Source organism: Neoarius graeffei, chromosome 22, assembly GCF_027579695.1.
Source record: "Neoarius graeffei isolate fNeoGra1 chromosome 22, fNeoGra1.pri, whole genome shotgun sequence".
Taxonomy (NCBI): domain Eukaryota; kingdom Metazoa; phylum Chordata; class Actinopteri; order Siluriformes; family Ariidae; genus Neoarius; species Neoarius graeffei.
Window position 1 is genome coordinate 43,066,311 of NC_083590.1, and position 144,179 is coordinate 43,210,489.

General features: G+C 43.0%; 2 protein-coding genes across 2 annotated transcripts; one reads left to right on the plus strand and one right to left on the minus strand.

Annotated features, from left to right (window-relative positions):
- Nucleotides 1-8,473: 8,473 nt before the first annotated feature.
- Nucleotides 8,474-93,623, minus strand: LOC132870316 (centrosomal protein of 55 kDa-like). Its single transcript, XM_060903947.1, has 6 exons — nt 93,522-93,623; nt 82,360-82,462; nt 81,827-82,122; nt 81,584-81,655; nt 9,495-9,620; nt 8,474-8,686 (listed from the first exon to the last, which is right to left on the minus strand). The coding sequence occupies exons 1-6, from the start codon at nt 93,621-93,623 to the stop codon at nt 8,474-8,476; spliced, it is 912 nt and encodes a 303-aa protein (XP_060759930.1).
- On the plus strand, nt 20,171-67,554 carry sdha (succinate dehydrogenase complex, subunit A, flavoprotein (Fp)). The gene is made up of 15 exons (XM_060904821.1): nt 20,171-20,279; nt 21,903-21,986; nt 23,644-23,805; nt 30,684-30,827; nt 33,056-33,220; nt 33,344-33,492; nt 35,149-35,273; nt 44,249-44,417; nt 44,490-44,685; nt 51,937-52,108; nt 53,478-53,596; nt 63,109-63,220; nt 63,488-63,618; nt 63,820-63,933; nt 64,169-67,554. Exons 1-15 carry the CDS (start codon nt 20,220-20,222, stop codon nt 64,253-64,255), a joined length of 1,989 nt encoding a protein of 662 aa, XP_060760804.1. The 5' UTR covers nt 20,171-20,219; the 3' UTR covers nt 64,256-67,554.
- Nucleotides 93,624-144,179: the final 50,556 nt, after the last annotated feature.

The following is a 144,179-nucleotide window of genomic DNA, read 5'->3' on the forward strand; positions in this document are numbered from 1 at the left end:
TAGTTGTTGAAGGAGGACTTATTGTTGAATCTCTAAAATAGTCATTGAATTAAGTGACTTTTGTAGGTAAAATTAGGTGTTTAACAACCTGTTAAAAAAAACACCAGAATGCAGGAAATGGCATCTAATTAATTAAAAATTTTCTGGGGGAGGACCCCCAGACCCATTAAATATGCTTCTGACACCCCTGGTCAGGAGTCACCATATCAGCACTGATGTGCAGGCTATCAAAAAAAACACCGAATTAAAAAGAAAAAAAGACAACATGCACAGTAGGCTATCCACCTCCAATTGAATGATATAAGAGTGAAAATAAAGTAATCCCCATATTTATATGCCTTAATCAAGCTTGGATAAAAGCAAATGGTAAGCGATGGCCCACTCAGCTGCTCCTGATCAACGCCTTTAGTGCACCTCTGTTTCTGTTGAATTAACCGTCTTGCATGGCATAAACTAGCCCCTTATTTCATATTCAGTTCTGGCCAACTTGACTTGTATTTCCTGTCTAGGCTTAGCCTATAGTCTAAACTAGTCTCATTGGATGTTAAAGATAGGCCAGCTTACATACAGTAGGCCTATACAACAAAATATTTAATGAATGAATGATTATTTTATAATAATTTAATTTAATGAGAACAGTCATAGGCTACTGTAGGCCTCCTGTACATTGCCATGTCAGATAATCAGCCAATGCGTTTATTTTGGTGGTAGGCTAACCCCATTCCCAACGTCATCTAGCAATCTTGGAAGATATGATATTAATTTAACTTCAGGGTTTCATCATGTTCATTTTGTTTTTGAACTCCTTGAAGGGTGAGGCAGGAGAGGCTGAGGAGGAAAATGAGCATCAGGCAAGTTCAAGTCAGAGAGAGGAAGTGAATCCAGATTCAGAGGAGGTCGAGCAAATAGATCTAGAGAGAGAAGAAACTGAAACAGAGACAGAAGGTGAGCAAGGAGGCCAAGAGGAAGAAAAGGATCAAGAAGCTGCAGCATCTTCTTCTCTTAGTGATTTAGGTGATAAAGACACAGGGCCCAGACAGGTAAAGCTGAATAGCTATCCACAAGACACCTTTGGTACACAGAAGAGGGCATTTCACCACAGCTGGTTTACTAAGTACACATGGTTAGAGTATCTAACCATGTGTACTTAGCAAACCAGCTGTCAACCTGAATGCTGCTTTCTGCTTCCCATGCAGAGTGTTTGGCAAAAACATCAAGCATGATGCTTTGGTCAGTTGTGGTTGCAGAAATTGGAAAAAAGCTTTGTCTGTCTTTAATAAGCATGACATGACACAGTCCCATAAGGACAGTGTTGTTGCATGGAAAGGATATCAGGCAACTAGCCAACAGGGATAAGGCTCATTATTGGACTTCAAGGTAACTATGTGTACCATTTTAGGGCAAAAAGGTGCATATATGTTCCAAAACAGTATATAAAGGGTAAAAATAAGTATTTTAGAAGGTGCTGCCCTAGTGACAAACCAACCGTTGTACCCCTAAAGCGACAATAAGTTATTCCATGAAATCGAGTCATACATGAGCTGAGGTACAGTGTACAGTGAGATTGAGTGGAATAACTGTTTTATTCTGTCCACATTCACTGGATGTTGAGAAACGGAGCATTTTTATTTTTTTGTAAATTCGATAAAAACTTTTATACAAAACATCCGACAAAATCATTTCCGCTTAGAATGTAAACAAACCGGTGAAATGACAGGAGCAAGTTGTGAAAAATGCTATAATAATAATTCTTGCAAAAATAAAAATGATATTCTTACCATCAAATACTTTTATTCCATATTTTGATGCTTTTTTTTTGGTATTTTTTGGGGTTTTGTTTTTGAGTCGAGTTTCTATTTTGTCCTCGGTTGGTTCAGCAACATCCTCCGCCATTTCGTTTTTCTCTACTCACCGTATATGAGCTGATGTCCTAGTAGTAGAGTAGCCAATCAGAGCACACGATTGCTCATATCCGGTGAACAATGTACTTTATTTCCTGTCTCGTGCCCAGTGTTCCCAGGATAGGCTCTGAATCCCTGTGATCAGGATAAAGTACTTAAACTTAATCATTCATTCATTCATTTATCTTGGCTCATATTGGTACACTATAAGTGTGTGATCTTTTTTTCATGAATACTTTTTCTCTGCTAAAAGCAACATATTTTCCCCAAAAAGACTGTGTAAGTCATGTGTAGCATTTATTAATTGAGATTTGATTCTTAATCACATCACAGCAAGAGAGAAAAACATGTTTAAAATGTAAACATGAGCACTGAAACAGGCAGCACAAGTCAGAATATGCAGTCAATGTTTTTCTTCCCCGGAAAATAAAAAAAAACAAACAAACCCACAGCACTGTTCTTTTGAATATATACAATGAAACACAGATGAGAAATTGGAGTGAGTTCAGTAAACTTTCAAAGTCCGTGAAACTGTTGTACATAGACGTACATTTAGGGATGTTTGTTCTGTATGGTAACTGAAATAAAGAGCTAAAAAAAAAAACCAGGAGTAGCCTGTTGTCCGTTCATTGCTTTTCACTTTGAGACAAAATGTAGCCCATATATACGGGAACAATGTTTAATATGGTGTTTTCCAGACGTTTTATTACCTTTAATGTTTTGTAACACAGTTATGCAAGTCCTCTGCAGAGGGACAAAATGGTCAAATCAAATTTTTTTGGATATACAGTGGTGCTTGAAAGTTTGTGAACCCTTTAGAATTTTCTATATTTCTGCATAAATATGATCTCCCATCCAGATGACGTCTCTTTCAGGGAAGACCTTGCATTTTCCAACATGACAACGCCAAACCACATACTGCATCAATTACAGCATCATGGCTGCGTAGAAGAAGGGTCCGGGTACTGAACTGGCCAGCCTGCAGTCCAGATGTTTCACCCATAGATCCAAATCACCCATTTGGCGCATCATAAAACGGAAGATACGACAAAAAAGACCTAAGACAGTTGAGCAACTAGAATCCTACATTAGACAAGAATGGGTTAACATTCCTGTCCCTAAACTTGAGCAACTTGTCTCCTCAGTCCCCAGACGTTTACAGACTGTTGTAAAGAGAAAAGGGGATGTCTCACAGTGGTAAACATGGCCTTGTCCCAACTTTGAGATGTGGTGTTATGAAATTTAAAATCACCTAATTTTTCTCTTTAAATGATACATTTTCTCAGTTTAAACATTTGATATGTCATCTATGTTCTATTCTGAATAAAATATGGAATTTTGAAACTTCCACATCATTGCATTCTGTTTTTATTTACAATTTGTACTTTGTCCCAACTTTTTTGGAATCGGGGTTGTACTTCTAAATGAAATTCTCTCTCTTATTTCACTTTTCAGTAACTGGGAGACGTGTGCCCTAATGTTTTCCACTTTTGAAGAAACCCCACACCCTGCCAAGTTCAAGCTAAAATACTGGGGTGCAGCTTCATATCTCCAGAGTGGATAAAAGTGACATGGGAGCTATTTAATTTTGGGGGAAAAAAACCCCCCCAAACCCATCCTATATAGACAAAGGATTTACAAGGACATCTGGTCATAGGAGGACTTTTCTCACTTAGATTTTAAGTGCAAAAAACCCCCCAAAAAACCTTCACACCAAAATAAAACGCTGTACTTTAACCCTGTACACGGTTCAAGGTCGAACTCGTCTTGTTTCTGATTGTCCGACCAGGTGATGACCACTGGATCATTTATACAGATTATGACAACTATGCCGTGCACTAACACCTGTAGAGTAGTGGACACAGATGACACCCGCCTCAATAGTTACTCCTTTATCTTCTCTCGCCACCCAAATGGCTTGAGGTCTGAGGACTAAGCGATTGTGACACAGAATAAGCAAGAGATCGGTTTTCTCGGTAAATACAGGTGGGTTGCCCACACCGGTAAGTGACAGTTTGTGACTGACCCAGACTGCGTAAATAAAAATGTACTCCAGTAACCTAGTCTATTGGATTTCTATGCATTTTTCTCCATTTTTGCAGGTTTCTGTGCTGCCTGATTCTCTGCTCAAGGATTGCCACTTTTTTTTTTTTTTAATTTCATGTCAATACAAGTCTCGTCTCATCTTCTTCCGCTTTATCCGGGACCGGGTCGCGGAGGCAGCAGTCTAAGCAGGGAAGCCCAAACTTCCCTCTCCCCAGACACCTCGGCCAGCTCCTCGGGAAGAACACCGAGGCGTTCCCAGGCCAGCTGAGAGACATAGTCCCTCCAGCGTGTCCTGGGTCTTCCCCGGGGCCTCCTCCCGGGGGGACATGCCTGGAACACCTCCCCAGGGAGGCGTCCAGGAGGCATCCGAAAAAGATGCCCGAGCCACCTCAGCTGATTCCTCTCGATGTGGAGCAGCAGCGGCTCTACTCCGAGCTCCTCCCGAGTGACTGTGCTTCTCACCCTCTCTCTCTAAGGGAGTGCCCAGCCACCCTGCGAAGGAAACTCATTTCGGCCGCTTGTATCCGCGATCTTGTCCTTTCGGTCATTACCCAAAGCTCATGACCATAGGTGAGAGTCGGAACGTAGATCGACCGGTAAATTGAGAGCTTCGCCTTTTGGCTCAGCTCCTTCTTCACCACGACGGACCGGTAAAGCGACCGCATCACTGCGGAGGCTGCACCGATCCGCCTGTCGATCTCACGCTCCATCCTTCCCCCACTCGTGAACAAGATCCCGAGATACTTAAACTCCTCCACTTGAGGCAGAACTTCTCCACCAACCTGGAGAGGGCAAGCCACCCTTTTCCGGTCGAGAACCATGGCCTCGGACTTGGAGGTGCTGATTCTCATCCCAGCCGCTTCACACTCGACTGCAAACCGCCCCAGTGCATGCTGAAGGTCCTGGTTTGAAGAAGCCAACAGGACAACATCATCCGCAAAAAGCAGAGATGAAATCCTGTGGTTCCCAAACAGGATTCCTTCTGGCCCCTGGCTGCACCTAGAAATTCTGTCCATAAAAATTATGAACAGAACCGGTGACAAAGGGCAGCCCTGCCGGAGTCCAACATGCACTGGGAACAGGTCTGACTTACTGCCGGCAATGCGAACCAGACTCCTGCTCCGTTCGTACAGGGACCGGACAGCCCTTAGCAAAGAGCCCCGAACCCCATACTCCCAAAGCACCCCCCACAGAATACTACGGGGGACACGGTCGAATGCCTTCTCCAGATCCACAAAGCACATGTGGACTGGTTGGGCAAACTCCCATGAACCCTCGAGCACCCTATGAAGGGTATAGAGCTGGTCCAGTGTTCCGCGACCAGGACGAAAACCGCATTGTTCCTCCTGGATCCGAGGTTCGACTATTGGTCGAATTCTCCTCTCCAGTACCCTGGAGTAAACCTTCCCTGGGAGGCTGAGAAGTGTGATTCCCCTATAATTGGAGCACACTCTCTGGTCCCCTTTCTTAAAAAGAGGGACCACCACCCCAGTCTGCCACTCCAGAGGCACTGTCCCTGACCGCCACGCGATGTTGCAGAGGCGTGTCAACCAAGACAGCCCCACAACATCCAGAGACTTGAGATACTCAGGGCGGATCTCATCCACCCCCGGTGCCTTGCCACCGAGGAGCTTGCAAACCACCTCAGTGACTTCGGCTTGAGTAATGGACGAGTCCACCTCTGAGTCATCAGCCTCAGTCTCCTCAGTGGAAGACATGATGGTAGGATTGAGGAGATCCTCAAAGTATTCCTTCCACTGCCCGACAATGTCCCCAGTCGAGGTCAACAGCTCCCCACCCGCACTGTAAACAGTGTTGGCAGAGTACTGCTTCCCCCTCCTGAGGCGCCGGACGGTTTGCCAGAATTTCTTCGAGGCCGACCGATAGTCCTTCTCCATGGCCTCCCCGAACTCCTCCCAGTTCCGAGTTTTTGCCTCCGCAACTGCCCGAGCTGCAGCACGCCTGGCCTGTCGATACCCGTCAGCTGCCTCGGGAGTCCTGGAGGTTAACATGGCCCGATAGGACTCCTTCTTCAGCTTGACGGCATCCCTTACTTCCGGTGTCCACCACCGGGTTCGGGGACTGCCGCCACGACAGGCACCGGAGACCTTGCGGCCACAGCTCCGAACAGCCGCGTCCACAATGGAGGTAGAGAACATGGTCCACTCAGACTCAATGTCCCCCGCCTCCCTCGGAAGCTGGGAAAAGCTCTCCCGGAGGTGGGAGTTAAAGACCTCCCCAACAGAGTGCTCGGCCAGACGTTCCCAGCAGACCCTCACCATACGTTTGGGCCTGCCAGGTCTGTCCAGCTTCCTCCTCCGCCAGTGGATCCAACTCACCACCAGGTGGTGATCAGTTGACAGCTCAGCCCCTCTCTTCACCCGAGTGTCCAAGACATAGGGCCGGAGATCAGATGAAACGACTACAAAGTCTATCATTGACCTCCGACCAAAGGTGTCCTGGTGCCACGTGCACTTATGGACACCCCTATGCTCGAACATGGTGTTCGTTATGGACAAACCGTGACTAGCACAGAAGTCCAATAACAAAACACCACTCGGGTTCAGATCAGGGAGGCCGTTCCTCCCAACCACGCCCCTCCAGGTGTCACTGTTGTTGCCCACGTGAGCATTGAAGTCCCCCAGTAGCACAATGGAGTCCCCAGTCTGAGCACTCCTCAGTACCTCTCCCAGGGACTCCAAGAAGGCCGGATACTCTATACTGCTATTTGGGCCGTAGGCACAAACAACAGCAAGAGCCCTCTCCCCAATCCGAAGGCGCAGAGAGGCGACCCTCTCGTTCACTGGGGTAAACTCCAACACATGACGGCTGAGCTGGGGAGCTATAAGCAAGCCCACACCAGCCCGCCGCCGCTCACCACGGGCGACTCCAGAGAAGTGGAGAGTCCAGCCCCTCTCGAGGAGCTGGGTTCCAGAGCCCAAGCTGTGCGTGGAGGTGAGCCCGACTATCTCTAGCCGGTACCTCTCAACCTCCCGCACAAGCTCAGGCTCTTTCCCCCCCAGCGAAGTGACATTCCATGTCCCAACAGCCAGCCGCTGTGTCCGGGGATCAGGTCGTCGACTGCCTTCGACTGCCACCCAATCCACATTGCACCAGTCCCCTACTGCTACCTCTATGGGTGGTGAACCCACAGGAGGTCGGGCCCACGTCACCTCTTCGGGCTGAGCCCGGCCGGGCCCCATGGGCAAAGGCCCGGCCACCAAGCGCTCGCATACGAGCCCCAACCCCGGGCCTGGCTCCAGGGTGGGGCCCCGGCTGCGTCATCCCGGGCGACGTCACAGTCCTCAGATTTTTCTCCATAGGGGTTTTGGTGAACTGCTCTTAGTCTGGCCTGTCACCTAGGACCTGTCTGCCTTGGGAAACCCTGACAGGGGCATAATGCCCCCGACAACATAGCTCCTAGGATCATTCAAGCACACAAACCCCTCCACCACAATAAGGTGGCAGTTCTAGGAGGGGGTCAATACAAGTGTAAATTAAAAAAAAAAAAATCTGAATATGTAGCCTAATTAATAATTGACAGTAGAATTATAGAGCTGAAAGGTATAAATGATTCTTCTACCGTGGTTGTTGGATTCTGTAACCTGAACTTCTTAAAATGTTCATATAGATATGATTGTGTTTTATTGCTAATGTAAATCAACATACAGCACTACAACCTGAACATTTAAGAGCTTGGCTAACATCGCATGAAAGGGTTAATAGCACATCCAATCTAGACATTTAACGTAATAAAATGAGGCTATTTATTTATTTACATTGCTGTTTACAGTAGAAGTCGGAACATAATGTTCTGATGTCAATAAGAAATACAGGATATAGTAACAAATTCCATGAAAGTAAATTGTATTTGTCACCAAAGAAGATTTATAAATAAGAACAAGACTTAGTAAGAAAATTCAAAAGATTAAAAATATGTAACAAAAAGGCTTTCTGTGTAAATTTACTTGGCCTTTGCATGTGAGGCATTCCACCTGGGTGTGTTTTCTGAATTGAGGCATCAATAGCCTCCTTTCTCCTGCACTCTCCGTAATCTCCATGCTTTAAATAGGTTTAATACAAGGATTTACACATACGCAGCCTAATTCAAGACAGATATGATTTCCAGCATGAGGACCACTGAAAGGGAGTCCTGTGCCACTTCAACACCTTTGAGATATTATCAGGATAGGAGAAAAAATACAAAATTGAGAAGTAAGGTGGCTTTAATGTATTCAAAGCAGGCAAACACATTATGAACAAAAAGGTACATTACAGCATGTTACCCCAAAAGAGCTAAATTAAAATTTACCTTAAATGTGTCACATTAATGAAAAGCCAATACTTCTGTAAATCCTCAAAAGCCCAATCAACAACAAGCACACCCTAGATTAAAGCAAAACTAAAATGCCACAAACTTCTTTGGAATACAAAAATAAAAAATTCTGATAATATCAAGCCCTAAATCATCCCTGTTCTTCTTCCTCCCTTTTTTTTTTGGGGGGGGGGGGGGGGGGGGGGGGCGCTTAACTAAAGCAGTACTCAAGATGTGCAAGGAGCTCTCGGTGCTGGCTTGTAGGGTATGAGGCCCTGCAATTGGGACACTCCAGAAAGCTCTCATCTAACAGGCTGGAGCTCTTTACTGGAGATGTTGGGTTCAGGATGCGGTCTTGAATGGTCATCTCCAAATCCAGCCTGTATGAGCTCGGCTCAGAGAACCGAGTTTCTTGGTGCTGTTTCTAGAAAATAAAACCCCAACATGTTCATTGGTCTGGATTGATTCAATTACATTTATAAAGCAACTTTTCCCTCAAAGTGATACTGAACACGCAGTCCTGTGCAAAAATCTTAGGCACGTGTAAAGAAATACTGGAGACCGAAAATGGCTTAAAAATTTTTTTTTATGATCATAAATGTTTCAACATTTAAAAAATACTGTAAGCAGTAAGCCATAATAAATGAAAGCGTCAGTGTTTAGTACGAGACGACCCTTTGCTTTAAAAAAAAAGGGTACAGTGAAGCTGTGGGTTTTACTGAGCATCTTACAGAACCAGCCACAGTTCTTCTGGACACTGTCACACTCGCGTCTTCATTTTGCACCAAAGCCCAGTTGCCTTCATTATGTTTTCTTTTTTAATCTGAAAAGTGCTCTTATGTAACATGCTGCTCAGAAACAAACTTTTTTCCTGAGACATTTAATTTTGTGCTGGAAAATGAACGTTTGGACTCTAAAATGTTTTTGTACTGACTCGATAATGTAAAAGTCATAAAATAGAAATCTATAAGTTTGTATAAAAAAAAACCCCACCACCAAAAAACCATAACCATAGGGTGCCTAAGACTTTTACACAGTACTGTATATCTGAACATAAATATACAACTGAAGAGCTACGGCTGATCAATCGTCTTGCTCAAGAGAACAGGGTCTTGAAGTGCGTTTCGAACCACTGATCCTTCATCATAACACCTGCTACGCTCTGATGAACATCGTATGCTGCAAATGAACTCTTTAGCTGATCGAACCGTCAGTGTTGAGAGTGGACTTACTGCTGTCTCCAAGCGTGTGATTTGGTCTCGAGCCTTGCGAAGCTCCTTCAGTGCTTTATGGAGCTGGCGCTCTAGATGTTGACGGTCCCGTTCCTCAGTCTCACAGTTTCCAGCAACCAAATGGATCTGCATAATAAAGTTAGAAATGCTTTAGAGAATCTTTCCAACATGTCTCTGGTATTATAATGTTCAAACAACATTTTATACCTGTTGCTCTAAAACTGCTATTCTTTTCTGATCTTCACGTGAAGAAGGTTCACCTTTCAAAAGGAGAAAACATGAGGCTTGTAGCTGAGACAGGGACAGTGCAGTTGACCTGCAGTGCATGCACTGGAAAAAAAAATGCTTGGAAGAGGATCCAATGATTTGATCTTGTATTTATTACAAATATACAACATTACTGTATGACCCATGCTGCGGAGTTCAGTGTACCTACAGTAGCAACTCAGCCGCTCTCTTCCCTTCCTCCTCGATCCTTACATCAGCTGCCTCGATCTCACACTGCAGTCTGGCTACTTGCTCCATATTCAGCTTCCTTTCCTCTGCTGGAATCCGTCGGCCACTTCTGCGCTCCTCTTGCAGCTCCTCCTGGGCTCGCACCACTTCGCGGCTCTTCTCTTCATACCTGGCCTTCAGCTCATCAAGCTCGGCCTGTAGGTGGCACACCCTCCTCCATCTCCCTCTGGCTCTCCTGCAGCTGCTTCTCCTGCTGCATGGAGGCAGATGACTGACCTGGATCACAGGAGTCTGGAACACAGACCTCTGGATATTACCTTTCGTGAAGTTAAGAGAAACCTGAAGCATCCATTAATCTTTAAAGGCAGGGTATGTTATTTTTGAGAAACGTGTTATTTTTCTTGAAATTCGCTTTACATCCTGATAGCAGTGAATACATCAATTGCATCAAAATCGATCACTGGGCTGGAAAAAGCTCCTCCAATCATTTCATTCAGTCCAAATTAAATGACTGAATGGTCTACCTGCCCATCCACCTGTGAGACACAGCGTACACTCTGCCCATACATCAGGGTTGAAAATTAACTGTTTTACCCAACTGCCACTGTGGCTGCTCAAGTCCAAAATCTACCACACAGACAGTGGTGCTTGAAAGTTTGTGAACCTTTTAGAATTTTCTATATTTCTCCATAAATATGACCTAAAACAACATCAGATTTTCACAAGTCCTAAAAGTAGATAAAGAGAACCCAGTTAAGCCAATGAGACAAAAATATTATACTTGGTCATTTACTTATTGAGGAAAATGATCCAAATATTACATGCGAGTGCTTACACGCCTTGCTCTTGGAGTGATCTTTGTTGGTCGTCCACTCCTGGGGAGGGTAACAATGGTCTTGAATTTCCTCCATTTGTACACAATCTGTCTGACTGTGGATTGCTGGAGTCCAAACTCTTTAGAGATGGTTTTGTAACCTTTTCCAGCCTGATGAGCATCAACAACACTTTTTCTGAGGTCCTCAGAAATCTCCTTTGTTCGTGCCATGATACACTTCCACAAACATGTGTAGTGAAGATCAGACTTTGATAGATCCCTGTTCTTTAAATAAAACAGGGTGCCCACTCACACCTGATTGTCATCCCATTGATTGAAAACACCTGACTCTAATTTCACCTTCAAATTAACTGCTAATCCTAGAGGTTCACATACTTTTGCCACTCACAGATATGTAATATTGGATCATTTTCCTCAATAAATAAATGACCAAGTATAATATTTTTGTCTCATTTGTTTAACTGGGTTCTCTTTATCTACTTTTAGGACTTGTGTGAAAATCTGATGATGTTTTAGGTCATATTTATGCAGAAATATAGAAAATTCTAAAGGGTTCACAAACTTTCAAGCACCACTGTACATCGTTTAACACTAGCAATTTGATTAAACATCTGAAGACGCACCACAGTGCTAAGCACACAGAGTTCGCTAATGCTAGTGCAAGACCGCAGCAACCAACCTTAACGCAAGTCTTTCAAAGGCGAGAGAAAAATGTCAAAAGACAACTCACAGGCCATAAAAATAACAGAGGCTCTTACTCACTTTATAGCGCTCGATGACCAGCCACTTTCGGTGGTTGATAATGCTGGATTTCGCCATCTTCTTTGTGTGTTAGAACCACGATATGAAATTCCCAGTTGCCCCTACATAACAGATGTAATGTTGCCAAAGGTGTATGATGCCGTGAAAAAACATGTTCGGTCCCTGGTGCATGATGTTGCAGCATTAAGTTTCACAACTGATATATGGACTAGTAGTGTCTGCCCAACGTCTCTCCTCAGTTTAACAGCTCAGTAGATAGATGATGCGTTTACGCTTCACCACATCACTTTACAAGCTAAGCCATTTCGGGGCTCTCACAATAGCCAAGCAATAGCTAATGTATTCGAAGATCATGCTACAGATTAGTTGGCTGTGTTAACTCGGCCTATACAGCACATATTTTCCTTTCCTGGTTATATTTACAATTTGTCTAATGTGATGACATTGACTTATTGAAGGCTTTTTTGTTAAAAGTCAGAATGATCTGTTTATTTTTGGCTTGGAATAGCCTTTTTTGTATTTTAGCCTTATAATAGGCTTGTCATAATCTGCTGAAGAGGAAAATAAAACCTGCCTCCAAATTATTTGCTTTTTCATGGAAACCCAATCTAAGAAATATCGGTACTCGGTATCGGCAAGTACACATACAAAAGTACTCGTACCGGTTTGTAAAAAAGTGGTATCGGTGCATCCCTAGTAGAATTACATTTTCACATGCAGCATGCATATGCAACTCGGAGTGAACTATGGTATTTCAAAAAGAGCCAGTATTAAACGTTTTTGGTGGAAGGGCACCTTTAAAACAAATCACCAATATTTCCATGCTGTCAACTGAATGCAATTTATGTATTATCAGATAATTGTTTTGATAACAGAATTTATCAGATGTCTCGCTGGCATCATCTTCAGCTTCTTTTGGCCTGGTTGCAATGTAAAAGCGTAACATACTCAGCTTTGCAGTCATGTACATAATGCCAATAGACTGGCAAGTTTCATCGGTGAGAATGTTCTGTTTGAAATTGCATGCCTCAAACTGAAAATCAGACACTGGTCCATTAGGAGAGATCCCACCAGGAAAGAAAAGCTTCTGTCCTTCTTCAACAATAGCTTTTAATCCAGCATCAGTTGGCAACTGTGTCTTTCTAGTGCCACCGCCCTGTTTTGTCCTCACCTGTTTGGCTCCTTTACCATCATCATGAATCCATCCTATCTCTACATTTCGTGTGGTTCTTAGCTTCTTTGTGTCCGTTGTTCTTGTGTCTTCATGTAATGTCTTCTCTTCGTGCTTTTCTTTCTGACTCTCATTTTCTCACGAAGTTTCTCCAAAAGCCCTTGCTTTCGTTTGGGGAGGGACTTTTTGCTTCTGCAGAAATTGAAGACAGCAATTCGGTCACCGTAGGAAGGAATGTCATTTGCCAGAGTTGCATCATCTATGAGTACAATGACATCGTGGTCGATCTGCACAGAGGAGGACATAAAATAAGAGACAATGATGTTTTTCAATGTGCACATGCCAAAATGTTCAAATGATATTACATGCTCTCACTGTGAGACAGATTCCAGAGAGATGTTGCCTGCAATCATCTAGTTTACTGTACTCTGGACCCTTTCCATGCACGTAGGAAAAGCCTTTGCGTTGACTTAAGTGAAACTAGTGCTACTAAACATCTGTCAGACTTGAGAGAATGGGATGAATAGAGCTGGCTAAATCATTTTAAATACATCTAACCCTTGGAAGCACTGTGCTGTTTATGGTTCAAACAATAAATCAACAGGCTAATTGATCCTAGGGAGTGCAATGCCTGCACATGAATTTACATAAACATGAAGTCATGTAATGTCTTCTGTTTTAGTCTTGTCTGTCTATTTCTCGCGTTTGCATTTGTGTAAACTGGGAATCCAAAATGTCGCCATCCGGCTGATTTGAAAGTGCTCGGAGCGTCTGTCAGTGTTTCTCCTACCATTTATATAGTATATAGCACCGAATCACAACAGAACCGGTCTGGACCGTGTTCTTTCAATAAATAATGATGCTATTCAGTGCCGTATTAAGCCAATGCGGTGCCCCTGGGCACTATACCTCAAGTGCCCCCCCACACACACCCCACCACCACCCTGCACGCACGCATTCAGTAACCTCCTGCACACACAAACCTTGCCCTTTGCTGTCAAAAATAGTAGCATATACATAAACAATAGTACACATAAACAAGGTCATTCTTCCTCATTGAAAATTTATTAAGTAGGCTACATCAGCCCATCAAATTCACTGAAAACAACCAACGATATGCATGTAGGCATATTGAAATGTCTTATTCAAAAATGAGCAGCATATATTTGTATGTCTCAATAAAAACCTTCAAAGCATCCATACTCCATTCTATCCATATTAAAATGTCTCAATTCAAAATGTGTATCAATTCAAACAGCATCAGCAATTTAAACAGCATCCATCTATATACAATACAGCATATTCAAATGTGTCAATTCAAAATGTGTATCAATTAAAATAGCATCGATCTAGGCAACATATTCAAATGTCTCAATTCGAAATATAAATTCAAATAACATCCAGTACGGCATATTCAGATGTACAATGTACATATGTGTATCAATTCAAAGAGTATCTGTTCTGTATGAACCTAGACATGTTCTCCCCATAGCGCAGGATCAGTTGAAATAGAGAAGTGTTCTACTGGCGTCGGCTGCGCTGGGTTGACATCCATAACACCCTCGTCTTCCTTCTCGTCACCATGGTGTGAACTGATCTCTACCTGGCTTAAAGTGGCTTCGCACATCCCCTCCTCCCCAGCTTCAGCGCTGGTAGTGACAGCAGTTGTCAATGTTTTTATAAAAAAAACGATCCAACACTGGAACATTTTTAATTGCAGCTACACGCCTGGAGTCTCTCTCTTTTTTAATTTTCTCTTCACACAACCACTCAATTGATGTCTGTCCATTTTTCATTTCTACCGCGGTTTTTAAAAAAATTGATACATTTCACCGTAGGTGGACTGGCTCAACTGACAGGTTGAGGAAAGGGGGGTTAATGGTCACATAGGCCACTCTTGCTCAGAATTATGATTATTGTTCTTATGAAATTAGTGTTCATAATGAATTATATATGACTATTTAACAATGTCAAGTGTATAACCATTTTAAGTGTCCAAACATTCACGAAAAATATTTTTAAAAAGTTTCTGTCATGTGGTCCCCCCCCACTGGCTGTGAGTGGTTAGTGCCCCTGGGCACTGTGCCGCAGGCCCATATAGTTAATCCGGCCTTGGCAGTAGCACAACCATTTAAGCTAACAAACATGCTACGAGTTAATGAGCTTGTAACATACATCATATCTGCAGCCATTCCTTCGTTTTTACAAGCACCAAACCAACACATATCTTCTTCACTCACCTTCTGCTCTTCCATGAATGAAATGGCTTCCTCGGGGACCCTTCGAGCACGCAAAAACTCACTGAGGTCCGACACTTCCGGTCCGCGCGAGGCTCTCCCCTCCTCTCCTCTCTAGTGCGAAGTTCACCCCCAAACTTGGTTCCCTACAGGCACCCATACTTCTGAGTTTAAAGTCAGAATTCTGAGAAAAAAAAAGTCAGAATTGAAAAAGTCAGAATTCTGAGATTAAAGTCAGAATTCTGAGATTAAAGTCAGAATTGAAAAAGTCAGAATTCTGAGAAAAAGTCAGAATTCTGAGATTAAAGTCAGAATTGAAAAAGTCAGAATTCTGAGAAAGTCAGAACTCACTTTTTTTTTCCCTCACAGTGGCCCTAATCCTCTTCTGGAAACCTGTGTTGATTCACTTGACTTGAACTGAAAAAAGAAGTGTTGAACATTGGTCAAATCACCAGATCCAAACCTGGGTATTAGTATGAAAGAGACATATCCTAAGCACTACTTCACTTAGGTTTTTTTTTTCCTTTTTTTCCCTCTTTATTAAGTACAATTAAACAGAGCGAAATCAAGAGCAAAATACAGATATGAACAAGACATTCCAAGAACAGACTTAAAAAAAAAAACAGAAAAAGAAAAAAAAACAGACTAGACAAGAGAGTAATTAAGTGTGCAAGAGCATATTTCCTGTAAACAAATTTAACGATTTGCAAATGTTGATAGTCTTTAAAGCCTTTGTATTTTTCGATGAAGAGCTTGTCCTCATGTTCAAGTTCTTTTTTAAGTACAAAGAGTTCAGGCTTTCTGTTGATCAATTTGCACTTGTGTATGTGAAACTTTGCTGAAAATAAAAACATGTTTATAAAAAAGAATGCAACCTTATCTTTGTGATTAAAGTTATGAAAACCAAAAATGACAATTCTTATAGTAAAGGTGAAAATCAGAAAAGACAGAATCAGCAACATAGCTGTGGAAGTCCCTCCAAAATTTATAAGTGAATTCACATGACCAAAACAAATGAGTAGATGTTTCAGGATGCTTTTGGCAGAAAGAACAGTTAACATCAATATCATTCTTAAATCTTGATGAATATTGTTTTGCAGGATAGAATTTGTGTATCGATTTAAATGAGATCTCTTTGACTTTGTTTGATAGAAAAAATCTTTGTGGTAACGTCCAAACTTTTTTCCATTCAATATCAGACACAAATTTGGCCCGATAAAATGATGCTGGTGGGACAGAGACTAGGCCATCCTGAAACATGGCTCTTACTTTGGAGTTAAAAAGCTTACCAGATGAAAAACAAACCCTACCAAGAGAATACAGTGATACATCAGGAGGATGGAATGATAGGGGAGGAGAGCTGTAAGAGCCCCTGAATAACATACACAGACCAGAAGGAATAGCATCAAAAACCACTGAAAGTTCTCTAGGTGTTATTGGTATTTTATATCTCATAAGAAATTCAGAATAATTACAACCCTGATTCCAAAAAAGTTGGGACAAAGTACAAATTGTAAATAAAAACGGAATGCAATAATTTACAAATCTCAGAAACTGATATTGTATTCACAATAGAACATAGACAACATATCAAATGTCGAAAGTGAGACATTTTGAAATTTCATGCCAAATATTGGCTCATTTGAAATTTCGTGACAGCAACACATCTCAAAAAAGTTGGGACAGGGGCAATAAGAGGCTGGAAAAGGTAAAGGTACAAAAAAGGGACAGCTGGAGGACCAAATTGCAACTCATTAGGTCAATTGGCAATAGGTCATTAACATGACTGGGTATAAAAAGAGCATCTTGGAGTGGCAGTGGCTCTCAGAAGTAAAGATGGGAAGAGGATCACCAATCCCCCCAATTCTGTGCCGACAAATAGTGGAGCAATATCAGAAAGGAGTTCGACAGTGTAAAATTGCAAAGAGTTTGAACATATCTACAGTGCATTATATCATCAAAAGATTCAGAGAATCTGGAAGAATCTCTGTGCATAAGGGTCAAGGCCAGAAAACCATACTGGGTGCCCGTGATCTTCAGGCCCTTAGACGGCACTGCATCACATACAGGCATGCTTCTGTATTGGAAATCACAAAATGGGCTCAGGAATATTTCCAGAGAACATTATCTGTGAACACAATTCACCGTGCCATCCGCCGTTGCCAGCTAAAACTCTATAGTTCAAAGAAGAAGCCATATCTAAACATGATCCAGAAGCGCAGACGTCTTCTCTGGGCCAAGGCTCATTTAAAGGAACACTCCACCGTACTTCCATAATGAAATATGCTCTTAGGTATATCTGTATCAATGCGCTGCCGAAGCGCGCAGAAGGTGTTAGTACGCCTGTCATTATAGTGCGGACTTTCCATAGCATAGAAAATCGCTATGTTTCAATTTGTGTAACTGAACTTGTTTCATATCGCTGGTCATATAAACCTATGTAAACAGGAAAAATGCGGAAGAGTTTGGTCACATCTAACTACAGCCCCAAAAAATACCATTGGCCATGCTGAGCCTAGCTACATTGCTAACAGGAGTGACAGCGCGTCTGACTGCGTCTGACTGACTGGGAGGTCGCACAAAGCTCGGATAGGTACGGAGCAGCTCGTCTCAATTCAGATAAGAGCATATTTCATTATGGAAGTACGGTGGACTGTTCCTTTAAAATGGACTGTGGCAAAGTGGAAAACTGTTCTGTGGTCAGACGAATCAAAATTTGAAGTTCTTTATGGAAATCAGGGACGCCCTGTCATTCGGACTAAAGAGGAGAAAGATGACCCAAGTTGTGCTCAGTTCAGAAGCCTGCATCTCTGATGGTATGGGGTTACATTAGTGGGTGTGGCATGGGCAGCTTACACATCTGGAAAGACACCATCAATGCTGAAAGGTATATCCAGGTTCTAGAGCAACATATGCTCCCATCCAGACGACGTCTCTTTCAGGGAAGACCTTGCATTTTCCAACATGACAATGCCAAACCACATACTGCATCAATTACAGCATCATGGCTGCGTAGAAGAAGGGTCCGGATACTGAACTGGCCAGCCTGCAGTCCAGATCTTTCACCCATAGAAAACATTTGGCACATCATAAAACGGAAGATACGACAAAAAAAAAAAAAAAAAAGACCTAAGACAGTTGAGCAACTAGAATCCTACATTAGACAAGAATGGGTTAACATTCCTATCCCTAAACTTGAGCAACTTGTCTCCTCAGTCCCCAGACGTTTACAGACTGTTGTAAAGAGAAAAGGGGATGTCTCACAGTGGTAAACATGGCCTTGTCCCAACTTTTTTGATATGTGTTGTCATGAAATTTAAAATCACCTAAATTTTTTCTTTAAATTTATTTATTTAGCTTTTGCCATAGGAAGATATATATCAGGGCTTTGAACCGGAATTTTTTTCCTATTGGTTCGTTCCGAACAGAAACGGAATTTTAACGTTTCCGGTTTTGGGTTCCACCATTAAATAGACGTTCCCGAACCGGTTAGAACAAAAAAATTTCGTTCCCGGAACGGTTAATTACGTTCCCTGTCAGCGGTTTAACAAATAGCTATAAAATTATGTCTCTGTCTCATCCAGCTTAAGCCAAATATAGGCTAATTCTATTACAACCTTCATTAAATAAGACAAGAAATAATTCAAAACAATTATTATTTCAAATGTTGGTGATTTGGATTCTCAGTATGTCTTTCCATCTACACAAACAGAAAAAGTGCCAAAAATGAAAGATAATTCGTTTAGTATGTTACCAAAGGCTAGTCAGGCCCTATAGAGGGCTACCGCATGACGTCACCGCGCCGCGAGATTTTGTTAGGCGCCATATTGGAAGACCAAGTACACATCTATGCAAGTACATACATACATACATACATAAAACAAACTACACCTGAAATGTAGCCAGGGCCGGTTCTGCCCTAATCTGGACCCGGGTGCAACATCGCGCAACCCCCCCCCCCAAAAAAAAAACCAGTCTAAATCAGGACAACCATCACATAACTATAAACATTTTATATCAACTATTTTAACTAAATGGGCTATAATAAATAAGCCTGCAGGCAGCCACGGCGGGCTGCCTCAGAAAAGTAACCATTTGTCCTACCTTAAAACTCGTTTTGCATTTTCTGCCTCCTTTTTTGTATTTTCGACCCTCCGTTTATTTTCTTTCCTTTTCTGAAAATCCGATTTGTGTCCAGACATTTTGTTCTGCTACCAACGAACTAACTCGTCAGGTCTCGTCTCTCGAGCCCGCGATGATTCCCGTGGGAAGGGCAACAATTGATACATTTTTACAAACAGCCAATAGGGAGGTTGCATCGTTCAGGCTCTTCTTTGCTCAGACACTCAGTAATGCACTTACTCACTAGTAGTCCACCTTCCCGCTCTCTCCATTCAGTCAGCGAACGTCACACAGGAAGTGAACCCCAGCGGGTCATAGAAACTTGCGCAGGAGAAGAATGACTATTTGTAGGCTACAGAAACTTTGAGGAACGAAATAAAAACCGGTATTAACCGGTTACCATTATTTTTAATAAGCGTTTCTGTTCCGGAACATAAAAAATAATAAAGTTTCTGGTTTCGTTTCTGTTCCATGTGAAATAGAAAAAGTTCCCGGTTTTCGTTTTCGTTCCTTGAACCGGTTCAAAGCCCTGATATATATATATATATATATATATATATATATATATATATATATATATCATGGCATGGGAAACCACAACAGCTTGCGCCAATTACAGTGGCCCCGTTGTACCAAATCTAAATAAATGATAATTTTTCTCAGTTTAAACATTTGATATGTCATCTATGTTCTATTCTGAATAAAATATGGAATTTTGAAACTTCCACATCATTGCATTCCGTTTTTATTTACAATTTGTACTTTGTCCCAACTTTTTTGGAATCAGGGTTGTATACAGCAACCCATCTTTTTTTGAACAATTGACTAACCATAACAATTCCGTTGTTAAACCATTTATCCAAAAAATAGTGTTTTGTTTTTATAAACAATATTACAGTTATTCCAAATGAAGTAGCTCTGCGGAGACAAACTATGTCACTACTTCACTTCGGTGTAAGATATGTCACAGTATAAATGTGTAAAATATACACGCATGCGTACTAATGGGAGCTCGCACAGCTGCTTTATCAACCCACCAGTCCAGTAGGTGGCGGTCATGTCATCTGTCAGTGTGTTAACCGCCTCACTTCGAAGAAGGAGAATGTTATGTAAAAGAAGACGACGACGATAACAGATCCAACATGGCTGCGTTGCTTGTCGTTTCTCGTGTCCTTGGAAAAAAGGTTTTGTTACAAAAAGCTGTAAGTGATTTAATAATGTAACGCACATATGAAGCATGCAGAACCGCCACGCACATTCTGTGCAGTTAGAAGTGAAGTTGTCCTTTATGCTTCAGGGTCAGCGCTCATGCAGTGAATGTGTACTGTAGGTCAATCAAGACAGGTACAGAGTAGTGGCGTGCATTTATTATTCAACATATCTTTGGACAAAAATCCTTGACTGTTCTTGATCCCGCTGTAAAGTGAGAGCGAGCGAGCGCCTCATCTCAATGTACTGAGATGGGACCTGCTAGTTTTAAGTGGTTTATTATTATTATTTACACTTACTGGCCACTTCCTGTACATCTGCTTGTTCATGCAGTTATCCAAACCGCTCCCCATCATGTGTCCGCAGTGCTGTGTTTCAAATCATACAGCAGGTTAAGAGTTTTAGTTCATCGCATCAAACATCAGGAAAAAAGGGAAAGCGTGATCTCAGTGACTGCGGCATGGTTGCTGGTGCTTGAGCTTGTTGATCTCACATTTGTTTTCCTTATTTGCAGTCAGGTCCATTTGGTATTCTGTGTCTCATCTCATTATCTGTAGCCGCTTTATCCTGTTCTACAGGGTCGCAGGCAAGCTGGAGCCTGTCCCAGCTGACTACGGGTGAAAGGCGGGGTACACCCTGGACAAGTCGCCAGGTCATCACAGGGCTGACACATAGACACAGACAACCATTCACACTCACATTCACACCTACGGCCAATTTAAAGTCACCAGTTAACCTAACCTGCATGTCTTTGGACTGTGGGGGAAACCCGAGCACCCGGAGGAAACCCACGCGGACACGGGGAGAACATGCAAACTCCACACAGAAAGGCCCTTGCCGGCCACGGGGCTCGAACCCGGACCTTCTTGCTGTGAGGCGACAGTGCTAACCACTACACCACCATGCCGCCCCGGTATTCTGTGTTTATCACAGAATTCATTGGCAGTCTGCTTAATCTTATTCTGATATTTTGGTGGCAGTTAATTCGTGTATTAAGAGTTTTTTTTTTAAATGAACACAGTTCAGAAAGTTAATTTTAGTACAGTTGTTTTTTTTTGTTTTATTTAGATTTACAGGGAAATCTGATATCCCTCTGCTTACCAAATATAATTTAACTTTATTGCTATTAATGCATTTCAATCTATTTCATGCTTATTAAAAATAGCCAAAGAATAACTCAGCAGCCTAAGAATAAATCTGACTACAGAGCCATATAATTAATCTGAAAGGAGCCACCAATAACAAGATTACATTAAAAGCCTTATGTAAAAATCCTTTAACTCAATGTATTCGTGGTAAATTAATCACGTATCGATGTGAGCTTAGTACCATCATGATAAGTGTAACAGATGAACTAATTACAAATCCACCCAGGAAATCATACCAAATGTAGCACACACTACTGAATATTAATAGCGTTAGCAAAGACCTGAGGTTGAGTTAACAGCATTGTAAACATCAGTAAACATGTCTAACCAGGGATCAGCAAGAAGTTTAGGGAAAATAGTTTTTGTGCTCAACCACTTTTCTTTCATCAGTAAATGATTGATTTTAAACCCAGAAATTATCAGCTTAAATTTCACCTAACCTGAATGTTTTGTTAATTTTGTACCTAGTTACTCCCTGGTTGCCCAGCCAGCCTTCGCAAGCTTCATTTCTCCATTTATGGGAAAAGGGGAGATGCCAAAGTCTCAGATGCTGTAAGTTATTTATTATTATTATTTATTTCCCCACCCCCCTTTTCTCTCTCCCCCCCTACACATTCCAACACAGTTGTAAAACTCCTTTTTACAACACATTCATTCATCTGGTATTTGACTTTAATTTGGTATTTGACACTCTTCAGTGTGGTTTGAAATAAATTTTTGTACTATTTTACTCAGTTCAGAGCCACAACCAACTCTGTTACACAATTACTCTAATTTTGCTCCCACTCCAAATTTTACTCTCTAAACTCAGTACTGGTAGTCGTCGACTTACGACTGCGTTTGGTTACGACTGATCGGTCGTAAACCGATCTGGTCGTAAGTCGGCCTATGTTAAATGAATGCAAGTATATTGTGATGTGTAATGATATTGTAATCATCTTAATGTCTTATTTTATCAACATTTTCTTATTTCATTACCTTGGCTCATTATTTGGTTTAAGTCAAACACTGCATACTACACTGCGTACAGTACAATTCGTTTAATATGTGCAAAACAAAAAATATGAAATACAGGTGTGAAAAATAGAAAACATTTTAGTTTGAATCATAGCAAAATACAAAACTTAGTGACCGCTGGCATCACTGGTGCTTGGCTGTGGGTCGTCTGCGTCATCATCAGCTGTTGCAGCGCTCGGGCTGGCGGGAGCATTTGCTCATTTCATAAACCAGGAGCTGGGGCGGAAACTGTTGTACGTGGCGAGAGGCTGGATGCTGGGCGGGGCCAGGAGCTGGGGCGGAAACTGTTGTACGCGGCGAGAGGCTGGATGCTGGGCGCTGCCGGGAGCTGGGGCGGAAACTGTCGTAGCTCAGCTAGCTCAGCTGGGAAACACTTGCCAGTCATAACCAGACGGTCGTAAAGTCGATCGGTCGTAAGTTGCATAGGTTGTAAGTCGCATAGGTCGTAAGTCAACGACTACCTGTATAGCAAAATTAACTATTTTTGAGGAAAATACTTTTAACTCTGGAAAAATTGCTCAGTCATTTTTTCCCTGTGTATGCACAACAGTACACACATCAACCGATCTGCTCATAATAAATAGAAGAAATATTTACACTTACTCTAGTTGATCTTCGGCTGGATCAAGTCGAAGTTTTTTTAATTAAAAAAAAAAAAAAGGAGGGGGGGCACCGCTCATCAGTGTTGCAGTTCTCAAGATTGAATTGAATTGCTGTCCGAATCATCCGAAGCGCATAAAATCTCACAAGAAGTGCCATCTCGCAAGAAGTTTTACCTCCAAATAGCCTTAGCGTTGGCTTTTATCCTGTTTATGGTGGGCGTTCCCACCGCGAAAGAGAAACTAAGTGAAAGTGATCATCATGCTGTTACCCTGTGAATAGTCTTTTATGAATGTGTAAGTGAGCGCTCAGCACTCTGACTCCAGCGTGACAAATAGTAAGGTGACAAGTTTTATGATTCTTCTAATTTAGGTAATGTAAAAAATATAATATTTGGCAGTGGGCACATAGGAAAGTATAAAGATTGTCTGTTTATCATGTTTGTATGATAAAAACTTGCGAAGATATTTAGATAAATACATGACAAATTCTAAACCTGCCGAGCTTCGCCGGAGAAGCTTTCGACCCCTGAAGGTTAAATAAGTATTTAAGACACATCTAGTTGCTCTGTTGTGTATATGTTTTGTTCCAGATATCCTCACATTATCCAGTGGTAGATCATGAGTTTGATGCTGTTGTAGTGGGAGCAGGTGGTGCTGGACTGCGTGCTGCATTTGGGTTATCAGAAGCTGGCTTCAATACAGCTTGTGTCACCAAGCTGTTCCCCACACGCTCTCACACAGTGGCTGCACAGGTACCAACCATCCATCCATCCATCCATCCATCCACATCTGTAATTCTTGGCTTATTTGACTTGCTTTATTTATTTATTTAATGCTTGAAAAAACTCATGTCCAATCATCCGAGACGACTAAAGTCTGTGCAAGGACGAGTAAAACCTGAATGGTAATCGGAGGACCAAAAGTTAGTGGTAACCTAAGCAACACAGGCGCTAAGAGAGCAGGAAACCAGTCTAAAGTAGCTCATCTTGTTTCACAGGAAATGCATTAAAAAGTTTTATTCATCAACATGACATATATAAAAGTACAAAACATGTTTTGAGGAAATCATTCAAATTTCCTTGTTTTTGGTTATAATTCGTTGAAGTATGCGTGTTTGAGTGTACTGGAAAAGCTCTGCTCAGAGGGGTCCACGTAATGACCGGAATTGTATCAATTGGCTAAGGGTGACGAGGGTCAAGGACATCGTGTGCCAGGAGCGCGGTTGAAGCAGGCAGGTCTCAAACTTGGAACTTTTATATCACGATTGGAGTTAATAATAAACGATATCATCGAATAATATTCTTTACCTCTAATGTGTGTGTGTGTGTGTGAATGAATGAATGACTGACTGACTAACAAAAAGCCGGTTTCTGACAGCAAATTTTCGATCCCTCACGGGGATCTTCTTCAGGCGCTGTATTTAAACGTACGAACAGCAGTACACGGAGCTTAATTACTCACTTAATTAATGTCAGTCGTGCCACTTCACTCATGTTTTGACACTCGTTGCTTTCCTGTATATATTCCCCTCATTTTCTGTCTTTTTCTCATTCGCTCTGTGTACTGCTGTTCGTATGTTTAAATACAGTGCCCAAAGATGCCTGTGAGGGATCAAAAATTTGCTATCAGAAACCGGCTTTTTGTTAGTCCAAACTTGGTGCCGTTCCTGATGTCGTTTTGCTGTTTATATAATGTGTGTGTGTAATAAAAAAAAAAAGGTAGATAGATGGATGGACTGGATAGACCTTGCTTGGAGCCGGTCTAGAATGGAGATGCAAGGCGCCTCCTTCCATCCGCTAGTCTGGGTGGACACTTTGGGCAAGTGTAAGCACACCCTTGGCCTGGGATATGGCCTGAGTCACTTAACCCCCCCCCCGGAAGGTTCTGTCTGGTCAACCTGGCAGCAGTTCCGGCAATGGTGTAGGCAGGCCGACTGGGAGTGATGGACCCCTAGTTCTGGTCAGAACATTCTTCTAAGAGAGGGAAACTCATAGATTAAACCTGAGGTTCAGTTGGTTGCTGGTCGTCTGAACCTTCGTTGTGCCACTGGTGTCAAACTGATTGTACAAAGAAGTGGGTTTAGTGTTGTGCAACACTTTATCCACTCAAAACAAACTCACGCGCAGGAATTTCTTGGACTCACCCCCCCATCGGTATATGTCAAGGGTAAATGACTAGAAGTCGTAGACACGTTTGTGTACCTCGGTAGCACATTATCTAGATCCAACACACTTGAAGAGATCTCTTATAGACTCTCGAAGGCATGCGATGAATTTGGTAAACTGGAATCAAGGCTCTGGTCACAATCAGACATCAAAGCAGCAACAAAAGTCGATGTGTATCATGCATGTGTGTTATTAACCATGCTGTACAGCTGTGAGACTTACCGCAGGCATATACAGCATCTCGAGCGTTTTCATCAGCATTGTCTGCGTAATATTCAAAAGATCTCCTGGCGATCTCATGCTTGATACAAGAGTGCTGCAGTTGGCGAGCACAAGAAGTATTGAGTCCATGGTTATGAAACATCAACTTGGATGGTCTGGTCAACTTGTTCGCCAAGAAGACACTCACATGCCTAAGCAGGTTATGTTTGGTGAGTTAGCACAAGAAAAACGACCGCAGTGCAAGCCCCGCAAGCGCTTTAAAGACAATCTCAAAGACACGCTCAAAAAGACACATATCGATGTAGACACCTGGGAAGACTTTGCATCAGATCAGCAGGTGTGGAGAAATCTGATTGCTACTGGTGTCAAAGATTTCGAGAACAATAGAGTAGAGAATGCACAACAAAAACGTGCAGGCAGATATATGAGATGTCAGCCCTCTCCCAGAGCGAGGCTCTTACGTGTGATCAATGTGGCCGCATCTGCTTCTCAAAAGCAGGTCTTCTCACCCACAAACGGAGTCATTGGGAGGTCAATTATCAATATGACATCCCCGATGATCATACATGCACGATCTGCCATAAAGTGTCAATCAGCCAGCGGACTCAAGCGCCATCATCAAAGTCAACATCCGAAAAGGCAAGCTGCTGCAGGAAGATTGACATGTCAGCAATGTGGAAAGAACTGCAAGACTCTTGCAGGTCTCAAAAGCCATCGGCGGTATCAGCGACAAGAAAATAATCTTTAAAATGCTCCAAAAGTTTGAGGACGAGAAATGGTCTTACTCGGTCGTGAGCTGACTTCCACTCCAAAGAAATATATAATGTGCGTGTGGTTCCCGTAAAACGAGACTAGCTACTTTAGACTGGTTTCCTGCTCTCTTAGCGCCTGTGCTGCTTAGGTTGCCAGTACTAAGTTTTGTCGGACGATTACCATTAAAGTTTTACTCGTCCTTGCACAGACTTCAGTCGTCTCGGACGATCGGACATGTTGTTTTTCGAGCATTGTATGTAATTTTTATTTTATGCATGCATACACGTGTGTGTGTGTGTGTGTGTTATAAAATACACACACATGCACGCATGCAGTGGCATGCAAAAGTTTGGGCACCCTTACTGAAAATGTTGGTTACCGTGAATAGTTAAGTGAGCAGAAGATGAACTGATCACCAAAAGGCATAAAGGTAAAGATGACACGTTTCTTTAATATTTTCCGCAAGATTACATTTTTATTTCCATCATTTACAGGTGTAAAATACCAAAAAATGAAAAGGACCTGAAGCAAAAGTTTGGGCACCTGATGTGGTCAGTACTTAGTAAAACCCCCCCCCGGCAAGTATTAGCCAGCTAATAATCTTTCAGTTCTTACCTGGGGGATTTTAGTGCATTCGTTCTTGCAAAAGGCTTCCAGTTCTACAAGTTTCTTGAGCTGTCTTGCATGCACTGCTCTTTTGAGATCTATCCACAGATTTTCAATGATGTTTAGGTCAGGGGACTGTGAGGGCCAGGGCAAAACCTTCAGCTTGTGCCTCTTGAGGTATTCCATTGTAGATTTTGAGGTGTGTTTTGGATCATCGTCTTATTGTAGGACCCATCCTCTTTTTAACTTCAACTTTTTTACAGATGGTGTGATGTTTGCTAGTATTTATTTGAATCCATGCTTCCCTCGATCAATGAAATGTGCCCTGTGCCACTGGCTGCAACACAACCCTAAAGCATGATCGAGCCACCCCCATGCTTCAGAGTTGGAGAGGTGTTCTTTTCCTGGAATTTGGCACCCTTTTTTCTCCAAACATACCTTTTGCACATTGTGGCCAAAAAGTTCTATTTTGATTTCATCATTCCACAGGACTTGTTTCCAAAATGCATCAGGCTTGCTTAGATGTTCATTTGCAAACTTCAGACACTGAATTTTGTGGCTAGGACACAGGAAAGGTTTTCTTCTGATGACTATCTCAAGAAGGTATATTTGTTCAGGTGTCACTGCATAGTAGAACAGTGCACCACCACTCCAGTGTCTGCTAAATCTTTCTGAAGGTCTTTTGCAGTCAAACAGGGGTTTTTATTTACCTTTCTAGCAATCCAATGAGCAGTTCTTTCAGAAAGTTTTCTTCATCTTCCAAACCTCACTTTGATCTCCACTGTTTCTGTGAACTGCCATTTCTTAATAACATTGCAATATGAGGAAACGGCCTTCTCCTGCTTTGTGAGCATCAATTATTTTATTTTTCAAAATGCTAGGGAGTTGCTTAGAGGAGCCCATAGCTGTTGATTTTAGTGACAAGTTTGAGGAGTCAGAATTTGTACAGCTTTGAAATCTGCATCATCTAACCTTTCCGAAGGAAGAATTTGAACAAGCATTCAATAAGTTGCTTAATTAGCTCAGTAAGCTAATTAAGGTTTGGAACCTTGGTAAAAGTTACTTGAGAACTCAAATGTATTGGGGTGCCCAAACTTTCGCCTGATGTTCCTTTTCTTTTTTCACTCTCCAATTGTACAAAACAAAAATAATACACAAATCTTGCAGAAAATGCTGAAAAGAAATGTCTTGTCTTTACCTTTATGCCTTTTGGTGATCAGTTCATCTTCTGCTCACTTAACTATTCACAGTAACAGACATTTTCAGCAAGGGTGCCCAAACTTTTGTGTGTGTGTAAAATATGAGACGCACACACGGGGCGGCACGGTGGTGTAGTGGTTAGCGCTGTCGCCTCACAGCAAGAAGGTCTGGGTTCGAGCCCTGTGGCTGACGAGGGCCTTTCTGTGCGGAGTTTGCATGTTCTCCCCGTGTCTGCGTGGGTTTCCTTCCGGTGCGCCTTTTTCCCCCACAGTCCAAAGGCATGCAGGTTAGGTTAACTGGTGACTCGAAATTGACCGCAAGTGTGAATGGTCGTCTGTGTCTATGTGTCAGCCCTGTGATGACCTGGCAACTTGTCCAGGGTGTACCCCGCCTTTCGCCCGTAGTCAGCTGGGATAGGCTCCAGCTTGCCTGCGACCCTGTAGAACAGGATAAAGCAGCTAGAGATGGTGTGTGTGCACAATCCCGATTCCAAAAAAAGTTGGGACAAAGTACAAATTGTAAATAAAAACGGAAAGCAATAATTTACAAATCTCAAAAACTGATATTGTATTCACAATAGAACATAGACAACATATCAAATGTCGAAAGTGAGACATTTTGAAATTTCATGCCAAATATTGGCTCATTTGAAATTTCATGACAACACCACATCTCAAAAAAGTTGGGACAGGGGCAATAAGAGGCTGGAAAAGTTAAAGGTACAAAAAAGGAACAGCTGGAGGACCAAATTGCAACTCATTAGGTCAATTGGCAATAGGTCATTAACATGACTGGGTATAAAAAGAGCATCTTGGAGTGGCAGCGGCTCTCAGAAGTAAAGATGGGATGGGGATCACCAATCCCCCAAATTCAGCACCGGCAAATAGTGGAGCAATATCAGAAAGGAGTTCGACAGTGTGAAATTGCAAAGAGTTTGAACATATCATCATCTACAGTGCATAATATCATCAAAAGATTCAGAGAATCTGGAAGAATCTCTGTGTGTAAGGGTCAAGGCCGGAAAACCATACTGGGTGCCCATGATCTTCGGACCCTTAGACGGCACTGCATCACATACAGGCATGCTTCTGAATTGGAAATCACAAAATGGGCTCAGGAATATTTCCAGAGAACATTATCTGTGAACACAATTCACTGTGCCATCCGCCGTTGCCAGCTAAAACTCTATAGTTCAAAGAAGAAGCCGTATCTAAACGTGATCCAGAAGCACAGACGTCTTCTCTGGGCCAAGGCTCATTTAAAATGGACTGTGGCAAAGTGGAAAACTGTTCTGTGGTCAGACGAATCAAAATTTGAAGTTCTTTATGGAAATCAGGGACGCCGTGTCATTCGCACTAAAGAGGAGAAGGACGACCCAAGTTATCAGTGCTCAGTTCAGAAGCCTGCATCTCTGATGGTATGGGGTTGCATTAGTGGGTGTGGCATGGGCAGCTTACACATCTGGAAAGACACCATCAATGCTGAAAGGTATGTCCAGGTTCTAGAGCAACATATGCTCCCATCCAGATGACGTGTCTTTCAGGGAAGACCTTGCATTTTCCAACATGACAATGCCAAACCACATACTGCATCAATTATAGCATCATGGCTGCGTAGAAGAAGGGTCTGGGCACTGAACTGGCCAGCCTGCAGTCCAGATCTTTCACCCATAGAAAACATTTGGCACATCATAAAACGGACGATATGACAAAACAGACCCAAGACAGTTGAGCAACTAGAATCCTACATTAGACAAGAATGGGTTAACATTCCTATCCCTAAACTTGAGCAACTTGTCTCCTCAGTCCCCAGACGTTTATAGACTTGTAAAGAGAAAAGGGGATGTCTCACAGTGGTAAACATGGCCTTGTCCCAACTTTTTTGAGATGTGTTGTTGTCATGAAATTTAAAATCACCTAATTTTTCTCTTTAAATGATGCATTTTCTCAGTTTAAACATTTGATATGTTATCTATGTTCTATTCTGAATAAAATATGGAATTTTGAAACTTCCACATCATTGCATTCCATTTTTATTTACAATTTGTACTTTGTCCCAACTTTTTTGGAATCAGGGTCGTGTGTATCTTTTTATATATATATATATATATAATATGATATTTGAAGATAATCATGCGCATATATAAAATGCATGCATGCTCATGATTATCTTCACCCTCTTTGGTTGGTAGCTGTTGTGTGATCGGGGAGACCTGTCTGGTGGGTGGGAATTGGCCATATCCAATATTTCATTTTCCAGTAGGGTGAAAAATTGTGGGGAAGAAAAAAAAAATGTGACTGGTGTTTCTTGTTGCTCAGCTGTGTGCTGTTAGATCGTATGTTTCAGCAGTTAATAGCTCTGAATGTCTGCTCTTGATTTGAACCCTGTGAAGACTACATTTGTTATTAGTAATGATAAATCAGCATGAAGACCAGAGAACCAAGACCGTGTCTTTGCAGATGTGTTCAAATGCTGTTCAGTCAGAGCACAGAGCTGATGACGTGCTGTATACCAGTTAGAACTGTGGTGGGAATTGTTAGTGCAGGTCCCAAGATTTTAGTTCAGTGGTTTTACGATCAGACTTGGATCTCCTTTTTTTTATATAAATATAAATTTTAGTCATCCAGATTTTATATACATAAATGCCTTTTTATTCATTCATTGAAATAAGACATTTTCTGTAGGGTGGGATCAATGCAGCACTTGGTAATATGGAGGAGGATGATTGGCACTGGCACTTTTATGACACAGTAAAAGGATCTGATTGGTTGGGAGACCAGGATGCCATTCACTATATGACTGAACAGGCTCCTGCTGCTGTGGTTGAGGTGAGAGAGAACCAATCCTCCTTGTTTCTTTAATTGTAATGCCTCATTGTATCTATTTGCCTCATTGTAAACACTTTCCTCATAACTCCTCATTTCTTTCAAGAGATGAGAAACAGGAGGAGGAATGATGTATTTGCTCACTGAAGACATGGATTAAAGTTTTGAAGTTTCTTTGTTATATGTCAGTAGTACGCATATTGTAATTTCGTTCAATTCGGTCACATTTTACCAGTGTTACAGCCCTTGATTAACAAAATTTATAATGTGACAACTTCATGTGGCTTTTTTTTTCTTCTCCTTCTGAAATCAACTCCTCTCAACTTTTGGAGGAATTTCACAAAACTTGGCAAAAGGCTTTGTTATATGTTGGTTGTATGCATATTTTTGTTCAATTCGGTCGCATTTTACCAGAGTTGTGGCCTTTGGTTAACAACCTTGTACTTTCACAATTTCATGAAGGTGTGCTTGACTTCTGAAATCAACTCCTCTCACAATTTTTGGACTAATTTCTCAAAGCTTGGCCTTATGACGGTCATACGCATATTGCGATTTAATTTCATTTGTGAATTTTACCAGAGTTTTTGACCCTTGATTAAATAACTTGTACTTTGACAATTTCATGAAGGTGTACGTTCTTCTGAAATCAACTCCTCTCACAATTCTTGGACGAATTTCACCAAACTTGGAAAAGGCTTTGTTATATGACAGTTATACACGTATTGAAATTTTGTTTAATTTGGGCAAATTTTACCAGTTATGCCCTTGATTATTAACCAGCTTGTACTTTGGCAATTTCATCAAGGTGTGCTTGCTTTCTGAAATCAACTTCCCTCACAATTTTTATCCCCCGTTGGCCAAAAGGCCTGAAAGGGGGACTGTCGTGGGGATGTCCGTCCGTCCGTTCATCCCAGGAAAGGTACTCTTCTGAAATCAACTCCTCTCACAATTTTTGGAGGAATTTCACGAAACTTGACAGGATTCTTTGTTATATGTTGGTAATGCACATATTGCAGTTTTGTTCAATTCAGTCGCATTATGGCATAGTTGCCAGCGGGGGATATTGTGCTCTCAGAGCACGCTTCATATCTGAAGTGGATTTTAAGGGCATAAAAACTGGGAACAAGAAGGACTGGAGGAGGTAGTGGTGTCCCTGCCTACAGTGATGGTGTCAAGTTCTTTGTTTTATATGATTAAAAATGATGGCAAAATAGATAAAATTATTTAAAAAATATTTTAAATCAATTTGATGTATTTATGTAGATGTCCTACAACTAAGTTTTCTAAAGAGACATATCAGACCTTACCGATTCCATTGGCAGCATGAGTGAAGATGGATAAAGATGCATTTTATTTTAGAATAGAACGTTTTTAAAGGTTTTCAAAAACAGAATTAGCAAAACACAGGCAAAAGCATCTGTATCAGTTATTAGGATGCTTGTGTTTTAGTACAGTGCCGAGCCTTCTCCTCTGAAAGCTTTGTGACCAAATCCCAGTTACTCACCTGTTGCTCGTCACTTCACTAGCGTGTTCTACATGTCTGTCTGTGTAGTTCGCATTGCTATACAGTCTTATAATCTGATTTGCACATTAACGCATGTGTCCAAGCTCACACTACTACTGTACTCGTGGTTGCTCTATTTGTTGTGTCTATAGAGATGTGCTAGCTGTAATTAAAATTTAGCTAAACATTTAGCTAAAACTGAAATCGTTTGTTTTCCCATGTTGGTGTAAAATAAGTATCCATGCCAATCCTTTGCTATGTAGCTACAGGTTACACAGTCATGACATCTTTGTAGATTATGATTTTTAAAAAATGTGGTTTGTGATTTCAGTGGGTTTGTATGGAGTTTTAACTTCCCTCTTACATATGAGTGGAAAACAGGTCTTAGGTTGATGTGACTGAACATGCTTTAGAGTCTCGTGGTTCATTCTGAATTTAGAGGTATGTTTTTAGCTTTTTTGGAAGTTCAGCAGAAACCCTTTTTATTACAAAAGTGACACTTGGAATCTCTGATGCAGAAAAGATTGTGTGTAATAATCTTGTTGTTACTGTTATAACCATTATTGCATATTTATAATAATATATGGTCCTTTTTGTGCACAAATTCATTCCTTGTGTCTCTCTCTCTCTCTCTCTCTCTCTCTCTCTCTCTCTCTCTCTCTCTCTGTCTCTCATTCATTCATTCATTCATATTTGTTTGTGTGTGTATGTGTGCGCATCATTCAAGTTGGAGAACTTTGGTATGCCCTTCAGCCGTACGGAGGATGGAAGAATCTACCAGCGTGCGTTTGGAGGCCAGAGTTTGAAGTACGGAAAAGGAGGCCAGGCTCACAGGTGTTGCTGCGTGGCAGACAGGACGGGTCACTCTCTTTTGCATACGCTCTATGGACGGGTGTGTCACCGTTCCTACTGAAATCATTTAAACCTGCATTTCTGTGGGAAGTCAAGTTTATATTCTGAACATTGTGTTGTCAGTGCTTTGGTTTAACTCTGTATTCTTGCTGTTGTGTGACAGTCTCTGAGGTATGACACAAGCTATTTTGTGGAGTATTTCGCCCTGGACCTGTTGATGGAAGAAAGGAAATGTGTAGGAGTTATAGCCTTGTGCATGGAAGATGGTTCTATTCACCGCTTCAGGGCCAAAAACACAGTAATTGCTACAGGGTAAGAAAAAGTACATTTATAGTTAATCACTTTTTGACTGTTCCTCTTTCTTTCTCATACCATTCACTGTAAATAGGGGTGTTTGGTGGGAAACCGAGGGAATGGTCCATTTTGGAAGGTTTTTTTTTTTTTTCAAAGTTATTGCCAGAGTGGGAATCCTAATTGTACAGAAATATTTTGGATGAATGGGAATGATCTTGCTCGTTTGATTATTTTATATTTTCTTTGATTTGTTATTTTGTGAGGATTTTGTTGACGTTAAATTAATTGGTTACTTTTGTGAATGTTGTAAGGCAGTGGGAGGGGCTAAGGCTGTGTTAGGCCCCAGTCTGTGTGTTCTGACTGAACAAGAAGGTACTGTTTATAAGGTGGTAGGACGTTTGTGCAGGGTCCTTTAGCAGCATAGCCTGGCAACTTTTTGTTTTGCCATTTTTCTTACACTTTGCTATTGCACTGTATATATTTTCACATTTAAAAATAAAGACAATTTTCAAAAACCCCGCATTTTATCGGAAAACGGTTTCTGCCTCTTCAGTTAACTCCTCCACCAATCATCTTGCCACAGCACTATCTGCTCAGAGTGTTCCACACCTATCATATCTAAACAACCAGCAGTGGTGATATTGCGAAGGTTTTCCCTTATACTGCTGAGCATCTTGGCTGCATTCCTCAAACATTCAGTACAGTGATGGGAGTGGGATCCATTCACCCCTCATTCTCACTGCTGGGTCATGTTCTCATCGCTATCTGCTCAGACTACTGAGCTCTATGTAAAAATCTGGAGAGCTCATGGCCTATTCCCTTGCTGTAGAGATGAGTCAAGTCATCGGGCCACCATCTTACCACTCACATCATGTGTATTTGGCTTATGTGTTTAAACTGTTGTATCCAATCAAATTTGCCCCAAGAAAAGTATCTCCTGATGACCCCCCCCCCCCCCCCCCCCCCCACACACACACACACACACACACACACTCTCTCTTGCTCTTGCAAACCATCATAAAATGCTATGGGGGTCCACACAAATGGCACTGCACACGCACACAAAATGATCACATGCTATCAATACTCGCAGGTGAAATGTGATTTCACAACCTTTGATTTGACAATTTGTACAGTTCACTGCTGCACATGCAGGTATTTGTCTTGTAATTTTTCTCACCAACTACATAAATAACTCATGCAGTTTTGTGTAGCTTCCAGTACCCTAAATAACCATTCCGCTCTGCAACGTGCGTGGTAAGATGGAAGCCGGATGGCTTCACTCTGACTATGAGCTCTCCAGATTTTTACGTAGAGCTCAGTGGCTCAGACAGACTAGCAGACCTGTGGCTACATCCTTGTAGTGATGTTAATTTTGGTTTTCTTGGGCTGGAGTTGGTTTTTCCCTCCACTCAAAGACTGCTTTGTTTGAAAATACACTGAGTGGTTACCTGGATATCTCTCTCTCTCTCTCTGGTGGTTGTGAAGGCTTTCTATGTTTCGGTTGTCTGTGTATCCATTGTAGATGAACTTTAATTGATCCAAACAGGGTCATGGTCAAAGGGTCAGACTGATTGGTAGTGGAGGTATCCCGGTCTATATCACTGGTATAAAGTTCTACCTGTTTTTTCATCCATGTAGTGTTGTATCCATTGAAAATGCATGTCTCCACAGCGGTTATGGACGCACCTATTTCAGCTGCACATCAGCCCACACTAGTACTGGAGATGGTAATGCCATGGTAACCCGTGCCGGCCTGCCATGCCAGGATCTGGAGTTTGTTCAGTTTCACCCCACAGGTCAGAATCATGTGTATGCGTGTAATGTTTATTTAAATACTTTTATGGACACAAGTGTTTTACTAGCAAATATACCATTAATTTTTTCATATGAGCTACATCTGGGACATGGAGAACCAAAACCATGACATAAATCTCTGTATATCACTCACGAAGAAATCGATGAATTGTTTTGATAAATTTGGGTAGTTTTTGTTTGTGAATGTGTCTATATAATAAAAAGAACATCGCACGTTGGCTTGAAGATATGAAGTTTATCTTCTCGTGTTGAAAAACTTGTATTTTTCATATTGAATGCATTGCAGATCTGAGTGACACATTTTCAGATATTTCACTCTGATGACTGCACTCCCAGTGTTTTCCTGCTGACTAGATGGGCGTTGCCAAAATGGCGAACCAGTTCAGAATGAAACTTCTTTTGATTAACTTGTGTGGGGCTGCTTTTTAAATTATTTTTGTGTGTCTATATAATAAAGCATATTACACAGTGGCACGAAGATGCAAAGTTTATCTGCTCCTGTTGAAAAACGTATCACTTGTTTGTTTTGGTCACTCGTGATATATGCATTCACCACTTGAAGATAAACTTCATGTCTTCGTGCGACCGTGTAAAATACATACGTGGCAGCGGGGGCGTGGTCAAGCGCCGGTCTGTGACAGGAGGGTGGAGCCAGGGAAGGTGAGTGGCAGAATCGCTACACCTGACGGTAATTAACCTGTGTTTTGTGTGTTTTCTCCCAGTAAACCGCTCCCTATTTAAGGAGGCTGAGAGAGAGCAGAGGGAGCGCAACCCGGGATTGGATGCAGAGTGTGTGTGTATGGGTGTGTGTGTGTTTACGCTGCTTCGACTGAAAAGTTGGAAAAATAAATAAGCCTTCTCTGCCTCCAAACGTTGTCTTGCCGTCCTCTGTGCTCCACCCACACTTGATCCGCGCTACAGTGGTGCCAAAACCCGGGAAGGTGGAGCACCAGCTTTGCAGCCCCATGGAATCCTCCCCGTTCACGGACTTGGTCCACGCCCTCGCCACGGCTCAGCAGAGCCAGCACCAGGCACTCGTCACGCTCTGAAAGGAGCAGGAGCGCCGCTTCGAAGCCCTGGTGCTGGCCCAGCAGGAAGATCGAGAGGCGTTCCGGCATCTCCTCGCGTCGGCGGGGTCCACCAGCGCCCCGGCCGCGGACCATCTCCCCTCACCTTGACCAAGATGGGCCCGCAGGACGACCCCGAGGCTTTCATCACCTTGTTCGAGCAGGTCGCCGAAGCCTCGGGGTGGCCGATGGAGCAGCGCGCGGTGCGCCTCCTCCCCCTCCTGACGGGAGAGGCGCAGCTGGCCGCACTACAGCTCCCCGCCGACCGCCGGCTGGCCTACGCCGACCTTCGCCGGGCCGTCCTCCAGCGCGTGGGGCACACGCCCGAGCAGCAGCGCCAGCGCTTCCGCGCGCTGCGGATGGAGGAAGTCGGCAGCCCGTTCGCGTTCGGCCAGCAGCTCCGGGACGCCTGCTGGCGGTGGCTGAGGGCCGAAGATCGCGACGCTGAGGGAATCATTGACCAGGTGGCGCTGGAACAATTCATCGCCCGCTTACCAGCCGGAACCGCAGAGTGGGTCCAGTGCCACCGCCCGGCGTCGCTGGATCAGGCCGTAGGACTGGCGGAGGATCATTTGGCGGCTGTTCCGGCGGCAGGACAACTGGCGACATCGTCTTCTCTCTCCTCTCTCTCTTTCTCCCCCCCCTCCTCCCGTGTCCCATCCTCGCCCCATTCCCCCACCACGGAGGCGGGGGCCGGCTCCACCCCAGCCGGCCCGCCGCACCCGTGGTGCCCTCCCGTTTCTCCCTTCTGTGTCTGTCCCCCCCCCCCCCAGGTGAGTGAACCCCAGAACACAGCTGCAGAGGGAAGGCCCGGGCCGGTTTGCTGGTGCTGCGGGGAACCGGGCCACCTGCAGCAACAGTGCGCAGCGATGGAGGTGGGGGCGGTGGTGCGGATCCCCGATGCGCCAGAAGCTGCCCTCGATCGGGCCGGAGCGTATCGCATACCGGTAAGTATACAAGGGGCTACATATCAGGCGTTGGTGGATTCGGGTTGCAATCAGACCTCGATCCGCCAAAGCCTGGTTCAAGACGAGGCATTGGGGGGAGCACAAGGGGTGAAGGTGTTGTGTGTGCACGGGGATGTTTACAGCTACCTGTTGGTGTCGGTCCACATATATTTCAGAGGGGAAAAATCGATAGTGAAGGCGGCGGTTAATCCTCGCCTTACCCACTCTTTGATCTTGGGGACTGATTGGCCGGGATTTTGGGGTTTAATGGCACGCCTAGTAAAGAGTGGGTCCTGCCGGTTGACAGGGGAAGGTCCCGGTGTCGCTTTGGCTGGAGCTGCGGTCGCAGAGCCGTCTACGTCATCTCCGCGACAGAGTGAGGAGCCGCCGGCCCCTCCTCTTTCTATTGGGGAATCCCTCGCGGATTTCCCACTGGAACAATCGCGAGACGAGACTCTGCGACACGCGTTTGACCAAGTGAGAGTAATCGATGGTCAAACGCTCCAGCCGAACGCCACCCCGTCCTTCCCCTATTTTTCCATTTTGAAGGATAGGTTATACCAAGTGACGCAGGACACTCAAACGAAAGAGTGAGTCACCCAGTTGTTAATTCCAAAGAGCCGCCGGGAATTGGTATTCCAGGCGGCTCACTTTAATCCCATGGCTGGACACCTCGGGCAGGATAAGACACTCGCCCGGATAATGGCCCGATTCTATTGGCCGGGGATTCGCGGCGATGTCCGTAAGTGGTGTACGGCGTGCCGCGAATGCCAGTTAGTAAATCCAGCGGCCATCCCAAAAGCGCCCTTGCGCACCCTACCATTAATCGAGACCCCGTTCGAAAGAATTGGGATGGATCTCGTCGGGCCATTAGATCGGTCAACACGAGGGTACCGCTTTATATTGGTTCTGGTGGACTATGCAACGCGATATCCGGAAGCGGTGCCTCTTCGCAATATCTCAGCACGCAGTATTGCAGAGGCCCTCTTCCACGTCATCTCCCGGGTTGGAATCCCGAAAGAGATTCTGACTGACCAAGGCACCTCGTTTATGTCACGAACACTGAGCGAACTGTATGGGCTACTGGGTATTAAGCCGATCCGCACCAGCGTTTATCACCCACAGACGGACGGTTTAGTTGAACGGTTCAATCGCACCCTCAAGAACATTATCAAAAAATTCGTAAGTGAGGACGCACGTAACTGGGATAAGTGGCTCGAACCCTTGTTGTTTGCAGTGCGAGAGGTCCCCCAAGCCTCCACGGGGTTCTCCCCGTTCGAATTATTATATGGGCGTAAGCCGCGCGACATCTTAGATGTACTGCGGGAAAATTGGGAGGAGGGCCCTTCACAGAGCAAAACGAAATTCAGTACGTTATGGATCTGCATGCAAAACTCCACACGCTCACCCACCTAACTCGGGAGAATTTGCGGCAGGCCCAGGAACGGCAAGCCCGCCTGTACAACAAGGGCACACGCCTTAGAGAGTTCACTCTGGGAGATAAGGTACTCGTCCTGTTGCCCACGTTGAGCTCCAAATTAATCGCCAAGTGGCAAGGACCCTTTGAGGTCACACGGCGAGTCGGGGACGTCGACTATGAGGTTAGGTGAACGGACAGGGAGGGGGCACTACAGATCTACCACCTCAATCTGCTGAAACTCTGGAACGAGGAGTTCCCTGTGGCGTTGGTGTCGGTAGTTCCGGAGAAGGCGGAGCTGGGGCCGGAGGTCCAAAAAGGGACATTGGCATCACGTACCTCTCTGGTCCCCTGTGGAGACCACCTCTCCCCGACCCAACTCACGGAGGTCGCCCAGTTGCAGGCCGAGTTTTCGGATGTGTTCTCGCCCCTGCCCGGTCGCACTAACCTCATAGAACACCACATAGAGACGCCCCCGGGGGTGGTAGTGCATAGCCCTCCTTATAGATTACCCGAACACAAAAAAAAGGTGGTTCGGGAAGAACTTCAGGCCATGCTCGAAATGGGCATCGTCGAGGAGTCCGACAGTGACTGGAGCAGCCCGGTGGTCTTGGTTCCCAAGGCCGACGGCTCGGTCCGGTTCTGTGTGGACTATAGAAAAGTCAACGCGGTGTCTAAATTCGACGCGTACCCAATGCCTCGTATTGATGAGCTGCTCGATCGACTAGGCACGGCTCGCTTTTACTCGACACTGGATTTGACGAAGGGATATTGGCAGATCCCCTTGACTCCATTATCCCGGGAGAAAACGGCCTTTTCCACACCGTTCGGCTTACACCAGTTCGTCACACTTCCGTTTGGGCTGTTTGGGGTGCCCGCTACGTTTCAGCGGCTGATGGACCGGGTCCTCCGGCCCCACGCCACCTATGCGGCCGCTTACCTAGACGACATTATCATTTATAGTAATGACTGGCAGTGGCACCTGCAACACCTGAGGGCCGTCCTTAGGTCGCTGAGGCGGGCGGGACTCACTGCCAACCCGAAGAAGTGTGCGATTGGGCGGGCGGAAGTACGGTATCTGGGCTTCCACTTGGGCAACGGGCAGGTGCGTCCCCAAATTAATAAGACAGCAGCGATTGCGGCCTGCCCGAGGCCCAAGCCCAAGACAGTTCCTGGGGCTGGCTGGCTACTATCGTAGGTTTATACCTAATTATTTGGACGTCACCAGCCCGCTGACTGACCTCACTAAAAAGGTGGCGCCAGATCCGGTCCAGTGGACGGAGCAGTGCCAGCGGGCTTTCTCTGAGGTAAAGGCTGCACTGTGTGGGGGGCCACTTTTACACTCCCCTGACTTCTCTCTCCCTTTTTTGTTACAGACGGATGCGTCGGACAGAGGGCTGGGGGCTGTTTTGTCCCAGCAGGTGGAGGGGGAGGACCGCCCGGTCCTATACATCAGCCGGAAGCTGTCAGTGCGTGAGGGGCGCTACAGCACAATTGAGAGAGTGCCTGGCGATCAAGTGGGTGGTCCTCGCCCTCCGTTACTACCTGCTGGGGCGCCCTTTCACCCTCTGTTCGGACCACGCGCCCCTCCAGTGGCTCCACCGCATGAAGGATGCCAACGCGCGGATCACCCGTTGGTATCTGGCACTCCAACCCTTCAACTTCAAGGTGGTCCACAGGCCGGGGGCGCAGATGGTCGTGGCGGACTTCCTCTCCTGTCAAGGGGAGGGAGTCGGCTGTGGGCCAGACGGGCGCCCGGCCTGAGTCGGGCGGTGGGGGTATGTGGCAGCGGGGGCGTGGTCAAGCGCCGGTCTGTGACAGGAGGGTGGAGCCAGGGAAGGTGAGTGGCAGAATCGCTACACCTGATGGTAATTAACATGTTTTGTGTGTGTTTTCCCAGTAAACCGCTCCCTATTTAAGGAGGCTGAGAGAGAGCAGAGGGAGCGCAACCCGGGATTGGATGCAGAGTGTGTGTGTATGGGTGTGTGTGTGTTTACACTGCTTCGACTGAAAAGTTGGAAAAATAAATAGCCTTCTCTGCCTCCAAACGTTGTCTTGCCGTCCTCTGTGCTCCACCCACACTTGATCCGCGCTACAACATAATTTAAGTTGACAAAAAAATTCAGGTCTGTAGCATCTCTTTGTATATGAACTAAAGTCTAAAGGAGAATATGCAGAACCCTTATTTTTAAATACATTTCTGAGTGGATAGTATCTCCATCCTTGACTCTTGTATGCTGCGTAATTGGGAATAAAAATTTATTTATTTATTTATTTATTTATTTATTTGAGAGTTAAAATCGACCGGAAAGTTGGCATTCGAGCTGCCCCGCTGAGCCAGCCAACCCTGGGTGGGTGACATCACAGGGGCTGTGACCAAAGCCAGACTCAGCAGGTGAGAGTGGTTGCAGTGGCCTCTTTGTTCGGATTTATTGGAGATTTGGGAAAAGGCCTATCTAGCAGAGAAATCTGACGACTGGTCCACTCATTCTCCATTTTCTCCATACTGAGTACTCCGCCGTTACTGCTCGGCTCACACTCCGGGAGAACTGTTGCTACTGAATTTACTTTCCTTTTCTTGTAGTTTTCTTTTCCTTTAATTGTTGGTACTGCACCCTCTTTCAATACAGGCTTATAGACAACGCTCCTCAACAGATCAGAGGTTTCGTACGAGTCCTCGGTAAAATGTGCAGAGCAGAGGAGAGACCACTTCATTGGCGCCCAATCCGTGAATTTCTCACAAAATGCGTCCAAATCTTTGCAGTTTGAACATTCTTGGGCCATGAATGCAACATAAATCCACCTTCTGTCATGTTGCTGCACCCGCCAGCAACACTCTACGTGGCATAGCGATAAATTGGCTCAAAATGGAGAATTGAAGTTGCAGTTAGCTTGGTGTTTTAGTATAGCGGAAATGGCGATGAGACCGATAGACTTCCTTTTGTGACATCATAGATGTCAAGGTCATTCACTCAGACCGCTACCTGTATGAATCACTTTAATCGTAAAAATTGCTATATTAGATTTATTGTTAACGCTTAAGCCTCTTGCAATTCCTATGCCATTCTTGAGGTCTCAAGGCATTTCTAAGCAAAAAGTGAGGCCATGGTTCTGCGTATCCCTGAAGTCTTTCCCGCACCATATGGCACATTAGGCGGCGCTGATCTCAGTTTCTGTAGCCCTCAGCCTCTAAGCTAGCTAGGGTTACAGTGGGGGGTGGGGGGGTTGGTCCTCTGGTAACCACGAGAGTTTGACTCCCCACTCGCATCTGTATTGCAGTGTGCCTTGCCAGATGGCAGTAGGTACCATTTTTATGATGGTCTTTGGTATGACTTGACCGCGAGTAGAACTCAGGATTTCCTGGTCGAGAGGCGGACATCCTAACCACTAGGCCAACTCGTGGTTTCTATGTGAATGTTAATGGTATAAATTAGTGAGTATATCTTAATGGCTTGTCTGTGTTCTAATATGAAGTTGCAAATATTTTTCGGCTTCCATTTTATTTCTAATTTAATTCAATAACCGACTGTAAGGACTGGTACTAGCAACATGTTGGCCTGATGCCATGCTCGTTTCTTCTCCTTCATTAAAGATTCCCTGATACAGACAGCCTATACAAGGTGATACTAAGTGATATAGGGAAAGTGAACATTGTTTTGTTAATGAAGAGAGGACATCAAATGACAGCGATCTGGATGTATTTCATGATTAATAATGGCAGTCAGACCAAAGCAGGCTGCAAACTGTGCTCTTTGTGACAATATAAGGAGGAGGAACTGCAGCAGCCTCTTGCAATGCAGGTCATCTGATAAAACATTAACATAAAACTCAGTGTGTGGAGTTTAGCCTAGGTCACAACCGGACGTACGATTTTTTTGGCTGTGCGATTTTTGGCGTTTCCCAAATCGCTGCGGGTTTTTTGTTCATGGAGAAAGATGCACGTTGGCCATAAGTTTGTCTTGCAACCTGAAAAAAACGTAAGCGCCCGTAGAGTTTGTTTGACATGACAAAGAACCTCTGCGGCCAGTCTACGGCTCAAAAATCAGCACGTCACACGTGCGCCCTCTGTGCGTTTCTTGCATTTTTTGCACGTAGACCGGCCGTAGGAGCACGTACGGCCAGTTGTGACCAAGGCTTTTATGAGCAGCAAATGCAGGCTAGATAAGAAAGCGTCTCCAAAACTAGGTGGTTGAGAATGACCGCTTTTATCCAGTGTGATTTTTCTGACAAGGAATTTCAATGTAATGAAAACATTGAAAAACAAAATGGTTGTATTGACCGACCATCCAAGCTAACTAATATAGCTTCAAGTTAAGTTTGTTCGTATAGCACTTTTAGCAATAGACATTGTCCCAAAGCAACTTTACAGAATTTGAATGACTTAAGACAGTACATTTTAAAACCAATTTGCAGATGTTCTAAGGAGCGAGTTTAGTAGCCTGTGTGTGCTTTTCGTGGCTGCTGTTTAAACTGCAGAGGAATAAAATGTTTAGTGACATCCGTGACTTAATACTAAAAGCCAGTTTACACCGGACATGTCACGTAAATACCTCATTCTATTCTTTTAATTTATTTTGTGTTTTTCACTTAGGTCCTAGCTCTTGAACTAGGCTCATTGCACTTAAGCATTACACACTATGCATGTAACAATATATCGTGGTGATTTAATCATGATTTATGACTATTCAAATCGAAATGAATCACGATTATCAGGCTGCATGACCTGTTTTTCTTAGCTGTAACTGTGATGTGTATACTACAGAGGGCACAATAACATACAACAGTGGGAATGCATGTGACTTCACCATCGGTGGAAGTAAAACCGTTCTAATGCCATGAAAACACACGCATGTGAAAGAGCTGTTGTGTGATTGACTACAAATAGACTGAACAAGAAGTCAGAGCTCTTTTTACAGACTGCTGAAAGATAAAGAAAAGAAGCAAATGGAGACAGAATAAATGTTCAGAAAAGTTTAAGAAAAGGACACTATTAAATTCAGTTGTAATAAAGGGAATATTTTAGTTAAGGTAAATTTTTACTCTGACCTTTCCAAAGGTGTGTGGTTTTTTAAAAGAAACAAGGTTTTTGTTTTGATTTAACAAATATTTCAGTGAATAAAGAAAAGGAAAATAAATGTTGTAGGGGTTTTTTTGGTAACCCCCACCCCCAAAAAAATGTATAGATGGATAGATAGTACATTGGGTGAATCGTTACATGGCTATTAAGTAGTTAATGTCACAAAAAAAATATGCAGGAAGTGTAAATTCACCTACAGTGTGCTGTTCTGTCTTTCTCCTGCCAGTAGCTCATACAGAAGCACAGCTAAGATCCATGTGAGGTTTATAAGGATATGTATATCCATGATTACAAATAAATGTATACTCTTATCCATTTGCAACTTTCTGAAATCCTAGCTTGAGAAAATAACGCTTTGGGGTTTGTAGTAACCTGTTAGAGAACAGAGAAAGCAGTGTATGTGCGTGGCTACACAATGAGTTACAGCAGCATGTCCCCCCCCCCCCAGGCATCTATGGAGCTGGTTGTCTGATCACAGAGGGTTGTCGTGGTGAGGGTGGAATCCTGATTAACAGTGAAGGAGAGAGGTTTATGGAACGCTATGCTCCAAATGCTAAAGACCTGGCCTCCAGGGATGTGGTTTCACGCTCCATGACCATCGAAATCCGTGAGGGAAGGTATGGTTCTTCCTAATAAAGTGGATGATGAGTGCATGTCAAATGAAATGACACTGTATTATCCTTGCTCAGAGGTGTAGGACCAGAGAAGGACCATGTTTACCTCCAGCTCCACCACCTCCCACCTCAGCAGCTGGCTTCACGGCTGCCAGGAATCTCTGAAACTGCCATGATATTTGCTGGAGTGGACGTCACAAAGGAACCTATCCCAGTCTTACCCACAGTCCACTACAATATGGGAGGCATTCCCACCAACTACAAGGGACAGGTTCGTGGATTCCTCATGTTATTTTGAGATGATTGTGTGACTTTAAAACAACTTGATCAGTCAGTACATCTAGCTGTGGCTTCAGTTTATTTCATTTCATTTGCAACGTGGAGCTATTTCAGTTTATTAGGTTGTAGTGGAGCAGGTTACAACAGAAAACACTGCCTGGATATTAACCACCATGTGCTGTTCTGAATCCTAGTTTATTCTAGCTGTGTGGCAATTTATGGTCCAGTTTATCACTCTTTTTTTTTTTTTTTTTTTTTTTTTCTGCTTTGTCAGTAAACATTATCTCATGAAACTTTGAGCAAAAAAAGTCAGTGCTTTGTATGACACTTTATGCACCTTATGTGCATTAAACTGTACATTATTGGGCAGCAAATAGTTTATCTATACTATTCAATTCAGTAATGCTGATAAAGACTACATTGTTTAATTTCCTTAGCTTACACTATATATACTCACAGACCACTTTAATAGGAACTTGTTCTTGATTCTAAGAGTCCTGTTCTTGGCTGGCAGGAGTGGAACCCAATGTGGTCTTCTGCTGTTGGATGCTGAAATGCTTTTCTGCTCACCACGGTTGTAAAGAGTAATTAAACAAGATCTGTATCCTTCCTGGCAGTTCGAACCAATCTAGCCACTTTCCTCTGACCTCCCTTCTCAATAAGGTGTTTGTTTCTGCCCACAGAACTGTCACTCACTCAAGCCACGAATGACAGCAGTACTTAATTGTGGTGGACTTTGTGGCTTGGCTGCCAGACTTCATGCTGATTGAGCTACCAGTTAGATTTCTTCATTTTTGTTAATATTTTACTAGAATATACATTTCAAATTAGGTGGTAAGATGGTCATATTTAATAACTTGAAAAATTAGCTCCGCCCTAGTGCAGGTCACACCTTAAAGGAGATACGCAGAGCCTTTATTTTTAAATAAATTTGAGTGGATAGTATCTCCATCCTTGACTCTTGTATGCTACATAAAAGGGAATAAAAAATATATATTTTTTTGAGAGGGGCGGCACAGTGGTGTAGTGGTTAGCGCTGTCGCCTCACAGCAAGAAGGTCCGGGTTCGAGCCCCGTGGCCGGCGAGGGCCTTTCTGTGCGGAGTTTGCATGTTCTCCCTGTGTCCGCGTGGGTTTCCTCCAGGTGCTCCGGTTTCCCCCACAGTCCAAAGACATGCAGGTTAGGTTAACTGGTGACTTTAAATTGACCGTAGGTGTGAGTGTGAATGGTTGTCTGTGTCTATGTGTCAGCCCTGTGATGACCTGGCGACTTGTCCAGGGTGTACCCCACCTTTCGCCCGTAGTCAGCTGGGATAGGCTCCAGCTTGCCTGCGACCCTGTACAAGGATAAAGCGGCTAGAGATAATGAGAGGAGATAAATAAATTTTAATGATGTGTGTACACTTTATATTCACTGTATTAAAAATTACGAGTCCTAAATTTATACATCTGGAATTATACATCTGGAATAGAGATGATGAGATGAGATATTTTTGAGAGTTAAAATCGACCTTAAAGTTGGCATTTGAGCTGCCCCGCTGAGCTACCCATGCCTGAGTGCGTAACGTCACAGCAGGAACCGGTTTTAAGGCCGAGGCCTTTTACAGCTATGGACCAAAGTCATGTAAATAAAAATTTATGGTGAAAGTAAGAAATACTGTTACCAACTTGCTCAACTAAGACTGATTTGACTTCATTGATTGTGGGTTGACTCTTATTAAAACAGGATTGGTTGCATAACTTATGCAACATATGTACATGCATGCATTTTCACTGCTAAAACGTAAAAGGCTAATTAAATAATTGGATGAACTGAGACGATCACATTCTAAAGCAAATTAAAGCTTATACTGGTAACTTAAACACACAATACAAGTTACATGTATTAATCTAAATTCAGGTAAACAACTTTTTTTTTTTTTTTTTAAATCCAAATGAGAGTCAGAGCTTACCTGTCTGTGTTCTCGCTTCTTGAAGGCCGATCTTGTGGCCAATTTGTTTTTGAAACAGTCTGACTTTCAGTTGCTCATTCAGTTCTCCGTTCATTCACTTCTTCCACATAAAGGGCGAGATGGCAGCAATATCCAGTTTAGAAATAAGACGGCTGCTCCACTCATTCACTTTTCTTCATACTGTGCATTCTGCCATTACTGCTGGGCTCAGGCAATTACTAAAACGCGGGATGGAACCGGTTTTAGCAACAACCCGAGGTCACTGTCCGAGCAATATGTCCTGTTCTGTCCCAGGTTTTAGCAACAACCCTCGGCTCACTCCAGGATGACTGGTGCAACTGGCGCCCAATGTGCCCATGAACTTCTGGCAAAACGCATCCAAATCTTTGTAGTTTGAAAGTTCTTGGGCCATGAATGCAACGTAAATCCAGCTTCTGTCATGTTGCTGTACCGGCCAGCAACACATCTACGCGGCATGGCGATAAATTAGCTCAAAACGAAGGGTCGGAGTTGCAGTCAGCTCTGTTTTTTAGTATAGCGGAAGTAGTGATGAGTCCGATACACTTTCTGTTGTGGAGTTACAGATGTCAAAGTCATTCACTCAGACTGCTACCTATAGAAGTCACTTTAATCGTAAAAACACATCTCAAAAAAGTTGGGACAAGGCCATGTTTACCACTGTGAGACATCCCCTTTTCTCTTTACAACAGTCTGTAAACGTCTGGGGACTGAGGAGACAAGTTGCTCAAGTTTAGGGATAGGAATGTGAACCCATTCTGGTCTAATGTAGGATTCTAGTTGCTCAACTGTCTTAGGTCTTTTTTTGTTGTATCTTCCGTTTTATGATGCGCCAAATGTTTTCTATGGGTGAAAGATCTGGACTGCAGGCTGGCCAGTTCAGTACCCGGACCCTTCTTCTACGCAGCCATGATGCTGTAATTTATGCAGTATGTGGTTTGGCATCGTCATGTTGGAAAATGCAAGGTCTTCCCTGAAAGAGACGTCGTCTGGATGGGAGCATATGTTGCTCTAGAACCTGGATATACCTTTCAGCATTGATGGTGTCTTTCCAGATGTGTAAGCTGCCCATGCCCCACGCACTAATGCAACCCCATACCATCAGAGATGCAGGCTTCTGAACTGAGCGCTGATAACAACTTGGGTCGTCCTTCTCCTCTTTAGTCCGAATGACACGGCGTCCCTGATCTCCATAAAGAACTTCAAATTTTGATTCGTCTGACCACAGAACAGTTTTCCACTTTGCCACAGTCCATTTTAAATGAGCCTTGGCCCAGAGAAGACGTCTGCGCTTCTGGATCACGTTTAGATACGGCTTCTTTGAACTATAGAGTTTTAGTTGGCAACGGCGGATGGCACGGTGAATTGTGTTCACAGATAATGTTCTCTGGAAATATTCCTGAGCCCATTTTGTGATTTCCAATACAGAAGCATGCCTGTATGTGATGCAGTGCCGTCTAAGGGCCCGAACATCACGGGCACCCAGTATGGTTTTCCGGCCTTGACCCTTACGCACAGATTCTTCCAAATTCTCTGAATCTTTTGATGATGATATGCACTGTAGATGATGATATGTTCAAACTCTTTGCAATTTCACACTGTCGAACTCCTTTCTGATATTGCTCCACTATTTGTCGGCGCAGAATTAGGGGGATTGGTGATCCTCTTCCCATCTTTACTTCTGAGAGCCGCTGCCACTCCAAGATGCTCTTTTTATACCCAGTCATGTTAATGACCTATTGCCAATTGACCTAATGAGTTAGCCTAGTAAACCAGACCCACCCGCCTAGCGGCCAAAAATATTTTTGCCTACGAGTGGGTCTAGCCTCGCACCATATAAACAAAACACCCCGGGCATCAAATCGTGCCCGCCAATCACAATGCAAGGTTTTTGTTTGGATTTTTTGAGCGGGCTTTTGCAGGAGTGACTACAAAGCTGCGCAACGCTGGAGAAAGCACAACAGGAAAGATGGCTACGGCTAGAGAACAGCGCGCGTTTGACTCCGCTTTGGAATCAGTTTTAGAAGAATTAGACTTGGAGTTTTCGTTGAAACATGAGCAGGAAGAGGCTCTCTGCTCATTCCTTTTCAAGAAGGACGTTTTCGCTGTTTTGCCGACCGGCTATGGCAAAAGTCTGATCTACCAGCTGGCTCCGCTGGTAGCCAAAAGGATGGGGCTAGTTTGTGCAGTACGAAGAATTAATAAACAGCTTTGAAACATTTACTCTTTGATTGTTTCTTATTTTCCTGTTATTTTAAATTTAAGGGAAATTATTTCACCAAACACCCCTAAATAAAAATAAAAACTCCAAAAACAGTTTAAGCAAACCCTTGAAAAACACTTGGAAAAAAAATAAGAGTTAAGTATGTGGTATAGACTCCAAACTTGTGGTCATTATCTCCAAACTTCTTAATATCTAGAACCTGTTTATTAATTAATACGCATTTTGAAAAATTATTTATTTCAAGGCCTCCCCCACTGCTTTCTGTCGCTCTGACTACGTCACAGTCACTGTTGCGCTGATTGGTCAGAGCGTTGGCCTGTATGCACAGAGACAGTTTGAAAGACAGCGGGTTGTTCCTCCCACCCCCTTCGGAAATGTCTACGAGCGAGGCCAGACTAAATATTCACATTTAGTCTGGCTTGCCAGGCTACTAATGAGTTGCAATTTGGTCCTCCAGCTGTCTCTTTTTTGTACCTTTAACTTTTCCAGCCTCTTATTGCCCCTGTCCCAACTTTTTTGAGATGTGTTGCTGTCATGAAATTTCAAATGAGCCAATATTTGGCATGAAATTTCAAAATGTCTCACTTTCGACAATTGATATGTTGTCTATGTTCTATTGTGAATACAATATCAGTTTTTGAGATTTGTAAATTATTGCATTCCATTTTTATTTACAATTTGTACTTTGTCCCAACTTTTTTGGAATCGGGGTTGTAAATCAAACTGTGCAGAAGGTCTTGATGCATTTTGGAGAACATCCTCTGTCCAAGAAGGTGCGTGGTGTCATGGTGGAAAACAAATGCAGCATGCTTTCCAACTCTGGCAAAGTCTTTGCTGTGTATTCCAGCAACATCCACACCATCAGGGCACCTGTTTTCTGCAGCAGGAAACATTGCATCAATGCGCAAGGCAAGCCTCAGTTCTGAGCATGTTGATGTGCTCACTTTTCATTGCAACCACATGCTCCTTTAAAGACTTACACAAATGTATTTTTAGTATGTGTCTGTGTTTACACACCAGTATGTAGAGAGACATTAAAGGAGGGGTATTCTCTTGAATATTACATGTTGGTTTTGTCTCGTCTCGTCTTCATCCGCTTATCCGGGGCCGGGTTTCGGAGGCAGCAGTCTGAGCATGGAAGCCCAAACTTCCCTTTCCCCAGACACCTCGGCCAGCTCCTCGGGAAGAACACCGAGGCGTTCCCAGGCCAGCCGAGAGACATGGTCCCTCCAGCGTGTCCTGGGTCTTCCCTGGGGCCTCCTCCCGGGGGGACATGCCTGGAACACCTCCCCAGGGAGGTGTCCAGGAGGCATCCGAAAGAGATGCCCGAGCTACCTCAGCTGATTCCTCTCGATGTGGAGGAGCAGCGGCTCTACTCCGAGCTCCTCCCAAGTGACTGTGCTTCTCACCCTATCTCTAAGGGAGCGCCCAGCCACCCTGCGAAGGAAACTCATTTCGGCCGCTTGTATCCACAATCTTGTTCTTTCGGTCATTACCCAAAGCTCATGACCATAGGTGAGAGTCGGAACCTAGATCGACTGGTAAATCTTGAGCTTCGCCTTTTGGCTCAGCTCCTTCACCACAACGGACCGGTAAAGCGACCGCATCGCTGCGGAGGCTGCACCGATCCGCCTGTCGACCTCACGCTCTCGCCTTCCCTCACTCGTGAACAAGTTGGCTTTGTAAAAGCAGAAAAAGAAATTGTGTGAGGATTCTTGTTCCAAGTTCCTGGCCACTCATTTTTGCATCCTACAAATACCACAAAAAAACTGACGTTAAGTTACATTAAGCTTAGGCATAATGCAAGGCAGAAAACTGGCTTACATTTATGCCTAAGCTTAGTTGACTTTGGTTGAAACTTGTAGTTCTGAAAGTAAAGTTGCACAACTTTAAAAGGCATTTTGTTAATGTATTTTTATTATTTATTTTAATATTTGCTTTTGTGTAATGTTTTTAAGGTAACTTGAAAGTTACTTATTTGTTTTTACATTTCAGAAGACATTTTCTTTAAAACCTATAATGTAATGTGCAAAAAGGATTTTTTTTTTTTTCTAAAAAGAAAACCAGTTACTGGTTTTACAAGAGAAATTAAGATACTGGTCTTATTTTCTCTTGTATATTTGCTATTACTCTTGAATAAATTAAAAATATTTCTTATCCAATGGAATAATCGGTAGAATGCTCGATTACTAAAATAATCAATAGTTGCAGCTTGTGTGAGAACCCCAGGAGATCGGCAGTTTCTGAAATACTCAAACCAGTCCATCTGGCACCAACATTCATGCCACAGTAAAAGTTAGAGATCACAGTTTTTCTCGTTCTGATGTTTGAAGTGAACATTAACTGAAGCTCTTGATTTGTATCTACATGATTTTATGCATTGTGTTGCTGTCAAGGGAGTGGCTGATTTAGAGAACTGCATAAAACAGCAGGTGGATGGGTGTTCCTAATAAAGTGGCATGTTTTTTGTTTTTAATGTGGGTGTAAAAAAAAAAAAATATATATATTTTTTTTTTTTAATTATTAAGTTAATGTGTCAAGTCTCCATCCTGCTTTGAGTTCACACTGAAATCAATTCCAAAATGAATTGGTTCACTGATTCCTGGCCATGAAATGGCAGAGTTTGGTTCCTCTTAAGGTTTCTGCCTCATGTTATTTATTAGAGAAATTATTAATTTAAATTTTATACCCCGATATACCCTGATTTCTGTAAATTTCTGCTGCATTGTCCATTGTTAAGTGTTGTATAAATGAAATTCAGTTGAAGTCATCCCAAAGCTCAGTCGATTCCACACACTGAGTGATTGATTGAACACATGCGCACACAGAGCAAGCAAAAATTAATTTATCAAACAGCGTGAGACTTTCAGTTAGCAAGACAGCCAGGAAATATTTATTTTGCCTTTACTTAGCATTTTGTCTTGTCAGCATTAAACAAATCAGTACAAACGAATCGATACAAATGTACAGCAAATCCCCTTGTTAGTTTGAGTGCCTTATTTGGTCAGCGTAAGCACTTGATAATATTCTCATCATTTGTTTTCTGCATAGGTCATCACTCACAAGGATGGTGAGGATAGGGTAATACCAGGTTTGTATGCCTGTGGTGAAGCTGCCTGTGCCTCTGTACATGGTGCCAACCGCTTGGGAGCTAACTCGCTGCTGGACCTTGTGGTGTTTGGCCGTGCATGTGCGCTCACCATTGCCGAAAACGACACTCCAGGTAAGCAGGAACGTGAATGTGAAATAAAGCATCCCATGCTGCAAACATGACAGGTTGCCAGGGTTGTGGTTTTTACACGTAATTGAGTTGGTTATGAAACAACAAATCAAAAATATCTGCACTACAATGATGGAAACCAGATGGCTCCATCCTAATGCAACGTGCTATGTGCTGCTCCGTACAGATGTTTTGTTGACTTGTTTGTGTGTCTCTTACCTGGCCCACTCTCCCCAGCTTTCTGTCTTGAAAAGAAACCGGATGAAACGTCACGGCGCACATATCCATCAACTCCATACTGTAGTAAAGTTTCTTTATGCTTCAGGAAGCATCCATTGTGCCTCTGGGTAAAAAGGAAATGCCAGTCTCCCATCCCAATACAGACCCAGTGCTCTTACATCTGTCAGATGAAGAGCCTGGAATAGCAAGCCATCCATCCGTTTCAGTTCACCTGTCAGACCTACTGTACAACTCAGTACATGACACCATCTCTCACACTGTGCACAAGAAAAGCACATGTCAGGGTGCTGTTTATCGACTAGAGTTCAGCGTTTAATGCAGTCTTACCTTCCCTATCTCACACTCCATAAATACCAGCATCATCCTCTAAAGACCACAGACCTCTCTTCTTTCATTGCTTCTTGTGTACTCTGTATTCTGGCAACATTTGACAATAAAATCCGACTTCAACTTGTTTCCAATGCAAACACTTGGACAAAGAAGGAACATGGGGACACCTTTTCCCATTCCTGAATTTTTGGGTTACACTCGGATCTTTTTGTGTAGTTTTTGTTTATGAACTCGGGTGGATATTTTGCTGAAGGCCTGGCAACCCTACACATCAGTGTGCACAGAGCTGATGTTTAACTTTTGTTACATTCTAATGCACCTTTTTTGTACAAATTAAAAGGATTTCTTATCCAGTTAATTAATGGAATAATCGGTAGCATACTCTATTATTAAAATAATCGATAGCTGCAGCTTGTGTGAGGGAACCCTAGGAGATCGGCAGTTTCTGAAATGCTCAAACTCGTCCATCTGGCACCAACACCCATGTCCGTTTCAAAGTCACTTAAATCACCTTTCTTCCCCATTCTGATGTTTAAGGTGAACATTTCCTGAAATTCTTGATCTGTATCTGCATGATGTTATGAACTGCACTGATATGGCACATGATGCGGTATCATTAGCTTTGATTAGATATGAGCAGATTTCATGAATGAATAGATGTACAGGTGCCCAGTCAGTGAGTGCATGTAAAACTTGTGGGGGGTTTCGTTCTTCCTTCCTTCCCGGTTTTCATAACATGAACATTTTCATATCATTCCACCGCTAGGGTGACTGATTTTATGTTCTTATTTTGCTGAAACAGGAGAGAAGCTCGAACCCCTGAAGCCTAATGCAGGAGAGGACTCTGTCGCTAATCTGGATAAAATGCGCTTTGCTCATGGTTCTACAAGAACTTCTGAGATCAGGCTTAACATGCAGAAGGTACGAAATAATTACATATGAAATTACTGTTTCATTTTGTTTTTCCTACAAGCAAGTTTACTTCTGGGTAATAAACGAAATGGTGTAAAATCCCAATTCTCAAAAAGTGTTGGAAATATTTATATGTTAATTCACCTGTGATTTTATACGGACACAGAAAGGGGAATGTGAAAAATTTTGCTTTCTTAAGCAAGGTGAGTTTTAACTGTGAACTTGAAAGTTTTCGATTCGTTGATTATTTGTTTACTTACTTACCCACAGTTATGATGATGCACTTTTAAGACTCATACACTCACTGAGAAATGCATTTTTAACTCTAACACAGCTGGACTTTCAAACATTTTCCCAGTCAGTCCATGTCCTCAGGATGGCATTAGGGCATTGTGAGATCTGTGTAGTGCAGTATGTACATAGTAAAACCTTTCTGATGCTCATTTCCAGCTCGTCTCGTCTCGTCTCGTCTTCTTCCGCTTATCCAGGACCGGGTCGCGGAGGCAGCAGTCTAAGCATGGAAGCCCAAACTTCCCTTTCCCCAGACACCTCGGCCAGCTCCTCGGGAAGAACACCGAGGCGTTCCCAGGCCAGCCGAGAGACATAGTCCCTCCAGCGTGTCCTGGGTCTTCCCCGGGGCCTCCTCCCGGGGGGACATGCCTGGAACACCTCCCCAGGGAGGCGTCCAGGAGGCATCCGAAAAAGATGCCCGAGCCACCTCAGCTGGTTCCTCTCGATGTGGAGGAGCAGCGGCTCTACTCCGAGCTCCTCCCGAGTGACTGTGCTTCTCACCCTATCTCTAAGGGAGCGCCCAGCCACCCTGCGAAGGAAACTCATTTCAGCCGCTTGTATCCGCGATCTTGTTCTTTCTGTCATTACCCAAAGCTCATGACCATAGGTGAGAGTCGGAACGTAGATCGACCGGTAAATTGAGAGCTTCGCCTTTTGGCTCAGCTCCTTCTTCACCACGACGGACCGGTAAAGCGACCGCATCACTGCGGAGGCTGCACCGATCCGCCTGTCGATCTCACGCTCCATCCTTCCCTCACTCGTGAACAAGATCCCGAGATACTTAAACTCCTCCACTTGAGGCAGGACTTCTCCACCAACCTGGAGAGGGCAAGCCACCCTTTTCCGGTCGAGAACCATGGCCTCGGACTTGGAGGTGCTGATTCTCATCCCAGCCGCTTCACACTCGACTGCAAACCGCCCCAGTGCATGCTGAAGGTCCTGGTTTGAAGAAACCAACAGGACAACATCATCCGCAAAAAGCAGAGATGAAATCCTGTGGTTCCCAAACAGGATTCCTTCCGGCCCCTGGCTGCGCCTAGAAATTCTGTCCATAAAAATTATGAACAGAACCGGTGACAAAGGGCAGCCCTGACGGAGTCCAACATGCACTGGGAACAGGTCTGACTTACTGCCGGCAATGCGAACCAGACTCCTGCTCCGTTCGTACAGGGACCGGACAGCCCTTAGCAAAGAGCCCCGAACCCCATACTCCCGAAGCACCCCCCACAGAATACCACGGGGGACACGGTCGAATGCCTTCTCCAGATCCACAAAGCACATGTGGACTGGTTGGGCAAACTCCCATGAACCCTCGAGCACCCTATGAAGGGTATAGAGCTGGTCCAGTGTTCCGCGACCAGGACGAAAACATTTCCAGCTGTTTAAAAAAAAAATTAAAATAACCCACACTCGACACGGTTTCTGCCCTCGCAGTTATGTCTCTGGGCAAAGCTAGATGCTTATGATGGAGACTGGATTTTAATGGCATTCTTTTCTTTGTGGATTCTTTACTTTGTTCACTCCCCCCCCCCCCCCCCCCCAATTTTTATTCTCCAACACTTTTGATGTAAAAAGGAGGGTTAAAGAACGTACGTGTGCAGATCTGCAGTTGAATAAACTGAAATAACAGGGAGGATATATTGCCATGTTTGACAAATTACAGTACTTGAAGTCCGCACAAAGTGGGAAACTGATAACCCTGGTAAGGGTCAGAACAACAGGGGCTCACAAACGTTTTGAACAAATGACCCCAAATGTATAACCCCGATTCCAAAAAAGTTGGGACAAAGTCTCATCTCATCTCATTAACCTAACCTGCATGTCTTTGGACTGTGGGGGGAACCGAACCCGGACCTTCTTGCTGTGAGGCGACAGCGCTAACCACTACACCACCGTGCCGCCCTGGGGCAAAGTACAAATTGTAAATAAAAACGGAATGCAATAATTTACAAATCTCAAAAACTGATATTGTAGTCACAATAGAGCATAGACAACATATCAAATGTCGAAAGTGAGACATTTTGAAATTTCATGCCAAATATTGGCTCGTTTGAAATTTCATGACAGCAACACATCTCAAAAAAGTTGGGACAGGGGCAATAAGAGGCTGGAAAAGTTAAAGAGAAAAGGGGATGTCTCACAGTGGTAAACATGGACTTGTCCCAACTTTTTATGCCTCCGCCACCTTAAGGTGCAGGAGGCATTATGTTTCCGGGTTGTCTGTCTTTCCGTCCGTGCGTGCGTCCATCCTGAAACCTTGTGAACATGATGTCTCAAAGGCTAATGAAAGGAATTTCACCAAACTTTCACCATTTGTGCGCTTTGGGACAAACATGAACTGATTAGATTTTGAGGTTAAAAGGTCACAGGTCAAGATTACTGTAAGGTCAAATGTCCATCCCCAAACTTTGTGAACACCATATCTCAAAGCCCAATGAAAGGAATTTCACCAAACTTTCACCATTTGTGCACTTTGGGACAAAGATGAAATGATTAGATTTTGAGGTCGAAAGGTCTAAGGTCAAGGTCACCGTGAGGTCAAATGTCTGTCCGAAAACTTTGTGAACACAATATCTCCAAGGCAAATGAAAGGAATTTCACCAACCTTTCACCATTTGTGCATTTGGGGACAGACATGAACTGATTAGATTTTGAGGTTAAATGGTCACAGGTCAAGATTACTGTGAGGTCAAATGTCCATCCCCAAATCACAACTTAATAAGGCGTGTAGTCTACCAGGCGGAGGCATCCCCATCGACGCCGTTGGCGTCGAGTTCTATCTACAACCCCGATTCCAAAAAAGTTGGGACAAAGTACAAATTGTAAATAAAAACAGAATGCAATAATTTACAAATCTCAAAAACTGATATTGTATTCACAATAGAACATAGACAACATATCAAATGTCGAAAGTGAGACATTTTGAAATTTCATGCCAAATATTGGCTCATTTGAAATTTCATAACAGCAACACATCTCAAAGTTGGGACAGGGGCAATAAGAGGCTGGAAAAGTTAAAGGTACAAAAAAGGAACAGCTGGAGGACCAAATTGCAACTCATTAGGTCAATTGGCAATAGGCCATTAACATGACTGGGTATAAAAAGAGCATCTTGGAGTGGCAGCAGCTCTCAGAAGTAAAGATGGGAAGAGGATCACCAATCTCCCTAATTCTGCACCGACAAATAGTGGAGCAATATCAGAAAGAAGTTCGCCAGCGTAAAATTGCAAAGAGTTTGAACATATCATCATCTACAGTGCATAATATCATCAAAAGATTGAGAGAACCTGGAAGAATCTCTGTGCGTAAGGGTCAAGGCTGGAAAACCATACTGGGTGCCCGTGATCTTCGGGCCCTTAGACGGCACTGCATCACATACAGGCACGCTGCTGTATTGGAAATCACAAAATGGGCTCAGGAATATTTCCAGAGAACATTATCTGTGAACCCAATTCACCGTGCCATCCGCCGTTGCCAGCTAAAACTCTATAGTTCAAAGAAGAAGCCGTATCTAAACATGATCCAGAAGCGCAGACGTCTTCTCTGGGCCAAGGCTCATTTAAAATGGACTGTGGCAAAGTGGAAAACTGTTCTGTGGTCAGATGAATCAAAATTTGAAGTTCTTTATGGAAATCAGGGACGCCATGTCATTCGGACTAAAGAGGAGAAGGACGACCCAAGTTGTTATCAGCGCTCAGTTCAGAAGCCTGCATCTCTGATGGTATGGGGTTGCATTAGTGCATGTGGCATGGGCAGCTTACACATCTGGAAAGACACCATCAATGCTGAAAGGTATATCCAAGTTCTAGAGCAACATATGCTCCCATCCAGACGATGTCTCTTTCAGGGAAGACCTTGCATTTTCCAACATGACAATGCCAAACCACATACTGCATCAATTACAGCGTCATGGCTGCGTAGAAGAAGGGTCCGGGTACTGAACTGGCCAGCCTGCAGTCCAGATCTTTCACCCATAGAAAACATTTGGCGCATCATAAAACGGAAGATACGACAAAAAAGACCTAAGACAGTTGAGCAACTAGAATCCAACATTAGACAAGAATGGGTTAACATTCCTATCCCTAAACTTGAGCAACTTGTCTCCTCAGTCCCCAGACGTTTACAGACTGTTGTAAAGAGAAAAGGGGATGTCTCACAGTGGTAAACATGGCTTTGTCCCAACTTTTTTGAGATGTGTTGTTGTCATGAAATTTAAAATCACCTAATTTTTCTCTTTAAATGATACATTTTCTCAGTTTAAACATTTGATATGTCATCTATGTTCTATTCTGAGTAAAATATGGAATTTTGAAACTTCCACATCATTGCATTCCGTTTTTATTTACAGTTTGTACTTTGTCCCAACTTTTTTGGAATCAGGGTTGTACACCCCAGTGTATTTTAAGCTTGGAATTTGAGGGGGGGGGTTGTTTTTTTCCCCTTCCTTCACAAATTTATGACTTCATAATCTGAGAATATCCAAGTGGTGTGTGGGTTGTTTTTGGTAAATTTCTGAGAAATTCTGAGGGTTTTTTCTCCTCCTTAAACAACCCACAGTAGCCCTAATAAACCATCATACAAATAGACCCCAGGCCTTGATTATTTATTTATTGATTGATTGATTGATTGAATTCCAGATGTATAAATTTAGGACTCGTAATTTTTAATACAGTGAATATAAAGTGTACACACATCATTAAAATTTATTTATCTCCTCTCATTATCTCTAGCCGCTTTATCCTTGTACAGGGTCGCAGGCAAGCTGGAGCCTATCCCAGCTGACTACGGGCGAAAGGTGGGGTACACCCTGGACAAGTCGCCAGGTCATCACAGGGCTGACACATAGACACAGACAACCATTCACACTCACATTCACACCTACGGTCAATTTAGAGTCACCAGTTAACCTAACCTGCATGTCTTTGGACTGTGGGGGAAACCGGAGCACCCGGAGGAAACCCACGCGGACACGGGGAGAACATGCAAACTCCGCACAGAAAGGCCCTCGCCGGCCACGGGGCTCGAACCCGGACCTTCTTGCTGTGAGGCGACAGCGCTAACCACTACACCACTGTGCCGCCCTTATCTATTTATTTATTTATTTACTTACTTATTTATTTTACATCAGCAAAACCTGAGACCACGATAAATAATTTCAAAACTTTCCCCACCTTTAATAACCTGTACAATTCGATTGAAAAACAAACAAATCTGTTAGGGGAAAAACATGTGTTGCCAGGCAAAACAAACCTCGCCTGGGAGTACTTATATGAAGGAAGATATCGCGACAAAAATAGGTACCCTATGGGTACATGTGGCTACTGCTTATAAATAAAACTTTTTGATACCATGTCCATACAGTAAATATAGCACATATATATATATATACTCTGAGGCAGTAGCCACAAAAATGAAGCATAATCTCAAAATGAAGAATTTAAAAATCACAGAAGTAAAATATACCAAGTGTCTGTACTTTTTATATTATTCTATTCTTACCTTACAGTTTTTGAAACTGAAAAACACACGCTGCCACCATGACCGAAACTCTCATTTCCCAGAAATGGCCTGGCGCTAGAGCTCAGTGGAACGCACTTTCCCTCTGGAATGCGCATAAACATGTCTGAAAGTGATTTTCTTGAATCCATTTATTTATATTTAATATCCTGGTGGATCCGTCCTGGGCGAGGTAATAAAAAAAATAAAAATAAATAAAATGTACAGTGTTGCTTGAAAGTTTGTGCTTGAATGAAAATCAATAAATGACCAAGCATAATATTTGTTTAATTGGGTTCTCTTTATCTACTTTTAGGACTTGTGTGGAAATCTGATTGATGTTTTAGGACATTTATGCAGAAATATAGAAAATTCTAAAGGGTTTGCAAACTTTCAAGCACCACTGTACAATAAGCTGGCTTCAGAAGTGTGTACACCCTTAAACTAATACTTTGTTGAAGTACCTTTTGATTTAATTACAGTATTCAGTCTTTTTGGGTACACACCTGCCATCAATTAAAATGACTGATTAACCCCAAATAAAGTTCAGCTGTCCTAATAGGATTTTTCCTGACATTTACCCAGTTGTATCCTCCAGCAGAAGCCATGGTCTGCAGAAAGCTTACAAAGCATCAAAGGGATCTCATTGTTGAAAGGTATCAGTCAGAAGTGCACAAAAAATTTCCACGGCATTAGATATGCCATGGAGCACAGTGAAGATAGTCATCAAGAAGTGGAGAAAATATGGGACAACAATGACATTACTGAGAGCTGGATGTCCCTCCAAAATTGATAAAAAGACAAGACGAAAACTGGTCAGGGAGGCTGCCAAGAGCCCTACAGCAGCACTGAAGGAGCTGCAGGAATTTCTGGCAAGTACTGGTTGTGTACTACATGTGATCACTATCTCCCGTATTCTCCATACAGTGGTGCTTGAAAGTTTGTGAACCCTTTAGAATTTTCTATATTTCTGCATAAATATGACCTACAACATCGATTATCGCACAAGTCCTAAAAGTAGATAAAGAGAGCCCAGTTAAACAAATGAGACAATGTTATACTTGGTCATTTATTTTTGAGGAAAATTATCCAATATTACATATGTGAGTGGCAAAAATATGTGAACCTCTAGGATTAGCAGTTAATTTGAAGGTAAAATTAGTGTCGGGTGTTTTCAATCAATGGGATGACAATCAGGTGTGAGTGGGCACCCTGTTTTATTTAAAGAACAGGGATCTATCAAAGTGTGATCTTCACAACACATGTTTGTGGAAGTGTATCATGGCACGTACAAAGATTTCTGAGGACCTGAAGGTTACAAAACCATCTCTAAAGAGTTTGGACTCCACCAATCCACAGTCAGATCAAATGGAGGAAATTCAAGACCATTGTTACCCTCCCCAGGAGTGGTTGACCAACAAAGATCACTCCAAGAGCAAGGCATGTAATAGTCGGCGAGGTCACAAAGGACCCCAGGGTAACTTCTAAGCAACTGAAGGCCTCTCTCACATTAACATTAGCCAATGTTCATGAGTCTACCATCAGGAGAACACTGAACAACAATGGTGTGCATGGCAGGGTTGCAAGGAGAAAGCCACTGCTCTCCAAAAATAACATTGCTGCTCGTCTGCAGTTTGCTAAAGATCACGTGGACAAGCCAGAAGGCTATTGGAGAAATGTATTGTGAATGGATGAGACCAAAATAGAACTTTTTGGTTTAAATGAGAAGTGTTATGTTTAGAGAAAGGAAAACACTACATTCCAGCATAAGAACCTTTATCCCATCTGTGAAACATGGTGGTGGTAGTATCATGGTTTGGGGCCTGTTTTGCTGCATCTGGGCCGGGACGACTTGCCATCATTGATGGAACAATGAATTCTGAATTATACCAGCGAATACTAAAGGAAAGTGTCAGGACTTTGGTCCATGAACTGAATCTCAAGAGAAGGTGGGTCATGCAGCAAGACAACGACCCTAAGCACACAAGTCGTTCTACCAAAGAATGGTTAAAGAAGAATAAAGTTTGTTTTGGAATGTCCAAGTCCTGACCTTAATCCAATCGAAATGTTGTGAAAGGACCTGAAGCGAGCAGTTCATGTGAGGAAACCCACCAGCATCCCAGAGTTGAAGCTGTTCTGTACGGAGGAATGGGCTAAAATTTCTCCAAGCCAGTGTGCAGGACTGATCAACAGTTACCCGAAATGTTTGGTTGCAGTTATTGCTGCACAAGGGGGTCACACCAGATACTGAAAGCAAAGATTCACATACTTTTGCCACTCACACATATTTAATATTGGCTCATTTTCCTCAATAAATAAATGACCAAGTGTAATATTTTTGTCTCATTTGTTTAACTGGGTTCTCTTTATCTACTTTTAGGACTTGTGTGAAAATCTGATGATGTTTTAGGTCATATCTATGCAGCAATATAGAAAATTCTAAAGGGTTCACAAACTTTCAAGCACCATTGTATGTCTGGACTATGGGGTAGGGTCGCAAGATGGAAGCCTTTTCTTACAAAGCAAAATCTCCATGCCTGGCTAAATTTGGCAGAAAAATACATCAACTCTCCCAAAAGCATGTGGGAAAATGTTATGGTCTGATGAAACCAAGGTTGAACTTTTTGGCCACAATTCCGAAGGTATGTTTGGCACGAAAACACTGTGCCTCACCAAAAGAACGCCATACCCACAGTGAAGCATGGTGGTGGCAGCATCCATGTTTTGAGGTTGATTTCCTTCAGCTGGAACAGGGGCCTTTTAGTCAAGGTGGAGGGAATTATGAACAGTTCTAAATACCAGTCAATTTTGACCCAAAACCTTCAGGTGTCTGCTAGAAAGGTGAAGAGGAATTTCATCTTTCAGCACGACAATGACCCCAAGCATACATTGTAATCAACAAAAGAATGACTTCACCAGAAGAAAATTCAAGTTTCCAGCCAGAGCCCAGACCTATATCCAATTGAAAATCTGTGGGGTGACCTGAAGAGGGCTGTGCACAAGAGATGCCCTCTTCCAAAGATTTTGGAGCACTTTTGCAAGGAAGAGTGGGCAAATATTGCCCAGTCTAGATGTGGCAGGCTGATAGACTCCTACCCAAAAAGACTGAAGGCTGTAATTAAATCAAAAGGTGCTTCAACAAAGTATTAGTTTAAGGGTGTACACACCTTATGCAACCAGCTTATTGTATGTTGTTTTTCCCCTAACAGATTTGTTTTTCAGTTGAATTGTACAGGTTCTAGGTCACATTAAAGGTGGGAAAAGTTCTGAAATTATTTATCGTGGTCTCAGGTTTTTCTGATGTAAAAAAAAAAAAGAAATAAACATATTTTAATGGGATTTGTACACTTTTTTTATATCCATTGTGTATATATAGTAACATTTTGTATATATAGTAACATTTTATACAATGCCGTGTCACATGCTGCTCTCTCAAGTTTGACTAACACAGAATTTTGCCTTTCGTTGGGGCCTCAATTACAAAAACTTCCCATTGATGTATTTTTAATGTTAGTGACTTCAAATAGTTGTTGGACAAATGTTTAAGAAGATTCAAAATAACTTTACTGTGCACATCCCCACCTTCCTCAGTTAGGGACGAGAGTATCTGCCTTGGAAATAGATGGCGGTAAACAACAGATAGAAAACCAGAAACATTGGTATATTTCTGCTAATTTTACACACACAAAAAAAACAACCCACCAACATTCCAATCTCTTGTTCTTGATTGTCAGACTATGCAGTCTCATGCAGCAGTGTTTCGTACTGGAGATGTCTTGAAAGAAGGTTGTGACAAGATGGACACTCTCTACCAGACATTAGACAACATTAAGACGTTTGACAGAGGTTGGTCTTTTTAATGTTTTTTTTTTTTTTTTTTTTCTGGAAATAAATCCTGTAATTATGTTCGTTAAAGGACAATCTAACACAAATGTTTAAAATATCTTGAAATACATAAATGAGTTTATATTATTCAGCTTCAACTCACTGCCCTGAATGGGTTAATAAGCCTCTTGCTTCTCATGTTAACGGAAAATGATTCTATTAGTAATGGTTGGTATATTTCACGCAGTCTAATGCTAATGTGAAGCTTCTATTGCGGTGCCATCTCAGGTATCGTTTGGAACACTGACCTCGTGGAGACTCTGGAACTGCAGAATCTGATGCTGAATGCTGTGCAGACGATTCACTCGGCTGAGGCTCGCAAAGAAAGCAGGGGTGCTCACGCCCGGGAAGATTTCAAAGCAAGTTATGCGCAGACACTTTAGGGCTAAAGCATCTATTAGTTTCTTATCATGGTCAGATTTAATACCAATATTTATTACTCAAACATTAATTAAAAGGTTTCCAGAGGAGCGTATCTTGTGTTAGTCTGTACTGGTGTGTGCATCACCCCCCCCCCCCCCCCCTTTTTTTTTCTTCTCCTCTCTCTCCATCTGCTATAGGTGCGTGTGGATGAGTACGACTACTCCAAGCCATTGCAGGGTCAACAGAAGAAGCCTTTTGAAGAGCACTGGAGGAAACACACACTGTCCTACACAGACCCAAAGACAGGAAAGGTATATAATTATATTAGCTTTGGGTATTTAACAGAAGTTCAAAGGATTTTTATAATCATTGTTGGGTTAGGAAGGTTTTTTTTTTTTTGCACATGAGGTATTTGATATTTTGATGATGCGTACTTCATTTACAAAGTTATGACATTCCTGAACATTTTTTTTTAAATTTATTTTTATTGGCTTGTCATGTCACACTTTAATGCTATAATCTTTACTGTGTCTTGGTGCATCTTAGGTCACTCTGGAATATAGACCAGTGATTGATGACTCTCTGAACGCTGAAGACTGTGCCGCCATTCCTCCTGCTATCCGCTCCTATTAACCTATTTACTATTATTTATCAATAATATGCTCAGTCTGAGTCCTTCAGTACATTACAGAACATTTGTGTTCAATTCTGGTATTTTGAAGGACATTTTATTGCTAATAAAGCATAAATACTAAAAATGGAGGGATCTAGAATTTGTTTTTAAAAAAAAAAAAAACCTAGATAGAACTCGACGCCAATGGCGTTGATGGGGATGCCTCCGCCTGGTAGATGACATGCCTTATTAAGTTGTGATTTGGGGATGGACATTTGACCTCACAGTAATCTTGACCTGGTGAAATTACTTGTAGATTTAGAAATTACTTGGAGATATTGTGTTTGCAAGGTTTTCGGACAGACATTTGACCTCACAGTGACCTTGACCTTAGACCTTTTGATCTCAAAATCTAATCAGTTTATCTTTGTCCCCAAATGCACAAATGGTGAAAGTTTGGTGAAATTCCTTTCATCAGCCTTTGAGATATCGTGTTCACAAAGTTTCGGGACGGATGCACGCATGGACGGTCGGACGGACAGACGGACAACCCAAAAACAATGCCTCCTGCACCTTAAGGTGGTGGAGGCATAAAAAACGAATTCAGGCCAACATGTAAACATAAGTTCCATATGTACTTGTGTTCTACTGAATGAGCCTCATTTATCAAGCTTCAAGCAAATAAAGGAATTTATTTGTCGACTTTTAATCATTCGTAGTTAGTTCACAAAAGCGTTCGTATTCTACAAGAGCTCCTGAGTTTGTGTGGCATGACGTTTTATGACTCTCACTAATGTGAACCTTGATCGATTGACTGAGTTGACACACGGCAATTTAATGAACATTTGGTGAACTTCATTTCATATTAATGTAATTTGCTTTAAGAAATACTGATGGTGTTAGTATTTGGAGGGTGGGTATTTTAAAAAAAAAAAGAAAAGAAAGCAAGCCAACACAAATCCATCTGTAGACAAAAAGAAATGCTGTATAAAAAGGGAGGATGTGGTGCAACAGTGTACAAGTCTGTTCTGTTGCCGTGCATCTTCGATTCATGCTGTGAAAGCCAGCACTAACATAAATTATCGATTTGGATTGTCTTGGTGTGCTGTACATTCCCTAGTGTGCTGCAGGACTTCATCAAGCATCCCAAATCTATCAGGTTTCCTTCCAACACTCTCATTCCCTCCTGCTTTTCCAGTGTGACAGTGGTGTGTGAGAGGCTGAAGAGCTTGTGTTGTCATGAGAGATTTCTGGTGGACAATTGCAGAGCATCATTTTAAAACAAAAAATGTGGATGATGCCCCGAGTTCAGTGTAGATACTTTTTACTCCATTTTCATGTCACAGTTTTCTTGTAACTTAAAGGTCATAGGCAATGGTCGGAGGTGAAACATAGAATATCAACTTTATGGTCTAGAAGACCAACCCAAAAAGCAAATTCAATTTTCCTAGTGTCTAATTTGCACCCTAAAATTGAATAAAACAGTTAAAATATACTGTTTTGCCCAATTTCCGAAGGTTTGTTTACATCTCACTTATGCGCACTTTCACCGCCAGGGAACAGTCGTTGTGATGTCATTTAAGGCAAACAGACTGGGAGCAGTTCTGTGTTTACTTGCGAACCGAGCACACGTGTATGGACTTTGGTCGTGAGAGGTTGTGTAAAATGTCTGAAGGCGATAGCGATTTTGAAGTAGGAACTCTCCAAATTGAATATCGAGAGGTGAAACCATACATGTATGAACCTATGGCCATTGCGAAGTAATCGGTGAATGTGGCTCACTGGTTTGACCGTGCAGCCTTGGAATCGGACAGCGACTTGGCTGACTCTGATCGTGGTGATCCCGGACTTCAACAAGACTCGCGCCCAAACGATTTATCCTGATAGTGATGATAAATTCCTACTTTCATCGTAATACTAAATAAGAGCCCTTTTGAAGAATAATTAAACCGCCCTCCCTAGTGGATATAGGTAACGATTACTTGACAGTGCGCCGGTAGGCCACGTTAGCCTGCCATCCACGGCACTGTACTATTTATAGCCCATTCTAAGCAAGGAAATATGCCTTTGTCTCATTTCCACAATGATTGTACAGGATCCCTCAGGATTCTTGACTTGTCAATTGCAAGCAAAAGTAAAAATGTTTACCCCCAATCTTCTCCTTTTTGCTTGAGCATTGCTGGTCCGTTTCTTCTTTGACTGCTTGATTTTGTTTCACGCACACAATCCACTCTCTCCGCCTCGTCTCTTGTTCCGGAAAAAAACAACTCTCTGGCTTCACACACACAATCCACTCTCTCCGCCTCGTCTCCTCTTTTGGAAAAAGCCAACCCTCTTGCTCCACCTCGTCTCCTCTTCCCGGAAAAAGCCAATCCACTCTCTCTGCCTCCTTCTCTTCTCTCAGAAAAAGGTAAAAACTTCTTCCTGAACTGGTCCCGTTGTTACAGTTCACTGCACAACAATAAGGCATTGTTTATTGTTAAAAGTGCTATACAAATAAACTTGACTTGGCATGGTTTTTCTTTGGAAATTCCTGAATGCACGTCTGCACTCAAGCCGAACGGCAATGTAAGTAAACAGAAGTGGACTCAACTCAAGCGGTTTGTTTGTCTTAAATGACGTCACGCGCCGAGTGGTCACGAAAATAGCCGAACAGAAATTCGCCACGATCCGCGCTAACTTATTTTAATGATTATTTATTAACAATACTTCTTGGGAACAGAAGACAATTACAGAGGGGTTTTTTTAACGTATAAAGTTTCAAATGTGCATAAAATTAAAACCGTTGCCTATGAGCTTTAATTTACTGTGCAAGTCAAAATAACTTCTGCTGCAGAGAAATTTTTCTCACGCTTTGTTGTCCTCGGTGAGCTTTGCCTTTTACAGAGTTTTATGGGCATCGCTAAATGCAAACGAGCTGTAGCATGAATGTGCTTTGCACTTTACGAGTGACTTGTAATTCAACACAGAACTATGAACAAAATCAACATTACTGAAACGTTAGCAAATGTGGCAGCAATTTTTCTTACGGTTTATCTGACAAACATTTGCACACAACTTGATAAATGAGGCCCGTTTTTCATGTGTTTCACCAATGTACTTCCTGCTGAATGTGCTTTAGAGAGTCGTTAAATTGCTTTCCATCTGCTTTTGTAGTGTTTTTTTTTTTTTTTTAATAATTGGGGTTATTGGGTTTCTGTTGTAGTCTCTTCCATTTCTACTGCACTGAATCCTTGATGATGCAACACAAGATAATCTGACTGGTTGCCTCCGAGCAATATTTACTTCTTAATTGAATAAAGTTGATCTGACCATCTGATTTTCACCATGTCTGTCATTAAAAACATTGTACTTCAGTGTGCATGTTGTCTTGTAACACTTCACAAATGGTCCCTGTCACCAACTGAACCACACCCCCTGCCCTACTGCAAAGTTCCAAAACTTAGGGTGGCAGGGAAGGCTTATTAATATTCATGAGAGAAGTGCTACCTGATTGGCTGGTTTTTGCTCCTCTGTCTCTCTATTTTTGTGTAAATTAAATAATTTGGCATGCATTCCTTTTTGCATGATAAACAAATTATAACTAAATTAAAAAATAAAAATTATAAACTATGTCTCCTGAATGGTGCAACATCTTTATCCTGTTGCATGAACCAATTTCAGCCCAACTTAAGCAGATGGACAGATGTCTCAAGAATATTCTGATATAGACTGGAGTTTATCGTTGTCTCAATGACTGCAAGTTTCCTAGATCCTGTGGCTACAAACAAGCCCAAATCGTCACTTCACCACGACGACCACCATGCTTCACAGGTGATATGGAGTGTTTGTGGTAATACTCTAGTTTTTGCCAAACATGGTGCTGTGCATGATGAACAAACATCTCCATCTTGTTCTTATCTGTTTCAGAACCTTTGTGGCTTATTCAGATACAATTTTGCAAACCAAAGTCATGCTCCATATTCTTTTTGGAGAGAAAGTGTTTTTTTCCTAGGCATCCATGCTTTGAAGGCCAGAATTGTTCAGTCTTTTTCTGATTTGTGCTGTCACAATCATTTAATGTGCTTACAGAAGCCTGTAGGTCACATGATGGAGATCCTGGGTTTTTCTTTATACCTCTGAGCATTAAACTGTCAATTCAGTTTATTTGTACAGCACTTTTAACAACCAACCTTGTCACAAAGCAGCTTTACAGAAAAATAGACTTTAAACATATTAACTAATTTTATGCCTAATAAATGTATTTATCCCTGAAGAGCAAGCCTGAGACAATGGACAGAAATGAGACAGAAACCGTATCTCCTTGGACTAAATTTCCTGTAACATCCACTCCTGGGAAGCTTGGCAACCGTCTTGAAGGCTCTCCATTTGTGTTTAGTCCTTGTCACTGTAGAATGAAGAATTTCAAATTGTTTGGATATGGCCTTATAACTGGCATAGTAGTGCAGTGGGGCTTTTCTGCGTGGATGTTCTCCTTGTGCCTGTGTGGGTTTCCTCCAGGTGCTCTAGTTTACTCCCACAGCCCAGACGTGTGGCTTAGGTCAACTGGCTACTCTAAATTGCCCATAGGTGAAATGGTTATTTTTCTCTGTGTTAGCTATGCAATAGATTGGTGAACCCTGTTGCTTACCAGACGTCCACTGGGATTGGCTCCAGATCCCCCTGCGAGCCGGATGGATGGATGGATGGCCTGACAACCCTTCTCAGATTGATGAGCAGTAACCGTTGTTTATTTGAGGTAATAGCTGATGTCCTTTGGGCGGCACGGTGGTGTAAGTGGTTAGCACGGTCACCTCACAGCAAGAAGGTTCTGGGTTTGAACCCAATGGCTGGCGAGGGCCTTTCTGTGTGGAGTTGGCATGTTCTCCTCGTGTCTGCATGGGTTCCCCCCACAGTTCAAAGACATGCAGTTAGGTTAATATGGGACAGCCTTGGGCTGAGGTGCCCTTGAGCGAGGCACTGAACTCCCGACTGCTCCCCGGGTGCTGTTAGCATGACTGCCCACTGCTCTGGGTATGTGTGTGTTCATTGCTCACATGTGTGCATGTGTGTTCACTGCTTCAGATGGGTTAAATGCAGAGAGGAAATTTCACAAGTGTGTGATGAATAAAGTTGTGCTTGCTTTCTTCTTGGCATGATGTCGGTACACACTTGAGTGCTCCAGAAAACCAAACAGCCAAAGGTTACTCATTTGTTTATTTCATTTATTGAAGGAAAGTTATTCAACACCAGATGTCCCACTCTGAACAAGTAACTGTCCCCTTAGTTACTCAAACAATTAATCAAACTTAATTGCTAATTGTATTTGATTACACACCTATTGATGACTGCCAACCTTGTGTGAGTTAAATATCACTAAAATAAAAACCTTTCCATAAAATTTAATGTGGGCTAAAAGGTCTCAAAAAGCAGCACATTATGCCACAAAGAAAAGAAATTCTAGAAGAGATGAGAGAAATTTATGAAAATATCAGTCTGTAAATGGATATAGAGCTCTGGGACTCCAGCAAACCACAGTGAGAGCCATCTCCAAATGATGAAGCTTCCTACACGTGACCAGCCTACCAAAATTCCTCCAAGAGCACACAACCTGGAGTTGTGTTGGAGTTGTTTGCAACGACGACTTTTTTTTTTCCCATGAGTGTTGGCGTTAATCACTAATCTATCTTCTCTACAAATAATTTCCAGTATCTTTTTCATTTTTGATTGTGCTTTCAGTTTTCCTTTTTCTGCGTTTTAAATTTTTTCAGGGAAAGCCAAAACCGGAAGGTTTTTTTTTTCCTCCAGTGCAAAGACCGCAAGCAGAGGCCATCCACATCGGATCTGCTTTAATATCAACAGATCTTCGATTAAGGTACATAAATCCATTCATTCATAGTGGCACACCTTCAGCTTGTTCAGTGTGCTGAGTGCAGGATATTTAGTCATTCTTCCTCTCTTATTAGTGATGGCTTTATTTGTGATAAGTGCAGATTAGTTAGTTCACTGACGGAGAAGATTGCAGCTTTGGAAGTGGCATCCAGACTCAAGAAAGGGTTAGTGAGCAGTGTAGTTTCTGTTGGGGAAAGTCTGGATTCCCTAGGTGTAGTTAGCAATCCCCTAACTCTAGCATTAGAACCCTCACAGCAGGGCAAATGGGTGACGATGTGGTGGCATAATCGTAGAGCCAAAACTACTACTGAGGCTTGCTCACGGGAGCACCACTCCTCTCCGCTTCACATGTCAAACAGGTTTGCTCTCTTCAGTGAGGCACCTGCTGAGAAACCTGAAAGAGCTCTGGTTATAGGAGACCATCATACAGCATGTGAAATTAGCTAGGCCTTAGTGGCACTAGCAGCTTTAGTCAGGAGCCAGGGTCCTAGGTAAGCACAGGTTCTCAAAGATAGTTATCCGCATAGGAGCTAATGATATATGCCTTCGTCAGTCTGAGGTTATTAAGAGTAACTTTTTGTAGAGGTGCTTAAATTAGCGAAGACGATGTCCAATGGTATAGTATGCTCTGGCCCCATCCCAATGCAGCATGGCGATGTAGCTTACAGCAGGTTATGGTCACTGAACCTGCTGGTTGTCCCGGTAGTGCTCTGAAAACAATGTGGACTTTATAGACAATTGGACTAATTTTGAGGGCACTGCTGGCCTGTTAAGGTGGGATGGTATCCATCCCACTCGGGAAGTTGCTGCTCTCATTTCTTGCAGCATAGCTCGTAGCCTCAGAACAGGCCTCGTTAAGTCAATTCAAGTTTATTTGTATAGTGTTTTAACAATAAACATCGTCGCAAAGCAGCTTTACAGAATTTGAACAACTTAAAATACGAGCTAATTTAATCCCTAATTTATCCCCAATGAGCACACCTGTGGCGACAGTGGCAAGCAAAAACTCCCTCAGATGACATGAGGAAGAAACCTCAAGAGGAACTAGACTCAAAAGGGAACTCATCCTCATTTGGGCAACAACAGACAACATGACTATAACATTAACAGTCCTAACATGAAGTCAGCTTCGTTGATGCTATAAACCCCCCACTGACGGAAACCCGAGCGCAAAACCATTCATGACAACCACAGTCCCAAAGTCAGCAAGTCAACTGCAGTCCCCAGCCACAAAAGCACCACTGCAAGAGTCCAGAGTGTCCTCCAGGCGCAACCCCCAACTGTCCACATGGGGCCACCCTCCACAGGACCAATGCGATGAGACAGATACAGAACTTATGACAATCCAGAGCCAAAGCCAGGGAGCAGGTGAACAGGCTAAACCAACTGTCTGCTAGCTGCACAGAGTCATCACTCAGGTTCCACCATATCAAAACTGTGTGTTCCCCAAGCTAAACAAAAAGGTTGAAATACTCAGTTTGTAATCTGGTTAATATAAAATTAGATCATCCTGACTGTCCAGCCTCTGCCAGTACCTTTGATCTAAAGGTAGAACTCTTAAATATTAGATCTCTTACAACCCCGATTCCAAAAAAGTTGGGACAAATTGTAAATAAAAACGGAATGCAATGATGTGGAAGTTTCAAAAGTTCATATTTTATTCAGAATAGAACATAGATGACACATCAAATGTTTAAACTGAGAAAATGTATCATTTAAAGAGAAAAATTAGGTGATTTTTAATTTCATGACAACACATCTCAAAAAAGTTGGGACAAGGCCATGTTTACCACTGTGAGACATCCCCTTTTCTCTTTACAACAGTCTGTAAACGTCTGGGGACTGAGGAGACAAGTTGCTCAAGTTTAGGAATAGGAATGTTAACCCATTCTTGTCTAATGTAGGATTCTAGTTGCGCAACTGTCTTAGGTCTTTTTTGTTGTATCTTCCGTTTTATGATGCGCCAAATGTTTTCTATGGGTGAAAGATCTGGACTGCAGGCTGGCCAGTTCAGTACCCAGACCCTTCTTCTACACAGCCATGATGCTGTAATTGATGCAGTATGTGGTTTGGCATTGTAATGTTGGAAAATGCAAGGTCTTCCCTGAAAGAGACGTCGTCTGGATGGGAGCATATGTTGCTCTAGAACCTGGATATACCTTTCAGCATTGATGGTGTCTGTCCAGATGTGTAAGCTGCCCATGCCACACGCATTAATGCAACTCCATACCATCGGAGATGCAGGCTTCTGAACTGAGCGCTGATAACAACTTGGGTCGTCCTTCTCCTCTTTAGTCCGAATGACACGGTGTCCGATTTCCATAAAGAACTTCAAATTTTGATTCGTCTGACCACAGAACAGTTTTCCACTTTGCCACAGTCCATTTTAAATGAGCCTTGGCCCAGAGAAGACGTCTGCGCTTCTGGATCATGTTTAGATACGGCTTCTTCTTTGAACTATAGAGTTTTAGCTGGCCATGGTGGATGGCACGGTGAATTGTGTTCACAGATAATGTTCTCTGGAAATATTCTTGAGCCCTTTTTGTGATTTCCAATACAGAAGCATACCTGTATGTGATGCAGTGCCGTCTAAGGGCCCGAAGATCACGGGCACCCAGTATGGTTTTCCGGCCTTGACCCTTACGCGCAGAGATTTGTCCAGATTCTCTGAATCTTTTGATGATATTATGCACTGTAGATGATGATATGTTCAAACTGTTTGCAATTTTACACTGTCGAACTCCTTTCTGATATTGCTCCACTATTTGTCGGCGCAGAATTGGGGGGATTGGTGATCCTCTTCCCATCTTTACTTCTGAGAGCTGTTGCCACTCCAAGATGCTCTTTTTATACCCAGTCATGTTAATGACCTATTGCCAATTGACCTAATGAGTTGCAATTTGGTCCTCCAGCTGTTCCTTTTTTGTACCTTTACCTTTTCCAGCCTCTTATTGCCCCTGTCCCAACTTTTTTGAGATGTGTTGCTGTCATGAAATTTCAAAATGTCTCACTTTCGACATTTGATATGTTGTCTATGTTCTATTGTGAATACAGTATCAGTTTTTGAGATTTATAAATTATTGCATTCCGTTTTTATTTACAATTTGTACTTTGTCCCAACTTTTTTGGAATCGGGGTTGTACATCTAAAGTGCTAATGGTTAATGAACTTATTACTGATTAGAGTTTAATGTATTGTGTTTAACAGAAACATGTATTAAACCAAATGAATAGAGAACTTTTAAATGAAGCAAGTCCTCCTGGATACAGTTATATACACCAGCCTCATCTAACTGGTAGAGGAGGAAGCATCACAGTTATTTATAATGATTATCTAGGCGTAACACAAAAACCTGGTTATAAATTTAATATGTTTGAAGTTCTCATTTAACGTGTAGCCTCAAAAAATAAGTCTACCCAGTTAATTCTCATCTCATCATCTCTAGCCGCTTTATCCTTCTACAGGTTCGCAGGCAAGCTGGAGCCTATCCCAGCTGACTATGGGCGAAAGGCGGGGTACACCCTGGACAAGTCGCCAGGTCATCACAGGGCTGACACATAGACACAGACAACCATTCACACTCACATTCACACCTACGGTCAATTTAGAGTCACCAGTTAACCTAACCTGCATGTCTTTGGACTGTGGGGGAAACCGGAGCACCCGGAGGAAACCCACGCGGACACGGGGAGAACATGCAAACTCCGCACAGAAAGGCCCTCGCCGGCCCCGGGGCTCGAACCCAGGACCTTATTGCTGTGAGGCGACAGCGCTAACCACTACACCACCGTGCCGCCCCAGTTAATTCTCATCTCTAGCCGCTTTATCCTGTTCTACAGGGTCGCAGGCAAGCTGGAGCCTATCCCAGCTGACTACGGGCGAAAGGCGGGGTACACCCTGGACAAGTCGCCAGGTCATCACAGGGCTGACACATAGACACAGACAACCATTCACACTCACATTCACACCTACGGTCAATTTAGAGTCACCAGTTAACCTAACCTGCATGTCTTTGGACTGTGGGGGAAACCGGAGCACCTGGAGGAAACCCACGCGGACACGGGGAGAACATGCAAACTCCGCACAGAAAGGCCCTCGCCGGCCCCGGGGCTCGAACCCAGGACCTTATTGCTGTGAGGCGACAGCGCTAACCACTACACCACCGTGCCGCCCCAGTTAATTCTCATCTCTAGCCGCTTTATCCTGTTCTACAGGGTCGCAGGCAAGCTGGAGCCTATCCCAGCTGACTACGGGCGAAAGGCGGGGTACACCCTGGACAAGTCGCCAGGTCATCACAGGGCTGACACATAGACACAGACAACCATTCACACTCACATTCACACCTACGGTCAATTTAGAGTCACCAGTTAACCTAACCTGCATGTCTTTGGACTGTGGGGGAAACCGGAGCACCCGGAGGAAACCCACGCGGACACGGGGAGAACATGCAAACTCCGCACAGAAAGGCCCTCGCCGGCCCCGGGGCTCGAACCCAGGACCTTATTGCTGTGAGGCGACAGCGCTAACCACTACACCACCGTGCCGCCCCAGTTAATTCTGTTACTTATTATTTACAGGCCCCCGGGGCTATATTCTGAGTTTCTTTCTGAATTTGCAGCTTTCGTCTCAGACTTTTTCATTTACTTAGACAAAGCTTTAGTTGTCTGAGATTTTAATATTCACTTTGATAACCCAGAAGATCCTCTGAAAACAGTGTTCATGTCCATTTTAGATTCAGTCAGGGTTAATCATAATGTCATAGGACCTACCCATAAGGGTGGTCACACTCTCGATCTAATACTAACATTTGTATTCAGTACAGAAAATATAGTCACATTTCCACAGTCTGAAGTTACCTCAGATCATTTATATCATCTTATTCAAAATATATTTGTGCAATAATATATGCACCTTGCCATGCTCCTCTATTAAACATAAATTCACATCAACTATTACAGTGTCTTATGGTCTCCCAGAGTTATCAACTTTGATTGGATCACTGTCAGCCCACACAGAGCTTGATCAGGCAACTGAATGCTTAGTCAATATTCTGCTATACTTTACATAATGTAGCTCCACTTAAAAGAGAAATTATTAGAGAGAAAAAATTAGCACCTTGGTATAACAATTGCCCTTTAAAACAGACTACTTGAAAATCAGAACACAAATGGCGTGAAACAAAATTGGTAGTGTTCAAATTAGCATGGAAGGAGAGCTTCCCGAAGTAGAGAAGAGCTCTTAGTGCTGCTAGATCAGCATATCTTTCCACCCTAATAGAGGATAACAAAAATAATCCTAGATTCCTATTTAATAATGTAGCAAAATTAACTAGGAAAAAGACCACTATGGACACATGCACACCTGCAATCGACTTCATGAATTTTTTCAGTGACAAAATTGAAAATATCTGATGACAAATTCAAACAACTAATTTTAAGGCCAGGCAATTTAAGTAACTCTAACAGTATAACTGTATCAGATCAGCAATTAGAATGTTTTACTCCCCTCAGATAAATCAAACTAATTTACAATTTAATAAATTATAATAACTCTCAGGGGTGGCGTGGTGGTTAGCGCTGTCACCTCACAGCAAGAAGGTCCGGGTTTGAGCCCCGTGGCCGGCAAGGGCTTTTCTGTGCGGAGTTTGCATGTTCTCCCTGTGTCCACGTGGGTTTCCTCCGGGTGCCCCGGTTTCCCCCACAGTCCAAAGACATGCAGGTTAGGTTAACTGGTGACTCTAAATTGACTGTAGGTGTGAATGGTTGTCTTTGTCCATGTGTCAGCCATGTGATGACCTGGCAACTTGTCCAGGGTGTACCCCGCCTTTCACCCGTAGTCAGCTGGGATAGGCTCCAGCTTGCCTGCGACCCTGTAGAAGAATAAAGTGGCTAGAGATAATGAGATGAGATGATAACTCTCCACATCAAAATCTTCAACTTGTAAGGGAATTAGTACACAACTCTTCAAACAGATAATACCTGAAGCATTTGAACCTCTTCTAAAATAAATTCTTCCCTTAGAATCAGCTATGTATCCAAATCCTTTTAAACTAGCAGTTATCAAACCCCTGATTTAAAAATAATAATTAAAAAAAAAAAAACCTTGAGGTCTTTCACCTCAGTGCAGCAGCCTCTGGTGGACACCAGAGGCCTTGCACCTCCATTGCTCAGGCCCTACTTTAAACTACTTTTGCATTTTGTTTGATGTTTCTCAAGAGATTTTTTGTTTTTAGGGCCTGAGCACCAGAGGTGCAAGGCCTTGTTTCTGCTCCACTTCTTATAAGGGCCCAAGCTCTGGAGGTGCAAGGCTTCTTGTGTCCACCAGAGGCTGCTGCACTGGAGGTGCAAGGCCCTTTTGTTTCTGTGCAGATTTTTTTTAAGGGCCTGAGCACCGGAGGTGCAAGGCTCTGTTTCTACTCTGATTCTTCTTTAGGGCCCGAGCACCAGAGGTGTAAGGCATCTGGTGTCCACCAGAGGCCGCTGCATCGGACGTGCAAGGCCCTATTGTTTCTGTTCTGATTCTTATTATTCGGGCCTGAGCACTGGAGGTGCAAGGCCTCTGGCATTCACCACAGGCCGCTGCACTGGAAGGGCAAGGCCCTATTGTTTCTGTACTGATTATTACTAATTCTTTTTCTTCTTATTATTATTCAACACTGCTATTTTGGAGGTGGTTCCCATGGGCGAAAACTCATGAAATTGGTACACAGATCAGTCCTGGCCATTGATGCTCAGGGATAGAGGCTTAGCCCCAGGTTTGTCCAGGGGACTCCATAGTGCGCTCACACATCATTGAGACTTCTTCCCAGTATATAGTTTCACCTATCCATGTCAAAATTGGTAGGTGTGTAAGGTGCCCCAAGATGAACAAAACTGAAATATAAATTGTTTTAGCCAATTGACTTGGTGGCAGGGTGGCACGGTGGTGTAGTGGTTAGCGCTGTCGCCTCACAGCAAGAAGGTCCGGGTTCGAGCCCCGTGGCCGGCGAGGGCCTTTCTGTGCGGAGTTTGCATGTTCTCCCCCCGGGTGCTCCGGTTTCCCCCACAATCCAAAGACATGCAGGTTAGGCTAACTGGTGACTCTAAATTGACCGTAGGTGTGAATGGTTGTCTGTGTCTATGTGTCAGCCCTGTGATGACCTGGCGACTTGTCCAGGGTGTACCCCGCCTTTCGCCCATAGTCAGCTGGGATAGGCTCCAGCTTGCCTGCGACCCTGTAGAACAGGATAAAGCGGCTAGAGATAATGAGATGAGATGAGACTTGGTGGCAGGAAAGGGGAGGGCGGGCCATCAGGGGTGAAAGGGTTAATAGCACATCCAATCTAGACATTTAGCGTAATAAAATGAGGCTATTTATTTATTTACATTGCTGTTTACGGTAGAAGTCTGAACATAAATGTTCTGATGTCAATAAGAAGAAATACAGGATATAGTAACAAATGCCATGAAAGTAAATTGTATTTTGTCAGTGATTTATAAATAAGAACAAGACTTAGTAAGAAAATTCAAAAGATTAAAAATATGTAATAAAAAGGCTTTCTGTGTAAATTTCCTCGGCCTTTACATGTGAGGCATTCCACCTGGGTGTGTTTTCTGAATTGAGGCATCAATAGCCTCCTTTCCCCTGCACTCTCCGTAATCTTCATGCTTTAAATAGGTCTAATACAAGGATTTACACATACGCAGCCTAATTCAAGACAGATCTGATTTCCAGCATGAGGACCACTGAAAGGGAGTCCTGTGCTACTTCAACACCTTTGAGATATTATCAGGATAGGAGAAAAAATACAAAATTATGAGAAGTAAGGTGGCTTTAATGTATTCAAAGCAGGCAAACACATTATGAACAAAAAGGTACAACCCCGATTCCAAAAAAGTTGGGACAAAGTACAAATTGTAAATAAAAACGAAATGCAATAATTTACAAATCTCAAAAACTGATTATTGTATTTACAACAGAACATAGACAACATATCAAATGTCGAAAGTGAGACATTTTGAAATTTCATGACAGCAACACATCTCAAAAAAGTTGGGACAGGGGCAATAAGAGGCTGGAAAAGTTAAAGGTACAAAAAAGGGACAGCTGGAGGACCAAATTGCAACTCATTAGGTCAATTGGCAATAGGTCATTAACATGACTGGGTATAAAAAGAGCATATTGGAGTGGCAGCGGCTCTCAGAAGTAAAGATGGGAAGAGAATCCCCCTAATTCTGCGCCGACAAATAGTGGAGCAATATCAGAAAGGAGTTCGACAGTGTAAAATTACAAAGAGTTTGAACATATCATCTACAGTGCATAATATCATCAAAAGATTCAGAGAATCTGGAAGAATCTCTGTGCGTAAGGGTCAAGGCCGGAAAACCATACTGGGTGCCTGTGATCTTCGGGCCCTTAGACGGCACTGCATCACATACAGGCATGCTTCTGTATTGGAAATCACAAAATGGGCTCAGGAATATTTCCAGAGAACATTATCTGTGAACACAATTCACCGTGCCATCCGCTGTTGCCAGCTAAAGCTATAGTTCAAAGAAGAAGCCGTATCTAAACACGATCCAGAAGCACAGATGTCTTCTCTGGGCCAAGGCTCATTTAAAATGGACTGTGGCAAAGTGGAAAACTGTTCTGTGGTCAGATGAATCAAAATTTGAAGTTCTTTATGGAAATCAGGGACGCCGTGTCATTCGGACTGAAGAGGAGAAGGACGACCCAAGTTGTTATCAGTGCTCAGTTCAGAAGCCTGCATCTCTGATGGTATGGGGTTGCATTAGTGCATGGGGCATGGGCAGCTTACACATCTGGAAAGACACCATCAATGCTGAAAGGTATATCCAGGTTCTAGAGCAACATATGCTCCCATCCAGACGACGTCTCTTTCAGGGAAGACCTTGCATTTTCCAACATGACGATGCCAAACCACATACTGCATCAATTACAGCATCATGGCCACGTAGAAGAAGGGTCCGGGTACTGAACTGGCCAGCCTGCAGTCCAGATCTTTCACCCATAGAAAACATTTGGCGCATCATAAAACGGAAGATACGACAAAAAAGACCTAAGACAGTTGAGCAACTAGAATCCTACATTAGACAAGAATGGGTTAACATTCCTATCCCTAAACTTGAGCAACTTGTCTCCTCAGTCCCCAGATGTTTACAGACTGTTGTAAAGAGAAAAGGGGATGTCTCACAGTGGTAAACATGGCCTTGTCCCAACTTTTTTGATATGTGTTGTTGTCATGAAATTTAAAATCACCTAATTTTTCTCTTTACATGATACATTTTCTCAGTTTAGACATTTGATATGTCATCTATGTTCTATTCTGAATAAAATATGGAATTTTGAAACTTCCACATCATTGCATTCCGTTTTTATTTACAATTTGTACTTTGTCCCAACTTTTTTGGAATCGAGGTTGTACATTACAGCATGTTACCCCCCAAAAGAGCTACATTAAAATTAACCTTAAATATGTTTCACATTAATGAAAAGCCAATACTTCTGTAAATCCTCAAAAGCCCAATCAACAACAAGCACCCCATAGATTAAAGCAAAACTAAAATGCCACAAAGTTCTTTGGAATACAAAAATAAAACATTCTGATAATTTCGAGCCCTAAATCATCCCTGTTTCTTCTTTTTTTTTTTGGGAGTCTTAACTAAAGCAGTATTCAAGATGTGCAAGGAGCTCTCAGTGCTGGCTTGTAGGGTAAGAGGCCCTGCAGTTGGGACACTCCAGCAAGCTCTCATCCAACATGCTGGAGCTCTTTACTGGAGATGTTGGGTTCAGGATGCGGTCTTGAATGGTCATCTCCAAATCCAGCCTGTATGAGCTCGGCTCAGAGAACCGAGTTTCTCGGTGCTGTTTCTAGAAAATAAAATCCCAACAGGTTCATTGGTTTGGATTGATTTAATTACATTTATAAAGCAACTTTTCCATCAAAGTGATCAGAGATGGAAAAACTGGATTGACAAAGTAAAAGTCCTGCTTAGGTTTTCCTTCTGCCTGTGCTCTTAACACAGGTGATTTCACCAATTAGCTCATCAACCTGACTTAGGGGATGTGGTAATTAGGATCAGCTGGTTCATAGAATTGGCTGGAGCAAAAATGTGGCAGGGTTTTTACTTTCTGCACCCGGGTTTTTCCACCTCTGAAAGTGATACTGAACACGCAGTCCTGTGCAAAAATCTTAGGCATGTGTAAAGAAATACTGGAGACCGAAAATGGCTTAAAAAAATAATAATAATGAAAAGAAAATGTTTCAGGGATGGCATGGTGGTGTAGTGGTTAGTGCTATCGCCTCACAGCAAGAAGGTCCGGATTCGAGCCCCGTGGCTGGCGAGGGCCTTTCTGTGCGGAGTTTGCATGTTCTCCCCGTGTCCACGTGGGTTTCCTCTGGGTGCTCCGGTTTCCCCCACAGTCCAAAGACATGCAGGTTAGGTTAACTGGTGATTCTAAATTGACTGTAGGTGTGAATGTGAATGGTTGTCTGTGTCAGCCCTGAGGATGACCTGGCGACTTGTCCAGGGTGCACCCCGCCTTTCACCCGTAGTCAGCTGAGATAGGCTCCAGCTTGCCTGCAACCCTGTAGAACAGGATAAAGCTGCTAGAGATAATGAGATGAGAAAATGTTTCAACATTTAAAAATAAATAAATACCGTAAGCAGTAAGCCATAATAAATGAAAGCGTCAATGTTTGGTGTGAGACGACCCTTTGCTTTAAAAAAAAAAAAGGTACAGTGAAGCTGTAGGTTTTACTGAGCATCTTACAGAACCAGCCACAGTTCTTCTGGACACTGTCACACTCACGTCTTCATTTTGCACCAAAGCCCAGTTGCCTTCATTATGTTTTCTTTTTTAATCTGAAAAGTGCTCTCTTATGCTGCTCAGAAACAAACTTTTTTTTTCCCTGACATTTAATTTTGTGCTGGAAAACGAACGTTTGGACTCTTAAATGTTTTTGTACTGACTTGATAATGTGAAAGTCATAAAATAGAAATCTATAAGTTTGTATGAAAAAAAACCCCACCACAAAACCATAATCATAGGGTGCCTAATACTTTTACACAGTACTGTATATCTGAACATAAATATACAACTGAAGAGCTACAGATCATCAAGTGTCTTGCTCAAGAGAAGAACAGGGTCTTGAAGTGCGTTTTGAACCACTGATCCTTCATCATAACACCTGCTACGTTCTGATGAACATCATACGCTGCAAATTAACTCTTTAGCTGATCTAACCGTCAGTGTTGAGAGAGGACTTACTGCTGTCTCCAAGCGTGTGATTTGGTCTCGAGCCTTGCGAAGCTCCTTCAGTACTTTATAGAGCTGGCGCTCTAGACGTCGACGGTCCCGTTCCTCAGTCTCACGGTTTCCAGCAACCTGTATGCATAATAAAGTTAGAAATGCTTTAGAGAATCTTTCCAGCATGTCTCTGGTATTATAATTTTCACCGAAACAACATTTTATACCTGTTGCTCTAAAACTGCTATTCTTTTCTGATCTTCATGCTGAGTCAGGAGAGATTTCTGAAGAAGGTTCACCTTTCAAAAGGAGAAAACATGAGGCTTGTAGCTGAGACAGGGACAGTGCAGTTGACCTGCAGTGCATGCACTGGAAAAAAAATGCTTGGAAGAGGATCCAATGATTTGATCTTGTATTTATTACAAATATACAACATTACTGTATGACCCATGCTGCGGAGTTCAGCGTACCTGCAGTAGCAACTCGGCCGCTCTCTTCCTTTCCTCCTCGATCCTTACATCAGCTGCCTCGATCTCACACTGCAGCCTGGCTACTTGCTCCATATTCAGCTTCCTTTCCTCTGCTGGAATCCGTCGGCCACTTCTGCGCTCCTCTTGCAGCTCCTCCTGGGCTCGCACCACTTCGCGGCTCTTCTCTTCATACCTGGCCTTCAGCTCATCAAGCTCGGCCTGTAGGTGGCACGCCCGTTTGCGTTCCTCCTCCATCTCCCTCTGGCTCTCCTGCTGCATGGAGGCAGATGACTGACCTGGATCACAGACCTCTGGATATTACCTTTCGTGAAGTTAAGAGAAACCTGAAGCATCCATTAATCTTTAAAGGCAGGGTATGTTATTTTTGAGAAACATGTGTGTTATATTTCTTGAAATTCGCTTTACATCCTGATAGCAGTGAATAAATCAATTGCATCAAAATCAATCATCGGGCTGGAAAAAGCTTCTCCAATCATTTCATTCAGTCCAAATTAAATGACTGAATGGTCTACCTGCCCGTCCACCTGTGAGACGCAGCGTACACTCTGCCCATACATCAAGGTTGGAAATTAACTGTTTTACCCACCTGCCACTGTGGCTGCTCAAGTCCAAAATCTACCACACACACACACAGGTGCTTGAAAGTTTGTGAACCTTTTAGAATTTTCTATATTTCTGCATAAATATGACCTAAAACATCAGATTTTCACACAAGTCCTGAAAGTAGATAAAGAGAACCCAGTTAAACCAATGAGACAAAAATATTATACTTGATCATTTACTTATTGAGGAAAATGATCCAAATATTACATGTGAGTGGCAAAAGTATGTGAACCTTTGCTTTCAGTATCTGGTGTGACCCCCTTGTGCAGCAATAACTGCAACTAAAGGTTTCCGGTAACTGTTCAAATCAAATCAAATCAAGTTTATTTGTACAGCGCTTTTAACAATAAACATTGTCGCAAAGCAGCTTTACAGAATTTGAACGACTTAAAACATGAGCTAATTTTATCCCTAATCTATCCCCAATGAGCAAGCCTGTGGCGACGGTGGCAAGGAAAAACTCCCCCAGACGACATGAGGAAGAAACCTCGAGAGGAACCAGGCTCAAAAGGGAACCCATCCTCATTTGGGCAACAACAGACAGCCTGACTATAATATTAACAGTTTTAACAGGTATAACCCTCAACTGTCCTCATGGGGCCGTCCTTCACAGGAGTGGGGCGATAAAACTCCGACCAGACACAGGGCACCAGGATGGATCAAGCAGGTCCGAGGGGCAGAAGAGGCCAGCATTTCAATCCCAGGATCAACATGTAACTCAGAGGGACAGATGGGGGAGGGGAAAGAGAGAGAGAGAAAGAAAACACGTTGTTAGGTATGCCCTAAAAATGACAAGTATTAAATCTGTGTGGTAGGCTCGCAGAGACGAGAGTCTTTACATCAGGCATAACACACAATGGCATGTTAATATGGTAAAAAATATATCATGACCTGCTCTGGCTGGATGCTTGATTGGGTGATGGGAGCACACTCCTCAGCAATGATGAGATGCAGATGGGACCCTTAGGCCTGGCCAAGACAATTCAGTTACATTTCACCGGGTCTGGGACATGCGACAGAATGTCTGATGGCCGATTCCCTGCAGGCTACGATAGCCAGTCGAGGTCCCCACCGTCTCCACCAAAAGATTTCCTGTTGACTCCATGTAACTCAGAGGGACAGATTTGGGGTGGGGGGGAGAGAAAGAAAACACAGGTGGTTAGGTATGCCCAATGTCACCTGAATAAGTAGGAACAGTATACATATTGCACCGAGTACAAGCAGGGACTCCGGCAACTAACTATGACAGCATAACTAAAAGGAGAGAGCCAGAAGGTAACACAGGCATGAGGGAGCCCCGGGACATAAAGCAGCCAGCCACTACACCGTCAACAAACTCGAGTGAGCAAGCGAGTGGGGACTGACAGCATCCATACATCCCAGTTTACCAAAACACTCTATGTCTGAGGACCCTCCAGATCTACTCCTTTACCTCATAAACACCATTAACAAAAGGCTTGACTAAACAGATATGTTTTCAGCCTAGACTTAAATGCTGAGACTGTGTCTGATTCCCGAACATTACTTGGAAGGCTGTTCCATAACAGTGGGGCTTTGTAAGAAAAGGCTCTGCCCCCTGATGTAGCCTTCACTATACGAGGTACCAGCAGATAGCCTGCACCTTTTGATCTAAGTAGGCGTGGCGGGTCATAGAGGAGCAGAAGTTCACTCAGGTACTGTGGTGCGAGACCATTTAGTGCTTTAAAGGTCAATAGTAGTATTTTATAATCAATACGAAACTTGATTGGGAGCCAATGCAGTGTGGACAAGACAGGCGTGATGTGGTCATATTTTCTAGTTCTAGTAAGGACTCTTGCTGCAGCATTTTGAACTAACTGGAGCTTGTTTATGCACTTATTGGAACATCCAGACAGTAAGGCATTACAATAATCCAACCTGGAGGTAACGAAAGCATGGACTAGTTTTTCTGCATCATGCAATGACATTAAATTTCTTATCTTTGCAATATTTCTGAGATGAAAGAAAGCTATTCGGGTGATGTTATCAATGTGAGTTTCGAATGAAAGACTGGGGTCAATAATCACTCCGAGGTCTTTTACTGCTGCACGTGAAGAAACAGAAAGGCCATCCAGAGTTACTGTGTAATCAGAAAACTTACTTCTAGCTGTATGTGGTCCTAGCACAAGTACTTCAGTCTTGTCAGAGTTAAGCAGAAGGAAATTAATAAGCATCCAGTGTCTAATGTCCTTAACACATACCTCAATTTTATTAAGCTGGTGTCTCTCATCAGGTTTTGCAGAGACATACAACTGTGTGTCATCAGCATAACAGTGGAAACTAATACAATGTTTACGAATAATATCGCCCAGAGGTAACATATATAGAGAAAAAAGCAGTGGACCCAAGACAGAACCTTGTGGAACACCAAACTTTACCTCGGTACGTCTAGAAATATCACCATTTATATCAACATACTGATAACGATCAGTTAGATAAGACCTGAGCCAGGAGAGGGCCATTCCCTTAACTCCCACAACATTTTCTAGTCTATCCAGAAGAATGGAATGATCAATGGTATCAAATGCTGCACTAAGGTCAAGCAACACAAGTAGCGAGACACAGCCCTGATCAGATGCCAACAGTAGGTCGTTTACTACTTTAACCAGTGCTGTCTCTGTGCTATGATGAGGTCTAAATCCTGACTGATACATTTCATGGATGTTATTCCTATGTAAATATGAGCATAACTGCTGTGCCACAGCTTTTTCAAGGATCTTGGAGATAAAGGGGAGGTTTGATATTGGCCGATAATTGGACAGCTGACAGGGATCAAGGTCAGGTTTTTTAATCAGGGGTTTGATAACTGCTAGTTTAAAGGATTTGGGTACATAGCCAATCATAAGAGAAGAATTTATTATTTTTAGAAGCGGTTCAATTACTCCAGGCATTATCTGTTTGAATAGATGTGTCGGTAAGGGATCTAGTACGCAAGTTGAGGCTTTTGATGTAGAGATTAATGAAAGTAATTCAGTTTCTTTTAGGGGAGTAAAACATTCTAACTGATGATCTGATACAGTTATATTGTTAACTACAAGGTCACTTTCATTGTCTAACCTTAAATTAGTAGTTTGAATTTTTTGTCGGATATTCTCAATTTTGTCATTAAAAAAATTAATGAAGTCGTTGCTACTACATACTGCAGGTGTGCATGTGTTGATAGTGGACTTATTCCTGGTTAATTTTGCTACAGTATTAAATAGGAATCTAGGATTATTTTTGTTATCTTCTATTAGGGAGGAGAAATATGTTGATCTCGCAGCACTAAGAGCTTTTCTATACTTCAGGAAGCTCTCCTTCCAAGCTAATTTGAACACTACCAATTTTGTTTGACGCCATTTACGTTCCAATTTTCGAGTGGTCTGTTTTAATGTGCGAGTGTCATCATTATACCAGGGTGCTAATTTTTTGTCTCTGACCATTTTCCTTTTTAGAGGAGCTACATTATCTAAAGTATGGCGGAATGTTGACTCTAAGCATTCAGTTGCCTGATCAAGTTCTGCAGGGGCTGACAGTGACCCAATCAAAGTTGACAGCTCTGGAAGATCATTTATAAAACTCTGTGCAGTAGTTGACGTGAAAGTACGTTTAATACAGTAGCGTGGTGAGGTGCATATATTATTACTCAGACATATTTTGAATGAGATGAGACAATGATCTGAGATAACTTCAGACTGTGGAAGTATGACTATATTGTCTACGTTTAATCTGAATGTTAGTATTAGATCAAGGGTGTGACCACCATTATGGGTCGGTCCTATGACATTCTGCTTAATCCCGACTGAATCTAAGATGGACACAAACGCTGTTTTTAAAGGGTCTTCTGGGTTATCGAAGTGAATATTAAAATCTCCGACAACTAAAGCTTTGTCTAAGGAAATAACCAAATCTGAGATAAAATCTGCAAATTCAGAAAGAAACTCGGAATATGGCCCCCGGGGCCTGTAAATAATAAGCAATGGAATTAACTGGGTAGACTTATTTTTTGAGGCTACATACATTATATGAGTATGAAGAACTTCAAATGTATTAAATTTATAACCAGGTTTGTGTGTTACACCTAGATAATCGTTATAAATAACCGCGACGCCTCCTCCTCTGCCAGTTAGACGAGGCTGGTGTATATAACTGTATCCAGGAGGACTCGCTTCATTTAATGCTATATATTCATTTGGCTTAATCCATGTTTCTGTTAAACACAGTACATTAAACTCCTGATCAGTAATGAGTTCATTAACCATTAGCGCTTTAGATGTAAGAGATCTAATATTTAATAGCCCCACCTTTAGATCAAAGGTGCTGGCAGCAGCTGTACAGTCAGTCTGATCTAATTTTATATTGATTAGGTTACTGGAACAAACTCTCTGAAAATTTCTACCTTTTTGTTGATCAGTCCTGCACAACGGCTTGGAGGAATTTCAGCCCGTTCCTCCATACAGAACAGCTTCAACTCTGGGATGTTGGTGGGTTTCCTCACATGAACTGCTCACTTCAGGTCCTTCCACAACATTTTGATTGGATTAAGGTCAGGACTTTGACTTGGCCATTCCAAAACATTAATTTATTCTTCTTTAACCATTCTTTGGTAGAACGACTTGTGTGCTTAGGGTCGTTGTCTTGCTGCATGACCCACCTTCTCTTGAGATTCAGTTCATGGACAGATGTTCTGACATTTTCCTTTAGAATTCGCTGGTATAATTCAGAATTCATTGTTCCATCAATGATGGCAAGCCATCCTGGCCCAGATGCAGCAAAACAGGCCTAAACCATGATACTACCACCACCATGTTTCACACATGTTCTTATTGTTGCTGTCAGGTCAAAACCTGCTATGTGACGATTTTCCTTTTTTACAGGAGACATAAAAAACTGAATAAAACTCTGAAATAAGCTGAGAAGCCAGTAAAAGTTGTTCTATTATTAGCTTGGTCAGTTAAATATCCATCAAAATAGCTAATTACAGCATTATATTAGCATAAATTGCAAAAAAAAAAAACATCCTTGAGAACTGACCTAAATTGTCACGTAGCAGGTTTTGCACTGACAGCGACTTTATGCTTGAATGCAGTGTTTTCCTTTCTCCAAACATAGTGCTTCTCATTTAAACCAAAAAGTTCTATTTGGGTCTCATCCATCCACAAAACGTTTTTCCAATAGCCTTCTGGCTTGTCCACGTGATCTTTAGCTAACTGCAAATGAGCAGCAATGCTTTTTTTGGAGAGCAGTGGCTTTCTCCTTGCAACCCTGCCATGCACACCATTGTCATTCAGTGTTCTCCTGATGGTGGACTCATGAACATTAACATTAGCCAATGTGAGAGAGGCCTTCAGTTGCTTAGAAGTTACCCTGGGGTCCTTTGTGACCTCACCGACTATTACACGCCTTGCTCTTGGAGTGATCTTTGTTGGTCGACCACTCCAGGGGAGGGTAACAATGGTCTTGAATTTCCTCCATTTGTACACAATCTGTCTGACTGTGGATTGGTGGAGTCCAAACTCTTTAGAGATGGTTTTGTAACCTTTTCCAGCCTGATGAGCATCAACAACACTTTTTTTGAGGTCCTTAGAAATCCTTTTTTCGTGCCATGATACACTTCCACAAACGTGCTGTGAAGATCAGACTTTGATAGATCCCTGTCCTTTAAATAAAACAGGGTTCCCACTCGCACCTGATTGTCACCCCTTTGCTTGAAAACACCTGACTAATTTCACCTTCAAATGAACTGCCAATCCTAGAGGTTCACATACTTTTGCTACTCACAGATATGTAATATTGGATCATTTTCCTCAATAAATAAGTGAGCAAGTATAATATTTTTGCCTCATTTGTTTAACTGGGTTCTCTTTGTCTACTTTTAGTTCTTGTGTGAAAATCTGATGTTTTAGGTCATTTATGCAGCAATATAAAAAATTCTAAAGGGTTCACAAACTTTCAAGCACCACTGTGTGTGTATATACACACACACTATGTGTGTAATTTTATATATATATATATATACACACACACACTAAATAAATGTGTGTCGCACCACAGGATGCTCTGTATGTGTGTGTACATTATACAAGTCCTGTCCAGTGTAGTCCATTAAATCTAGTTATTATTGGGCCTTATGGCTGATAGACTGCTGTTGCTACATGCTAAAATGTTTGTTTATAGCTTGTGCAATCTGCTTTTCTTGGTAAATATCCCTGCCCTTTAGCTGTTTGTTGTACTGTGCACCAGCTGAATTGATCTGAAGTTAAACATGCTAAATGCTTTTTGAGAGTCATGTAGATAAGACGACAGAAATCAGGAATGTACGTACGGTGGCTTGAGAGGTCAGCAAGAGTATGTGGGTGCAATTGGTCTTAAGTGATCAGTCTCATTAAATCAGTCTCATTAATAATACCATTAATTTTGGTGTTTAATAATAAATTACCAAACAGCTAAATTATGGTGTATTTCAAATTATTATGATCACTACTGATGCAGCAATAATGTATTACTTACCGTATTACATAGACACTACAGCCAATAGCATTCATATACACTTGGGTGAAGGCAATTTGGAGTTCTTTGAGATTGTGTGACTTCCAGGATACAGTAGCAAACAGACAAGCATAGTTTAACAGAATAATTGAATTTATTATAACGATACTAAATGGGTAATAGCAGTTGAATACATTCAATATGGTCAGCAGCAATATGTATACAAGGCACAAACAGTGAGGTGTGTGTGTGTGTGAGAGGGAGAGAATGTGCTGTAAAGTTTGGAATGTTATCTAAGGTGTTGGGGGGAAGGGAAAATCACCTCGTGGTCTTCTTGAGACAAAGGAATTCGTCGTGGTTGCAAATCCCACTTTATAACATTACCAAATCCACTGAAATCTTGATGAGGTCAAAATGTGTGTAATAATGAAATTAAGGGATGTTAGAGAAGATAGAAAAAGAGCATGCAACAACCTATCTATTAAACAACGGAGAGAACAATGTAGAACCACAATGATCAACTCGACACACTAAGTGTCTACAGTGTGCACAATTAAACAGTTTGAGTTTAAATTCACACTACTTCATAAAGCTAATTCCTAAGACTAGCTTGCCCAAATGCCAGCCTTACTTCCAATATCTTGCTCCTATGCAGGAAATGCAGAGATGTCCCGAAGCTTCGTCATTCGTGAGGAAAAGTCTCTGACGATAATGTACACAGTGATGAAGTCAGAAGGAATCCAGTCGCTTCTAACTTTTAATTAACTGCTTGGGCTGCAGTTGTAACGTTACTTATAATAAACAAATAAAGGCTATTTATTGTACCAGGAAGGTTCTAAGATCAAAAGCAACAGGTCATAATATGATAAAGGTTCGGTCAATGAAATATTACACTGCTGAGGTATTCTGTGAAAGACTGTCTATGATTGATTGGTCGAGTGTGTTAAACTGTATGAATGTTGATCAAGCTTGGCGTAACTTTACAACCATGTTTATCTGTGTGTTGGATAGTATCGCTCCTGTTAAATCTATCTCTGTGAAACACCGTACTGAGCCTTGGGTCAGTACTGAGATCTTGGAGGCGATCAACAGAAGAGATCAAGCTTTGAAGGAGTCCAAGAAATCAAATGATCAGTCTGAATTCAAACGTCTTCGGAATAAGGTTAATCGAATGATAGACAAGGCAAAGGTGGATTATTATAAAAATAATCTTCAATTAAATCATAATAATCCCAAAAAAACCTCTGGCAGCTGTGTAAACAGCTTGGTTCTTCCAAAAAACAAAAATCCAACTTTTTAATAGGTCTCAAAATTGATGGGATTGTATCTTTTAATCTTACAGCAGTGGTGTTAAAATTTAATTCCTTTTTTACCACCATTGCTACAATTCTTGTAGATTCCCTCCCCATACCTTCTGGTACATTTGGTCAAAATCACATAATTTTTATAAAACTTTCGGAGTTCAGCAGGACGCTTTTGCTTTGTCTACCATCGAGGTTTTTGAGGTGTGTAAAATGCTGAGGACTCTGGACTCGTCGAAGGCCACAGGTCTGGATAATATCCCCGCCCGATTTGTGATTGATGCAGCAGAGCTTATTGCTCCAAGCATCACTCATATAATTAATATTTCGATCCAAACGGGCAAGTTTCCCAAATTATTTAAAATAGCTAAAGTAATCCCCTTGTACAAAAAAGGTTCAAAAACAGACTGTGGTAACTATCGGCCAGTCTCTGTCCTCAGTATTTTGTCAAAGGTGCTGGAAAGGGTTGTTTACAACCAGTTGTATGAATACTTACAAAACAATGGTTTATTGTATCATCTTCAATCAGGTTTCCGTCAATCATATTCTACCGATTCATGCTTAATATACCTAACAGACTACCTTAAAGGTGAGATTGATCAAGGTAGATACTGTGGTATGGTTCTTTTAGAGCTACAAAAAGCATTTGATACGGTTAATCATGAGATTTTGTTGTACAAACTAAAGGCAATCGGAAGTTGTGATAGCGTCGTTGCATGGATGCGTTCATATTTAACTGGTCGAGAACAAAGAGTGTCTGTAAATGGTGTTTTGTCGGAAACGGCAGCTATAACCTGTGGTGTACCTCAGGGTAGTATTCTCGGTCCATTGTTGTTTTTACTCTATGTCAATGACATGAAATCAGCTGTCAACTGTGAGTTACTTTTATATGCAGATGATTCTGCTCTTTTGGTGTCAGACAAAGATGTACAGGTCAAATCAAATCAAATCAAGTTTATTTGTACAGCGCTTTTAACAATAAACATTGTCGCAAAGCAGCTTTACAGAATTTGAACGACTTAAAACATGAGCTAATTTTATCCCTAATCTATCCCCAATGAGCAAGCCTGTGGCGACGGTGGCAAGGAAAAACTCCCTCAGACGACATGAGGAAGAAACCTCGAGAGGAACCAGACTCAAAAGGGAACCCATCCTCATTTGGGCAACAACAGACAGCCTGACTATAATATTAACAGTTTTAACAGGTATAACCCTCAACTGTCCTCATGGGGCCGTCCTTCACAGGAGTGGGGCGATAAAACTCCGACCAGACACAGGGCACCAGGATGGATCAAGCAGGTCCGAGGGGCAGAAGAGGCCAGCATCTCAATCCCAGGATCAATATGTAACTCAGAGGGACAGATGGGGGGGCGGGGGGGAGAGAAAGAAAACACGTTGTTAGGTATGCCCTAAAAATGACAAGTATTAAATCTGTGTGGTAGGCTCGCAGAGACGAGAGTCTTTACATCAGGCATGTAGGTATGCCTGGTGCCTGGTGCCATTGGTTAGGTATGCCCAATGGCATGTTAATATGGTAAAAAATATATCATGACCTGCTCTGGCTGGATGCTTGATTGGGTGATGGGAGCACACTCCTCAGCAATGATGAGATGCAGATGGGACCGTTAGGCCTGGCCAAGACAATTCAGTTACATTTAACCGGGTCTGGGACATGCGACAGAATGTCTGACGGCCGATTCCCTGCAGGCTACGATAGCCAGTCGAGGTCCCCACCGTCTCCACCAAAAGATTTCCTGTTGACTCCATGTAACTCAGAGGGACAGATTTGGGGTGGGGGGGGGAGAGAAAGAAAACACAGGTGGTTAGGTATGCCCAATGTCACCTGAATAAGTAGGAACAGTATACATATTGCACCGAGTACAAGCAGGTCATCGAACAGGTCATCGAACAATCTCTGAGTACCGAGCTATCCAATGTGTACGAGTGGTTAGTCGATAACAGATTGTCTCTCCATCTAGGTAAAACGGAATCAATCCTTTTTGGCTCAAAACCAAAAATCAATAAAATTCAAAATTTAAATATACAATGTAATAGTAAACAAATTATTCCAAAACTCAAAATAAAATATCTTGGTGCAATCATTGATAATTACGTTTCTGGCAAAGATATGGCCCAATCAGTTATTCAAAAGGTCAGCTCCAGGACCAAATATCTGGCTCGTAAATCAAAATACCTGGATGGCGAGACGATGAAGTTATTGGCTACTGCTCTGGCTCAGTGTCACTTCGACTATTCGTGTTCTTCTTGGTACAGTGGTCTTACTAAAAAAACTAAGCACAAACTTCAAACGTGTCAAAATAAGTTAATTCGTGTTGTATTAAAACTCCATCCTCGTACCCACATTACTCCTGCCCACTTTATTCAACTTAATTGGTTACCAATAGAAAAACGTGTTGTCCAATTAAAGCTAAATCATGTTCATCAAATTGTAAATAATACCTCCCCTTCTTATCTCTCTTCGTTTTGTACCAATGTCAGCCAAGTCCATAACATCCGAACTCGAGCAAGTGTCGGGTCACTGGCCTTACCCAGATTTAAGACCACACTGGGTAAGAGTACATTCAGGTACACAGGAGCTGCAGACTGGAATAGCCTACCCACAAGTGTTCAAACGCTCACCAATAAACAAATGTTTAAGAAACAAGTCAAAAGGTTTTTATTAGAATCATTAAAAATGGACTCTCTCATGTACTTTTAATATGTTTGTAAATTGTTATTCAATTTCTGTGATAACAATTGTGATATTTTGTGATATATAAAATGTGATATTTATATTTCTTAAATTTATTTATTAATAATATTATTAATGTTATTTTTATACACTTTGTTTACTTATACATTTTTGTAATTTTTGTCCTCTATCATATTGTCACCATTTTGTAATTTTTTATGAGGACCACAATGGAAATAAGTCATTTTATTAGACTTTTTTGTGTCATCCTCGTTTTTTTTTACGTCTTTACAGTAATTAAATGTGTACTTTATTGTAAATGTACATGTGGAAAACCTAAATCAAATCAAATCTCGCTCACATTATCTTGCATAACGTTAACAAACAATGATAGCCTTTTCCTAAGATATGCAGCCAGCTAACTCATTGTTGATGGTGGTGGCAGTTCTTCGCCTAATGACCTTTTTAATTAGATCAAGCTGCTATAATGATGCAAATGAAAAACCATCAACAATGTGTTAGCTGGCTGCATATCTTAGGAAAAGGCTATCATTGTTTGTTAACGTTATGCAAGGTTTGATCACTACATTACCTGAAATATTCTGCCGATTTTGTCCAGAGTCATGTCATCCTCTTTCAGGGTGACCCTCCTAGCACCTTTGTACACCACAAAGGATGTGTCCATCTGGTCCATCTCCACTGTTAAATGTCAATGACTGCTCGTCCACGTTGTTGGGGCCGAGGCTACTTTTTCCGCTTGCGCGAGCAGTAGAAAAGCACAGTGGGAAATGGGGACCAATAATCGTAAATTAGAGTTATTATTTCGTTTTGGTTTCCCTGTTTATTATTTGTTCTGTTTTGAGTTGGAAAAAGGAAAACAAACACCAATCCCTCATTTTTTTTGTCATACAGAAAAACAGGAAAACGAAATATTGAGTGTTTTTTTTTTGTTTTTCGTTTTCCAGATTGAATGGAATACTTGAATGATCGGATGATACACGGATCCGGGAGCCAGGCCTAGGATAAGATTCAAAACCCTCCAGCTAGACAAAGAAAATAGAGGATTGGCATTGCCAAGCTTTAGAGCAGGGGTGTTCAAATTGATCCATAAAGGGCCGTGTGGCTGCAGGTTTTCATTCCAGCCATGCAGCAGCACCCTGATTTGGCTTATTCAATCAACTGACACACCCACCCTTTAATCAAGGGTGGGTGTGGCTGCAAGTATTTGACTGTGTGAAGACAGTTCAGTTGATTGAATGAGCCAAGTCAGGTGTGCTGCTGCATGGCTGGAATGAAAACCTGCAGCCACACGGCCCTTTATGGATCAATTTGAACACCCCTGCTTTAGAGAGTACTACTGTGCCACACAGTTAAGATACATAGTATATTGATGCTCCCCGGGTCATCAAGCCAGGTGGAGGGACATTGAGATGAGCCTGGGTCAGGCCCCTCCACAGTCAAGGTTAAGTGGAAAAGAGCTTAAGGGTGAATCTTAAAGGTGAAAACTTGATCATGAGAGAAACGTTTGAAATATGGTATGATGTGGTTAAAAAGTACAAGTTAACAGGGGACTGTAAGCTGTTGATTTGGCCTTCTCACTCCTCCAGGTTCAGACCGGGAATGTTAGACAAGACCTTCCAAAAGTGGAGAGACAAAGGAATAACAGCTATATGTACACTGGTAGATAAGCAATATTTTAAATCATTTAGACAACTTAAAAATGAGTTTGGACTGGAAAGTGGAGATTTATACAGATACCTTCAATTGAGACACTTTTATGAGACAGAAATTAAGAAGGAAATCTCATTAGAAGGGAATGATGTGATTGAAGTGTTAACAGGTGCGTTCAAGCAAACTCCCTTAAGAATTGTCTCTAAACTGTACAAGGGTTTATTGAAGCAACAGGGAAGAAATACAGAGTATATAAAAGTGAAATGGGAAAAAGAATTCAAGATTGAGTTGTCTGGGAGTGATTGGCAGTCCATATTTAAGACCCAACATACTTCAACAAGCTCTAAAAAATGGAGGGAGTTCAGTTGGAAAAATTTAACGTTTTTTTATTACACCAAAAATTAAAAATAAACAATTAGGGCAACAACAATACTGTTGGAGAAATTGTGGGCAACTGAATGCCAACCATTCTCATATATTTTGGTCATGTATGAAAATACAGTCATTTTGGGAGGGAGTTTTAAGAGTCATGGGTGAAATTTTTGGATATAATATTCCTAATGATCCTCGGTGTATATATCTAGGACTGATACCAGTTGATGTAATAGGTAAAGAAGACATATACCTGTTCAAGATTCTATCACTTGCAGCTAAGAAAGCCATTACAAGGAGCTGGCTGAGAGCTGACCCACCTGGACTGAACCACTGGCTGGACATTGTAGAAGAAATTCGATCAATGGAACAAATGACCTACAGTCTTAGAGTCAAAACAGAGCTGTATGCTGTAAGATGGACAAAATGGCTTTTTTATGTCACAAAGTAGTGTTTAACCCCCCTGTGTTTTTGTATGTCTATATCTGTTTTTACTGTTTGAAAAAATAAAGTTTAAAAAATGTGTAAAAAAGAGGTTTTAAAAAGCACAGATGTTTAAAATGTGTAAAAAAAGATGTTTTAAAAAAGCACAGATGTTTAAAATGTGTAAAAAGATGTTTTAAAAAAGCACAGATGTTTTAAAAAAAAGCACAGATGTTTAAAATGTGTAAAAAATGTTTTAAAAAGCACAGATGTTTAAAATGTGTAAAAAAAAAAGATGTTTTAAAAAAGCACAGATGTTTAAAATGTGTAAAAAATGTTTTAAAAAGCACAGATGTTTAAAATGTGTAAAAAAGATGTTTGAATAAAGCTCATATGTTTAAAATGTGTAAAATTAAAAAAAAAAAAAAAAAAAAAAAAAAAAGCACAGATGGGGGGCATCATGGCTCAGGTGGATAAAGTGCCATACCATAAATCCGGGAACCTGGGTTCGATTCCGGCCCAAGGTCATTTCCCAATCCCTCCCCGTCTGTCTCTACAGTGTCCTATCCAATAAAGGTGAAAAAAGCCCCAAAAAAATCTTTAAAAAAAAAGCAGAGATGTTTAAAATGTGTAAAAAATAAAAATGTGTACAACAACCATTTTTTTTTAAATACGAATGGAACATTAAGTATAGCAACAACAAAAATTGTAAGGGGGGGGGCGCTGTTGTTTATTTGCTCTCTGAGGGGGGGGCTGACTCTCCCACACTTTGAAAACCCCTGAGCTAGACGATTTCAACGCACCCTATGACATCATTCTCCGCCTAATCAGATTTTCAAAGTGAAGGTAGAGTGACCCCGTCCTAGAACTGCCACCTTATTGTGGTGGAGGGGTTTGTGTGCTTGAATGATCCTAGGAGCTATGTTGTTGGGGGCATTATGCCCCTGTTAGGGTCTCCCAAGGCAGACAGGTCCTAGGTGACAGGCCAGACTAAGAGCAGTTCACCAAAACCCTTATGGATAAAATAAAATCAAGGACCGTGACATTGCCCAGTATGGCGCAGCCAGGGCCCCACCGTGGAGCCAGGCCCGGGGTTGGGGCTCGTATGCGAGCGCTTGGTGGCCGGGCCTTTGCCCACAGGGCCCGGCCAGACTCAGCCCGAAGTGGTGACGTGGGCCCGACCTCCTGTGGGTTCACCACCCACAGAGGTAGCCATAGGGGACTGGTGCAGTGTGGATTGGGCGGGAGTCGAAGGCAGGGACCTCGACGACCTGATCCCCGAACATAGCAGCTAGCTGTTGGGACATGGAATGTCACTTCACTGGGGGGGAAAGAGCCTGAGCTTGTGCAGGAGGTTGAGAGGTACCAGCTAGAGATAGTTGGGCTCACCTCCACGCACAGCTTGGGCTCTGGAACCCAACTCCTCAAGAAGGGCTGGACTCTCCACTTCTCTGGAGTTGCCCATGGTGAACGGCGGCGGGCTGGTGTGGGCTTGCTTATAGCTCCCTAGCTCAGCCGCCATGTGTTGGAGTTTACCCCAGTGAACGAGAGGGTCGCCTCTCTGCGCCTTAGGATTGGGGAGAGGGCTCTTGCTGTTGTTTGTGCTTACGGGCCGAATAGCAGGATAGAGTATCCAGCCTTCTTGGAGTCCCTGGGAGAGGTACTGAGAGGTGCTCAGACTGGGGACTCCATTGTTCTACTGGGGGACTTCAACGCTCACGTGGGCGACGACAGTGACACCTGGAGGGGCGTGATTGGGGGGAACGGCCTCCTCGATCTGAACCCGAGTGGTGTTTTGTTATTGGACTTCTGTGCTAGTCACGGTTTGTCCATAACAAACACCATGTTCGAGCATAGGAGTGTCCATAAGTGCACATGGCACCAGGACACCTTAGGTCGGAGGTCGATGATCGACTTTGTTGTCGTTTCATCTGATCTCCGGCCCTATGTCTTGGACACTCGGTTGAAGAGAGGGGCTGAGCTGTCAACTGATCACCACCTGGTGGTGAGTTGGATCCGCTGGCGGAGGAGGAAGCCGGACAGACCTGGCAGGCCCAAACGTATGGGGAGGGTCTGCTGGGAACGTCTGGCCGAGCACTCTGTCGGGGAGGTCTTTAACTCCCACCTCCGGGAGAGCTTCTCCCAGTTTCCGAGGGAGGTGGGGGACATTAAGTCTGAGTGGACCATTTTCTCTGCCTCCATTGTCGACGCGGCTGTACGGAGCTGTGGCCGCAAGGTCTCCGATGCCTGTCATGGCGGCAATCCCCGAACCCAGTGGTGGACACCGGAAGTAAGGGATGCTGTCAAGCTGAAGAAGGAGTCCTATCGGGCCATGTTGGCCTCCAGGACTCCTGAGGCAGCTGATGGGTATCGGCAGGCCAGGCATGCTGCAGCTCGGGCAGTTGCGGAAGCAAAAACTCGGAACTGGGAGGAGTTCAGTGAGGTCATGGAGGAGGACTATCGGTCGGCCTTGAAGAAATTCTGGCAAACTGTCAGGTGCCTCAGGAGGGGGAAGCAGTACTCTGCCAACACTGTTTACAGTGCGGGTGGGGAGCTGTTGACCTCGACTGGGGACATTGTCGGGCGGTGGAAGGAATACTTCGAGGATCTCCTCAATCCCACTGTCACGTCTTCCATTGAGGAGGCTGAGGCTGATGATTCAGAGGTGGACTTGTCCCTTACCCAAGCCGAAGTCACTGAGGTGGTTAGCAAGCTCCTCGGTGGCAGGGCACTGGGGGTGGATGAGATCCGCCTCGAGTATCTCAAGTCTCTGGATGTTGTGGGGCTGTCTTGGCTGACAGGCCTCTGCAACATGGCGTGGCGGTCGGGGACAGTGCCTCTGGAGTGGCAGACTGGGGTGGTGGTCCCTCTTTTTAAGAAAGCGTGCTCCAATTATAGGGGAATCACACTTCTCAGCTTCCCCGGGAAGGTTTACTCCAGGCTACTGGAGAGGAGAATTTGGCCAATAGTCGAACCTCGGATCCAGGAGGAGCAATGCGGTTTTCGTCCTGGTCGCAGAACACTGGACCAGCTCTATACCCTTCATAAGGTGCTCAAGGGTTCATGGGAGTTTGCCCAACCAGTCCACATGTGCTTTGTGGATTTGAAGAAGGCATTCGACCGTGTCCCCCGTGGTATTCTGTGGGGGGTGCTTTGGGAGTATGGGGTTCGGGGCTCTTTGCTAAGGGCTGTCCGGTCCCTGTACAAACGGAGCAAGAGTCTGGTTCGCATTGCCGGCAGTAAGTCAGACCTGTTCCCAGTGCATGTTGGACTCTGGCAGGGCTGCCCTTTGTCACTGGTTCTGTTCATAATCTTTATGGACAGAATTTCTAGGCACAGCCAGGGGCCAGAAGGAATCCTGTTTGGGAACCACAGGATTTCATCTCTGCTTTTCGCAGATGATGTTGTCCTGTTGGCTTCTTCAAACCAGGACCTTCAGCATGCACTGGGGTGGTTTGCAGTCGAGTGTGAAGCAGATGGGATAAGAATCAGCACCTCCAAGTCCGAGGCCATGGTTCTCGACCGGAAAAGGGTGGCTTGCCCTCTCCAGGTTGGTGGAGAAGTCCTGCCTCAAGTGGAGGAGTTTAAGTATCTCGGGATCTTGTTCACGAGTGGGGGAAGGATAGAGCGTGAGATCGACAGGCGGATCGGTGCAGCCTCTGCAGTGATGCGATCGCTTTACTGGTCTGTCGTGGTGAAGAAGGAGCTGAGCCAAAAGGCGAAGCTCTCGATTTACCGGTCGATCTACGTTCTGACTCTCACCTATGGTCATGAGCTTTGGGTAATGACTGAAAGAACAAGATTGCGGATACAAGCAGCTGAAATGTTTCCTTCGCAGGGTGGCTGGGCGCTCCCTTAGAGATAGGGTGAGAAGCACAGTCACTCGGGAGGAGCTCGGAGTAGAGCCGCTGCTGCTCCACATCGAGAGGAATCAGCTGAGGTGGCTCAGGCATCTCTTTCAGATGCCTCCTAGACGCTTCCCTGGGGAGGTGTTCCAGGCATGTCCCCCCGGGAGGAGGCCCCGGGGAAGACCCAGGACACGCTGGAGGGACTATGTCTCTCGGCTGGCCTGGGAACGCCTCGGCGTTCTTCCCGAGGAGCTGGCCAAGGTGTCTGGGGAAAGGGAAGTTTGGGCTTCCATGCTTAGACTGCTGCCTCCGTGACCCAGCCCCGGATAAGCGGAAGAAGACGAGACGAGACGAGAGACGAGACGAGATGAGGTAGAGTGACCCTGGCCTCATGTTTTGTCCGATCATCACGAAACTTGGCACACATGATCTCCAGTCCATGCCTAATGAAATATATTCGTTTCGCTCTCATACGTTGAAGCGTTTGCCCGTGGCAGCCAATCAAAATCGATGGCGAAGCCACCAAACAGGAAGTGAGCTCATATAATGGAAATGCTTTGACGTATCAAGACCATATTTAGTGGCATGACTTTGGACACCATCCAAACTACCCTCATCAAATATGGTGTCATTTGGCCACTAGGGGGCGTCACAATTAGCAAAAACGTATTTTGGCTCATATCTCAGAAACGCTTTGACATATCAAGACCATATTTGTTGAGATGACTTTCGGCACCAGTTCATGTACCCTCATCAAATTTGGCCAATAGGGGGCGCCACAATGAGCAAAAATGTGTTTTGGGTCACATCTCTTTACAGATTTAGAATTACATCTAAATTTTCATGTTAGTGATGCTCTGGGATGTCCCTGTAAAGAACCTTGCCAGCCTGTCATCTCCGTATGAGAATCTGCCTTGTGTCTTGGCCAAACTTTCGCGTGTTGACACAAAACTTGTCGTGTAGGCGTGCGGTTGCCTCTCTTGCCAGGTCGCCATGGTGGCACACCTGAGCAAGCACACTTGCGCATTTTCTCCGGAAATGCATTCTAGTTATTATTATTACCTCCGCCAAGGAGGTTATGTTTTCAGTAGCGTTGGTTTGTTTGTTGTTTTGTCTGTTAGCAACATTACGGAAAAAGTAATGAATGGATTGCTCTGAAATTTTTTCCAGAGGTGTGACTGGGCACAAGTAACAATCCATTAAATTTTGGCAGTGATCCAGATCACGTTCTGGATCCCAGATTTTTTTAAAGGATTCTTGGCGGAGGTCTGCGCTCTCTGAGTGCTTTTCTAGTTAAACATCAGATTTTCTCTTATGAAGCAAAACACTTATCGTTAAAAACAAATCACCAATATTTCCATGCTGTCAATATGCAACTTAGGAATTATCAGATAATTGTTTTGATAACAGAATTTATCAGATGTCTCACTGGCATCATCTTCAACTTCTTTTGGCCTGGTTGCAATGTAAAAGTGTAACATACTCAGCTTTGCAGTCATGTACATAATGCCAATAGACTGGCAAGTTTCATCGGTGAGATTGTTCTGTTTGAAATCGCACACCTCAAACTGAAAATCAGACACTGGTCCTTTAGGAGAGATCCCACCAGGAAAGAAAAGCTTCTGTCCTTCTTCAACAATAGCTTTTAATCCAGCATCAGTTGGCAACTGTGTCTTTCTAGTGCCACCGCCCTGTTTTGTCCTCACCTGTTTGACTCCTTTACCATCATCATGAATCCATCCTATCTCTACATTTCGTGTAGTTCTTAGCTTCTTTGTGTCTCTTGTTCTTGTGTCTTCATGTAATGTCTTCTCCTTCGTGCTTTTCTTTCTGACTCTCATTTTCTCACGAAGTTTCTCCAAAAGCCCTTGCTTTTGTTTAGTGCTACTAAGCATCTGTCAGACTTGAGAGAATGGGATGAATAGAGCTGGCTAAATCATTTTAAATACATCTAACCCTTGGAACCACTGTGCTGTTTATGGTTCAAACAATAAATCAACAGGCTAATTGATCCTAGGGAGTGCAATGCCTGCACATGAATTTACATAAACATGAAGTCATGTAATGTCTTCTGTTTTAGTCTTGTCTGTCTATTTCTCGCGTTTGCATTTGTGTAAAATGGGAATCCAAAATGTCACCATCCGGCTGATTTGAAAGTGCTCGGAGCATCTGTCAGTGTTTCTCCTACCATTTATATAGTATATAGCACCGAATCACAACAGAACCGGTCTGGACCATGTTCTTTCAATAAATAATGATGTTATTGCTCTCATTTAAGCAAAGACATTTCATTTCATTCTCTTCATCGTCGTGCATCTCTCTGTTTGATGAAGGGCGGAGCCCCGCACTGACGTCCACATAAACAAACCCATGTGACCACACCCCTCCAGCCAGACAGAGAGTGAACTGAGAGAGAGAGAACTGCCTAGAAAGCAGACCAAGAGAACATAAACGTCAGCTCCGCAGCCTAAACACCGGCGACCGCCCCACATAGCCTACTCCTTATGCCTTGTGGCGTGATTCATTTTTTAATTTAACCAATGCATTCACGATCGTTCCATCCCTACCACTGCCCGGTGTAGCCCGGTGGAACTGTGGCTCTCCGCCTCTCACTCGGTAGTTGCTACCACAAAAGCGGACAGCGAGCAGCGTTCCTCACAGTGGCAGGTCACTAAATTACTGTAACAAAATGACAACAATCGGGATGGACTCGTGGATATTGTCCGGTAGCAGTAGCACAACCATTTAAGCTAACAAACATGCTACGAGTTAACGAGCTTGTAAAATACATCATATCTGCAGCCATTTCTTCATTTTTACAAGCACCAAACCAACACATATCTTCTTCACTCACCTTCTGCTCTTCCATGAATGAAATGGCTTCCTCGGGGACTCTTCGAGCATGCAAAAACTCACTGAGGTCCGACATTTCTGGTCCGCGCGAGGCTCTCTCCTCCCCTCCACTCTAGTGCGAACTACACTCCCAACTGGTTCCCTACAGGCACCCATACTTCTTAGTTTAAAGTCAGAATTCTGAGAAAAAAAGTCAGAATTCTGAGATTAAAGTCAGAACTCACTTTTTTTCCTCACAGTGGTTAACTCAGTCTCGCAAAATCAACTATTTTTGAGGAAAATACTTTTAACTCTGGAAAAATTGCTCAGTCATTTTTTTCCCTGTGTATGCACAACAGTGCACACATCAACCGATCTGCTCATAATAAATAGAATAAATATTTACACTTACTCTAGTTGATCTTCGGCTGGATCGAGTCGAAGTTTTTAATAAAAAAAAGGGGGGGCACCGCTCATCAGTGTTGCAGTTCTTAAGATTGAATTGCTGTCTGAATCATCCGAAGCGCATAAAATCTGCATGCCATCTCGCAAGAAGTTTTACCTCCAAATAGCCTAAACGTTGGCTTATATCTTGTTTATGGTGGGTGTTCCCACCACAAAAGAGAAACCAAGTGAAAGTGATTATCATGCTGTTACCCTGTGAATAGTGTTTTGCTGGAAATCGAACCCAGGTCACTGGTGTAGTGATCCAGCAAACCCCCACTAGGCCACCAGGGGAATGACTCAAGGGCACAGGCGTGAGGTGAAAGTAGAGTATCAAAAAAAATAGTTTATTTATACTATATACACTATATACAATCCAGGGCAAAAAAAAAACAAAAAGTATAATCCAACACTGAAAAGACAAAGGGAAAAAATTAAAAATCCAACAATTCAAAGTCCAAAAAAAAAGAAAAGGCAAAAATGCAAAACGCTCAGAAGATCCAAAAGTCCAAAGTCCAAAGAAAGCAAAAAATATCAAAACACACAAGGGCACAGGCAAGGTACATGGGACAGAGGAACTAGCACTAGACAGCATAGCATAAAGACTCCGTGACTAGGGACTGAACTGAGGGAGTATATATACACAAAATAAATTGAACACAGGTGACGATAATGAGGACTAGGCGGGGCACAAGGCACATGAAAACAAAAGGCACATGGTAATCAAAACAAACACAGAAAACAGAAGCAGAGGCGGCCTCTAGAGGCCAAAACAAACATGACAAGAAAAACATAACAGCGGCCTCTAGAGGCCAAGACAGTCCCCAGTCCTAACAGGACCCCCCCCACTAGGAGCGTCTCCTGACATTCCCAGGGCAAGCCGGATGGGCTGAATGGAAGTCCCGACAAAGTTCTTTATCTAATATGTCCCGAGCTGGGACCCAGCAGCGCTCCTCAGGGCCATAGCCCTCCCAGTCCACTAAATATTGGAGCCCACCGCGGACCCGGCGGGAGTCAAGCAGGCGATGCACAGTGAACACAGTCTGACCCTGGAAGATGCGGGGGGGGTGGGGGATTCCTAGGGGCAGGGGCATACGTGGACGACAATATGGGCTGCAACAGGGAAACATGGAATGTGGGGCTGATCCTTAGCTTTCGTGGTAAGTGGAGCCAGTAGGAGACAGGGTTCACCCTGCGCACAACTTTGAAGGGACCAATGTAGCGAGGAGCAACCTTGCGGTTCTCCACCCGTAGCGGAAGGTCCTTGGCGGACAGCCAAACCCGCTGCCCAGGGCGGAAAACGTGGGCAGGCCTTCTATGGCGGTTGGCCTGAGTCTGGTTGGTTCTGGAGGTCTGGATGAGGGTCCTCCTGACCTTGCTCCAGGTCTTGCGACACCATCTCACATATTGGTTGACCGAGGGCACCCCAGCGTCCTCCTCCTGGTCTGGGAACAGAGGTGGCTGGAACCCGAATTGGCACTGGAACGGCGACAGCTTGGTGGCCGATGACTGCAGGGTGTTGTGGGCGTACTCTGCCCATGGCAGCCAGGTGCTCCACGATGTCGGGTTATCCATCGCCAGGCCTCGCAGGGTGGTTTCCAGGTCCTGGTTGAGCCTCTCCGTCTGGCCATTGGACTGGGGGTGGAACCCAAAGGAGAGGCTGGCAGTGGCTCCGATGAGCTTGCAAAACCCGTGCCACACTCGGGAGGAGAACTGGGGCCCCCGGTCTGAGACGATGTCCTGTGGGAGACCAAAGACTCGGAAGATATGATTAAATATTAATTTAGCTGTGTCAAGGGCAGAAGGGAGCTTGCACAGTGGTATGAAGCGGCAGGCCTTAGAGAATCTGTCGACTATTACCAAAATGACAGTGTTACCTTGTGAGTCTGGCAGGCCCGTGATGAAGTCGACTGCCACATGGGACCAGGGATGCTGGGGAATAGGCAGAGGATGCAGGAGACCCTGGGGACACTGTCGTGGATTCTTGGTTCTGATGCAGATATCACAGGACAGGACGAATGACCTCACTTCCTTCTCCATGTTCGGCCACCAGAAGCGTCTTTTCAAGAAGTCCAGGGTCCTCCGAGCTCCCGGGTGGGTGGTGAGAGGGGAAGAGTGACCCCACTGGAGAACCTTGGCCCGGGCTTGATGAGGGATGTACAAGAGGCCCGGTGGCCCCGTCCCAGGACCAGGGTCCTGGCGTTGAGCTTGTCGGACAGCCTCCTCAACACCCCAGCGGACAGGGGCCACAATCCGGGACACAGGGATAATAGGCCCAACTTCACTCTCCCTGTTGTTGGGTGAGAACAGTCTGGAGAGCGCATCCGGTTTGGTGTTCTTAGAGCCCGGGCAGTATGATAGGGTGAAATTGAATCGGCTGAAAAACAAGGCCCACCTAGCCTGTCGTGGGTTCAGCCTCTTGGCTTGCTGGAGGTACTCCAGGTTCTTGTGGTCCGTCCAAACCAGGAATGGATACTGCACTCCTTCCAGCCAGTGCCTCCACTCCTCAAGGGCCAGTTTCACCGCAAGCAGTTCCCGATCCCCCACATCATACTGGGACGGTGGGAGAAGTATGTGCAGGGGTGCAGCTTACCCTCCGAGCATTGGGATAGAACCGCGCCAACACCACTGTCCGAGGTGTCTACCTCGACGATGAATGGTTGAGAATTGTCCGGGAGGACCAGGATGGGTGCCATGCAGAAGCGGTGCTTGAGGTCTTTAAACGCCTTTTCCGCCTGAGGAGACCAGACCTTTCGGTGAGATCCACCAGTCCTTTCGGTGAGATCTGACATGGGTGCTGCTATGGAACTGAAGTTCCTGACGAACTTGCGGTAAAAGTTAGCGAATCCTAAGAACCACTGCACCTCCTTGACGGACTTGGGAGTGGGCCAGTCCCGGACGGCCAGGGTCTTGGCTGGGTCCATTTGGAGTTGTCCCGTCCATACAATAAATCCCAGGAAGGAGACCTCGGGAACATGAAACTCGCACTTCTGGGCCTTCGCAAACAGATTGTTCCGTAGCAGCCTCTGGAGAACCTGGCGGACATGGTGGCAGTGCTCCTGCAAGGTCTTAGAGAATATTAAGATGTCTTCGAGGTAGACGAAAACATGCAGATTGATCATGTCCCTCAAGACGTCTTTGATAAGGGCCTGAAAAACAGCTGGTGCGTTGGTGAGTCTGAAGGGCATCACCTGGTACTCGTAGTGCCCTGACGGGGTGTTAAAGGCAGTCTTCCACTCGTCTCCCTGTCGGATACGGATGAGGTGGTATGCATTCCGTAAGTCCAACATGGTGAAGACGGTGGCGCCTTGGAGCAGGTCGAATGCTGTGGACATCAGCGGAAGGGGATAGCGGTTGCGCACAGTGATCTTGTTCAGGCCCCTGTAGTCAATACATGGTCGGAGCCCCCCATCCTTGCCGACAAAGAAGAAGCCAGCACCAGCAGGTGAGGTGGAGGGTCGAGTGAACCCCGAGACCAGGGCATCCTTGAGGTATTCCTCCATGGCCTTGCGTTCTGGCTGAGAGAGGGAGAACAGTCTGCCCCGAGGAGGGGTAGTCCCAGGGAGCAAGTCGATGGCACAGTCATAGGCATGGTGCGGAGGAAGAACGGCGGCCCTGCTTTTGCTAAAGACTTCTTTGAGGTCCCAGTACTCTGTGGGAACTTGAGATAACTCGGTGAGATCAGGAGGCTCAGCAGGAGACACAGGAGAGCTAGAGAGCAGACAAGAGGCATGGCATGCAGGACCCCATTCCACAACCTGGCTTGTTACCCAGTCTATATGAGGGTTGTGGCGGGTAAGCCAAGGAAGGCCTAGAATCAACGGGAACTCTGGTGAATGAATCAGGTGCAGGGATATTTCTTCTTTGTGAGCTTGAGACTGGAGAAAGACTGGAGCAGTAACTTGGGTGACTCTTCCGTCACCTAAAGCTTGGCCATCGAGGGCAGACACAGACAGCGGGATTTCAAGAGGAGCACGATTGGAGTTAATAATAAACGATATCATCGAATAATGTTCTTTACCTCTAACGTGTGTGTGTGTGTATGAATGAATGAATGACTAACAAAAAGCCGGTTTCCGATAGCAAATTGTCGATCCCTCACGGGGATCTTCTTTGGGCACTGTATTTAAACGTACGAACAGCAGTACACGGAGCTTAATTACTGGCTTAATTAATGTCAGTCGTGCCACTTCACTCATGTCTTGACACTAATTGCTTTCCTGTATATATTCCCCTCATTTTCTGTCTTTTTCTCATTCGCTCTGTGTACTGCTGTTCGTATGTTTAAATACAGTGCCCGAAGATGATCCCTGTGAGGGATCGAAAATTTGCTATCAGAAACCGGCTTTTTGTTAGTCTAAACTTGGTGCCGTTCCTGATGTCGTTTCGCTGTTTATATAATATGTGTGTGTGTGTGTGTGTGTGTGTGTGTGTGTGTAATAAAAAAAAAAAAAAGGTAGATAGATGGACTGGATAGATCTTGCTTGGAGCCGGTCTAGAATGGAGATGTAAGGCACCTCATTACAGGTGTAAAATACCAAAAAATGAAAAGGACCTGAAGCAAAAGTTTGGGCACCTGACATGGTCAGTACTTAGTAACACCCCCTTTGGCAAGTATCACAGCTTGTAAACACTTTTCTTGTAGCCAGCTAATAATCTTTCAGTTCTTACCTGGGGGATTTTAGTGCATTCGTTCTTGCAAAAGGCTTCCAGTTCTACAAGTTTCTTGGGCTGTCTTGCATGCACTGCTCTTTTGAGATCTATCCACAGATTTTCAATGATGTTTAGGTCAGGGGACTGTGAGGGCCAGCGCAAAACCTTCAGCTTGTGCCTCTTGAGATATTCCATTGTAGATTTTGAGGTGTGTTTTGGATCATCGTCTTATTGTAGGACCCATCCTCTTTTTAACTTCAACTTTTTTACAGATGGTGTGATGTTTGCTGGTATTTATTCGAATCCATGCTTCCCTCGATCAATGAAATGTGCCCTGTGCCACTGGCTGCAACACAACCCCAAAGCATGATCGAGCCACCCCCATGCTTCAGAGTTGGAGAGGTGTTCTTTTCCTGGAATTTGGCACCCTTTTTTCTCCAAACATACCTTTTGCACATTGTGGCCAAAAAGTTCTATTTTGATTTCATCAGTCCACAGGACTTGTTTCCAAAATGCATCAGGCTTGCTTAGATGTTCATTTGCAAACTTCAGACACTGAATTTTGTGGCTAGGACACAGGAAAGGTTTTCTTCTGATGACTATCTCAAGAAGGTCATATTTGTTCAGGTGTCACTGCATAGTAGAACAGTGCACCACCACTCCAGGGTCTGCTAAATCTTTCTGAAGGTCTTTTGCAGTCAAACAGGGGTTTTTATTTGCCTTTCTAGCAATCCAATGAGCAGTTCTTTCAGAAAGTTTTCTTCATCTTCCAGACCTCACTTTGATCTCCATTGTTTCTGTGAACTGCCATTTCTTAATAACATTACAGTCTGAGGAAACAGCCTTCTCCTGCTTTGTGAGCATCAATTATTTTATTTTTCAGAATGCTAGGGAGTTGCTTAGAGGAGCCCATGGCTGTTGATTTTAGGGACAAGTTTGAGGAGTCAGAATTTATACAGCTTGGAAAACTGCATCATCTGACCTTTCCGAAGGAAGAATTTGAACAAGCCACAGCTCAATAAGCTAATTAAGGTTTGGAACCTTGGTAAAAGTTACTTGAGAACTCAAATGTATTGGGGTGCCCAAACTTTCGCCTGGTGTTCCTTTTCTTTTTTCACTCTCCAATTGTACAAAACAAAAATAATACACAAATCTTGCAGAAAATGCTGAAAAGAAATGTCTTGTCTTTACCTTTATGCCTTTTGGTGATCAGTTCATCTTCTGCTCACTTAACTATTCACAGTAACAGACATTTTCAGCAAGGGTGCCCAAACCTTTGTGTGTGTGTGTGTGTGTGTGTGTGTGTATAAAATAAAATAAAATATATGACACACACACACACACACACAGGGCAGCACGGTGGTGTAGTGGTTAGCGCTGTCGCCTCACAGCAAGAAGGTCTGGGTTCGAGCCCTGTAGCTGACTAGGGCCTTTCTGTGTGGAGTTTGCATGTTCTCCCCGTATCTGCATGGGTTTCCTTCGGGTGCTCCGGTTTCCCCCACAGTCTAAAGACATGCAGGTTAGGTTAACTGGTGACTCTAAATTGACCGTAAGTGTGAATGGTTGTCTTTGTCTCGTTCGCGCCGAGTCCTTTTTCCCGCGAGTGCCGGCGTTAATTACTAATCCTTTTTTAACTTTTTTTTCTATAAATAAATTTCCAGTATCCTCTTCATTTTTATTATACTGTCGCTTTCATTTTTGTACTTTTCACTTTCGCTTTCCTTTTTCCGTTTTTTTCCCCGATTTTTTCTCTTTCTTTTTTCGGAAGAACGCCGAGACCGGAAGCTTTCTTTTTCTCTCCTCCTGTGTAAAGTCCACAAGCGGAGGCCATCTGATCTGCTTTAATATCAACAGATCTTCATTTAAGGTACGTGAATCTTTTCATCATGGCACCCCTTCAGCCTGTTCAGTGTGCTGAGTGCAGGATGTTTAGTCATTCTTCCTCCGTCACTAGCGATAGCTCTATTAGCTTTACTTGTGATAAGTGCAGATTAGTTAACTCTCTGACGGAGAAGATTTCAGTGCTAGAAGTGCGTGTCCAGGCTTTAGAGCAGGTTAGTGAGCGTGAGAACAGTGTAGTTTCTGTTAGGGAAAGTCTGGACGCCCTAGGTGGAGTTAGCAATCCCCCAACTCCGGCATTAGAGCCCTTACAGCAGGGCGAATGGGTGACGGCTCAGCGGCATAAGCGTAGAGCCAAAGCTACCGCTGAGGCTCGCCCACGGGAGCACCACTCCTCTCCGCGTCACGTGTCGAACAGGTTTGCTCTCCTTAGTGATGCACCCACTGAGAAACCTGAAAGAGCTCTGGTTATAGGGGACTCTATCATACGGCACATGAAATTAGCTCAGCCTTTAGGGGCACCAGCAGCTTTAGTCAGGTGTATACCGGGAGCCAGGGCGCCGGACATAGCAGGTAATCTTAGGGTCCTAGGCAAGCACAGGTTCTCAAAGATAGTTATCCATGCAGGAGCTAATGATATACACCTTCGTCAGTCTGAGGTTACTAAGAGTAACTTTGTAGAGGTGTTTAAATTAGCGAAGGCGATGTCCGATGCTGTAGTATGCTCTGGCCCCATCCCAATGCGGCGTGGCGATGTAGCTTACAGCAGGTTATGGTCTCTGAACTGCTGGCTGTCCAGGTGGTGCTCTGAAAACAGTGTGGGCTTTATAGATAATTGGGCTAATTTTGAGGGCACTGCTGGCCTGTTAGGGCGGGACGGTATCCATCCCACTCGGGAAGGTGCTGCTCTCATTTCCTGCAGCATAGGTCATAGTCTCAGAACAGGCCTAGTTAATTTCTGACAATCCAGAGCCAAGGCCAGGGAGCAGACGAACAGGCTAAACCGACTGTCTGCTAGCTGCACAGAGTCGTCACTCAGGGCCCACTACATCGAGACTGTGTCTGTTCCCCGAGCTCAACAAAAAGGTAGAAATTTTCAGAGAGTTTGTTCCAGTAACCTAATCAATATAAAATTAGATCAGACTGACTGTACAGCTGCTGCCAGCACCTTTGATCTAAAGGTGGGGCTATTAAATATTAGATCTCTTACATCTAAAGCGCTAATGGTTAATGAACTCATTACTGATCAGGAGTTTAATGTACTGTGTTTAACAGAAACATGGATTAAGCCAAATGAATATATAGCATTAAATGAAGCGAGTCCTCCTGGATACAGTTATATACACCAGCCTCGTCTAACTGGCAGAGGAGGAGGCGTCGCGGTTATTTATAACGATTATCTAGGTGTAACACACAAACCTGGTTATAAATGTAATACATTTGAAGTTCTTCATACTCATATAATGTATGTAGCCTTGAAAAATAAGTCTACCCAGTTAATTCCATTGCTTATTATTTACAGGCCCCCGGGGCCATATTCTGAGTTTCTTTCTGAATTTGCAGATTTTATCTCAGATTTGGTTATTTCCTTAGACAAAGCTTTAGTTGTCGGAGATTTTAATATTCACTTCGATAACCCAGAAGACCCTTTAAAAACAGCGTTTGTGTCCATCTTAGATTCAGTCGGGATTAAGCAGAATGTCATAGGACCGACCCATAATGGTGGTCACACCCTTGATCTAATACTAACATTCAGATTAAACGTAGACAATATAGTCATACTTCCACAGTCTGAAGTTATCTCAGATCATTGTCTCATCTCATTCAAAATATGTCTGAGTAATAATATATGCACCTCACCACGCTACTGTATTAAACGTACTTTCACGTCAACTACTGCACAGAGCTTTATAAATGATCTCCCAGAGCTGTCAACTTTGATTGGGTCACTGTCAGCCCCTGCAGAACTTGATCAGGCAACTGAATGCTTAGAGTCAACATTCCGCCATACTTTAGATAATGTAGCTCCTCTAAAAAGGAAAATGGTCAGAGACAAAAAATTAGCACCCTGGTATAATGATGACACTCGCACATTAAAACAGACCACTCGAAAATTGGAACGTAAATGGCGTCAAACAAAATTGGTAGTGTTCAAATTAGCTTGGAAGGAGAGCTTCCTGAAGTATAGAAAAGCTCTTAGTGCTGCGAGATCAACATATTTCTCCTCCCTAATAGAAGATAACAAAAATAATCCTAGATTCCTATTTAATACTGTAGCAAAATTAACCAGGAATAAGTCCACTATCAACACATGCACACCTGCAGTATGTAGTAGCAACGACTTCATGAATTTTTTTAATGACAAAATTGAGAATATCCGACAAAAAATTCAAACTACTAATTTAAGGTTAGACAATGAAAGTGACCTTGTAGTTAACAATATAACTGTATCAGATCATCAGTTAGAATGTTTTACTCCCCTAAAAGAAACTGAATTACTTTCATTAATCTCTACATCAAAAGCCTCAACTTGCGTGCTAGATCCCTTACCGACACATCTATTCAAACAGATAATGCCTGGAGTAATTGAACCGCTTCTAAAAATAATAAATTCTTCTCTTATGATTGGCTATGTACCCAAATCCTTTAAACTAGCAGTTATCAAACCCCTGATTAAAAAACCTGACCTTGATCCCTGTCAGCTGTCCAATTATCGGCCAATATCAAACCTCCCCTTTATCTCCAAGATCCTTGAAAAAGCTGTGGCACAGCAGTTATGCTCATATTTACATAGGAATAACATCCATGAAATGTATCAGTCAGGATTTAGACCTCATCATAGCACAGAGACAGCACTGGTTAAAGTAGTAAACGACCTACTGTTGGCATCTGATCAGGGCTGTGTCTCGCTACTTGTGTTGCTTGACCTTAGTGCAGCATTTGATACCATTGATCATTCCATTCTTCTGGATAGACTAGAAAATGTTGTGGGAGTTAAGGGAATGGCCCTCTCCTGGCTCAGGTCTTATCTAACTGATCGTTATCAGTATGTTGATATAAATGGTGATATTTCTAGACATACCGAGGTAAAGTTTGGTGTTCCACAAGGTTCTGTCTTGGGTCCACTGCTTTTTTCTCTATATATGTTACCTCTGGGCGATATTATTCGTAAACATTGTATTAGTTTCCACTGTTATGCTGATGACACACAGTTGTATGTCTCTGCAAAACCTGATGAGAGACACCAGCTTAATAGAATTGAGGAATGTGTTAAGGACATTAGACACTGGATGCTTATAAATTTCCTTCTGCTTAACTCTGACAAGACTGAAGTACTTGTGCTAGGACCACATACAGCTAGAAGTAAGTTTTCTGATTACACAGTAACTCTGGATGGCCTTTCTGTTTCTTCACGTGCTGCAGTAAAAGACCTCGGAGTGATTATTGACCCCAGTCTTTCATTCGAAACTCACATTGATAACATCACCCGGATAGCTTTCTTTCATCTCAGAAATATTGCAAAGATAAGAAATTTAATGTCATTGCATGATGCAGAAAAACTAGTCCATGCTTTCGTTACCTCCAGGTTGGATTATTGTAATGCCTTACTGTCTGGATGTTCCAATAAGTGCATAAACAAGCTCCAGTTAGTTCAAAATGCCGCAGCAAGAGTCCTTACTAGAACTAGAAAATATGACCACATCACGCCTGTCTTATTCACACTGCATTGGCTCCCAATCAAATTTCGTATTGATTATAAAATACTACTATTGACCTTTAAAGCACTAAATGGTCTCGCACCACAGTACCTGAGTGAAGTTCTGCTCCTCTATGACCCGCCACGCCTACTTAGATCAAAAGGTGCAGGCTATCTGCTGGTACCTCGTATAGTGAAGGCTACATCAGGGGGCAGAGCCTTTTCTTACAAAGCCCCACTGTTATGGAACAGCCTTCCAAGTAATGTTCGGGAATCAGACACAGTCTCAGCATTTAAGTCTAGGCTGAAAACATATCTGTTTAGTCAAGCCTTTTGTTAATGGTGTTTGAGGTAAAGGAGTAGATCTGGAGGGTCCTCAGACATAGAGTGTTTTGGTAAACTGGGATGTATGGATGCTGTCAGTCCCCACTCGCTTGCTCACTCGAGTTTGTTGACGGTGTAGTGGCTGGCTGCTTTATGTCCCAGGGCTTCCTCATGCCTGTGTTACCTTCTGGCTCTCTCCTTTTAGTTATGCTGTCATAGTTAGTTGCCGGAGTCCCTGCTTGTACTTGGTGCAATATGTATACTGTTCCTACTTATTCAGGTGACATTGGGCATACCTAACCATCTGTGTTTTTCTTTCTCTCCCCCCCACCCCAAATCTGTCCCTCTGAGTTACATGGAGTCAACAGGAAATCTTTTGGTGGAGACGGTGGGGACCTCGACTGGCTATCGTAGCCTGCAGGGAATCGGCCATCAGACATTCTGTCGCATGTCCCAGACCCGGTGAAATATAACTGAATTGTCTTGGCCAGGCCTAAGGGTCCCATCTGCATCTCATCATTGCTGAGGAGTGTGCTCCCATCACCCAATCAAGCATCCAGCCAGAGCAGGTCATGATATATTTTTTACCATATTAACATGCCATTGTGTGTTATGCCTGATGTAAAGACTCTCGTCTCTGCGAGCCTACCACACAGATTTAATACTTGTCATTTTTAGGGCATACCTAACAACGTGTTTTCTTTCTCTCTCTCTCTCCCCCCCCCCCCATCTGTCCCTCTGAGTTACATGTTGATCCTGGGATTGAGATGCTGGCCTCTTCTGCCCCTCGGACCTGCTTGATCCATCCTGGTGCCCTGTGTCTGGTCGGAGTTTTATCGCCCCACTCCTGTGAAGGACGGGCCCCATGAGGACAGTTGAGGGTTATACCTGTTAAAACTGTTAATATTATAGTCAGGCTGTCTGTTGTTGCCCAAATGAGGATGGGTTCCCTTTTGAGTCTGGTTCCTCTCGAGGTTTCTTCCTCATGTCGTCTGAGGGAGTTTTTCCTTGCCACCGTCGCCACAGGCTTGCTCATTGGGGATAGATTAGGGATAAAATTAGCTCATGTTTTAAGTCGTTCAAATTCTGTAAAGCTGCTTTGCGACAATGTTTATTGTTAAAAGCGCTGTACAAATAAATAAACTTGAAATAAATAAATAAACTTTGTCTATGTGTCAGCCCTGTGATGACCTGGCGACTTGTCCAGGGTGTACCCCGCCTTTCGCCCGTAGTCAGCTGGGATAGGCTCCAGCTTGCCTGCGACCCTGTAGAAGGATAAAGCGGCTAGAGATAATGAGATGAGATGATATGTTTGTATGTATGTGTATACATATACAACCCTGATTCCACAAAAGTTGGGACAAAGTACAAATTGTAAATAAAAACGGAATGCAATAATTTACAAATCTCAAAAACTGATATTGTATTCACAATAGAACATAGACAACATATCAAATGTCGAAAGTGAGACATTTTGAAATTTCATGCCAAATATTGGCTCATTTGAAATTTCATGACAGCAACACATCTCAAAAAAGTTGGGACAGGGGCAATAAGAGGCTGGAAAAGTTAAAGGTACAAAAAAGGAACAGCTGGAGGACCAAATTGCAACACATTAGGTCAATTGGCAATAGGTCATTAACATGACTGGGTATAAAAAGAGCATCTTGGAGTGGCAGCGGCTCTCAGAAGTAAAGATGGGAACAGGATCACCAATCCCCCTAATTCTGCGTCGACAAATAGTAGAACAATATGAGAAAGGAGTTTGACAGTGTAAAACTGCAAAGAGTTTGAACATACCGTATCATCATCTACAGTGCATAATATCATCAAAAGATTCAGAGAATCTGGAAGAATCTCTGTGCGTAAGGGTCAAGGCCGGAAAACCATACTGGGTGCCCGTGATCTTTGGACCCTTAGACGGCACTGCATCACATACAGGCATACATTGGAAATCACAAAATGGGCTCAGGAATATTTCCAGAGAACATTATCTGTGAACACAATTCACCATGCCATCCGCTGTTGCCAGCTAAAACTCTATATTTCAAAGAAGAAGCTGTATCTAAACATGAGCCAGAAGCACAGACGTCTTCTCTGGGCCAAGGCTCATTTAAAATGGACTGTGGCAAAGTGGAAAACTCTTCTGTGGTCAGACGAATCAAAATTTGAAGTTCTTTATGGAAATCAGGGACACCGTGTCATTCGGACTGAAGAGGAGAAGGACGACCCAAGTTGTTATCAGCACTCAGTTCAGAAGCCTGCATCTCTGATGGTATGGGGTTGCATTAGTGTGTGTGGCATGGGCAGCTTAAACATCTGGAAAGACACCATCAATGCTGAAAGGTATATCCAGGTTCTAGAGCAACATATGCTCCCATCCAGACGACGTCTCTTTCAGGGAAGACCTTGCATTTTCCAACATGACAATGCCAAACCACATACTGCATCAATTGCAGCATCATGGCTGCGTAGAAGAAGGGTCTGGGTACTGAACTGGCCAGCCTGCAGTCCAGATCTTTTACCCATAGAAAACATTTGGCGCATCATAAAATGGAAGATACGACAAAAAAGACCTAAGACAGTTGAGCAACTAGAATCCTACATTAGACAAGAATGGGTTCACATTCCTATCCCTAAACTTGAGCAACTTGTCTCCTCAGTCCCCAGACGTTTACAGACTGTTGTAAAGAGAAAAGGGGATGTCTCACGGTGGTAAACATGGCCTTGTCCCAACTTTTTTGAGATGTGTTGTTGTCATGAAATTTAAAATCACCTATTTTTTCTCTTTAAATGATACATTTTCTCAGTTTAAACATTTGATTTGTCATCTATATTCTATTCTGAATAAAATATGGAATTTTGAAACTTCCACATCATTGCATTCGTTTTTTATTTACAACCTCGATTCCAAAAAAGTTGGGACAAAGTACAAATTGTAAATAAAAACAGAATGCAATGATGTGGAAGTTTCAGAATTCCATATTTTATTCAGAATAGAACATAGATGACATATTAAAGGTTTAAACTGAGAAAATGTTTCATTTAAAGAGAAAAATTAGGTGATTTTAAATTTCATGACAACAACACATCTCAAAAAAGTTGGGACAAGGCCATGTTTACCACTGTGAGACATCCCCTTTTCTCTTTACAACAGTCTGTAAACGTCTGGGGACTGAGGAGACAAGTTGCTCAAGTTTAGGGATAGGAATGTTAACCCATTCTTGTCTAATGTAGGATTCTAGTTGTTCAACTGTCTTAGGTCTTTTTTGTCGTATCTTCCGTTTTATGATGCGCCAAATGTTTTCTATGGGTGAAAGATCTGGACTGCAGGCTGGCCAGTTCAGTACCCGGACCCTTCTTCTACGCAACCATGATGCTGCAATTGATGCAGTATGTGGTTTGGCATTGTCATGTTGGAAAATGCAAGGTCTTCCCTGAAAGAGACATCGTCTGGATGGGAGCATATGTTGCTCTAGAACCTGGATATACCTTTCAGCATTGATGGTGTCTTTCCAGATGTGTAAGCTGCCCATGCCACATGCACTAATGCAACCCCATACCATCAGAGATGCAGGCTTCTGAACTGAGTGCTGATAACAATCAATCAATCAATCAAGTTTATTTGTACAGCGCTTTTAACAATAAACATTGTCGCAAAGCAGCTTTACAGAATTTGAACGACTTAAAACATGAGCTAATTTTATCCCTAATCTATCCCCTAATCTAACAACTTGGGTCGTCCTTCTACTCTTTAGTCCGAATGATACGGCGTCCCTGATTTCCATAAAGAACTTCAAATTTTGATTCGTCTGACCACAGAACAGTTTTCCACTTTGCCACAGTCCATTTTAAATGAGCCTTGGCCCAGAGAAGATGGCTGCGCTTCTGGATCATGTTTAGATATGGCTTCTTCTTTGAACTATAGAGTTTTAGCTGGCAATGGCGGATGGCACGGTGAATTGTGTTCACAGATAATGTTCTCTGGAAATATTCCTGAGCCCATTTTGTGATTTCCAATACAAAAGCATGCCTGTATGTGATGTAGTGCTGTCTAAGGGCCCGAAGATCACGGGCACCCAGTATGGTTTTCCGGCCTTGACCCTTACGCACAGAGATTCTTCCAGATTCTCTGAATCTTTTGATGATATTATGCACTGTAGATGATGATATGTTCAAACTCTTTGCAATTTTACACTGTTGAACTCATTTCTGATATTGCTCCATTATTTGTCGGCGCAGAATTAGGGGGATTGGTGATCCTCTTCCCATCTTTACTTCTGAGAGCCGCTGCCACTCCAAGATGCTCTTTTTATACCCAGTCATGTTAATGACCTATTGCCAATTGACCTAATGAGTTGCAATTTGGTCCTCCAGCTGTTCCTTTTTTGTACCTTTAACTTTTCCAGCCTCTTATTGCCCCTGTCCCAAGTTTTTTGAGATGTGTTGCTGTCATGAAATTTCAAATGAGCCAATATTTGGCATGAAATTTCAAAATGTCTCACTTTTGACATTTGATATGTTGTCTATGTTCTATTGTGAATACAATATCAGTTTTTGAGATTTGTAAATTATTGCATTCCATTTTTATTTACAATTTGTACTTTGTCCCAACTTTTTTGGAATCAGGGTTGTGTGTATGTATGCGTTTGTGTATATATATAATATGCGCGCATGATTATCTTCACCCTCTTTGGTTGGTAGCTGTTGTGTGACTGGGGAGACCTATCTGGTTGATGGGAATTGGCCATATCCAAAATTTCATTTTCCAATAGGGTGAAAAATTGTGGGGAAGAAAAAAAATGTGACTGGTGTTTCTTGTTGCTCAGCTGTGTGCTGTTAGATCGTATGTTTCAGCAGTTAATAGCTCTGAATGTCTGCTCTTGGTTTGAACCCTGGGTTTCACCTGTGAAGACTACATTTGTTATTAGTAATGATAAATCAGCATGAAGACCATAGAACCAAGACCGTGTCTTTGCAGATGTGTTCAAATGCTGTTCAGTCAGAGCACAGAGCTGATGACGTGCTGTATACCAGTTAGAACTGTGGTGGGAATTGTCAGTACAGGTCCCAAGATTTTAGTTCAGTATTAAGTGGTTTTACGATCAGACTTGGATCTCCTTTTTTATATAAATTTTAGTCATCCATATTTTCTATACATAAATGCCTTTTTATTCATTTATTGAAATAAGACATTTTCTGTAGGGTGGGATCAATGCAGCACTTGGTAATATGGAGGAAGATGGCACTGGCACTTTTATGACACAGTAAAAGGATCTGATTGGTTGGGAGACCAGGATGCCATTCACTATATGACTGAACAGGCTCCTGCTGCTGTGGTTGAGGTGAGAGAGAACCAATCCTCTTTGTTTCTTCAATTGTAATGCCTCATTTCCTTTCCTCATAACTCATCATTTCTTTCAAGAGATGAGAAACAGGAGGAGGAATGATGTATTTGCTCATGACTGGATTTCCCATCATTAAATCAGACACCTTTTCTGGGACTTTTATCAAGGGGGCGGAGGCATTGCTTTTCGGGTTGTCATTCTATGTGTCCATTCATCGTTCTGTCTGTCCATCCAAGATTCTCATTTGCATCTCCAGAGTGAGTGTTTGAATGTTTGTAGGACCAACAGATAAACTGATTTGATGTTTGCAATTCACAGAGTTCAAACTGCGTTAAGGTCAGATGTCTGAAATTGATTGATTGATTGATTGATTGATCTTTATTGTCTCTATACAGAGAAATTTGTCTTGGGCTTACAGGGCATTGGCATCATACATAGCACATATAACACAACAACATATAACATCATCACAGATAACAAATACCCCCCCCCCCCCCACACACACACACTGTCCACTCCCTACACACACCATAAAAAACCTCAGTCCAACAGTTATTGCACAATTCTCCTCCAAATGTTTAGTCAAATACCTTCACATAGGCAACAAGCAGCACTCATAAATACACAGCATATTGGACACTTTCCCTGCATCGCACAATCCCCTTCTAAAAATAATAAACTTATTGCACGTTTCTCTAAATATTGCACACCCCTCTAAATAATAAATAAATACCCCCACCATCCCCTTGCACAGTTGCCCAATTGACATGTGCACCTTTCTACCAACATTGCACATCCTGTTAAAATAAATAAATAAGTATCCCCTACAAGACCATTGCTCTATTATCTTGTCACCTGCAAACACCCTCTCTCTATCTATTCAACTTGTTGTTAATTAATTTGATGGACATAGGTACCAGGGAGAATTTGTATCTGTTAAACTTACATACTGGCATCCTATACCTTCTGCCAGAAGGCAGAAGCTCATACTCATAGTGTAACACGTGTTGGATCAGCAGAAATTTTTAACCCCTGCCTCCTGACTGTCTCTTCAAATATTTCTTGCAAAGAGCATGGGGGCTGTGTGCCCATTATTTTCCCTGCCCTCTTCACAAGAGTCTGCAGTTGTGTTCTGCCTTTTACACTTAAGTTCCCAAACCATGTTGTAATGCCATAACGGATGACAGATTCAATAGTGGCCCTATAAAACAAGAGCATGATGCTTTCATCAACGCCATGCACCTTAAGTCTTCTTAGGAAGTGCAGCCATTGACAGATCTTTGAGCAGACAGATGCAACATGTGTGGTCCACTGTAACTGACAATCAAAGTGTATGCCCAAATACTTAAATTGTGATACTTGTTGAACCATCTCCCCCTTAATATACACAGGACTATGATCCCCCACCCCTCTTGGGTCAAAAATCATTTCTTTTGTCTTGTCCACATTTAAAATAAGATTGTGGTCCTCACACCACAGCACTATGTCCTGCACCTCTGTGCGGTACTCTCCAGTGTTGGACTGAGCTAACAGAAGACTCAGTAAAGCTGTGTCATCTGAGAACTTGATGATATAATTATTACTGTGTTGACTGTTGCAATTGTTTGTGTATAATGTAAAGAGAATGGGAGAACTCACGCACCCTTGAGGAGCGCCTGTATTTATTTCCTGTATGTGAGACAGGGTGGAATTAACTTTCACTTGTTGCTGCCTACCAGTAAAAAAAGCAAAGTACCACTTGATTAAGAATGGGTTAACATCCATCTGATCCAGCGTCTTTAAAAGGATCTGTGGGAGGATCGTATTGAACGCGGAACTAAAATCCATAAACAACAGTCTAGCATAGGCCTTTGTGTTTTCAAGATGCTTTAAAATTAAATGTGTTGTAGTGTTTAGAGCATCATCAGTGCCTCGGTTATTCTGATAGGCAAACTGATAAGGATCTAATAAATGTTGTACTTCCTGCTTCAGATTTCCAACCATTATACGTTCAAAAGACTTCATTACTATAGATGTTAAGGCTACAGGTCTAAAATCATTGTTATATTTCGGACAGGTTTTTTGGGGACGGGAATAATGATAGCTCTTTTCCAAACTTTAGGTATGCTGTGTGAATCAATAGAGAGTTGAAATAGGGGGCTCCAAGCTGGGGCTAACTTCCTAGCGAATGTTTTGAGAAGCAAGGCAGAAATACCATCTGGCCCTGTGGCCTTTTTTGTGTGTAGCCCTCCAAAAACCCTGGCTACGGTTTCTGAATTAATTACAATTCTTTTAGATTGATCACATGAAATCGAACTCAATAAACTATTGCATTCCTCCAACACCCCATTTGCAGCACAGTCAAATCGTCTGTAAAAGTCATTTAGCTCATTTGCTTTTTCTAACTCATTCATAACATGCAATTCTCCTCCTTTTGCAGATCTAAGGTTGGTCATGTCTTTAACAGCATCCCACAACTGTTTAGAGTTCTTGTTGGAGAGAGCATCCCTCACACGCAGGCTATGCTGCTCTCGTGCCTCCCTTATTTTCCCCCTCAATTCTTTCTGAATGGCTTTGAGTTCCATGATGTTGTTAGTCCTAAACGCCTGTTTCTTCATTAGAATGCACTGTTTGATTTCAGGTGTAATGTAGTCCTTATTATTAGGGTATATTTTTACAGTCTTTTTTGCCACCACAGTGTCAACGCAAAACTGAATATACCCTATAATGGCCTCTGCTATATTATCAATGTTGCAGTCCTCATAAAAAATGCTCCAGTCCGTGGCCATATAATAGTGTTTATTATCTCCCGCTGGACAAAAGGCCCGAAGGGGGATTGTCGTGGCGATTTCCTTCCGCCTGTCCGTCCGTCCGTCCATCCCAGGAAGGGTGCTCACCTTCTGAAATCAACTCCTCACTCAATTTTTGGAGGAATTTCACAATGCAGAATTCTTTGTTATATGTCGGTAGTACGCATATTGTAATTTCGTTCAATTCGGTCACATTTTACCAGTGTTACAGCCCTTGATTAACAAAATTTATAATGTGACAATTTCATGTGGATTTTTTTTTTCTTCTCCTTCTGAAATCAACTCCTCTCAATTTTTCGAGGAATTTCACAAAACTTGGCAAAAGGCTTTGTTATATGTTGGTTGTATGCATATTTTTGTTCAATTCGGTCGCATTTTACCAGAGTTGTGGCCTTTGATTAACAACCTTGTACTTTCACAATTTCATGAAGGCCTTCTGAAATCAACTCCTCTCACAATTTTTGGACTAATTTCTTGAAGCTTGGCGAAAGGCCTTGTTATGACAGTCATACACATATTGCAATTTAATTTAATTTGTGAATTTTGCCAGAGTTTTTGACCCTTGATTAAATAACTTGTACTTTGACAATTTCATGAAGGTGTACATTCTTCTGAAATCAACTCCTCTCACAATTCTTGGAGGAATTTCACCAAACTTGGCAAAAGGCTTTGTTATATGACAGTTATACACGTATTGAAATTTTGTTTAATTTGGGCAAATTTTACCAGTTATGCCCTTGATTATTAACCAGCTTGTACTTTGGCAATTTCATCAAGGTGTGCTTGCTTTCTGAAATCAACTTCCCTCACAATTTTTATCCCCCGTTGGCCAAAAGGCCCGAAAGGGGGACTGTCATGGCGATGTCCGTCCATCCATCCCAGGAAAGGTAGTCTTCTGAAATCACCTCCTCTCACAATTTTTGGAGGAATTTCACGAAACTTGACAGGATTCTTTGTTATATGTTGGTAATGCGCATATTGCAGTTTTGTTCAATTCAGTCGCATTATGGCATAGTTGCCAGTGGGGGATATTGTGCTCTCAGAGCACTCTTCATATTTGAAGTGGATTTTAAGGGCATAAAAACTAGGAACAAGAAGGACTGGAGGAGGTAGTGGTGTCCCTGCCTACAGTGATGGTGTCAAGTTCTTTGTTTTATATGATTAAAAATGATGGCAAAATAGATACAATGATTTAAGAAATATTTTAAATCAATTTGATGTATTTATGTAGATCTCCTACAACTAAGTTTTCTAAAGAGACATACCAGACCTTCATACATGTCAACCTATACGGAATGTCCGTATTTTATACGGATTTGATTCAATAAACGTAGTATACGGGTGTACAAATAAAGTTATACGGATTCTTTAAAAAAAACTTCAATATTTATTTAGAGCTATAATCAATTCCCATGATGATAAAAGAGCGCATAACATTTACAAACGTACTGTACACCACAGAAAGCACAAATAGCCAGTAAAGAGTCTTATGAAATCGTGTGTTATCTTGTGGTAGCGAGACTTTGTTCCACTTTTGATCATGTGCACACCGCATTGCGAGAATCACGCCAACCGGGAAGTAACATTTTGTCTGAAACGTGTATTTCCACCTGAGCGACTTTCACTAGCAACTGAAAAGATTCTGAATGGGCACTCCGGCAAGATCAACACAGACACTTTGCTGTGACATGCAGCCTAGTGAGGTATTGGTGCAGAGCGCTAAAAAAAGCTGTCATGGAGTACAATTCAGAACATTAGAGTGACACTTTGTGTTTTTGTCGAACATTGGAGCTTTGTATTCATTCTGAAGGTTTATTGTTATTAATATTGAATAAAAAGTAACTTGGATATATCATTGTTAATTATCATTCAAATTTTAGGTAAATTATTTTAATTTGCATCTTATACGGATTTTATAAGGGAAATACGGATTTTGGAGGTTGGTTAACTCGGTTATATAGGTTTGATTGACCAAAGGTTGACATGTATGGACCTTATCAATTCCATTGGCAGCATTAGTGAAGATGGATAAAGGTACATTTTATTTTAGAATAGAACGTTTTTAAAGGTTTTCAAAAACAGAATTAGCAAAACACAGGCAAAAGCATCTGTGTCAGTTATTAGGATGCTTGTGTTTTAGTACAGTGCCGAGCCTTCTCCTCTGAAAGCTTTGTGACCAAATCCCAGTTACTCACCTGTTGCTCATTACTTCACTAGTGTGTTCTACCTGTCTGTCTGTGTAGTTCACATTGCTATACAGTCTTATAATCTGATTTGCACATGAACGCACAATGTGTCCAAGCTCACACTACTACTGTACTCGTGGTTGCTCTATTTGTTGTGTCTATAGAGATGTGCTAGCTGTAATTAAAATGAAAAACATTCAGCCAAAACTGAAATCGTTTGTTTTCCCATGTTGGTGTAAAATAAGTATCCATGTCAATCCTTTGCTATGTAGCTACAGGTTACACAGTCATGACATCTTTGTAGATTATGATTTTTAAAAAATGTGGTTTGTGATTTCAGTGGGTTTGTATGGAGTTTTAACTTCCCTCTTACATATGAGTGGAAAACAGGTCTTAGGTTGATGTGACTGAACTTGCTTTAGAGTCTCGTGGTTCATTCTGAATTTAGAGGTATGTTTTTAGCTTTTTTGGAAGTTCAGCAGAAGCCCTTTTTATTACAAAAGTGACACTTTGAATCTCTGATGCAGAAAAGATTGTGTGTAATAATCTTGTAGTTAAGTGTACTGTTATAACTATTATTGCATATTTATAATATTATATGGTCCTTTTTGTGCACAAATTCATTCCGTGTGTCTCTCTCTCTCTCTCTCTCTCTCTCGTGGTAGTGAAGGCTTTCTATGTTTCGGTTGTCTGTGTATCCATTGTAGATGAACTTTAATTGATCCAAACAGGGTCATGGTCAAAGGGTCAGACTGATTGGCAGTGGCGGTATCCCGGTCTATATCACTGGCATAAAGTTCTACTTGTTTTTTCATCCATGTAGTGTTGTATACATTGAAAATGCATGTCTCCACAGCGGTTATGGACGCACCTATTTCAGCTACACATCGGCCCACACTAGTACTGGAGATGGTAATGCCATGGTAACCCGCGCCGGCCTGCCATGTCAGGATCTGGAGTTTGTTCAGTTTCATCCCACAGGTCAGAATCATGTGTATGCGTGTAATGTTTATTTAAATATTTTTATGGACACAAGTGTTTTACTAGCAAATATACCATTAATTTTTTCATACAAGCTACATCTGGGACATGGAGAACAAAAACCATGACATAAATCTCTTTACATCACTCATGAAGAAATCGATGAATTGTTTTGATAAATTTGGGTAGTTTTTGTTTGTGAATGTGTCTATATAATAAAAAGAACATTGCACGTTAGCTTGAAGATATGAAGTTTATCTTCTATTGTTGAAAAACTCGTATTTTTCATATGAAATGCATTGTGGATCTGAGTGACACATTTTCAGATATTTCACTCCAATGACTAGACGGGCGTTGTCAAAATGGCAAACCGGTTCAAAATGAAACTTCTTTTGATTAACTTGTGTGGGGCTGCTTATTTAATTATTTTTGTGTGTCTATATAATAAAGAATATTACACAGTGGCACGAAGATGCAAAGTTTATCTGCTCCTGTTGAATAACGTATCACTTGTTTATTTCGGTCACTCGTGATGTATGCATTCACCACTTGAAGATAAATTTCATGTCTTCGTGCGACCGTGTAAAATACATAATTTTAAGTTGACAAAAAAATTCAGTTCTGTAGCATCTCTTTGTATGTGAACTAAACTCTAAAGGAGAATATGCAGAACCCTTATTTTTAAATACATTTCTGAGTGGATAGTATCTCCATCCTTGACTCTTGTATGCTGCGTAATTGGGAATAAAAATTTATTTATTTATTTATTTATTTGAGAGTTAAAATCGACCGGAAAGTTGGCATTCGAGCTGCCCCGCTGAGCCAGCCAACCCTGGGTGGGTGACATCACAGGGGCTGTGACCAAAGCCAGACTCAGCAGGTGAGAGTGGTTGCTGTGGCCTCTTTGTTCGGATTTATTGGAGATTTGGGAAAAAGCCTATCCAGCAGAGAAATCTGATGACTGGTCCACTCATTCTCCATTTTCTCCATACTGAGTACTTCGCCATTACTGCTCGGCTCACACTCCGGGAGAACTGTTGCTACTGAATTTACTTTCCTTTTCTTGTAGTTTTCTTTTCCTTTAATTGTTGGTACTGCACTCTCTTTCAATACAGGCTTATAGCCAACACTCCTCAACAGATCAGAGGTTTCGTACGAGTCCTCAGTAAAATGTGCAGAGCAGAGGAGAGACCACTTCATAGGCGCCCAATCCGTGAATTTCTCGCAAAACGCGTCCAAATCTTTGCAGTTTGAACATTCTTGGGCCATGAATGCAACATAAATCCACCTTCTGTCATGTTCCTGCACCCGCCAGCAACACTCTACGCGGCATAGCGATAAATTGGCTCAAAATGGAGAACTGAAGTTGCAGTTAGCTTGGTGTTTTAGTATAGCGGAAATGGCAACAAGACCGATAGACTTCCTGTTGTGACATCACGGATGTCAAGGTCATTCACTCAGACCGCTACCTGTATGAATCACTTTAATCGTAAAAATTACTATATTAGATTTATTGTTAACGCTTAAAACCATTCCTGTGCCATTCTTGAGGTCTCAAGGCATTTATAAACAAAAAGTGAGGCCATGGTTCTGCATATCCCTAAAGTCTTTCCCGCACCATATGGCACATTAGGCGCTGCCGATCTCAGTTTCTGTAGCCCTTGGCCTCTAGGCTAGCTAGGGTTACAGTGGGGGGGGGGGGGGGGGGGGGGGGGGGGGGGTTGGTCCTCTGGTAACCACGAGAGTTTGACTCCTCACTCACATCTGTATTGCAGTGTGCCTTGCCAGATGGCAGTAGGTACCATTTTTATGATGGTCTTTGGTATGACTCGACCGTGAGTAGAACTCAGGATTTCCTGGTCGAGAGGCGGACATCCTAACCACTAGGCCAACTCGCGGTTTCTATGTGAATGTTAATGGTATAAATTAGTGAGTATATCTTAGTGGCTTGTCTGTGTTCTATTTTTTTCGGCTTCCATTTTATTTCTAATTTATTTCTAGAACCAACTGTAAGGACTGGTACTAGCAACATGTTGGCCTGATGCCATGCTCGTTTCTTCTCCTTCATTAAAGATTCCCTGATACAGACAGCCTATACAAGGTGATACTAAGTGATGTAGGGAAAGTGAACATTGTTTTGTTAATGAAGAGAGGACATCAAATGACAGTGATCTGGATGTATTTCATGATTAATAATGGCAGTCAAACCAAAGCAGGCTGCAAACTGTGCTCTGTGATAATATAAGGAGGAGGAACTGCAACAGCCTCTTACAATGCAGGCCATCTGATAAAACATTAACATAAAACTCAGCGTGTGGAGTTTATGAGCAGCAAATGCAGGCTAGATAAGAAAGTGTCTCCAAAACTAGGTGGTTGAGAATGACCGCTTTTATCCAGTGTGATTTTTCTGACAAGGAATTTCAATGTAATGAAAACATTGAAAAACAAAAGGGTTGTATTGACCGACCATCCAAGCTAACTAATATAGCTTCAAGTTAAGTTTGTTTGTATAGCACTTTTAACAATAGACATTGTCCCAAAGCAGCTTTACAGAATTTGAATGACTTAAGACATGAGCTAATTTTATCCCTAAAATTAGGGATAAAATTAGCTAAGACAGTACATTTTAAAACCAATTTGCAGATGTTCTAAGGAGCGAGTTTAGTAGCCTGTGTGTGCTTTTCTTGGCTGCTGTTTAAACTGGAGAAACATGAACACAGAGGAATAAAATGTTTAGTGGCATCCGTGACTTAATACTAAAGGCCAGTTTACACCGGACATGTCACGTAAATACCATTTTATTCTTTTAATTTATTTTATGTTTTTCACTTAGGTCCTAGCTCTTGAGCTAGGCTCATTGCACTTAAGCATTACACACTATGCATGTAACAATACACTACCGTTCAAAAGTTTGGGGTCACCCAGACAATTTTGTGTTTTCCATGAAAAGTCACACTTTTATTTACCACCATAAGTTGTAAAATGAATAGAAAATATAGTCAAGACATTTTTCTGGCCATTTTGAGCATTTAATCAACCCCACAAATGTGATGCTCCAGAAACTCAATCTGCTCAAAGGAAGGTCAGTTTTATAGCTTCTCTAAAGAGCTAAACTGTTTTCAGCTGTGCTAACATGATTGTACAAGGGTTTTCTAATCATCCATTAGCCTTCTGAGGCAATGAGCAAACACATTGTACCATTAAAACACTGGAGTGATAGTTGCTGGAAATGGGCCTCTATACACCTATGTAGATATTGCATCAAAAACCAGACATTTAGTAGAATTTAGCTAGAATAGTCATTTACCACATTAGCAATGTATAGAGTGTATTTCTGATTAGTTTAAAGCGATCTTCATTGAAAAGAACAGAGCTTTTCTTTCAAAAATAAGGAAATTTCAAAGTGACCCCAAACTTTTGAACGGTAGTGTATATCATGTGGTGATTTAATCATGATTTATGACTATTCAAATCGAAATGAATCATGATTATCAGGCTGCATGATCTGTTTTTCTTAGCTGTAACTGTGATGTGTATACAACAGAGGGCACAATAACATACAACAGTGGGAATGCATGTGACTTCACCGTAGGTGGAAGTAAAACAGTTCTAATGCCATGAAAACACACGCATGTGAAAGAGCTGTTGTGTGATTGACTACAAATAGACTGAACAAGAAGTCAGAGCTCTTTTTACAGACTGCTGAAAGATGATGAAAAGAGAAGCAAATGGAGGCAGAATAAATGTTCAGAAAAGTTTAAGAAAAGGACACTATTAAATTCAGTTTTAACAAAAGGAATATTTTAGTTAAAGTATATTTTTACTCTGACCTTTCCAAAGGTATGTTTTTGTTTTTTTTAAGAAACAAGGTTTTTGTTTTGATTTAACAAATATTTCAGTGAATAAAGAATAGGAAAATAAATGTTGTAGGATTTTGGTAACCCCCACCCCCCAAAACATGTATAGATACAGTGCCTTGCAAAAGTATTCATACCCCTTGAACTTTTTCACATTTTTCCACCTTACAACCACAAACTTAAAAGTTTTTTATTGAGATTTTATGTGATAGACCAACACAGAGTAGCACATAATTGTGAAGTGAAATGAAAATGATAAATGGTCTTCAAAATTTTAAACAAATAAAAATCTGAAAAATGTGATGTGCATTAGTATTCAGCCCCTCTGCATCAATACTTTGTAGAGCCACCTTTTGCTGCAAAATACAGCTGCAAGTCTTTTGTGGTATGCCTCTACCAGCTTTGCATATCTAGACACTGAAATTTTTGCCCATTCTTCTTTGCAAAATAGCTCAAGTTCAGCCAGATTGGATGGAGAGCGTCTGTGAACAGCAATTTTCAAGTCTTGCCACAGATGCTCAATGGGATTTAGGTCTGGACTTTGACTGGGCCATTCTAACACATGAATATTCTTTGATCTAACCCATTCCATTGTAGCTCTGGCTGTATGTTTAGGGTCATTGTCTTGCTGGAAGGTGAATCTCCTTCCCAGTCTCAAGTCTTTTGCAGCCTCCAACAGGTTTTCTTCCAGGATTGCCCTGTATTTAGCTCCATCCATCTTCCCATCAACTCTGACCAGCTTCCCTGTCCCTGCTGAAGAAAAGCATCCCCATAGCATGATGCTGCCACCACCATGTTTCACAGTGGGGATGGTGTGTGCAGGGTGATGAGCAGTGTTAGTTTTCCGCCACACATAGCGCTTTGCATTCAGGCCAAAAAGTTCAACTTTGGTCTCATCTGACCAAAGCACCTTCTTCCACATGTTTGCTGTGTCCCCTACATGGCTTCTTATGCCTGTCTTTCAACAATGGCTTTCTTCTTGCCACTCTTCCAAAAAAGGCCAGATTTGTAGGGTGTACGACTTATAGTTGTCCTGTGCACAGATTCTCCCACCTGAGCTGTGGATTTCTGCAGCTCCTCCAGAGTAATCATGGGCCTCTTGGCTGCTTCTCTGACCAGTGCTCTCCTTGCTCGCTCTGTCAGTTTAGGTGGACGGCCATGTCTTGGTAGGTTTGCAGTTGTGCCATACTTTTTCCATTTTTGAATGATGGATTGAACAGTGCTTCTTGAGATGTTCAGAGCTTGGGATATTTTTTTTATAATCTAACCCTGCTTTAAACTTCTCCAGAACTTTATCCCTGACCTGTCTGGTGAGTTCTTTGGTCTTCATGATGCTGTTTGTTCTTCAGTGTTCTCTAACAAACCACTGAGGCCTTCACAGAACAAGTGTATTTATGCTGAGAGTAAATTACACACAGTAGGACTCTATTAACTAATTAGATGACTTCTGAAGGCAATTGATTGCACTGGATTGTATTTAGAGGTATCAGAGTACAGGGGGCTGAATACTAATGCACACCACATTTTTCAGGTTTTTATTTGTTTAAAATTTTGAAGACCATTTATCATTTTCATTTCACTTCACAATTATGTGCTACTCTGTGTTGGTCTATCACATAAAATCTCAATAAAAAACTTTTAAGTTCATGGTTGTAAGGTGGAAAAATGTGAAAAAGTTCAAGGGGTATGAATACTTTTGCAAGGCACTGTAGATAGATAGTAAATTGGGTGAATCATTACATGGCTATTAAGTAGTTAATGTCACAAAACAAAAATATGCAGGAAGTGTAAATTCACCTACAGTGTGCTGTTCTGTCTTTCTCCTGCCAGTAGCTCATACAGAAGCACAGCTAAGATCCGTGTGAGGTTTATAAGGATATCTATATCCATGATTACAAATAAATGTATACTCTTATCCTGTTGTTGCATGCTCTACTTCTCCATTTGCAACTTTCTGAAATCCTAGCTTGAGAAAATAACGCTTTGGGGTTTGTAGTAACCTGTTAGAGAACAGAGAAAGCAGTGTATGTGCATGGCTACACAATGAGTTACAGCAGCATGTCCCCCCCTGGCATCTATGGAGCTGGTTGTCTGATCACAGAGGGTTGTCGTGGTGAGGGTGGAATCCTGATTACAGGGTTCCCGCGGGTCCTTAAAAAGTCTTAAATACAACTTTTGGTTTTCAAGGCCTAAAAATTTCTTAAATTGTTTGGAATGACTGGAATTTTCGAGAGGGAGGTATTACATTTAATATTGGACCGAACGAGTGAAATGTCTCCATCCGGTTTGGGGTATTTTTTTAACCGTAATTTTAAAAGTGACCAGCGTACCTTTTGGGGGCAGCATTGGTTCTGTGCATTCTGTGTATTCTGTAGATCAAGAACTAATGTTAGGAGGCTACTGGAGGAAGTGTGGTGTGGTGGTTGTGAAGAATGAGGCCCTGTCCACACGGCAACGGATTCAGGTGAATCCGATACAATTGTTTATCGTTTCAGCCTGGCGTCCACACGGCACCGGCGTTTTGGGTGCCCCAAAACGCAATCTTTTGAGAACGGGTTCCAGAGTGGAAAGATCTGGCAACATTGCCATTGCGAAGTCGTCTGGATGAGTAGAACGGATTTGTTTACGATGACGTCACAACCACATGACTGTGAGTGCTTCACGCCGGGTAGAAGTGTAATGAACTCGATGCGAGTTGTCAACAAATCCTATAACTTGGTTCATGAAACGCGCTTACAAAATATTTTCACTGTGAATATTTATTGTGTAATGGTGCAAAGTGAGAGAGAGAGAGAGAGAGAATAGCCCTTAGGGCAGAGTCAATCCCGCCAGCAAAAATAGGGAAAAAAAGGAGCAATCTCACCTCTTCAGATGTTGGTTTAAGTCCTACAATACATTCCTCAAAAAGGGCGTAGAAGAACAAATTAATCCATCAACGTGTAGCATTCAATTTATTCCGGACCATTAAAGATGCCACCTTCCGCATAGAATCATACGTCATCCTCGCCGCCATATTGGATGGGTCAAAGCGGAGAATAAAGATGCCTCATTTATGTGCTGCGTTTAACTGTACCAACAGGTTTACCATCCAAACGAGATCACATGGGATTACCTTTCACAGGTGAGACTGGAAAAATACTTTTCTTTGTATTTGGTCATTATAATGTAATTTTACGAACAGATTTTTCTGACTTTGTGGCTAATATGAAGTCTCGCGCATAATAGTTTATGCGCATGCATCCTTACTTCTTCTATTGTTCTGGTGTCTCCGAAGGGACCGTCTTACAGCGCCCCTAGAGGTGTAGCATGTGTATTGCATCGTTTTCAGCAAGCGTTGCGTTGCCATATGGACCTGATATTTTACTGATCGTTGCCCATTTGGACGCGATATTTTTTTAAATAACATCTCGTTGCCGTTGTCGTGTGGATGTAGCCTGAGAGATACGCAGGTAGCTTACGTGGGTGGTAGAAAGCGTTGATAATTATGGGAAGATGTCTGTTTAACGACAAGTGGTTGGGGGATGACAAATACCCCCAAAATAAGGAGAAGAATCGTTTGCGATAAAAAGCGCTGGATCGCACAAATGTGTTTAAAGACGATAACGCAGCGCTGGGGACACAGCGGACTGGGAAACTGGTTTTTCACGAACACGAGGTGCGTGTGTGTGTGTTAGAGGTCAAGCGCTCCGGAGTGAATCGCAGGGGGGTTCGCGCATGCGCACAAGAGTCAGGTGGAAAACGGGACTTATAGGACATACTACTACTACTACTACTAATGATTAGCATCATTTTTTTTTTACATAATTAACATTGTTTGTTGTACTAAGTTTAATATAAATATACTGTATAAACAACCTTTATTTCAAAACTCAATTAAAAATAACTCCAGAAAATACAATAATTCTAAATATAGTACAATATAAATAATTTGTACAAAAAGTTTTTTAGTTTTATTACCTATCATCTACAAGTGTTTTTAATGTAATAATAAGAATAATATTAACAACCACTAATAATAATTATTAGTAATTATTATTGATTATTAATCATTACTACTTATGAATTAACGATTAAGTACTAGGGATTATTAAATGTTATAAAAGTAAGTTATTAAAAATTATTACAAATAATTATTAAAAAGTAGTAATTCATAGAATACAAACAAATACTCATGGATTATAGATAATTTTTTTAAGATAGTGAACATTGATTTAAAATAACTGTACTACTACTACTAATAATAATAAACAATAATATTACTAGTAATACTTGTTGTTAATGTTATTATTATCAGTACAATTGTTATATCAATGTTCACTATTAAAAACAAATTATCTATAATCCATGAATAATTGTTTGTATCACTACTACTACTACTACTACTACTACTACTACTAATAATAATAATAATAATAATAACTACTTTTTTAATAATAATTTTAACTAATCTTATAACTCAATTTTATAGCATTTTAATAATCACTACTTATTAATTATTAGTATAATTAAGTAGTAGTTGATAATAATTACTAATTAATTATTAAATTACATTTTGATAATCACTGCTTATTAATTAGGGCAAGTTATACACAGACACTTTTGGGCTAAAGCATCTATTAGTTTCTTATCATGGTCAGATTTAATACCAATATTTATTATTCAAACATTAATTAAAAATGAAAATAGTTTCCAGGGGAGCATATCTTGTGTTAGTCTGTACTGGTGTGTGCAGGGGTTAAATTGGGCCGGGGCTGTCCGGGGCTGAGCCCCGGCACATAAGCTCGGAGCGGATGGCATATGATCACGCACACATCAAAAGCAACAAACCCTTTTCACGATTTTCAGTTCTGAATAATTAAATATCGTTTTATTAATCAATAAACCCATGACTTTTATGAGATAGATCATAGTTTTCCTGATAACAAGACGACCTGTCAAAGCTATTTAGAACAGAACTTGCGATCAGAGATTCTGGTTTCTGGAACACTGTGTGGGTTGCCAATTCCGCTTTTTATAAGCGACTTTGGGGTTTCTTTTTTTGTGAGCTCGCTTTAAAAAAAAATCAGAAGTCGTGGTTTGCGGGTTTTTGGGCTTGTGTTTCAGCGTTGTGACTTGTTTATAATTTTCTCCGTACACCGTCTTGGTTCTTTTAAAATAGAAGCACAATCATTTGAATGCAGCAAAACTTTTGCTGCATTCAAATGATTGTGCTTCTATTTTGCTGCTATAATATGCTCATCTTATGTATGTTCTAGACAATACAAAAAGCACCACATGCCAAATAAATAATTGAATACATAATAATAACAATAATAATAAATGCTTCCAATGTTATAGTGTTGTTTGTATTTGGTTGCATTCACTGCATGAATATATTTGATTGACAATTTGACTGACAGTGTTTTGGCATATTTAACATTTATCCTCCAAAATAAATCAACTGTTTTGGTTCAAGATTGTGCAAGCCTTCAAATTTTCTCACTGAACATTTCTCCTTCACATTTTTCACCTGTAGGCATGTGACAAGATTTAACATGATATTGCTCAACCTACCTCTGTAAAGTCAGCTAACAACTTATTAAAATGCACCAGAATTCAGCAAATAACATGTATGATAATAAAAAACTTCTGGGGGAGGACCCCCAGACCCCCCACTAATCATTTCCTTCAAACCAATGTACAACAACCTGTACAATCTGTTACATTGGCCAACCAATCTACATTCAAACTGCCATAATGTGTAGGGGGGCACTACAAGACACACATAGGCCTACAACACACAGATAAGGTGTATATCTCTGTGCAATATGATATGGTTATCAAATTAGAGGGTTATTTTCCAAAAAGTATATTGGGGCAGGGCGGCGGGGGCAGGGGCGGGTACGAGGCAGAGCCCCCCCACATAACCAATCCCAATTTAACCCCTGGGTGTGTGCATCACCTTCTCCCTCCCTTTTTTTTTCTTCTCCTCTCTCTCCGTCTGCTATAGGTGTGTGTGGATGAGTACAACTACTCCAAGCCATTGCAGGGTCAACAGAAGAAGCCTTTTGAAGAGCACTGGAGGAAACACACACTGTCCTACACAGACCCAAAGACAGGAAAGGTATATTTAACAGAAGTTCAAAGGATTTTTATAATCATTGTTGGGTTAGGAAGGTTTTTTTTTTTTGCACATGAGGCATTTGATATTTCGATGATGAATACTTCATTTATAAAGTTATGACATTCCTGAACTTTTATTTATTTATTTATTTATTTATTTATTTATTTATTTTTATTGGCTTGTCATGTCACACTTTAATGCTATAATCTTTACTGTGTCTTGGTGCATCTGAGGTCACTCTGGAATATAGACCAGTGATTGATGACTCTCTGAACGCTGAAGATTGTGCCGCCATTCCTCCTGCTATCCGCTCCTATTAACCTATTTACTATTATTTATCAATAATATGCTCAGTCTGAGTCCTTCAGTACATTACAGAACATTTGTGTTCAATTCTGGTATTTTGAAGGACATTTTATTGCTAATAAAGCATAAATACTAAAAATGGAGGAATGTGGAATCTGTTTAAAAAAATGAATTCAGGCCAACATGTAAACATAATTAAGTTCCAGATCTACTTGTGTTCCACTGAATGAGCCTCATTTATCAAGCTTCAAGCAAATAAAGGAATTTATTTGTCAACTTTTAATCATTCGTAGTTAGTTCACAAAAGCGTTCTGTTAGGACTGGGGACTGTTTTGGCCTCTAGAGGCCGCTGTTATTGCTTTATCTTGTCATGTTTGTTTTGGCCTCTAGAGGCCACCACTGTTTTCTGTGTTTTGTGTTTGTTTTGACAGCCTTTGTTTTCATGTGCTTTTGCCTCACCTGGGGCCTCATGTACAAAGACCTGCGTGGATTTCCCACTAAATATGTGCACACGTCAAAATCGGGAAATTTGCGTACGACCAAAAAAATCCGGATGTATCAATCAGTGCGTACGAAGGTTTCCACGCACTCTCCTGTTGTACATCCCAATCAACGTGGAATTCGGCGCACATGCACGATCCCTGTTCCCCGCCCCGTCTCCTCCCTCAATTATTCCACACTGAATATGTTAATTAGTATAAATAGACCTGCAGTAAGGCCCGCGTTAGGTAAAAGACATGGCAACTTTTACTAACGCGTTAATGTTAATTAAATGTTAGAAATCTCGCGTTAATCAAATTAACATTTAACATTTATTATTAACATTTAACATTAACATTTATTCGCGTTAATCCCTGCCTTTAGCACAGTGTAATAGAATTCACATACATCACTTAATTGTTCTGTCACCTCCAATTAAAGTGATAAGTGTATGTTATGAGACATGCAATGGTCACTGATTGTATGCCACTGAATGTGAATGTAGCCTATACCAAGATAACGGTATGATTCACATCGTCCGCAGTGCCTGCGCCACAATGAGTGTCTATTTGAGTTACATGGGTTTTGAAAACAAAAAAACACCTTTAGTGCTCTAATGTGTACATTTTTTCGGGGACACCTTGTATTTGAGGAAATGTCTTCCTCTCTTAGTAGGCCCAATATTCCTAGCCACATGTAACCAGAAATAAAACATGTGCACATATTTTCCACAATAGGATTTTAATGACAAATGTATTCTAGCAGGGTGCCAGGGAACAACAGGAGGCCCCCAGTCCATCCCACCCGAGCAGGAAGAGGACCCCCAGCCAAGCGGATCCAGCGTCACTGTCACCTGCCCCCCTTCTCCACCGCCTGCCCCTGTCGCTGGGTCCACAGGCCGGGTGCTGACGCGCGCGGTCCTTGAGTCGCAGGGGGAAATTTTAAAGGGGATAGAGACGATTAACGACAACCTCGAGGGAATCCGTGAGGAATTGAAGGAACTGAATAACACATTAAAAGAATATCTTAAAAAATGAATGGTGTCCCGTGTCCCATCTGTCCTTACCTTTTCACATTGTGGCTATTAAGCGCTGCCGGGTTTGTATGCCATGTCGCTGTGGCACCTTGTTGTGAGGCCCAGGGTCTGGGTCCTCCGGCAGGTCTCGCTCCATTATTGGCATGCCGTGCCGCTGCGCCACATTGTGTAACACGCCACACACTGCAGTTGTGTCTGATTTGTATGCACTTGGAAATCGTTTCATATATTGATCTTGGTAATTATGTGATAAGGCTACCCCACGCAACATCAACTAATAATATTTCAGTCTGACACCTCGCGGCAAATGCGCGAGGAAGATCTATTAAGCTAGCTGCAATGCATGGTCCTGCATGTGCATTCTTTAATTTAATTAATTAACCAATAGTCAATGGGAATAATATCGAAATGATATTGCTGGGGTTTCTCATTTCCCGTAATTACAATATGGAAGGGATGGTTGATGGATCTGTTGGCATTTACCCAACAGTCTCGCATTATGTGTCTCGACAATGTCGTATGACTGACATACATTTCAATTCACACATCCTGATGTTCCGATGCATTTTTGGATGCCTCTTATCGCCATGTCATGACTCTTGACCGAGTAGGCCTAAATGTAGTTGCGTTGCTCTGCCTCTAAGTGTCGGCAAGTACCAAGATGCACCAGAAATGTGCGTACGCCAGCCATGAGGTTTGCGTAGAGTACCGCACTTTTCCACGCCAAGTCAATCTTTGTACATACGAATGTTTGCGCAGAAAGTGAGGTACGTAGCTTTTTTGTGCGTACGCAAGCTTTGTACATGAGGCCCCTGTTCCTTATTTCCTGCCCCGCCTAGTTCTAATTGCCCTGTGTATAAATACTTCCTCAGTTTGGTCCCTAGTCACGGAGTCTTTGTGCTGTTATGTTATCACCTGAGATCTCTGTTCCAAGTTCCTTGCCTTTGTCTTTGTGGTCTTTTGTACTTTGTTTTCTTGTGGACATTTTGGACTTTGTGTTTACCATTTTGGGATCTTCTGAGCGTTTGGATTTTTGCCTTTTCTTTTCTTATCTTTGGCTTTTTGTTTTGACTTTGAACTTTTGGATTTTTTATTTTTCTCGTATATCTTCTGAGCATTTGGATTATACTTTTGTTTTTGCCTGGGATTTTGTATATTGTAAATAAACTGTTTTTTCTACTCTACTTTCACCTCACTCATCTGCACTTGAGTTGTTCCCCTGGTGGCCTAGTGGGGGTTTGCTGGATCACTACACCAGCAACCTGGGTTCGATCCCCAGCAAAACCCTAACAGAAAGACTCGATCATGACTGACTCAGCAGAGGCTTCTTCAACTGTCTACCTGGCTAACCTTCAGGGAATGATGGCCGCATTAACACGCCTCGGATCTACCATGGACACTCAGGGACGGACTCTTGCAAGCCAATGTGAGACCCTTGCTCGCCACAAGGTACTGCTTCAGCAAATTGGGAAAGCCCTGGCACAGCTGACCCCATCTCCTCCTGCTCCACCATCTGCTCCCACTCCAGTGCCTCCTGCCATGCTGCCCTCTTCACCTCGCGAGCCCTGCCTTCCTGCACCATAGAGGTGTGCCAGGAGTTCCTTACCCAGTGCCAACTCACCTTTGAGCTCCAGCCTACCACCTACACTACGGGTCGCTGCAAGATTGCCTTTGTGATAACCTTGTTAGCTGGTAAGGCACGAGCTTGGACAACAGCTATCTGGCAGAGACAGGGATCTGAGTGCTCTGATTTCAAGCTGTTTATAGAGGAGATGCTTCGTGTCTTCGATCAGGCAGACACCAGTAAGGATGCAGCCAGGAAGCTCATGTCCATCCGGCAAGGAGGAAGCATTGCAGACTACGCCATCTCGTTCCGGACGCTCGCAGCAGTCAGCAGATGGAACGAGGCTGCTCTGGTTTCAGCCTTCCACCATGGTTTGTCTGACCCCATCAAAGACGGCCTGGCCTCTATCGGATGCCCAAATGACCTCGAAACTCTGATTTCACATGCCATTCGTCTTGACAACAGGATTAGAGAACGCCACCAAGTCCTGAGCCTCCCCGGCCTCACTGCCTCAACATGGAGCCCATCTACCTCCTCCAGTGACTGTCCAGAGCCCATGCAATTGGGCCGTACTCGCCTCTCCGCATCTGAGAGGGAGCGCAGAAGGAGGGACAAGTGCTGCATCTACTGTGGCAAGCCTGGCCACTTCTGAGCATCATGTCCCAAGCTCTCGGGAAAAGGACCGCCCCGTCCAGCTGAGGGAGGGTTGTGACGGGGCCTACCCTCTCTCCTGAACTTCCTGGCCAAGGAGTCTACATCCCGGTCTCCATCTCCTGGGGTGAGTCCGTCCACTCTTGCCAGGCCTTGCTAGACTCCGGGGCGGCTGGAAACTTTAAGGATGTCCACTTTGCCCGCAGAATCAATGTCCCTACTGCTCCTCTTGAAGTTCCACTGTCTGTGTCTGCCCTGGATGGCCAAGCTTTAGGTGATGGAAGAGTCACCCAAGTTACTTCTCCAGTCTTTCTCCAGTCCCAAGGTCACCAAGAAGAAATATCCCTGCACCTGATTCATTCACCAGAGTTCCCGGTTACTCTAGGCCTTCCTTGGCTTACCCGCCACAACCCTCGTATAGACTGGGTAACAAGCCAGGTTGTGGAATGGGGTCCTGCATGCTATGCCTCTTGTCTGCTCTCTAGCTCTCCTGTGTCTCCTGCCAAGCCTCCTGATCTCACCAAGTTATCTCAAGTTCCCACAGAGTACTGGGATCTGAAAGAAGTGTTTAGCAAGAGCAGGGCCACCGTTCTTCCTCTGCACTGTGACTATGACTGTGCCATTGACTTGCTCCCTGGGGCTACCCCTCCTCATGGCAGACTGTTTTCCCTCTCTCAGCCAGAACGCAAGGCCATGGAGGAGTACATCAAGGATGCCTTGGCCTCTGGGTTCATTCGACCCTCCACCTCACCCGCTGGTGCCGGCTTCTTCTTTGTCGTCAAGAAGGATGGGGGGCTCCGGCTTTGTATTGATTACAGGGGCCTGAACAAGATCACTATGTGCAACCGCTATCCCCTTCCGCTGATGTCCACAGCGTTCGATCTGCTCCAAGGTGCCACTGTCTTCATCAAGGTGGACTTACAGAATGCATACCACCTCATCCGCATCCGACAGGGAGATGAGTGGAAGACTACCTTTAACACCCCGTCTGGGCACTACGAGTACCAAGTTATGCCCTTCGGACTCACCAATGCGCCAGCAGTGTTTCAGGCCCTTATCAATGACGTCTTGAGGGATATGATCAATCAGTATGTTTTCGTCTACCTTGACGACATCCTAATATTTTCCAAGACTGTGCAGGAGCACCGCCACCATGTCCGCCAGGTTCTCAAGAGGCTGCTACAGAATAATCTGTTTGCCAAAGCCCAGAAATGTGAGTTCCATGTTCCTGAGGTCTCCTTTCTGGGCTTTATTGTACGAACGGGACAACTCCAGATGGATCCAGCCAAGACCCTGGCTGTCCGGGACTGGCCCATTCCCAAGTCCATTAAAGAAGTTCAGCGGTTCTTAGGGTTTGCTAACTTCTACCGCAAGTTTGTCAGGAACTTCAGTTCTGTAGCAGCGCCCATATCGGACCTCACCAAGAAGACAGGTGGATCTTTTGTCTAGTCTCCTCAGGCGGAAAAGGCATTTAGGGGCCTCAAGCACCGCTTCTGCATGGCACCCATCCTGGTCCTCCCAGACACATCGCAACCATTCATCATCGAGGTGGACGCCTCGGACAGTGGCGTCGGCGCGGTCCTCTCTCAACGTTCGGAGGGAAAGCTGCACCCCTGTGCATACTTCTCCCACCGCCTGAGCCCTGCAGAGTCCCGGTATGATGTGGGGGATCGGGAACTGCTCGCAGTCAAACTGGCCCTTGAGGAGTGGAGGCACTGGTTGGAGGGAGCACAACATCCATTCCTGGTTTGGACGGACCACAAGAACCTGGAGTACCTCCAGCAAGCCAGGAGACTGAATCCACGACAGGCTAGGTGGGCCTTGTTCTTTAGCCGATTCAATTTCACCCTATCGTACCGCCCTGGCTCTAAGAACACCAAACCGGATGCGCTCTCCAGGCTATTCTCACCCAACAACAGGGAGAGTGAAGTTGGGCCTATTATCCCTGTGTCTCGGATTGTGGCCCCTGTCCACTGGGGTGTTGAGGAGGCCGTCCGACAAGCTCAACGCCAGGACCCCGGCCCTGGGACGGGGCCACCGGGCCTCCTGTATGTCCCTCGTCAAGCCCGGGCCAAGGTTCTTCAGTGGGGTCATTCATCCCCTCTCACTGCCCACCCGGGAGCCCGGAGGACCCTGGACTTCTTGAAAAGATGCTTCTGGTGGCCAAGCATGGAGAAGGAAGTGAGGTCATTTGTCCTGTCCTGTGAGGTGTGCACCAGAACCAAGAACCCACGACAGCATCCCCAGGGCCTCCTGCATCCTCTGCCTATTCCCCGGCGTCCCTGGTCCCATGTGGTGGTCGACTTCATCACGGGTCTTCCCAACTCACAAGGTAACACTGTCATTTTGGTCATTGTCGACAGATTCTCCAAAGCCTGCCGCTTCATACCACTGTGCAAACTTCCTTCTGCTCTTGAAACAGCCAAAATTATTTTTACCCATTTCTTCCGATTCTTTGGTTTCCCGCAGGACATCGTCTCAGACCGAGGGCCCCAGTTCTCCTCCCGAGTGTGGCGGGAGTTCTGCAAACTCATCGGGGCCACTGCCAGCCTCTCTTCTGGGTTCCACCCCCAGTCCAACGGCCAGACCAAGAGGCTCAACCAGGACCTGGAAACCACCCTGCAAGGCCTGGCGATGGATAACCCGACATCTTGGAGCACCTGGCTGCCATGGGGAGAGTACGCGCACAACACCCTGCAGTCATCTGCCACCAGGTTGTCGCCGTTCCAGTGCCAGTTCGGGTTCCAGCCACCTCTGTTTCCAGAACAGGAGGAGGACGCTGGGGTGCCCTCGGTCAACCAGTACGTGAGACGGTGTCGCAAGACCTGGAACAAGGTCAGGAGGACCTTCATCCAGACTTCCAGGGCCAACCAGACTCAGGCCAACCGCCATAGAAGGCCTGCCCACATTTTCCGCCCTGGGCAGCGGGTTTGGCTGTCCGCCAAGGACCTTCCGCTACGGGTGGAGAACCGCAAGCTTGCTCCTCGCTACATTGGCCCCTTCAAGGTTGTGCGCAGGGTGAACCCTGTCGCCTACCAGCTCCAGCTGCCCCGGACTCTAAGGATCAACCCCACATTCCATGTTTCCCTGTTGTGGCCCGTACTGTTGTCCACGTATGCCCCTGCCCCTAGGAATCCCCCGTCCCCCCCGCATCTTCCAGGGTCACCCGCCGGGTCCGTGGCGTGCTTCAATATCTTGTGGACTGGGAGGGCTATGGCCCTGAGGAACGCTGTTGGGTCCCCGCCCGGGACATTTTAGACAAAGAACTTTGTCGGGACTTCCATTCGGCCCATCCGGATCACCCTGGGAATGTCAGGAGACGCTCCTTGGTGCGGGGTCCTGTTAGGACTGGGGACTGTTTTGTCCTCTAGAGGCCGCTGTTATTGCTTTATCTTGTCATGTTTGTTTTGGCCTCTACAGGCCGCCACTCTTTTCTGTGTTTTGTGTTTGTTTTGACAGCCTTTGTTTGCATGTGCTTTTGCCTCACCTGTTCCTTATTTCCTGCCCCGCCTAGTTCTAATTGCCCTGTGTATAAATACTTCTTCAGTTTGGTCCCTAGTCACGGAGTCTTTGTGCTATTATGTTATCACCTGAGATCTCTGTTCCAAGTTCCTTGCCTTTGTCTTTGTGGTCTTTTGTACTTTGTTTTCTTGTGGACATTTTGGACTTTGTGTTTACCATTTTGGGATCTTCTGAGCATTTGGATTTTTGCCTTTTCTTTTCTTATCTTTGGCTTTTTGTTTTGACTTTGAACTTTTGGATTTTTTATTTTTCTCGTATATCTTCTGAGCGTTTGGATTATACTTTTGTTTTTGCCTGGGATTTTGTATATTAGGGGGCACGGTGGTGTAGTGGTTAGCGCTGTCGCCTCACAGCAAGAAGGTCCGGGTTCGAGCCCCGTGGCCGGCGAGGGCCTTTCTGTGCGGAGTTTGCATGTTCTCCCCGTGTCCGTGTGGGTTTCCTCCGGGTGCTCCGGTTTCCCCCACAGTCCAAAGACATGCAGGTTAGGTTAACTGGTGACTCTAAATTGACCGTAGGTGTGAATGTGAGTGTGAATGGTTGTCTGTGTCTATGTGTCAGCCCTGTGATGACCTGGCGACTTGTCCAGGGTGTACCCCGCCTTTCACCCGTAGTCAGCTGGGATAGGCTCCAGCTTGCCTGCGACCCTGTAGAACAGGATAAAGCGGCTACAGATAATGAGATGAGATGAGATTTTGTATATTGTAAATAAACTGTTTTTTCTACTCTACTTTCGCCTCACTCCTCTGCACTTGAGTCATTCCCCTGGTGGCCTAGTGGGGGTTTGCTGGATCACTACACCAGCGACCTGGGTTTGATCCCCAGCAAAACCCTAACACGTTTGTATTCTACAAGAGCTCCTGAGTTTGTGTGGCATGAAGTTTTATGACTCTCACTAATGTGAACCTTGATCGATTGACTGAGTTTTACACACACGCTAATTTAATGAACATTTGGTGAACTTCATTTCATATTAATTTTATTTGCTTTAAGAAATACTAATAGTATTAGTATTTTAGAGGGTGGGTATTTTAAGAAAAGAAAAGAAAGCAAGCCAACACAAATCCATCTGTAGACAAAAAGAAATGCTGTATAAAAAGGGAGGATGTGGTGCAACAGTGTACAAGTCTGTTCTGTTGCCGTGCATCTTCAATTCATGCTGTGAAAGCCAGCAGTAACTAACATAAATGATCGATTTGGATTGTCTTGGTGTGCTGTACATTCCCTAGTGTGCTGCAGGACTTCATCAAGCATCCCAAATCTATCAGGTTTCCTTCCAACACTCTCATTCCCTCCTGCTTTTCCAGTGTGACAGTGGTGTGTGAGAGGCTGAAGAGCTTATGTTGTCATGAGAGATTTCTGGTGGACAATTGCAGAGCATCATTTTAAAACAAAAAATGTGGATGATGCCCTGAGTTCAGTGTGGATATTTTTTACTCCATTTTCATGTCAAACAGTTTTCTTGTAACTTAAAGGTCATAGGCAATGGTCAGAGGTGAAACATAGAATATCAACTTTATGGTCTAGAAGAACGACCCAAAAAGCAAATTCAATTTTCCTAGTGTCTAATTTGCACCCTAAAATTGAATAAAACGGTTAAAATATACCGTTTTGCCCAATTTCCGAAGGTTTGTTTACATCTCACTTATGCGCACTTTCACCGCCAGGGAACAGTCGTTGTGATGTCATTTAAGGCAAACAGACTGGGAGCAGTTCTGTGTTTACTTGCGAACCGAGCACACGTGTATGGACTTTGGTCGTGAGAGGTTGTGTAAAATGTCTGAAGGCGATAGCGATTTTGAAGTAGGAACTCTCCAAATTGAATATTGAGAGGTGAAACCATACATGTATGAACCTATGGCCGTTGCGAAGCAATCGGTGAATGTGGCTCACTGGTTTGACCGTGCAGCCTTGGAATCGGACAGCGACTCGGCTTGTCAATTGCAAGCAAAAGTAAAAATGTTGACCTCCAATCTTTTTGCTTGAGCATTGCTGGTCCGTTTCTTCTTTGACTGCTTGATTTTGTTTCATGCGCACAATCCACTCTCTCTGCCTCGTCTCCTCTTCTGGAAAAAAAAAAAAAACTCTCTGGCTTCACGCACACAATCCACTCTCTCTGCCTCGTCTCCTCTTTCGGAAAAAGCCAACCCTCTCGCTCCGCCTCTTCTCCTTTTTCGGAAAAAGCCAACCCTCTCACTCCGCCTTTTCTCCTCTTTTGGAAAAAGCCAACCCTCTCGCTCCGCCTCATCTCCTCTTCCTGGAAAAAGCCAATCTACTCTCTCTGCCTCCTTCTCTTCTCTCGGAAAAAGGTAAAAACTTCTTCCTGA

What these genes read in the sequence shown, in the direction of transcription:
- LOC132870316 (XM_060903947.1), bottom strand. Translation starts at nt 93,623, where the DNA reads ATGGACCAGATGGACACATCCTTTGTGGTGTACAAAGGTGCTAGGAGG. An exon ending in CGGCCGAGTTGCTACTGCAG is followed by an intron (nt 81,656 to 81,826) that starts GTACGCTGAACT and finishes TCCTTTTGAAAG; the next exon opens with GTGAACCTTCTTCAGAAATC. An exon ending in TAGCAGTTTTAGAGCAACAG is followed by an intron (nt 9,621 to 81,583) that starts GTATAAAATGTT and finishes TTTATTATGCAG; the next exon opens with ATCCATTTGGTTGCTGGAAA.
- sdha (XM_060904821.1), top strand. Translation starts at nt 20,220, where the DNA reads ATGGCTGCGTTGCTTGTCGTTTCTCGTGTCCTTGGAAAAAAGGTTTTG. An exon ending in CTCCTGCTGCTGTGGTTGAG is followed by an intron (nt 30,828 to 33,055) that starts GTGAGAGAGAAC and finishes GCATCATTCAAG; the next exon opens with TTGGAGAACTTTGGTATGCC. An exon ending in TGCCGAAAACGACACTCCAG is followed by an intron (nt 52,109 to 53,477) that starts GTAAGCAGGAAC and finishes TTGCTGAAACAG; the next exon opens with GAGAGAAGCTCGAACCCCTG.